The sequence below is a fragment of the Camellia sinensis genome, chromosome 5 (genome assembly GCF_055761805.1).
Source record: "Camellia sinensis isolate YWXY chromosome 5, ASM5576180v1, whole genome shotgun sequence".
NCBI classification, from domain to species: Eukaryota; Viridiplantae; Streptophyta; class Magnoliopsida; order Ericales; family Theaceae; genus Camellia; species Camellia sinensis.
This window is the reverse complement of record NC_138965.1, coordinates 212,492,976-212,600,722: the sequence shown is the minus strand read 5'-3', so window position 1 is coordinate 212,600,722 and position 107,747 is coordinate 212,492,976. Positions and strand designations below refer to the sequence as shown.

Below are 107,747 nucleotides of genomic sequence, written 5' to 3'. Positions count from 1 at the left end.
TAGTCACCAATCGAGGTATCGAAGCAGATCTCTCACAAATCAAAGCCATACAAGAATTAAAGCAGCCCAACTCGGCAAAGGACGTGTAACATCTTGCCGGTATTGCAGCCGTGTTTAATCGATTCATAAGTCAGTCTTCAAATTGTTGCCCCATTTTCTTTCGAGCCTTGAAGTCCAAGTTTTCATGGGACGAATAATGTGACAGGGCCTTGGCCGAGCTCAAGGCATATTTGCCTTCCGTCCCACTCTTGGTGACACCCAAGCCCGACGAAGAACTCTACCTCTATCTGGCTGTTTCTCAACATGCAGTTAGTGCGGTTCTTGTCTGATTAGAAGGCATCCAACATCTCCCTATCTTTTACGTGAGCAAAACTCTGCTACCGACAAAGTTGAGGTACTTGTCGCTGGAAAAACTTACTTTGGCGTTAATGATGGCCTCCAGGAAATTGGCGCACTACTTTCATGCTCACACAATCATGGTGTTGACTGAATTTCCTCTGAAAGTCTTATTTGAGCGGGCAGACTTCTCCGGCCTAATTCTGAAGTGGGCAGTCGAACTAGGGCAATTTAACGTCAAGTTTCAACCCTGCACCGCCATCAAAGCCCAAGCATTGGCCGACTTTGTTGCTAAATTCTCGCCTGGAATTCACCCGGTATGCCCAGTGGATCTTACCGCGACAACCGAGGTGGCGAATGTAAGCGCAACAAAAATTGAACAACAGAGTGATGTTGGTGACGCGGAACTTGCGCGCCCGTCCACAAAACCTTCAGTTAAAAGTGTACTTCAGCCCAGCAATGTGACGACGGACTTGGGAATAATAGATCAACTTGTTGGGTCCGGCGCAGCATCACGGAGAGGGGATGAAGACGTGTCTGTTGAAATCATCAGCGGTGAGCTTGTAGCAGACATAGCCGAGCAGCCGAGATTCCATAACACTTCAAGCATCCCAAGATCCCTCAGATTGTTGGAAGCTTTTCATTGGTGAAATATGGAAACTTTTTGTAGATGACACCTCAAACCGGCACAGCGCCGGGCTGGGCATAGTTTTGATCTCGCCGGACGGACTAACCATCGAAAACTCTATCACACTCGAATTTCTAGCGTCAAACAATGAGGCCAAGTACGAAGCACTGCTGGCCGGGTTTAAAAGCGCACTCCGATTGTGCGCATTCAAGCTAATGGTCTACAGTGACTCCCAACTCGTTGGAAACCAAGTATCTGGAATGTACGAAGCCAAAGATGACAGAATGACCAAATACCAACCTCTAGTGAGAGAACATATCAAGGAATTCCAAGCAATACGGGTCTAACAAATTGGCCGTGAAGAAAACGACCAAGCGGATGAGTTGGCCGGCCTAGCTTCCATGTTCGACAGATTAACTCCCAGCCCTCTCCTAATTAAGTTTCTCCTAAGACCTAACATTGAGGACTTGGAGTAGACAGATGTATTCTCCACCAAGCTTGGCCCTTCTTGGATGGATCTTATCATCATTTTCTTTAAATAAAGGACCCTTCCGGCCAACAAAAAGGAAGCACATAAAATCTGAGTGAAGGCAGAGCGATTTTGGCTCTTTCCATCTAGTGCTTTGTATAAGAAGTCATTCACCGGTCCGTACCTCAAGTGTGTCCACCCAAACAGCGTGGAGGCTTTCCTTTATGAGATCCACGAAGGCATGTACGGGAGTCACATTGGGGGGAGATCTTTAGCTTACCGAGCTATTTCGCAAGGATACTAGTGGCCGTGCATGCAAACGGATGCACATAAGTATGTTAGAAAATGTGAAAAATGCCAAAAGTTTGCCCACCAAATTCACTAGCCGGCCAGAGAACTTCTTCCCCTCACAAGCCCTTGGCCTTTTGTAATGTAGGGGCTGGACATAGTGGGACCACTCCCGACAGTGCCAGGCAATAGGAAGTTCTTCATTGCGGCCACAGATTACTTCACCAAGTGGGTAGAAGTCGAGCCCTTAGCGACTATCAAAGAAAATGATGTTAAGCGGTTTGTCTGGCAAAACGTGATAACATGGTTTGGTGTCCCCAAGGCTTTGATTTCTGATAATGGTACCTAGTTTGACGGATGATTGTTCAGAGGATTTTGTGAGAAATTGAAGATAAAATTCTACAATTCCACCCCGACCTACCCGCAGTCCAACGGGCAAGCCGAAACATCAAACAAGACCATTGATAGGTTGAAGAAAAGGTTGGAGAAAGCCAAAGGAAAATAGGTAAAGGAACTCCTTAGTGTCCTTTGGGCATATCGGACGACCCGAGACGCTTGACCGGGGAGACCCCTTTTCCCTGGCATATGACATGGAGGCGGTCATTCCATTGGAGATCGGCATGTCCACCATCCGCAGCGAAAATTTTGAGCCCGAGTTGAACTCTAAAGCCATCGCCCTGGAATTGGACCTAGCCGACGAACGTCGAGAAAAAATATTAATCCACGTGGCCGCATATGAACAAGAATTGTCTAAGAAGTACAACAAAACAGTGCACCCCAGAACGTTTAAAGTCGGGGACTGGGTTTTAAGGAAGGTGATGAGCAACACACTGGTGCCGGGCGAAGGAAAACTAGGGGCAAACTGGAAAGGGCCTTATAGGATAATCGGTCTGGCGGGCAAGGGGGCATACCACTTAGAGGACTTGGATGGCAAAAGCATACCCCGGCCATAGAATGTGGCCAACTTCAAGCTGTACTATTTTTAGTCTTTGTCTTTTGTGTGTAATTTTTTGTGAAGGTACAAGTTTCCCCTTTATTTCTGAATGTAATACTCAATTTTCCAATATAATATAAATGAATTATTTCTGCTTAGGAAGTTTGCTGTGTTCGAAGTGACGTAGTGAATGGGGGGCAACCGCTTCTAAAGCCGAGATGATTTATCCCGGCTAAAAAGGTTGATGATTTGCTCAACTCTGAGGTTCTAGCCGGGGTGTTTTATCCCGGTTAAAAGGGTTGATGATTTGCCCAACTCTGAGGTTTTAACCAAGATGATTTACCCCGGCAAGAAGAGTTGATGATTTGCTCAACTGAGGTTTTAGCCAAGATGATTTACCCCGACAAGAAGAGTTTATGATTTGCTCAACTCTGAGGTTTTAGCTGAGATGATTTACCCCGGCAAGAAGAGTTGATAATTTGCTCAACTGAGATTGTAGCCGAGATGACTTACCTCGGCTAGAAGAGTTGATGATTTGCTCAACTCTGAGGTTTTAGTCGAGATGATTTATCTCGGCAAGAAGAGTTGATGATTTGCTAAACTCTGAGGTTTTAGCCGAGATAATTTACCCCGGCTAAAAGGTTTGACGATTTGCTTAACCTTGAAGGTTGAGTTGAGATGTTCTATCCCGGCTAAATTTGTTGATGTTTTGATTCAAGCTAGCTGTGGTGTTTTATCTTGGCTGATGAAGTTGGTGATTTGCTCAGCTCCAAGTATATAGCCGAAATGTTTTACCCCGGCTAGAAGAGTTAGTGATTTACTTGACCCCCGTTAGAAGAGTTGATGGTTTGCTCAACTCTAGATAATTTTCGTCTTCAATGACCGAGATAATTTTCTTGGTTCAATTAGTTTGTAATACGGCGGGCAAGAATAACGCGGCTAAATGGAAAACTACGGCAAACATTGCAAGAGTATAAGCAAAATGAGAACTTTTCATTGATTGGAAAACTTGGTACATGGAGTGGGTCTTGTAGCCCGGTTACAAAAATTCAAACAGAAATCAAAAGAGACACGTCTAAACTACGCTAACGGGGAGAGATCGGGAAACTCATCCCCGGCTCCTTCTATCGCGACCTCTAGGTCAACAATAGCAGCCTTTTTCTTTTCGTTGAGCTCCTGCTGGCTACCCTCATCCTCGGCTTCTTTTTCTGCCTCCTCTTGCAAAGCGTTGAAGACTTCGTTGGCGTAAGGAATCAGGTAGACCGGCAGGAAGGTTGGGGAAGGAGAAGCAAACACCTCGGTCTCTAATCCTTGGCTGAGTTTTTCGCAAGCGGCCTTTCAACCAGACTTGAAATAAATGTCCATGGCGGCTTCGACTTGCTTGGTGTAGTTGTCCTCGTCCTCCTGGAAACCAAGATTTTTGGCCTCGTCCATGGCGACCTTCTTCGCTTCTTTTTCGGCTGCGAGTTGGACTTTCAGCTTGTCCATCTCTTGCTCGGCTTTTCCGAGCTGGCCAAGGAGTCTCGCGTTGTCAACATTGGCCATTTCGAGCGAAGCCTTAGACCTCCCCAGCTTGGTTTCCAGATGCTTGACCTGATTGGTGGCATCGGTCACCTTTTGCTGGAGTTTGTGAATCCGGTCGTTTCTGGATGGCCTGTAAGAGGACGTGTTAGAGTTCAAATAAGAAGATTAACCGTGCAAACACTTGAGCAAATTTGAGTAAGTGTGCAGAGCTTTTACCCGGGTCATAGATTTAATCGAGGACTTCACAAGCCGGGTGTCGGCCACGTGGTCATTGCCGGTTACGTCACTCGGCAGAAGTAATGCTTTTGTCAGGTCAAAAGCCAGGAGATGTTCTTTATTGCCCTTGACTGAGGCGTTGGCCGAGATCTCCTTGCCTCGGTATTTCAACTATGACTGTCATGGGGGCGTCGATTGAGATTTCTCCGCCGTTTGCTCGGTGCTCAGCTCGGCCACAAGCTCGGCTGTTGGATCGGTAGACCGAGGCCTTTTTCTGGCTCGATGGCTTTCCTTGCTGGCCTACACCGTAGTGGTCGACGCCAGTGCAATCACGGTCCTAGATGTTTGACCGACAGTAGGGCCCCGGAGGGGCATGCTCGGCAACTCGGTGGATGTGGTGGTGATGAGATTCTTGATACGGCACCGTTTGGCCATTTCCTCTTCCTCTGTTAGCCGGATTAGGGGTACGTCCGGTAGTGTTGGATCAGGCGATGGGGATGGGGCTCGTAGAAAGTCTGTGACTCTATTTCTGTAGAGAGCCAAGTATCGATAACTCAGTACGTAATCGAGAAGGTCGTGGCAATCTCGGTGATAATACCGTAGCACGGCTCTAATGGCAGCCTCGTTTTGGTTAAAGTAATTCGCTTGCAAGGCTTCGATAGCTGCAGGGAAAAGAGCAATTAGTACAAAATAGTAAAGGAAAGTAATTTGACCGGTCAGTGAGCACGGTTTACATGTCGAACCGAAGTTCTTGCTGATGTACCAGCTAAGCACATCAGCCGTCTCATAATTCTCAGATACTTGAAAGAAGTTGTCATCGTGCAAATCTTTATCCGAGGTACTGGTTACCAGTTTTTCCTTGCCCGGTCTAATCTTCAATTAATAGCTAAACCCGTCGGCTGTGTGCCCGAGGGTGTATTGGCACAAAATCTCGGCCAATCCTAGGTTCAGGCCAAGCCGATTGTTCAGCTCGGTTACCCCGTTTATTATTCTGAATGTATTTGTTGAGACTTGTGTTGGCGCTAGCCCGGTACGCCTCAGGAACTCACACATTAGAGGCTGAACAGGGAAACGTAAGCCTCCTTCGACTATAGACAGCACGGTGAAGGGGCATTGGTCCAGTCTCCCCCATGGGGCGGTGTCCTCTACACCGAGCTCAAGATGGACGTCTGTGGGGACGCCATATTCCTTCCGGAACACAGCTAGTGCACCCGGCGTGTCAACTAGAAAACGGTAACGCCCCATGTGAAACCGGCTGGTTTCAGCTCGGTTATGTTGGTTTGGCAAAGTTTCGTGCGATGGTTGGTTGGCCTTTGAGAGCCCTGGTGTTGGTGTCTGGTCTTCTAGGACTCTGTAGTAAAAGGCAAGTATAAGTGATAGCGCGGTCCCGCAAACGAGCTCGACTTTAGCCCGGACACTGGATGTGCAACATTACTCGGTAGCTTGATCGCTCAAACGGACTAGATATTAGCTCGGTCGAGCGGCCTCACGTTCTTTTAGCTCGGTTTCCACCCAAGTCTCACAAATTTGCAACTTGCTCGGTTTTGGTATTTTTTGCGATCAAATGAAGACCTGGAGTCCGGTTTGCCCTAGATCCTCGCGTGTTCATCACAGAAGATGATGAACAGATAAGGGAGAAGGGGCAGAGGTGGTTTTTGGAGGCTACATCCTAAATTAACTTCATTCGAAGTCCTAAAACCTACTGTTACCATGCCCTAGACTCAACTATGACAATCGCAGGCCCAGTTATGCAGTGAGAACATGAGTAACAGAGGAAGAGCGGAGGAGAGTCGAAGACTTACAAGCTAGGGCTCGGACGATGGCTTGAAGTAGTGGGACTGGGGCCCTCGGCGACGGTGAAAGTGTGGAATGTTCTTGTGTGGATGCTCTGATCTTAATAGGATGAGTGGGAGCAAGAGCTCTCGATCGCAGGGTGGTTTTGCAGGTGAAGACGAACAGAACAATAAGGGGAATGAGATGAGGGACGACGGTTATAAGAGGGAAAAAGGAAGCGCCAAAATTCGAATGTGAAGAGGCGACGAGGTTGGCTATTCGAGGCTAATGAATGAATGACGCGTGTCTGTAATGACCGTGGCGTCAGTACTGAAGAGACAGGTTGGCAAGTCGAGGCGTCGACTGAGCAAGTCAAGAGACCGAGCATGGGGATTAGAACGGTTAATGTCTTGCGGTGTAAGGTCGGGCAGAGGATCGACCCCGGTCGGAGCATGTAATCCCAATCACGCTAGTGTGGATGGAATTAAGGGGCAATTGAGAGGGAGATTTCATAATATGGCTTTGGGCCATGGTAGTGGCCGGGCAGAGATTGGTTCGAACGTGTTTGGGCCGAGCTGGGTTGGGCCGCTCTTGGGAAAGTTTGCTCAGCTGAAGTCCAAACCCGATTTAGCCGAGATGATTCTCTGCCAGACCGGTTCATATTGTTCGCTCGTTTAGGTCGGCGAGTAAGATCCTCCGCAGACCGGCCCAACCTAGTAGGAGCTCGGTCATAATGGAGGGCTACTAAGCTCGGTCATAACGGAGCTCGGCTAGGAGTACTGTATGTCTCGGAAAGTAATACAGTCGTAGGAGGCTGGGGTAACGCCACTGGGTTGTCCGTTCGCGCCAATGCCGTTTGGCAGTTTGATTAGGTGGTGTTTTGCAGAATTTGCGTTGACACGTGGGAGAGCAGGATAGGAGAACAGGCCCACGCGTCAGAAGGCAAATGGATGCAGGCGTATGCGCAGAAGGTATATAAGCATGACTGCGCCCCCCATGCTGAGGATGGAACATCTGCTGGTGAAAGAAACTCTAGCACATTGTCTTCTCTTCTCTCTCTATTTCTGAGTGTGTGCTAACTTGACCGTCAGAGAGGTTTTTCGGCAATACACCGCCGGGTAGCTCACCTTCGTTGTGTTCGCAGGACGATCGGAGGAAGGCACAGCTTGGACGCAAGAAGTACGGGTGGTGTCGAATATTTGCTCCTCGTACACTAACCTACCGAATAGATTTTACTACTATACTATGCTCATATTTGATTTAATATAAAAGAGTAGGATAGAATGATAAGAATGTTAAGAGGAATGACCTCCATTTAGTTTTATTTTATTTTATTTCAATGAATCAAATACTATATAAGACTTTGGGCATTAAGAAATATGATTTCATCTTTTTGAAAAATTATGAGTTAATTAAACCAAAACTCTCTGCACTATTAATATATATTACTTTACATTCTTTATTTATAAACTTGTACATATTAACCTCTCAATTTTAAAACAATACACCCCTTTTAAAAGTAGTCTAAAAGAGTAAAAGTGATACATAATTAAAGTGATCAAAATATACGAATGCATAAATGAGATGAATAAACTAATATTCACTAATAGTTGAGAAGTGTAGTGTAATTAACCCAAAAATTATTATATACTCTTAAGTAACATTCTCTAGGTGGTACTTTTGACTAATAAAAAATTGCAATACACACTATGGCCCTGTTTGGTGGCCAACTTTTCACTTAAAATTGCAAAACAATCCAAAATAATATTCCTAAAAAGTCAATTTGCCAAACAGACACCAAGCCATTTTTTATCTTTTAACTACTTAATACTAATGAGTCAACATAATTTACAAGTAAAATTTTCCCACTATGCGACAATGGTAATTTATTTATTTATTTGTGTGTTTATTCATTGGATTTAAGATAAGAATCCAATAAACATATCAAATTGTCAACACCAGTCCGACCACAACAAAAATGAGTTGAAAGATATAAATATTTTATCAACAATAATCCAATCAACATTTTTAAATTCACAGACTAAAGATAATCATTACAAATTTTTTTAATCAACTGTTTTCAAAATAAACAGACAAAATTAGCCGACTCTGCTCATAAATCCACCGCAGCCATGTCAAACTAGCAAGCAAGGTCATTTTAAGTGAAGTAAGGAAACTTGAGCACAACAAAAAAATAGAGCTTTTTTTTTAAAAACAAAAACAAGAAGTAGACAATTCTCTCACACCATTGAACAAATCTTCATTCTCATGTCATGCCATTCGAAATATTTTTATCCAATAACTCGATCAATTTTTCACAATGGCTTCAAATTCATGGACTACGACTAATCATAATGACCGCAAACAACTTCAATCTAATCCGTAACACTTAATCAAGATCAATATGATATAAAATAATACACAAAGAGAAACAAAGAAGAACAAACATACAAGAATTATAAATCACATACATGAAAAATGATAAGTTCATAAAATTCATAATAAGAATAATGTAGCAGTTGAAACTGTGAAATTATGAAGACAAGATTTATATGGGCTTACCTTAAAATTAAAATTACGTTCATAGTTGTTGCAATTTACAATACAGAGATATCCACCCTCCAACGTATGAAAAAATTAAGACAACATGACATAGGTATGAAAATACCAAACACATACTCTTCGACCAAATTTAGTTGGATCTGTGACTGGGTGATTAGTGTTGGACAATTTTCACTGTATTAAAAATAAATTTTGTTCGTGTCCTTAATAACAAACAGAATACAGAAGAAATAAAGGAAATGAGGGAGATTGTTTGATTACAAAAATCAAAACAATGTATAAAAATAAATAAATAAATAACAAACAAAAATATACGAAATATGACTTTATAATACATCGGAACATCTTTTTGAAAATTATGAGTTCATTAAACCAAAACCCTCTCAACTGTTAGTATACATTATTTTACCTTCTTCATTTATAAACTTGTATATACTAACCTCTCAACTTTAAAACACACACAAATACACCCCTTTTAAAAGTAGTCTAAAAGAGTGAAAGTGATATATTTTCATAATGAAAGTGATACATTTTCATAATTAAAGTGATCAAAATATACGAATTTATAAATGAGATGAGTAAATTGATATTCACTAATAGTTTTGAGGTGTAGTGTAATTAACTCAAAAATTATTGTATACTCTTAACTAACATTCTCTACGGTACTTTTGACTAATAAAAAATTGCAATACACACTAAGGCCCCGTTTGGTGGCCAACTTTTCACTTAAAATTGCAAAACAATCAAAAATAATATTCTAAATACACTAAAAAGTCAATTTGCCAAACGGACAGTCATTTTTTATCTTTCTAACTACTTAACAATAATGAGTCAACATAATTTACAAGTAAAATTTCCCCAATACGTGATAATGGTAATTTATTTATTTGTGTGTGTATTCATTGGATTTAAGGTAAGAATCCAATAAACATATCAAATTGTCAACATCAGTCCGACCACAACAAAAATGAGTTGAAATATATAAATATTTTATCAACAATAATCCAATCAACACTTTTAAATTCACAGACTAATGATAATCATCACAAATTTTTTTAATCAATTGTTTTCAAAATAAACAGACAAAATTAGCCGACTCTGCTTATGAATCCACGGCAGCCATGTCAAACTAGCAAGCAATGTCATTTTAAGTGAAGTAAGCAAACTTGAGCACAAAAAAAAAATAGAGCTTGTTTTTTAAAAACAAAAGCAAGAAGAAGTAGACAATTCTCTCACACCATTGAAACAAATCTTCATTCTCATGTCATGCCATTCGAAATATTTTTATCAAATAACTCGATCGATTTTTCACAATGGCTTCAAATTCACTGACTACAACTAATCATAATGACCACAAACAACTTTAATCTAATCCGTAACACCTAATCAAGATCAATATGATATAAAATAAGATACAAAGAGAAACAAAGAAGAACTAACATACAAGAATTATAAATCACATACATGAAAAATGAGAAGTTCATAAAATTCATAATAAGAATAATGTGACAGTTCAAACTGTGAAATTATGAAGATAAAATTTATGTGGGCTTACCTTAAAATTAAAATTACGTTCATAATTGTTGCAATTTACAATTTCACTGTAATAAAAAAGATTTTACAAGAGATACAAAGATATCTACCCTCCAACGTATATAAAAATTAAGACAACATGACATAGGTACGAAAATACCAAAGACATACTCTTCGACCAAATTTAGTTGGATCTGTGTGTGATTGGGTGATTAGTGTTGTTGGGCAATCTTCACTGTATTTAAATTAATTAAATTCTGTTGTGTACTAAACAGCAACCAGAATAAAAGAAATAGAGAAAAGGAGAGAATATGTTTGATTACAAAAATCAAACTCGAAATAAAAATAAATAAATAAATAACAGATTTTATTTTGTTACAAAAACAAAATTAAAATCCGAATAAATAAACAAATAAAAACAACACTGAAAGTAATTAAATAACTTACTTGATTTAATTTCTTCGAATTATTTTTTCTGATCAAGTCCAGTGTTTAACACTGTGTCCTTAAGACAGATTCGTCCTCTCCACGGTGCTTTCAGAATTCGGACGTCTATCTCCCAGGATGAAATGATCTACCACAAACAATAGCAGCACTACTAACTGTTTGCCTTACGAACACACTAAGTGTTTACACTCTTTCTTTAGAAAATAAAATGCAGCAAGATGAAGAATAGAATTAACAGAAGTGAAATACGAAATTTCTGAAAACAAAATATCAAATGAGGGTGGTCCTATTTATAGATGTGAAGGTGGCTCTTCATTTTGAATTAAACAGGTATGTAACTCTTGGTTTTGAATTGAACAGGTATCATACCTGTTGGGTTTTGAATTCAAACAGATAGCAAAACGGGAAGGGCCCTGTTTGGGTGTGCACTATTTCCAAAACAGGTTATTTCTGTTTGAAACCGGGAAGGGCCCTGTTTGGATGAACAAAAAATCCAAACCAATTTAATTTGAATTATGGATTTTATTTTAATAAAAAATAAAATTAAACTCAAATGTTTTTGGCCCAAAAAGATTAGAAGCCCAACCCGCCCGGACGGACGGCGGCGCGCGTGTGTGGTGATTTTTGGGTCCAATGGGTCTAGCCCATTTTGCCCATAACCTCTCCCTCTAAAACACTTGGGTACCCCTTGGGGCACACCCCAAGTATCTCACCCTAAGCCTTATAAACCCTTTCAAAACCTCCCACCAAATCAATGTGGGACAAGCCAATTTACAACCTTAAGGAATTTCCACCAAAACTCCATTTTCATGGAGCACACTTTGGCTTCAATTTCCCATTCACTCGGTAATGGTTTTGAGCAACCAAATATACCACGTGAATCACAACGCGGCATAGAACGCGTTACCACTTTGACCCGAGTAAATCGACACTCGGGGCCCACTTAAAAAATAGACCAAACTTGAGGAAAAATAACCATTTCCAACAAGTGTTTGGTGAATCCACACTACCCAATCACAATCATTTGTTGAATATACCAAACAAAGTGGCCACATCAACCCATCCAAATGAAATGAGCCACCTACGTGTATAAATCCAATTCCAGCCGTTTCAAACTTCGTAAATGAAGTAAACTAATTTGAGCAAGACAAATGAAGCTAGCTTTGAAGTCGTCAAATAGCAAACAGGGTTCATTTGGCATACCTATTGGGACTAAAATAGTCATATAACACAAAATATGCTATTTTAGTCAAATATGATAAAATATCACATTCAACCCATAATCATTTTAGTTTTTTTTACAAAAATCAAAAAAAGTCAAAAAACTTATCACAAATGAGGTTTTTTTAGCCCCAGACTAAAATAATCAAAAAGTCAAAAAATAAAATAGCTAACCCACATCTCAAACGAGCTCATAGAATTATGAATCTTTTTACTAACGTGCAATATTCATTTTATTTAACATGATACATAATTTTAGAATTACCCAAAAAAATATATAATTTTATATATTTATATATATATATATATATAAAAGTTCACACAGTATTTAAAATAAAATAAATCATCAATATAATTAAATTGTATAATATATATATGTACAAATAAATCATGTATATCAATGTAATTATACAAATATATTAGAAGTATCTAATAAAAAGTTTCTTAAACATGTCATCCACAATTGTCCAATGTTAGGTGTCCAACACATAAATTTGATTTATTTTGAAGAGTTTATGTAACATAGAAGATTATAAGCAATTTTAAACAATTATTGAAAATACCCAACTAACAGTCTATTTGTTTAGATGAAAAACAATTTTTAAAAAATGTTTCAAATTTTCTGGCGTTTGATATAATGAAAAATGAAAGTCAACGAAAAATATTTTATATGGTCAATAGAAAAGAAATATATTTAGACATAAAATTTTTTCCACTTTTAGAAGGCAAAAAATATTTTGAGGACTAAAATCTTACAAATGCTACCATACTATTACCGCTACTCTCACCTCTACCACCATCACCATGACCACCGACACCATTACTATCCATCATCGCCCCTGCCACTCCCACCCCCACCCCCACCCCACTTCCACCTTTATCCTATCACTACCACCACCAAACATAAAAAAATCTTCTCCCAAAAATATTATGAATTTTTTTTTCCATATGGCTAAACAAACGGAACGTAAATGCCAACTTCAATATAATGGAATGGAATTAGCCGTCTGTGCATATAAATCCAATTCAAGCTACGTCACCTTCATTGTAAATGAAGTAGATAAATTTGAGCAGGACAAACTTTTGAAGACAAAAACAAGAACAAGAACAAGCACACAAATCATTATTCTTCATGGTATTGGATTCATCAATGTCATGAAATTGAAACATTACAAATATTGGGTCATCACCATGAATGCCTCCTTTCAATTGGTACAAAAGGTAAGACAACATTATTGGTCGGGGACAGTTCATAGATGAATTATTTAATTAGGAATGGGTGGTTTTGGCTGTTGTGATTTTTTGCATTTGTTTACGTTGTATTTAATTAGAGAATTTTGAAAAAAAAATTAGAAAGGAAAATAAAAAAAATAAGTAAAATATAAATACATTTCACATAATTTCACACACATTTTTTCTTTCTTTTTTCAAATCTCTTCACAAATCTCTCAACCAAACATAACATTAGTACAATCTTAATGCTCTTTTTTTTAAGAAATATTTTGTTAAAAAAAAAACCTTAAAGTTTGAAAAATAAATCTTGCATTTTAATTTTATAAATTTAAATCTTAAATCTTAATCTTTCCGTGAAGTATGTAAAACTGATAAAAAAAAAGTGATGTTTTAGACATAAACTCAACGAAAATGGTACTTAAGACATTTTATGAACACCTCAATAGCTAAAATATCAATTTTTCGTTAATTTTACTTGACAAAAATAGGAGAATAGTTTAAATTGAAAACAAATTAAAAGATTATTATTTAAATTGACAAAATTAAAAATTTAAGATTTATGTTGTTAAAAGAGTGCCACTTTGTTTCTCTTTTTTTTTTTGGGTGGAAATTTCCCCTAAAAATTACTTTAATTTATCAGAAAAAAAATTCTAATAATCATTGGCAACAACAACTTAATTACTTACTAGTAAGGTTAGATAGTTTTTGGGGCAATCATTAATCGATCTACTAAACCAAAAGGGGCAGTTTTATCAACCAAAAAAAATTGGGGATTTTACCAATTTGAAAGTTTCTCAAACTTCTACAAGTCATGTTGTATTTTTAACAGCAGAAGGCTCCGTTTGGGATACCACTTTGGGCTAAAATAACCATATAAGACAAAATTGACTATTTTAGCCGAATAGGACAAAATGTTATATCTAACCCATAATCATTTCATTTTTCTTTCACAAAAGTCAAAAAAGCTAAAAAATCTATCCCAAACGAGACTTTTTAATTCCAGACTAAAATAGCCACAAAGCCACCCACCCACCCACCCACATCCCAAACAATTCAATTACCCACTCAAGCTCAATAGTTCAAATGCATAATAATGAGAAGCTTAAAGATATTACATAGACAAAATGTAGTGATTTGCAAATTTCAAGGGTTTCTCTTTTATATATAAATGGCAAGTTACACTACTAATCCCTATAGTTTAGGCAAAATATCATTTTAATCTGCAAAGTTTCAATTTAACTAATTTGATTCCTATATTATTAATTTTGTTATAATGTGATCTATTCGTCACTTACCATTATAATTTGGAACGGAAAAAGACTACTTGCAAAACTAAAGGGACCAAAATAAAATTCAAAATAGAGACCATTAATTCTGCAAGTGATTTTTTTCCATTCAAAATGTTAACAATGAATAACAAAGAAACCACATTGCAACAAAATTGCAAGTATAAAGGTCAAATTATTCAAATTGAAATTACAGGCACTAAAGTGACATTTTGCCTAAACTATAGAGACTAATTGCGTAATTTACCCAATTAAGTATCTATATATTCTAGAGAAAAAAAAAAAAAAAAAAAACACAGTGCTGCAGCCTGCAGATAATGAAATGTATATATATAGGGCAAAATATACGACTTCGTCAAATGCTGTTGGGTTGCTGCTGTGGCTCACAGGCAAACACTAGATTCGATATCATGCAATTAAAATTTTGGTCACACTAGATTCTTCTACAAGAGATGGAGATTCAAAAATAAAAATAAAAAGCAATATTAAAGATGCTTTGGAATCACAGTCAAAGGAACTTCAGAGAAGATACCTCTTAACATGTTGACCCCACCTTCCGATTCTATAAACACCCACTTCTGTTCAGCAGAAGAAAAAAAACACAAGGAATTAGAAATGGAAGATACTAAGCTTGACAATCAGCAAGACAAAAATGGAGAGCAAGCAGAACCTATAAAAACACCAGGGCTATTCCAGGCAATTTTCAGGTACTCAGACGCCACGGATATGTTGTTTATGGCACTGGGAACGTTTGGTTGCTTAGCAGATGGATCATCCACTCCTCTTATCATGCTGGTCCTCAGTAAGATAATGAACAAATATGCCATTTCTAAGTCCTTCACTCTTCATGACATCAATCAGGTCAATCCCAATTCAAAATGCAAGTTCATAGTTTTCTTACATATTGATCTTTAATTTTCTTACTCACGTAATAGCCTTTCGCTATATTTGCATTTGTAGGATTCCATGACCTTAATCTATGTAGCCGTTGCAGTGGGCTTGGGCGCATTTCTGGGTGAGTACTAATTAGCATTCACCGCTTATCAATTTGAACTTGAATGCCTTCACTTGGCACACATTGTTCCAAACTTTGGTTGACACCACATGATGGCGCTACTCAGTCTTTACTCTGCCAAAACAACCGGGAACTTTTCAATGAATTCTTCGTGCAGGACACTAGCAAATCACTGTTCATCCTTAAATTTAAGATATAAAAAATAAAAATAAAAAAAAGTTCCTATTGCCATGACCAGGGGCGGAGGAAGGGAATGACATTGTATGAATAATTCTTAAAAAACACATCAAATATTAATTTTTCTTTCATTAACCTTCGCCCCTGGCTGTGACTTTGTCTGTGTGGCACAACAATAAGCTTCATTAATATGGAGGTGCTCTCATGACAAAAAAAAAAAAAAAAAAAAAAAAAAAAAAAAGGAGATGTTATTTAGTTTTCTCTTGTTTGCCTTGTATCACTTGACTTTGTCCTAGGCAACTCCCACTTCTTGTACCATATGGGAAATGCAAAAAAATAAGCAAATATCAACACTGTTAATTTTGAATTAAGGACACACACACACAAGAACAAATTGTTTGATACAAAAAATAAAAATCAACATAGTATAGCTAAATAATAAATAAATATAAAAAAAGTAGAAAGTTGTATGATACAAAAATAAATAAATAAAAATACGCACACACAACAACAAATTGTATAGCTAAAAACCTCATCATATCATACAGGAAATGCAAGAAATAATATCAACATTGTTAATTTTGAATTAAGGACAAGCTTGTTTTCACCATCTTCTGCTCTAACGTTTTTTCATTGTTGAATTTTTTTGGGGTGTGTGGATGTGTGTGTGTGTGTGGCTATAGCTGTTTTTAAGCTTTTAAATTGGCCAAAGAAGTACAAGTTGGTTGGAATGAAATCACACTTCAAGTTGGTCACTTTGCAGGTCACTGTTTAATGTGGTTGATTTGGTTGGAGCGAAATAGGCTTATTTTTCAGGGTGTCTTGTTCGGTTCCGTGGTTGGAACGATGGCTGCTCACTATTCTTTATAGTTGGGTAATGTTTACGGTAGATCTGGATGTGTTGGCAATTTCGTAGATGATTTGACTAGTTAGACATTGGGCTGTTATAGGCTTGCTTCTTGTATTCTTTGCATTGTTTTGATTCTTTTCTAATAAAGTTTGTTTATTTATCCCCCCCAAAAAAAAAATCACGCAAACGACTACGGTAAATATCAATAGAAGTCTAGGCATAGATACTTACCTTTATAGTTGGCCATGGATTATATCATTCATATTTCAATAGTTGACTGATCATACCAGAAATCTACCTGATTATAATAGGTTTCTTCTACTAATTATTTTTTTTTTATCCTAACAGAAGGATTCTGTTGGGCTCGCACAGCCGAGCGGCAAACTTCTTGCCTGCGCAGGAAATATCTATGGGCTGTGTTAAGGCAGGATGCTGGTTTCGTTGACATTCAGCAAGGAAGTTTGACAACATATCAAGTAGTATCAAGTATTTCAGCCAATGCTCTTACCATTCAAGCAGTTCTCAGTGAGAAGGTCTTTATCTGCTCTTGCCACACTATAACTTTCACCTTTCTTTCGTTAAGATTTTAAAGTAGTAATTTTGTCGATGTAGATTCCAAATTTCCTTATGAACATAGCAGTTTTCATCAGTTCTCAAGTGGTAGCTTTATACCTCTGTTGGAAACTAGCAGTTGTTGCCATTCCAGCTCTATCTCTATTGATCGTACCAGGAATAGTATATGGAAAAAGGCTAGCAGAGCTTAGCAAAAAAATACAAGAAGCTTATGGAGTTGCTGGTGGAATAGCAGAGCAAGCATTTTCATCGATCAGGACCGTTTATTCTTATGTGGGCGAGAATCGAACAAGCAAAAAATTTTCAGATGCACTAGAAAGAAGTCGGGATCTTGGTATCAGACAGGGGCTGGTGAAGGGGTTTGCCATTGGAAGTGCTGGAATTGCTTTTGTTGTCATGGCTTTCCAGGCCTGGTATGGAAGCATCTTGGTCACTAAGAAGGGAGCAAAGGGTGGGGATGTTTTTGCAGCAGCGGTATGCATCGTCACTGGAGGACTGTAAGTTTAGATGCTAACATTATACTTCCTATCATGGTTTTACATAAAAGTATCAAGATATGTACCAATATTTGGTGATACGGTGATATATTGGTCAATATTAGACAATACCGGCTAATATATCAATGAATAATTGTTTTGGACGTCCAAAATTCCCATACATAACGGGCAATATGTTATGTAATGGCCGATATTTAAAACCTTGCTTCCTATATATGACAACTATGTTAGATGAACTTGAGTACGGATATCGGGTGCGGGCACATATCCAGAGGGCAAACCCATCAAACCTCAAATTTTAAATTTGCTGAGACTTGGCAAAAAAAGATTATATTTTTATATTTTTAATCTATTATGTAAGATAAAATGGTGGTATATGTAATAAGCAGAGTAAAAAATGTATTTTACTCATTTTATAGTAATTATACAGCAATAAATGCATATAATGATAGTGTTGAATACAAATATATAAGAAATGTTCGATAAAAAGTATCAAACACATATCTCACACATTTATCCAAGTGTCAAGTGTCTAACACCAGTATTTGATTTATGTTGAAGAGTCAATGTAACATAGAAGATGGATCATGGATCACAAATAGAAACATTTTGCATAGATAATTGACTACTGAATTTACTTTCTTTTGTAGTGCCCTTGGGAGTTCCATGGTCAATATGAAGTATTTTGCAGAGGCAGCCACATATGCATCTACGATATCAGAAATGATCGAGCGAGTTCCAGCTATAGACTCTGAAGATCAAAGGGACAAAACAATTATAGATGTTAGAGGTGACTTGGAGTTCAAAGATATCGATTTTGCATATCCTTCAAGACCCACACACATGGTACTGAAAAATTTCGACTTCAGAGTGATGGCCAGTCAAACTGTAGGATTGGTAGGCAGCAGTGGATCAGGCAAATCCACAATAATCTCTTTAGTGGAGCGGTTCTATGATCGCCTTAAAGGAGAGATCTTATTGGACGGAATTAACATAAAAACACTAGAACTGAAAAGCTTACGGTCTCAGATAGGTCTTGTTAGCCAAGAACCTATACTCTTCGCAACTTCCATAAAAGAGAATATACTTTTTGGAAGGGAAAGTGCTTCAATGGAACAGGTCACTAATGCAGCTAAAGCTGCCAATGCACATGACTTCATCAGTCAATTACCTGACAGTTATGACACACAAGTAAGTTCCAGACACTTCAATCATTTCTATCACCGCATGTATGTTTTGATCTTTAAGAATGATTCAGTTGTTATGATGTGTTTGTTGCAACCAACACCACCACATACCATAATAAATAAGAAATTAAGACCTCGTTTGGGAATAGACTATTTTCGTAATTTTTTGACATTTTACGAAAAGATATGCAGAAAATAGATAGAGTGATGTGATGCTGGAAATTTGTGTTAATGTATATAATATGATAGTGGTGTTGGTGGTAGATAGTGGCATGTATAGAATATGATAGTGGTGTTGGTGGTAGATAGTGGCATGCATAGAATATGATAGTGGTGTTGGTGATAGATAGTGGCATGTATAGAATATGATAGTGGTGTTGGTGGTAGATAGTGGCATGTATATAATATGATAGTGGTAGATAGTGGTAATATATAATATGTAAGTGGCATATAATGGGATATAATGATGTTTGTAATATCTCCTATATAAGGAGTGTCATTTGGTCTTGTAAGATAAGAAGTTTTGAATATAACAGAAATATATTCCTTCTTCCTCATATTTTCGGAGTTTTTCTTCCTCATATTTTCTAAGTTGGTATCAGAGCAACAAAAAACACAGCAGCCCTAAAACCGTCATAGCCATGTCGGAAGTCACGTCTGAAACCACTTCAACCCCTGCCGCTGCCATTCCGGTGAAAACGTCCAACTCTCACTCTGTCCAAATCACCACCATCCACCTAAATGGTGATAATTTTCTCCGCTGGTCACAATCTGTCCGGATGTATATCCGTGGGCAAGGAAAGATCGGTTACATCACTGGTGACAAGAAGGCTCCTGCTGTTAATGATCCGCTGTTCGACAATTGGGACGCTGAAAACTCCATGGTTATGACATGGTTGGTCAATTCTATGGAGGAGGATATAAGCTCTAATTACATGTGCTATACTACTGCACAAGAATTGTGGGATAATGTTAGTCAGATGTATTCTGACCTAGGAAATCAATCTCAAGTTTTCGAATTAACTTTGAAGTTGGGAGAGATTCGTCAAGGAGATGATTCCGTCACCAAATATTTCAATTCATTGAAAAGGTTGTGGCAGGATCTTGATATCTTCAACACATACGAATGGAAATCGGTTGACGACTGCAACCACCACAAGAAAACTGTGGAAGACAGCCGTATTTACAAGTTTCTTGCCGGCCTCAACATCGAGTTCGATGAAGTGCGAGGAAGAATTATTGGCAGACCTCCTCTCCCATCCATTGGCGAAGTATTTGCCGAAGTCAGAAGGGAAGAGAGCCGAAGGAGCGTCATGCTTAAGAAAAAAGGTACTGGTGAATCAATTGAAATTTCTGCTTTAATTAGCGATGCTGCGGCCAACAAGGCTGCAAATTACCAGCGCAGGTTTGATGATAAGCCACGGGTCTGGTGTGATTTTTGCAACAAGCCTCGCCATACACGCGAAACGTGTTGGAAGATCCATGGCAAACCTGTCAACTGGAAAAGCAGCAAACAAGGAGAGAAGAATCGTGGCTTTCCTACCGCTAATGAAGCCGATTCAGGTCCCTTCAACAAAGAGCAGATTGATCAACTCTTAAAGCTGATAAAATCCAACTCCTCAGCCGGTACTCCTAGTGTTTTGTTGGCACAAACAGGTAGAAATCCTAAAGCCTTCTCTTGCCTAAACTTCTCTCCGTGGATCATAGATTCCGGTGCCTCCGATCACATGACTAGTTTTTCCCATTTATTTAGTACCTATTTCCCTTGTTCTGGTCATGACAAAATCAGAATAGCCGATGGTAGTTTTTCACCTATTGCAGGAAAAGGATTTATTAAACTAACTGAGAAAATTAATCTCAATGCTGTTCTTCACGTCCCCAACTTAGCCTGTAACCTTTTGTCTGTCAGTAAACTATCTAAGGATTCTAATTGTCGTGTTACATTTTTTGAATCCCATTGTGAATTTCAGGACCAGAACTCGGGGATGATGATTGGGCGTGCTAGAATGCTTGAAGGTCTTTACTACTTTGATGAAGTGCCTGTTAGTAATAAAAAAGCTCAGAGCTTTAATAGTACTAGTTCAATCTCTGTTCGAGAAAAAATAATGCTATGGCACTATAGGCTAGGACATCCTAGTTTTCTTTATCTGAAACATTTATTTCCAGAATTATTTAAAGGGATTGATTGTTCTTCTTTTCATTGTGAAAGTTGCATTTTTGCAAAATTTCATCGCTCTACTTATTTGCCAAAACCTTACCAGGCTTCCAAACCTTTTTATTTGATTCATAGTGATGTTTGGGGCCCTTCTAAAATCACTACTCTTTCTGGTAAAAGATGGTTTGTTACATTTATTGATGACCATACCCGCTTATGTTGGATTTATTTGATGAATAAAAAATCTGACGTGAAAAATTTATTCACAAATTTTTACAATATGATTGAAAACCAATTTCAAACCAAAATTGGTATTTTACATTCTGATAATGGAACAGAATATTTCAATGAGCAGTTGGGTGAGTTTTTGGAAAAAAATGGGATTTTTCATCAATCTACATGTCGGGATACCCCTCAACAAAATGGCATTGCAGAACGAAAAAATAAACATCTCCTTGAAGTAGCACGTGCTATAATGTTTTACATGCATGTTCCTAAATATCTATGGGGTGAAGCAATTTTAACAGCCTCTTATTTGATAAACAGGATGCCTACAAAGGTGTTAACATACAAAACACCTTTTGATTGTCTCAAAACTTTTTTTCCTGACACGAGGTTGTTTTCTGATTTACCCGCCAAAGTTTTTGGATGTACTGCCTATGTTCATGTTCCCAGTCAATTTCGTTCAAAACTTGACCCCCGTGCTATAAAATGTGTTTTTTTGGGTTATTCCTCAAACAAAAAGGGATATAAGTGTTTCGATCCTCAAACCAAGAAATTTCAAGTGAGTATGGATGTGTCATTTGTGGAAACAAAATCCTATTTCCCCAACACTTCTCTTCAGGGGGAGACAAGTGGAGTAGAAGATCGTTTTTGGGATATTTCTATCCCGCTCCCCAATGTCATTTATCCTACACAAAAACCACATCTGTCTGATAATGATCACTTAGGAGAACCAAGTTCTATGGTGCCTAGTCAAGAAGATTCTTGTTTAGGGGGAGAAGTACTACAAAATGATCTAAATCCTGAGCTTCAGGTTTATACTAGGAAGCGATTTCATCTGAGGAATAATGACCCGAATGTCCATCCTAATGACCCGAATGTCCACCCGAGTTCTGGCATCGAAATTTTAGGTAATCCTATTCCTTCTATTTCCGACCTTGATGTTCCTATAGCAATTAGGAAAGGTGTCCGAAATTGCATTAAACATCCTATTGCAAATTACCTCTCCTATCAAAGACTGTCTAAAAACCATAGAGCTTTCACATCTAGGATTTCACACTTGTTTGTTCCAAGGAATATACAGGAAGCATTGGATGATCCGAATTGGAAATTAGCAGTTATGGAGGAGATGAATGCTTTAAGGAGAAGTGGTACTTGGGAGATAGTTGATCTACCCAAAGACAAGAAAACAGTTGGGTGTAAATGGGTGTTTACGATAAAATGTAACGCAGATGGAAGCGTTGAGAGATACAAGGCGAGACTGGTGGCTAAAGGCTTCACTCAAACTTATGGGATCGACTATCAGGAGACGTTTGCTCCTGTTGTTAAAATAAATTCCATCAGAGTACTGTTATCTCTTGCAGTAAATTCAGATTGGCCTCTACATCAACTTGACATTAAAAATGCATTTCTCAATGGTGATCTTGAAGAGGAGGTGTTCATGAGCCTACCGCCGGGATTTGAGCAGAGACTTGGAAGTGACAGAGTATGCAGATTGAACAAGTCATTATACGGACTCAAACAATCACCAAGAGCGTGGTTTGAACGCTTTGGGAAGGCAGTTATCAGTTGTGGCTTCTCGCAGAGTCAAGCAGATCACACAATATTTTATAAACATTCAAAAAACAGTAAAATTGCAATTTTGATTGTTTATGTTGATGACATCATTTTAACTGGTAATGATGAAGCAGAGTTAGCAGCCCTCAAAGAGAAACTCGCAAAAGAATTTCACATTAAGGATCTGGGAGCCCTCAAGTATTTCCTCGGAATGGAATTTGCAAGATCCAAGGAAGGTATATTCGTTAATCAGAGAAAATATGTTCTTGATCTCCTTGGAGAAACAGGTATGCTTGGTTGTAAGATGGTGGAGACTCCGATCGAGCCTAACTTGAAGTTACAAGCTGCTAAGGCTGAAGAAGTCAAAGAGAGGGAACAATATCAGCGACTTGTAGGAAAATTGATTTACTTGTCTCATACGCGGCCTGATATTGCCTTTGCAGTCAGCATGGTAAGTCAGTTCATGCACTCACCAGGGGCAGAGCACTTTGAGGCCGTTTATAAGATCTTAAGATATTTGAAAGGAACTCCAGGGAGAGGCTTACTGTTCAAGAAACATGGACATCTTCAAGTTGAAGTATACACAGATGCAGACTGGGCAGGAAGTGTTACAGATAGGAGATCAACATCCGGATACTGCTCCTTTGTAGGTGGGAACCTAGTTACATGGCGGAGTAAAAAACAGAATGTGGTAGCTAGAAGTAGTGCAGAAGCAGAGTTCAGAGCTGTTGCCCATGGAATCTGTGAAGTAATGTGGATTAAAAGAATTCTTGAAGAATTAAAACTTTCTCACCCGACACCTATGAAGGTCTATTGTGACAACAAAGCAGCTATATCTATAGCTCATAATCCAGTTCTACATGATCGCACAAAACATATAGAAGTGGATAAACATTTCATCAAGGAGAAAATCAATGCTGGCATAATCTGTATGACCTACCTTCCAACAGGTGAACAATTAGCTGATGTGCTAACGAAGGGACTACACAAGAAGCAATTTGATAAGCTGACTAGCAAGCTGGCTATGGAAGATATCTTCAAACCAGCTTGAGGGGGAGTGCTGGAAATTTGTGTTAATGTATATAATATGATAGTGGTGTTGGTGGTAGATAGTGGCATGTATAGAATATGATAGTGGTGTTGGTGGTAGATAGTGGCATGCATAGAATATGATAGTGGTGTTGGTGATAGATAGTGGCATGTATAGAATATGATAGTGGTGTTGGTGGTAGATAGTGGCATGTATATAATATGATAGTGGTAGATAGTGGTAATATATAATATGTAAGTGGCATATAATGGGTTATAATGATGTTTGTAATATCTCCTATATAAGGAGTGTCATTTGGTCTTGTAAGATAAGAAGTTTTGAATATAACAGAAATATATTCCTTCTTCCTCATATTTTCGGAGTTTTTCTTCCTCATATTTTCTAAGTTAATTTATAGTAACTTCTTAACTTTTTGACTTAAACAGAAGGTTGCCAAACGAGGCTTAAATCTAAAAAGCCCCCCCCCCCCCCCCCCCCCCCCCACCCCACACACACACACACACAAACACAAAGAGGAAAAAAGAAGAACAATGAAGAAAGAAGTATGTGTTCATTTAGCAATTTCCTCTTACATGGGTACCAGCTTATTCGCAAATGTGTTCAGTTTGTACTTCGAATGCCCTATCTGCCTGTAAATAAGTATTTTGACCACTATACTCTTTCCACTTCCTTTCATAACAATTTCTGATAATAGCACAATTTTAAAATGCATAACTATGTACCCAGTCTTTCCTTTGATATCAACGAATACATTTACATTTTTATATCGTTATAGGAAGAATGTCATACAGCACACAAACTTTGAAACTTTTAGTTGATAGGTGTAAAATCTCATAGAAACCAAGATCTTCAGTGGTTGTTCCTGAAGAAACATGAAAAATAATTAATGATTAGAAGATGGAAGTTTATGTACAATTTGTTTCGTATCATAGGTTGGGCAGTTTGGAATTCAGATGTCTGGAGGTCAGAAGCAAAGGATTGCCATTGCAAGGGCATTACTGAAGGACCCGAGAATCCTGCTGCTAGATGAAGCAACCAGTGCTTTAGACTCTCAGTCTGAGAAAAATGTGCAGGATGCTCTAGATCAAGCCTCAGTGGGACGAACAACCATAATAGTTGCACACCGGTTCACTACTCTCCATAAAGCCAACTTAATAGCAGTTGTTCAATCAGGACAGATAGTTGAGTGCGGTTCCCACATTCAACTTCTTCAAAATGAGCAGAGTCCATACTCAATAATGGTGCAGCTGCAACAAACTTCAGTAGAAGATAATGGACCTTCTGTGATACTGGACTCTAACGATGATCTCAGTTTCACACAAGAGGCTCAAGAAACAAATGAGGTTTCGGAATTCCAAAACAAATCATTTGATCAACATACTAGGGCCAACAAACATCAAGAAGATGATAACAGCACTCCATCTCTACGGCATCTAATACAAATGACAGCTCCTGTACGAAACCAGACTCTTCTGGGTTGTGCTGCTGCTCTTTTCTTTGGAATCATTCAGCCTATTCATTCTTTCTGCATGGGTGCTCTTCTGTCTGCCTACTTCATCAATGATCACAATGAGATTAAGAAGCAGACTAAAATATACAGTCTTGCCTTCTTAACCTTTGGTATCTTTATTTTCATCACCAGTGGGGTTCAACATTACAACTTCGGCTTCGTAGGAGAGCACTTAACCAAACAAGTCAGGGAGAAAATGGTATCAAAGATTATGACATTTGAGATTGAGTGGTTTGATCAAGAAGACAACACAAGTGGGGCTCTTTGCTCGAGACTAGCTACAGAGGCAAATATGGTGAGATCTCTTGTTTGTGATAGGCTGTCATTGTTAGCTCAGGTCCTGTCGGCAGCAATCGTAGCAGTTATTTTGGGGGTATCATTGACGTGGAGACTTGCACTCGTGATTATCAGTTTACAACCACTTATCATTGGGTCATTCTACACCAGAGGCGTCCTAATGAAGAGCATGTCAAAGAAAGTCTTAAAAGCTCAAAATAAGAGCAGTGACTTAGCAAGTGAAGCGATTGGGAATCACAAAACAATTGTAGCTTTCTCTGCCGAGGCGAAAATCATGAAAGTCTTCACAACTACACAAATAGGTGCCAAGAGAGAAAGCCTAAAGCAGTCCTGGTATGCTGGAATCGGTCTATTTGTGTCACAGTTCCTAACTGCAGCTATGGCTGGGCTAATATTCTGGTATGGAGGACGACTGTTATACCACGATAATATCACCTACAGGCACCTATTTCAGACATTTTTCATTTTGGTGACGACCGGGAGAGTCATAGCAGAGGCAGGGACCATGACTTCAGACCTCTCGAAGGGCACCGATGCGCTGAAATCAGTTTTCATGATCTTGAAAAGAAAGAGTAAGATGGAACCAGATGAAATGGATGGGGTTGAGCCTGAGAAGCTGAACGGAGACATAGAGTTCAAAGATGTATACTTTGCTTATCCATCAAGGCCCAAACAACTTATACTTACGGGATTAAGCCTCAAAGTTGAAGCTGGGAAAACAGTATCATTGGTTGGGCCGAGTGGCTCTGGCAAATCAACCATCATCGGACTGATTGAGAGATTTTATGACCCATTGAATGGATCAGTTATGATTGATGGACTTGACATTAAATCCTATAACCTGAGAGGTCTGAGATCTCAGATAGCATTGGTTAGTCAGGAACCCACTCTTTTTGCAGGTACAATCCTTGACAATATCAGCTATGGAAATGAGAATGCCACTGACGCTGAGATAATTGCAGCTGCAACACTTGCCAATGCCCATGAATTCATAAGGTGAGCACTAGAATAGTAGCCCATGTTCAGAATTCTGCATTTATGACTTGAATATCTAACGTGTAGTCCTAGTAAACAAAATAAATAAATAAAAGAGAAGAAGAAGAAGCAGAAAATTTGATGGTCTTCCCATTTTATTATTAACACTAATGCATTTGTCCCCTTCCGATGACAACAGTTGCATGAAGGATGGCTATGCAATGTTCTGTGGCGAAAGGGGAGTGCAGTTATCAGGAGGCCAGAAGCAAAGGATAGCTCTTGCTCGAGCCATATTGAAGAATCCTTCAATACTACTATTGGACGAGGCAACGAGTGCTTTAGACAGTAAATCTGAGAGCGTTGTACAAGAAGCAATGGAAAATTTGATGATTAGTAGGACCTGTGTAATCGTAGCTCATAGATTATCCACGATTCAAAAGTCAGACTCGATAGCAGTGATTGACAATGGGAAGATAGCAGAAGAAGGTCCTCACGATGTGCTTGTTGCCAAAAGAGAGAAAAGCATATACTACTCACTTGTCAGACTCCACCAAAATGACACATCGGGATAAGAACCATTCATGCATATGTTCGTCTGTGTCCGTATTTTTCCTTTCATAGCAGGGTGGATGAAAGTCAATTGTAACAAAGTAGGGAAAAGGTAGGCTTGTTCGGTTTGTCGAACTACTAGAGACCAATCAGGGGAGCTAATTGCTGCTTGGTCCTGCAAATTGTTCCCCATTGAGGTTTGATGTGCATAACTCACTAGAGAATGGTTGCAATAGGAAAAACTTTTCAAAGGGAGCTGCTAAGACGAACTCAGCTTGGACTAACTCCATTACTTATCACTAGAGGAGGCATCATACCCACATTTCTGATTTGAGGAACCCCAATGTCTACGGATGAAGTTCCACACAATCTCAATAGGTCAGTTTGGGTTAAGTTCATCTATATTACAAAGGGAACATTTCAGTTGGCGCCAGAACAAAAGTAAAGTTGTGTAACACCTTCTTATAGCATTAATGTCAAACATGCTCTTTATTCCCCCCACCCCAAAACAAAAAAAATAAAAAAAATGCATATGACTTGTGCCAGTTAATCTAAAAAAACCACATCCTTGAGATAACCTCTTCCTCGATTATGATAATGGAAGAAACTGCCAAACTAGTAGCACACACATTGCGTCTATTCAAAATCTAGCATTCACTACAAGAAAATGCACATTTGCCAACTAATTTTGGCGACTAAAACATTTTTAGTCGCCAAAAGTATAATTTTTGGCGACTAAAATTTAATTTGGTCGGCATTGGTTCAATATTTACCTACTAAACTTTTTTAGTCGATAAATATTTGCAATTGGCGACTAAATTTAAATTTAGTAGGCAAAAATTAAATTTTTCAGCGACTAAATAGGATATTAGTCGTTGTTAGTGTACAATTTAGCCTAAAAAAAAAAAATCTGTAATATTTCTTTTGCTCAACTAAAATAGTACTTAGTCGCGAAATAGGACTTTTAGCGACTAAAAATTTCGTCGTTGTTGAGTGATAATTCGTTACTTTCCCGACTAAGTTCAAAATTGGTCGGCAAAGGTTCAAATTTCAAGTCGCGCCACTTCATTAATTGATGTGCGCGCGTTGATCTATAGGCAACAGTATCACACACAAGTGAACAACAGTGTATCACGCAGACCTCACCAAATCTCACAGTACTCAACCCCCCTCACCGTATTTTACTGTACGGGCGACATTGCGACCGCCACCGCCACCGCCACCAGCGTCAATCACCACCGTCGCAGCCCTTGAATCACAGGTTCCCTCTCTCTCTCTCTCTCTCTCTCTTTCTCGCTTTCGCGCTTTCGCGCTCTACTTCTCAGTCCGTCTGTGCGTCTCTCACTCAAGCTCTCTGACACAGTCTATCTATGTATCTGTCTGTCTATGTCTCTTTCCATCTCTTTCTCAAAGAGTTAAAAATGTTAAGGGTTAAAAAGAGGGAAAATGACCAATTTAAAAGAGGCAGAGTGCAAATTTACCCATTTTAGAAACAATTGTTATATAGGGTCGGTCCGAAGCGGTTAATCATATCATCAAATTAGGTTCTCTCACGATCCACAAGTTCGTTACATTCACACACACACACACACACATATATATATATATAACACTGGTACTAGTATATATATATATATATCGTAATCTCTGTAACTAGCGATTTGAGAATTGAGATCTGTGTTTCTCTCTCAAATCGTCTTTGACAAAGATGTATGGATTCGAAGCAATGACATTCAACATCCATGGCGGTTACCTGGAAGTGATCGTGAGGGGATACAGATCTGGTTTGCTCACCGCCGCTGATTACAACAATCTCTGCCAGTGCGAAACCCTAGATGACATCAAGATGCACCTCTCCGCTACCGAATACGGACCCTACCTCCAAAACGGTAACCCTACAATTTCATATCGATCTCATAGTTGTTCTCAATTCAATGTTTCACTGTGTTAATTGAAGCCCTAGAACGTAATTTAGAATTTGGGTTATGATCTCATTCATGTATGAACTTGTAATTCTCTTTTGGATCAGGGTCTCAGTGTTTCTCAATTGAATTGGGTTCTTCTAGCTGAAATTATTCGTTTCACGATGTTAAATTGAAGTTCTAGAATGTAATCAAGGTGTTTAATTTTGAAATCTATGTTGAAACTTTTATGGAAAGTTTTCAACTAATGCATTGTTTAAGCTAGGAATATACTTGAATCACACTTCAAAATCTAGCTAATCGCGTGTTCTATGTCTTCTATTAGCATGAACCAAATCCTAGCCCTAGGTTTAGTAATAGACTATGCTGGAAATTTGTGTTAATAATAAGATAGTGGCATGTATATAATATGATAGTGGTGTTGGTGGTAGATAGTGGCATGTATAGAATATGTGATAGTGGTGTTGGTGGTAGATAGTGGCATGTATATAATATGTTAGTGGTAGATAGTGGTAATATATAATATGTAAGTGGCATATAATGGGTTATAATGATGTTTGTAATATCTCCTATATAAGGAGTGTCATTTGGTCTTGTAAGATAAGAAGTTTTGAATATAACAGAAATATATTCCTTCTTCCTCATATTTATCGGAGTTTTTCTTCCTCATATTTTCTAAGTTGGTATTGGAGCAACAAAAAACACAGCAGCCCTAAAACCGTCATAGCCATGTCGGAAGTCACGTCCGAAACCACTTCAACCCCTGCCGCTGCCATTCCGGTGAAAACGTCCAACTCTCACTCTGTCCAAATCACCACCATCCGCCTAAATGGTAATAATTTTCTCTGCTGGTCACAATCTGTCCGGATGTATATCCGTGGGCAAGGAAAGATCGGTTACATCACTGGTGACAAGAAGGCTCCTGCTATTAATGATCCGCTATTCGACAGTTGGGACGCTGAAAACTCCATGGTTATGACATGGTGGGTCAATTCCATGGAGGAGGATATAAGCTCTAATTACATGTGCTATACTACTGCACAAGAGTTGTGGGACAATGTTAGTCAGATGTATTCTGACCTAGGAAATCAATCTCAAGTTTTCGAATTAACTTTGAAGTTGGGAGAGATTCGTCAAAGAGATGATTCCGTCACCAAAGATTTCAATTCGTTGAAAAGATTGTGGCAGGATCTTGACATCTTCAACACATACGAATGGAAATCGGTTGACGACTGCAACCACCACAAGAAAACTGTGGAAGACAGCCGTATTTACAAGTTTCTTGCCGGTCTCAACATTGAGTTCGATGAAGTACGAGGAAGAATTATTGGCAGACCTCCTCTCCCATCCATTGGCGAAGTATTTGCCGAAGTCAGAAGGGAAGAGAGCCGAAGGAGCGTCATGCTTAAGAAAAAAGGTACTGGTGAATCAATTGAAATTTCTGCTTTAATTAGCGATGCTGCGGCCAACAAGGCTGCAAATTACCAGCGCAGGTTTGATGATAAGCCACGGGTCTGGTGTGATTTTTGCAACAAGCCTCGCCATACACGCGAAACGTGTTGGAAGATCCATGGCAAACCTGTCAACTGGAAAAGCAGCAAACAAGGAGAGAAGAATCGTGGCTTTCCTACCGCTAATGAAGCCGATTCAGGTCCCTTCAACAAAGAGCAGATTGATCAACTCTTAAAGTTGATAAAATCCAACTCCTCATCCGGTACTCCTAGTGTTTTGTTGGCACAAACAGGTAGAAATCCTAAAGCCTTCTCTTGCCTAAACTTCTCTCCGTGGATCATAGATTCCGGTGCCTCTGATCACATGACTAGTTTTTCCCATTTATTTAGTACCTATTTCCCTTGTTCTGGTTATGACAAAATCAGAATAGCCGATGGTATTTTTTCACCTATTGCAGGAAAAGGATTTATTAAACTAACTGAGAAAATTAATCTCAATGCTGTTCTTCACGTCCCCAACTTAGCCTGTAACCTTTTGTCTGTCAGTAAACTATCTAAGGATTCTAATTGTCGTGTTACATTTTTTGAATCCCATTGTGAATTTCAGGACCAGAACTCGGGGATGATGATTGGGCGTGCTAGGATGCTTGAAGGTCTTTACTACTTTGATGAAGTACCTGTTAGTAATAAAAAAGCTCAGAGCTTTAATAGTACTAGTTCAATCTCTGTTCGAGAAAAAATAATGCTATGGCACTATAGGCTAGGACATCCTAGTTTTCTTTATCTGAAACATTTATTTCCAGAATTATTTAAAGGGATTGATTGTTCTTCTTTTCATTGTGAAAGTTGCATTTTTGCAAAATTTCATCGCTCTACTTATTTGCCAAAACCTTACCAGGCTTCCAAACCTTTTTATTTGATTCATAGTGATGTTTGGGGCCCTTCTAAAATCACTACTCTTTCTGGTAAAACATGGTTTGTTACATTTATTGATGACCATACCCGCTTATGTTGGATTTATTTGATGAATAAAAAATCTGACGTGAAAAATTCATTCACAAATTTTTACAATATGATTGAAAACCAATTTCAAACCAAAATTGGTATTTTACATTCTGATAATGGAACAGAATATTTCAATGAGCAGTTGGGTGAGTTTTTGGAAAAAAATGGGATTTTTCATCAATCTACATGTCGGGATACCCCTCAACAAAATGGCATTGCAGAACGAAAAAATAAACATCTACTTGAAGTAGCACGTGCTATAATGTTTTACATGCATGTTCCTAAATATTTATGGGGTGAAGCAATTTTAACAGCCTCTTATTTGATAAACAGAATGCCTACAAAGGTGTTAACATACAAAACACCTTTTGATTGTCTCAAAACTTTTTTTCCTGACACGAGGTTGTTTTCTGATTTACCCGCCAAAGTTTTTGGATGTACTGCCTATGTTCATGTTCCCAGTCAATTTCGTTCAAAACTTGACCCCCGTGCTATAAAATGTGTTTTTTTGGGTTATTCCTCAAACAAAAAGGGGTATAAGTGTTTCGATCCTCAAACCAAGAAATTTCATGTGAGTATGGATGTGTCATTTGTGGAAACAAAATCCTATTTCCCCAACACTTCTCTTCAGGGGAAGACAAGTGGAGTAGAAGACCGTTTTTGGGATATTTCTATCCCGCTCCCCAATGTCATTTATCCTACACAAAAACCACATTTATCTGATAATGATCACTTAGGAGAACCAAGTTCTATGGTGCCTAGTCAAGAAGATTCTTGTTTAGGGGGAGAAGTACTACAAAATGATCTAAATCTTGAGCTTCAGGTTTATACTAGGAAGCGATTTCATCTGAGGAATAATGACCCGAATGTCCATTCTAATGACTCGAATGTCCACTCGAGTTCTGGCATCGAAATTTTAGGTAATCCTATTCCTTCTATTTCCGACCTTGATGTTCCTATAGCAATTAGGAAAGGTGTCCGAAATTGCATTAAACATCCTATTGCAAATTACCTCTCCTATCAAAGACTGTCTAAAAACCATAGAGCTTTCACATCTAGGATTTCACACTTGTTTGTTCCAAGGAATATACAGGAAGCATTGGATGATCCGAATTGGAAATTAGCAGTCATGGAGGAGATAAATGCTTTAAGGAGAAGTGGTACTTGGGAGATAGTTGATCTACCCAAAGACAAGAAAACAGTTGGGTGTAAATGGGTGTTTACGATAAAATGTAACGCAGATGGAAGCGTTGAGAGATACAAGGCGAGACTAGTGGCTAAAGGCTTCACTCAAACTTATGGGATCGACTATCAGGAGACGTTTGCTCCTGTTGCTAAAATAAATTCCATCAGAGTACTGTTATCTCTTGCAGTAAATTCAGATTGGCCTCTACATCAACTTGACATTAAAAATGCATTTCTCAATGGTGATCTTGAAGAGGAGGTGTTCATGAGCCTACCGCCGGGATTTGAGCAGAGACTTGGAAGCGACAGAGTGTGCAGATTGAACAAGTCATTATACGGACTCAAACAATCACCAAGAGCGTGGTTTGAACGCTTTGGAAAGGCAGTTATCAGTTGTGGCTTCTCGCAGAGTTAAGCAGATCACACAATATTTTATAAACATTCAAAAGACAGTAAAATTGCAATTTTGATTGTTTATATTGATGACATCATTTTAACTGGTAATGATGAAGCAGAGTTAGCAGCCCTCAAAGAGAAACTCGCAAAAGAATTTCACATTAAGGATTTGGGAGCCCTCAAGTATTTCCTCGGAATGGAATTTGCAAGATCCAAGGAAGGTATATTCGTTAATCAGAGAAAATATGTTCTTGATCTCTTTGGAGAAACAGGTATGCTTGGTTGTAAGATGATGGAGACTCCGATCGAGCCTAACTTGAAGTTACAAGCTGCTAAGGCTGAAGAAGTCAAAGAGAGGGAACAATATCAGCGACTTGTAGGGAAATTGATTTACTTGTCTCATACGCGGCCTGATATTGCCTTTGCAGTCAGCATGGTAAGTCAGTTCATGCACTCACCAGGGGCAGAGCACTTTGAGGCCGTTTATAAGATCTTAAGATATTTGAAAGGAACTCCAGGGAGAGGCTTACTGTTCAAGAAACATGGACATCTTCAAGTTAAAGTATACACAGATGCAGACTGGGCAGGAAGTGTTACAGACAGGAGATTAACATCCGGATACTGCTCCTTTGTAGGTGGGAACCTAGTTACATGGCGGAGTAAAAAACAAAATGTGGTAGCTAGAAGTAGTGCAGAAGCAGAGTTCAGAGCTGTTGCCCATGGAATCTGTGAAGTAATGTGGATTAAAAGAATTCTTGAAGAATTAAAGCTTTCTCACCCGACACCTATGAAGGTCTATTGTGACAACAAAGCAGCTATATCTATAGCTCATAATCCAGTTCTACATGATCGCACAAAACATATAGAAGTGGATAAACATTTCATCAAGGAGAAAATCAATGCTGGCATAATCTGTATGACTACCTTCCAACAGGTGAACAATTAGCTGATGTGCTAATGAAGGGACTACACAAGAAGCAATTTGATAAGCTGACTAGCAAGCTGGCTATGGAAGATATCTTCAAACCAGCTTGAGGGGGAGTGCTGGAAATTTGTGTTAATAATAAGATAGTGGCATGTATATAATATGATAGTGGTGTTGGTGGTAGATAGTGGCATGTATAGAATATGTGATAGTGGTGTTGGTGGTAGATAGTGGCATGTATAGAATATGTGATAGTGGTGTTGGTGGTAGATAGTGGCATGTATATAATATGTTAGTGGTAGATAGTGGTAATATATAATATGTAAGTGACATATAATGGGTTATAATGATGTTTGTAATATCTCCTATATAAGGAGTGTCATTTGGTCTTGTAAGATAAGAAGTTTTGAATATAACAAAAATATATTCCTTCTTCCTCATATTTATCGGAGTTCTTCTTCCTCATATTTTCTAAGTGACTATCTCGATCATGGTTATCATGTTACTAATGTAGAGAATTGAATCACACTGACACTCTAGATAGGAGCCATGTCAAAGCATATTGGATGCGCCATAATTTTAAAATAAATTGCATATGCTCAGATGCAGCCAACACTTCTCAGACTCTCAATTAGCATTTGAGGAGCATTGCTTGAGTCCTTGAAACTATTGAATGTAGGATACACACATTCCTAAGTCTTCCAACATTTTCTTGTCTTAAAAACATAAATAAATGAAAAGAATGGTTGATATCACACATTCACGACTAGAATTTGAGCATCCTATGGATTCTTTTGAATATATGAAAAATAAAATACACTAATGTATAGCAAAAATTACAGAAAGATAATAGCAGTTGGAATTTCATATGTTTATTATGTTCATAGTGGAATTTCATAGTTCTAGCTTATGAACTAATAATGGTTATCCTAATTTTCCTGCAGAACCTTCCCTGTTGCAGACAACTACAATTGTGGAGAAATGCACTCTTAAACTGGTTGACGAGTACAAGCACACGCTATGCCAAGCCACAGAGCCATTGTCAACCTTTCTTGAGTATATCATGTATGGAGATTTAAGTCTTTTCCAAGCATGACTAATTTTTTATGTGAAGTATTGAGACAGCTTAGCTACTGGGTACTTGGTTGTTTATGTTCATGCAGAATTTGCCAAAATATTTATTCTAGGGGTAATTCTCTAGGGTTATGTATTCCCTAATGTGAGTGTGTGGGTTCTCTGCCCAAGATTGATGCTTTCGGTAAAGTTTGAGAAGTTTCCATGCATTTGGAATCATTCTGTCCCGAAGTTACAAGGTTTTTGTAATTGTTGTATGTATTTGTTGCATTCCAACTTATATTGGCAAGATAATTGTTATGTGAAGCTCACTAAGCATGTGTCTGTTTGTGCTATTTTGAGTCACATGGTGCGTTTAGTGTGTACAGTTAAGCTTTAGCTGGTCTGACATACCTTTAAATTCAGCCCAAACTGTGCATTGGCTACAAGTCTTGCTTGAAGTCCAACCTTATGTTTGGTTGGCATATAGGCATGCAGTTTCATCTTCTTTAATGTGCAATTCACTGGTTTCTAAACAGGATGAGGGTGAACCTTTACTTTACTGCGTTTTTAATTTAATGCCTGGTTGGTAAAATAGATTGTCTTAAAATTTTTCTGGAAACCTAAATACCTAATATTTGTTCATATTGTACAGATATGGTCACATGATTGACAACGTTGTCCTGATCGTTACTGGAACCTTTCATGAAAGAGATGTTCAGGAATTGTTAGAGAAATGCCACCCTTTGGGCATGTTTGACAGGTAATGTTTACTTGATGCAGGTTTGTAGTTTTGTTTTGACTACTAATAACATGGCAATGTTTTTCTTAATTTGTTTCCTCAATATTGCTACCCTGGCAGTTGCTCAGAATATGCGGGAACTATATAGACTGGTGCTTCTTGACACGCCTTTGGCTCCGTACTTCTCTGAGTGTATCACATCTGAGGTACTCACATCTGAGCTCTCTAACACATCTGACTATGTCTTTCTGTGATTATTTTTATTGTATGTCAAAATATGTAGAGCCTCAAGGAAAATGGTATGTTCGTAGAAATGAAATGGGGAAAATAGTGTCACATAATTGGTTATCTTGGGGTCTTTATATTCTTACCTCCTGCACCATTTGAAGGGTTTAAATTATTTTATTATTGAATACTTGTAGAGCCCCAAAAAAATTCACTTAAGTTGCTTATTAGGTCTCAAGCACTCAAGCCGCAGTTAAGGAGGATTCACTATTCTGGTGGCTGATATAAATCAATGTTGTTGCCTATAATATTATTATAAACTTCTTTCGTCAAATCCATTAGGCATTTTTTGGATCATGATTTTTCAACATTCATTTTCTTTCTGGTATAAGTACCCTTCTGTATTTGAATATGAGGATTAGATTGGAAATTCTTGTTTGCTATTGATGATTGTCTGCATCTTCCTTCAGTTTTTCATGCTCGAGTATTCTAGATACAATTGCAGGTGATGTTGTTCATTTGAAGTATGAGTGGATAAGATGGCAGATTGATCATTTTGGATAAAGATTTTTTTTATTTATTATCTCTATGCCAAAAATGATAGTATGATTTTGTGATAGAACTATTTTGTTATCACCTAGAGATTATCAATAACAACTTGACTAATTCTTGTCATTTAGTTTTGTGAATATGGAATGTTACTAATGTAGGCATTACGTAAGAGCATAAGGATGGCAATTCTTGTGCATAATATGCATGAAGGTAATAAGAGTACCATGGCATACTAGTAATTACGAGGATTGGAATGAATACAGGGATTGTTAATTTCAAGTTTAAGGATTTTGATGCTGCTATTGAAGACCTATCCGCATGTGTAAAGCTTGATAAGGATAACAAATCAGCGTACACATATTTGGTAATTCTATGGTTCCTAAAATTTATTGATCTAGGGTCTAGTACAATCAGCTTGAGAAAGTTCAGGCACTTTTCCATGTAAAAAATATTGATGGAGCAGGTTTTGACTTTTACAGGGTTTGGCATTATCTTCAATTGGTGAATACAGGAGGGCTGAGGAGGCACATATGAAATCAATTCAACTTGATCCAAGTTTCCTTGAGGCATGGGCTCATTTAACACAGGTATTCATAAGTAAATACTCAGTGTAATTGACTTAAAATATTTGAAGCTTTAAGTAACCAGCTTAGGGTATGATGAGATATCACCCCTTATTTATACATGAAGATTAGGGTTTACAAGGCATAAAAATGATTACAGACCCTAGTGACTTTCGGCTAATATAATATGCTAAGTGACTTTCGGCGAATATAATATGCCAACACTCCCCCTCAAGCTGGTGCGAAGATATCTCTCATGCCCAGCTTGCCTAATATGTCATGAAATGGTTTATTCCCAATTCCCTTGGTGAGAATGTCAGCAAGTTGTTCACCAGACTGGACAAAAGGAGTACAAATGGTACCATTAGTGAGTTTCTCCTTAATGAAGTGGTGATCAATCTCAACATGTTTTGTCCTGTCATGTTGAACTGGATTGTGAGCGATGTTGATGGCGGCCTTATTATCACAGTATAACCGCATGGAGTCCGTCTGAGCAATACCTAGATCACTCAACAATAATTTGATCCATAAAAGTTCACACACACCTTGTGCCATAGCTCTAAACTCAACTTCTGCACTTGACCTGGCAACCACATTCTGTTTCTTACTCCTCCAAGTAACTAGGTTGCCGCAAACAAATGTGCAATACCCTGAAGTTGATCTCCTATCAGTTACTGACCCAGCCCAGTCAGCATCTGTATAGGCTTCTACACGAAGATGATCATACTTTGAAAAATACAGACCCTTACCAGGAGCAGACTTCAAATACCTCAAGATTCTCATGACAGCCTCAAAGTGAATCTGATGAGGAGCATGCATAAACTGACTAACTACACTGACAGCAACAGCAATATCAGGACGGGAGTGAGATAGGTAAATGAGCTTACCCACTAATCGTTGATAGCTCCCCCTATCCACAACTTCTCCTCCTTCATCATCCCCCAATTTCTGATTGGGTTCCAGTGGGGTGGCACATGCCTTGCAGCCAAGCATCCCAGTTTCCTTCAACATGTCAAGCACATATTTTCTCTGTGAGATAAATATCCCATCCTTAGAGCGAGCAACTTCAATTCCCAGAAAATACTTCAAGCTTCCCAAGTCTTTGATTTCAAACTCTTTGGCTAAATATTTCTTCAACAGAAGTATTTCCCCACTATCATTGCCTGTAAGAACTATGTCATCTACATAAACAATAAGTGCTGTAGTCTTACCACATGAGGAATGTTTCACAAACAATGTGTGATCTGCCTGACTTTGTTTGAAGCCATATTTAAACATAGCTTGAGTGAATCTCTCAAACCAAGCCCTTGGAGACTGTTTGAGACCATATAATGACTTCCGAAGTTTGCATACTTTGCCTTCTGTTTGATGATCCTCAAAACCCGGAGGAATGTCCATATATACTTCTTCTTCGAGGTCACCATGGAGAAAAGCATTCTTGACATCAAACTGATAAAGCGGCCAATCTAGATTAGCTGCTAGAGAGAGAAGTACTCTAACTGAATTCATTTTAGCCACGGGTGCGAAGGTCTCCTGATAATCAATGCCATATGTCTGAGAAAACCCTTTTGCCACAAGTCTTGCCTTGTAACGCTCAATAGACCCATCTGCTTTGTGTTTCACAGTATATACCCATTTACAGCCCACAGGTCGTTTGCCCGTAGGTAACTCAGTCAATTCCCAAGTGCCATTCTTCCTAAGTGCTTTCATTTCCTCAATCATGGCTAGTTTCCACTCAGAGATAGCAAGAGCATCCTGAAAATGGTTAAGAATACTAACAGAGGAAATATTGGACACAAACGCTCTATATGAGGATGACAAATGAGAGTATGATACAAACTGTGAGATAGGATGTTGAGTACAAGATCTCACACCCTTCCTTTTGGCAATAGGAACATCAAGATCAATGGGCTCACGAGATTCAAAGTTACCTAGACTCTCATCAGAAGCAGGAGATGGCAATGGAGTAGCAGAAACGGTCCCGTGTATCCAGTTAACTTGTTTTCTGTCGATGTCCCGGACATAAACATGCCCATCCTTATTCTTGGTGACAGTGGGTTCTATAGTTCCAGTAGAAGAGGGGGGGTGCAAGAGCAACTGGTTCTACCATAGGAGGCATAGGACTCACTTCTACCATAGGAGGCACAAGACTCACTTCACACCAAGGCTCCCCCGGAAATGAGGACGGTGACACCGGAGAGGACAAGAAATAGGACTGGGACTCAAAGAAAGTGACATCCATGGACACAAACCACTTACGAGAAGAAGGGTGGTAACATTTATACCCCTTTTGAGTAGGAGAGTAACCAAGGAAAACACACTTGAGGGAGCGAGGGTCCAACTTACCACGAGAGGGAGAGTGATTATGGACAAAACAGACACAACCAAATATTTTGGGAGGAATAGAAAACAAGGACTGAGAACCGAGGAGGACGTGAAGCGGAGCCTGTTTGTCCAAGACCTGGGTAGGGAGACGATTAATAAGATGGGCAGCGGTGAGAACAGCATCGCCCCAATAGGGTCGAGGCACATTCATAAAAAAACACATGCACCGAGCCATGTCAAGAAGATGCCGATTCTTGCGTTCGGCCACCCCATTTTGTTGAGGGGTATTGGTGCAAGAGGTCTGATGGATAATGCCATGAGTAGAGAAATATTGTCCTAACCCAGAATCTATGTATTCCCCGCCATTATCAGAACGAAATATTTTGATAGTGGCCCCAAACTGAGTACAAATCATCTTATGAAAAGTGCGAAACACAGAGAAAACCTCACTCTTATCTTTCATGAGATACACCCAAGTAGCACGAGAAAAATCATCAATAAATGTAACAAACCAGCGATGACCTTTCACAGACAGAACACGAGAGGGACCCCAAACATCAGAATGTATTAATGAAAAAGAAACTAAGCTTTTATTCAAACTGGGAGCAAAAGAAGCTCTATGTTGTTTTCCAAGTTGACAAGACTCACAAAGAAAGTCAGACACATGATGATTTGTGAAACTAGAAGGAAATAAATGCTTAAGTAAATGAAATGAGGGATGCCCAAGACGCCGATGCCACAGCCATACATCAGCGGGGGTAGTAGAAGACATGGTGGAAGAATAAACAAGTTTGTCCGGTTGATCTAGGAAGTAGAGACCATTTTCTGCACTACCACTGCCAATCGTCCTCCCCGTGACAAGGTCCTGAAAAAGACAATGATCAGGAAAAAACGTCACAACAATTCAAATCCTGGGTAAGACGACTTAAGGATAACAGATTAACAGAAAACTTGGGAACATGGAGAACAGAAGATAGATGTATGGTAGGAGTGACTTGGACTAAACCTCTTCCAGAAATGGAAGAAACAGTTCCATCGGCAATCCTAACTTTGTCCTGACCTGAAGAGGGCTTATAGGCAGAGAAAAGATCAGAGGAGCCAGACATATGATCTGAGGCACCAGAATCAATAATCCAAGGCAAAGATGTATGACACAGGAAAGCACAAGGAGAAGATGCTAAGTTACCTGAGCGGGCAAAGGACGAGGAAGCGGTACTGAGAGCAGTAGAAGATCGGCGGTCCAACAATTGGCGCAAAGCATCCTCCAGCTCAGTATCAGAAGCTTGGGTAACAGAAGTAGAATTAGAATCAAGGGTATCAACGGCACTAGACTGATGAGCCCGGGAATAGGAACCACGTCCTCGAGATTGGCCTGACCGACCTCCTCGAGAACCAGACCGATCACCTCGACCCCCAGATGGAGTCCCATGAAGCTTCCAACATGTCTCACGAGTATGCCGCGGCTTCTTACAATAATCACAAAATACAGACTCCTTAGCAGCAGACGGAGGAGGCAAGCTGAGGCCATCTCGAGGAGTAGATAGTAATGCGGAACGGTCAGTAGAGATAGGGGACATCATAGCAGACCGACGACTCTCCTCATTTTGTACATAGGCAAATGCCTCCTGCAGTGAAGGAAGAGTGTCCATACTCAGAACTCGACCCCTAACTGGATCATACTCCATATTTAGGCCGGCCAAAAATTTAAAGACCCGTTCCCGTGCGATGAACTTCTTGTACCCGACAGAATCAGTAGGGCAAACGGGCTTATAGTCTTCCAGGTGGTCAAGGCGTTTCCAGCCGTTGGTGAGGAAAGTGAAGTACTGAAGAACAGTCTGTTCCCCTTGAAGTGATCTCTCAATAGAGCGATGCAACTCAAATGCCTGTGAAAAAGTTCCTTTGTGGGAATAGGTACCAGCCACAGCCTCCCAAATGTCCTGGGCAGTCTCCATAGACAAGTAGCCCTCACCAAGTTCTGGAACCATCGAATGGATAAGCCAACTCATAATCAAAGAGTTGGTAATCTCCCATTGGTCATAACCTGAGTCAGTGGTACTAGGTGCCTATATCCTGCCATCAACATACCCCATCTTTCCTCTGCTTTTCAAAAACAAAGTCAAACTTTGAGACCATGCTAGGTAATTCTGACCATTAAATAGAGAGGTGGTGATTTTCAGACTAGGGTTGGGGTTCTCTGTCATGGTAGTAGGTAGAATGAGACTCTCACTCTTTGGTGTTTGAGACGAAGGGGACACACTAGTGGAATCTGTCATGGATACAATACTACCAAACCCGCAACAAAACTAGTGGAAATCACAAACCCAGAAGGTGGTAGTGAGATAACAGGCACAATGACCACTATAACAACATAACAAAATTAAGAAACGATTTTTTTTTTTTGTTTTTTTGTTTTTTGTTTTTTTTTTGTTTTTTTTTAATTTTAATTTTTTTTTTTCAATTTTTTTTTTAATTTTTTTTTTTGGAAGTTAATTTATTTATGTATACATGTCTTTATATATAAATATATATATATATATATATCAGGCTATATTTATATATATATCAGGATATATATGTATATATATATATATATATTTATACATACCACAGTGAGATCAGAGGCTGAGGATGACGAGTGACGAAGAAGACGAGCGACGACTGGCTGGAGGAGATCGCCGAGCTGAGGAGTTGACGGCTGAGTGACGATCGACAGAGGAAGGCGAGGAGATCGACGAGGTGAGGACGACGAGCTGAGGAGATCGACTGAGGAAGACAAGCTGAGGAGATCGACTGAGGAAGACGGCTGAGGAAGACGGCTGAGTGATGATCCACCCAGGTAAGCTTCGAACCCTAGAGTGTCGTTGGTGAAAAGGTCTACCAACGAGGGTGAGCCTAAACCCTATAGGTTCTGCTCTGATACCATGAAGCTTTAAGTAACCAGCTTAGGGTATGATGAGATATCACCCCTTATTTATACATGAAGATTAGGGTTTACAAGGCATAAAAATGATTACAGACCCTAGTGACTTTCGGCTAATATAATATGCGAAGTGACTTTCGGCGAATATAATATGCCAACAATATTCACATTGTGTGATTAATGTGTCCTGTTGTGTGGTAATAATGAAAAGGTGAAATTGATAATACTCTTATTTTGGTGCTAACTGACCAACTCAACTCAAGCAGCCATAATCCTAACTCGAGATTTTTCTGATGTTGTTACTTTTATACACACACACACACACACACACAAAGAAACAAAAGAAAAATTCAAGCATAGCTGTAAGTTCATTGACATAGGCTAAACGGACTAGATATTTGTTTAGAGAACTGATATATCTTATGGGCATTTTTTTCCATCTAAAACATTGATTTGAACTGCTCTTTTTCATAATTTTTTGCAACTTAAATCATGAAAGGAAATGTTTTGAGTATTAAAACATAGCCAATAGTTACATTACAAGAAGGGAATCCCCTCTGAAAAAACAACATCCACAACGATAGTAGCCCATCTCACTTAATCTGGGAGATGACAAGTTGTCTAAGCTTACAGACCTAATTTGAGCACTAACATTATAAATTTGCTGAGGTATGCATGATTAAGAACATTCATCAGTTTGAAGCCCCCTATTTCCACCCTATATTGGCCCTGTTTGGTAGAGCTGTGAGAAAGTGTTTATAGCTTATACTTAAACAGCTTATAGCTTATAACTATGAACATAAGCTGATTTCTGACTTATAAATTAAGCATCTCCTGCCCCACTCAAAGAATAAGCTGGTTTCTGACTTCCAAAACGCTATAAGCTATAAGCTATAAATTAAACCAAACACATCAAAATAGCTTAAATTAAGCTGAAAGCTGAAATAAGCAGCTTTTAAGCTGCACCAAACAGGCACATTGTATATATAAAATAAAATAAAAAAACCATGCAGCCCGCACATGACCATAACAAACTGCATTTTCTCTCTCTGAAAAGACAATTATGCTGTTCTGTTCGGAAAGACCAGTGAGTGGTTTTCACATATCTTATGTTGCTGCCCAATCAGTTGCTTCTGTTCACTAATAATAGCACAATATCTTACTGTGGTTACTGCTTAATGAAAGAGTGATTTGAATATTTTTTTCTTGGTTGGATTTTTTGATGGCCAACCTTGTGAGGCCCTAAGTAAGCTACATTAGACGAGAATCTGTAGTTAACATCATTTTGAATCACTTTGATATGTGAGCACTGATACTATGTTGTTAAGTCGAGTAAATTTGCATGAGATCTTTGTAGTTTTAGAAGAACTCTGGCTGGACCTCACATCATTGTTGGTTTTAGAACTTTTTAAGAATCTTGCCTTGGAATTTGCTGCAACATAATGCATTTTTAATCTGTATTATACAGCTGTGGCAAATCCATTGTGTTGTGGATGTGTCTTGTGGTGGGTTTTGCAGCCTTCCATTTAGGACATGTAGGCTTGTAATGTGAAGTCCATATGATTCTCTTGGCATTGTTCTGTTTGATTAGCAAAAGTGAGTTGGAGAAGGTGGATACTCAGGGGGATCATTTAAAAAGCTTAAGGGAGTCTCAATCTTACTACAAAATCAAGGACATACATATAGTCATTTTTTTTAGATTTGCAATTGTAATACATTAAGCAATCTTTTGGGGCGAAAACTTAGTCGAAAAAGGGCATTTCGGGGGCGAAAATGCAAAACAGCCCCCGAACCTCCGTGTGGCCGAAACGAATAGTTTCCCCATGCCAAATATGACTTGTGACAACTGACGGAATGTTATTCGGACCTATAGGATGGGATTTAGAGTCGAATACGCCCAAAACTTAGTCGAAAAAGGGCGTTTCGGGGGCGAAAATTCAAAACAATCCCCAAACCTCCGTTTGACCGACACGGGCAACTTTCCCATGCCAAATACGACTTGTGACAACTGACGAAACGTTTTTCGGACCCGTAAGTTGGGATTTAGAGCCGAATACGCCCAAAACGTAGTCAAAAAAGGAAGTTTCGGGGGTGAAAATTCAAAACAGCCCCTGAACCTCCGTGGGGCCGACACGGGCAGCTTCCCCATGCCAAATAGGACTTATGATAACTGACGGAATATTATTCGGACCTATAAGTTGGGATTTAAAACCGAATACGCCCAAAACATAGTCGAAAAATGGCGTTTTGGGGGCGAAAATTCAAAACAGCCCCCGAACCTCCGTGTGGCCGACACGGGCAGCTTCCCCATGCCAAATAGGACTTATGATAACTGACTGAATATTATTCGGACCTACAGGTTGGGATTTAGAACCGAATACGCCCAAAACATAGTCGAAAAATGGCATTTCGGGGGCAAAAATTCAAAACAGCCCCCAAACCTCCGTGTGGCCGAAACGAACAGTTTTCCCATGCCAAATATGACTTGTGACAACTGACGGAATGTTATTTGGACCTAAAGGTTGGGATTTAGAGCCGAATACGCCCAAAACATAGTCGAAAAAGGGTGTTTTGTGGGCGAAAATTCAAAACAGCCCCCGAACCTTTGTTTGGCCGACACGGGCAGCATCCCCATGCCAAATAGAACTTGTGACAACTGACAGAATGTTATTCGGACCCGTAGGTTGGGATTTAGAGACGAATACGCCCAAAACTTAGTCGACAAAGGGCGTTTCGGGGGCGAAAATTAAAAACAACCCCCAAACCTCCGTGTGGCCGAAATGGGCAGCTTCCCCATGCCAAATATGACTTGTGACAATTGACGGAATGTTATTCGGACCTATAGGTTGGGATTTAGAGCCGAATACGCCCAAAACTTGGTCGAAAAAAGGCATTTCAGGGGCGAAAATTCAAAACAGCCCCCGAACCTCCGTTTGGCCGACATGGACAACTTCTCCATGTCAAATAGGACTTGTGACAACTAACGAAATGTTATTCAGACCCGTAGGTTGGGATTTAGAGACGAATACGCCCAAAACGTAGTCGAAAAAGGGAGTTTCGGGGGCGAAAATTCAAAACAGCCCCCGAACCTCCATGTGGTCGACATGGGCAGCTTCCCCATGCCAAATAGGACTTGTAACAACTGACAGAATGTTATTCGGACCTATAGGTTGGGATTTAGAGCCGAATACGCCCAAAACTTAGTCGAAAAAGGGCGTTTCGGGGGCGAAAATTCAAAACAGCCCCCGAACCTCTGTGTGGCCGAAATGAACAGTTTCCCCATGCTAAATATGACTTGTGACAACTGACAAAATGTTATTCGGACCTATAGGTTGGGATTTAGAGTCGAAAAAGGGTGTTTCGTAGGCGAAAATTCAAAACAGCCCCCGAACCTCCGTTTGGCTGACACGGGCAGCTTCCCCATGCCAAATAGAACTTGTGACAACTGACGGAATGTTATTCGGACCCGTAGGTTGGGATTTAGAAACGAATATGCCCAAAACTTAGTCGAAAAAGGGCGTTTCGGGGGCGATAATTCAAAACAGCCCCCGAACCTCCGTGTGGCCGACACGGGCAGCTTCCCCGTGCCAAATATGACTTGTGACAACTGACGGAATGTTATTTGGACCTGTAGGTTGGGATTTAGAGATGAATACGCCCAAAACTTAGTCAAAAAAGGGCGTTTCGGGGGCGAAAATTTAAAACAGTCCTCGAACCTCCGTGTGGCCGACACGGGCAGCTTTCCCATGCCAAATATGACTTGTGACAACTGACGAAATGTTATTCGGACCTATAGGTTGGGATTTAGAGCCGAATATGCCCAAAACATAGTTGAAAAAGGGCATTTCGGGGGCGAAAATTCAAAACAGCCCCCAAACCTCCGTTTGGCCGACACAGGCAGCTTCCCCATGCCAAATAGGACTTATGACAACTGACGGAATGTTATTCGGACCCGTAAGTTGGGATTTAGAGATGAATACACCCAAAACTTAGTCGAAAAAGGACGTTTCGGGAGCGAAAATTCAAAACAGCCCCCGAACCTTCGCGTGGCCGACACGGGCAACTTCCCTATGCCAAATATGACTTGTGACAACTGATGGAATGTTATTCGAACCTATAAGTTGAGATTTAGAGCCGAATACACCCAAAACTTAGTCGAAAAATGGCGTTTCGGGGGCGAAAATTCAAAACAGCCCCCGAACCTCCGTGTGGCCGAAATGAATAGTTTTCCCATGCCAAAAATGACTTGTGACAACTGACGGAATGTTATTCGGACCTATAGGTTGGGATTTAGAGACGAATATGCCCAAAACTTAGTTGAAAAAGGGCGTTTTGGCGGCGAAACTTCAAAACATCCATCGAACCTCTGTCTGACTTTCACGGATAGCTTTCCCATTACAAATAGGACTTGTGACAACTGACGGAATGTTTTAAACTTGCTAATTTTGTGAACGTACACATGTGTGTTATTATTTTTATCACATGTTCTAATATCCTCTCTGAAATGGTACTGACATACATTAATAAGCACCGATGGTTTTATATCCAATCTAATGATTCAAGTGCCTTTTGCAAACAAATAATGAGGATCTTGGTAAAAAGAAAACTTTCTATTTACATTGGGCTTTGATATTGGTTTAGCCACAGAATTTGGCATACATGTTGCATACAAATAGAAGATTGTTACATTAGTTGTATGTTACTAATGAAAGATTTAGTAATGATTGTTCTGCATTTAACAATGTTCCTTATAACAGAAGACTTTAGAAAGACTGTACAATGACTGATAATTGATTCATCATGGAAGGTTGTTTCTCACTTATTTTTATTTGTCACTACCCAAATTTATTCATGAAGTTAGGCATTTTTGGGTCCAATTCTAATTTTTTTTTTTGTTTTTTGTAGATGACTTCGTTGCGTGGACTTGTAGAGATATTTTGGTGTATGGAGAAGAAATTGTACTTTTGTCGTCTCCAGCTTTTGTGCAGTTAACTATTCCTGATACAGAAAACTATTGGCAGCAAACAAATAATTATTGGCATGGTAGATAGATCACTTTTTAACGCCGTCCACTAAATTGATTTTTTGTCGTGGTACATAGATGAATTTTTGGTTTGGTACATACATCACATTTTATCGTGGTACAGATTACGATGGTAATTTGTACTATGTCAAATGGTCATTTCACATGGTATAGTAAATGTAATTTTTGTATATGGAGGGCTTTACTTTTTGTATGATTGAATATGTTGTATGGAATTATTATTTTAGTTTGGACAATAGTTCGTTTGTATGTACTTGGACAGTTAAAGTAATTTATTTTTTGTATATGGATGCAGATTGTGAAATGATTGATAATTTATGTATCATTTTATTTATATACGTATTACAGGTTGAATGAAATACAGACAGGTTATGGACACATTATAATATTAGCAATAAAACATAATATCATGTTTTTGCCGACTAAACGTTTTGTAGCCAATGAAAAGGGGGAAAAAAAAAACAAATATTTGGCTACTAAAAGTTTTGTAACCAAAAGAAAATCAAACATTTGGCTACTAAATTTTTTGTAGCCAAAAGAAAAACAATCATTTGGCTACTAAATGTCTTGTAGCCAAAAGAAAATCAAATCTTTGGCTATTAAAAGTTTTGTAGCCAAAAGAAAATCAAACATTTGGCGATTAAAATATTTTGTAGCTAAAAACAAAAGTTAAAGAATAAATATGACTTTTGACGACTAAAAATTTAGAAGCCAAAAATGTCATAGTTTAGGCGACTAAATTTTTAGTAGCCAAAAGAAATAGTATTTGGCGACTAAAATTTTAGTAGCAAAAAAAGATTGACTTTAGGCAACTAAAATTTTAGTAGCCAAAACACTAGTATTTGCTTTTGGCGACTAAAAAATTTAGTAGCTAAAAATTTTTCGGCCACTAAATAATTGGCTTTTGGCGACAAAAAAATTGGTCGCCAAAAATGTATTTAATTAATTAATTTTTAAACCTATTGGCAACTAAATTAGGTTTAGTCGGCAATTATATTTCCCGACTACTCGTTGGCTACTAATTTTCCGATTAAAAAATTTAGTCGCGAAAGACTATAGACGACTAAAATATGACTTTTGGCAACTAAAAATTTAGTTGCCAAAAGTGAAAATTCTTGTAGTGATTATACATGCAGCAACAACATTGGGATAATAAGGCCTAGTTTGACATAATCTAAAAAAGTCAAAAAGTTACTATCCTATTTAAGTCATATCATCTTATTTAAATCATATAATCTATCTACCATATCACTTCAAACTCAATCCATATTTTACTTTTTTTTTTGTAAAAAGTCAAAAAATACACTTATTTAGATCATTCCAAACGACCTCATTGAAATAACAGCTAAAGCATAAGTTGAAAAGTCATCTAGCTGTAAATTACAATTGTGAATTAGATGCAAATAAATATGAGTCAAATAGGGCAAATTACACTATTAGTCCCTATAGTTTGAGGCTTGTGTCACTTTAGTCTCTGACTTTTCAATTGTGACATATTTGACCTTGAATTTTAAATCTTGTTCTAAATAAGGACAATTGAACATACCATTGCTTAATTTTAAGGGCAAAATAGTCAATTTGATAAAATATAAACTAATTTGACAAAAATGAATATCAAAAAAATATTTTAAAAATTATTTTTATCCACCAAAAATAAAATTATGTAAAATTGGTAAAAATTAATAAAAATTACATGATTAATTTTTAAAAATTAATTTTACATGATCATCATCTAAATACATTATAAAAATTAATTTGGTAAAAAAATAAATAAATATCTAAAAGATTTATCAATTTTATATAATTTTATCTTTAGTAGCTAGAAATAATTTTTAAAAATTCAAAAATAAAATTTTGACATTTCTTTTTGTCAAATTAATTTATATTCTATCAAATTGACGATTTTGCCCTTGAAAAATCCAATAGTATTTACAATTGTCCTTATTTGAAACAAAATTCAAAATTCAGGGTCAAATGTGTCATAATTGAATAGTCAGGACCAAAATGCCACAAGTCCTAAACTATAGAGGCCGTTAGTGTAATTCACCCAATCAAATACTGTCACACTGGTGAACTTAAGTAAAAAATTCACTGCTAAGAATCACAAAAACTCAATAAGAGAGCTAGGGTTTTTGAGTTTACCTCTTCCCAAACAGAAAAACGACCAGGGTTTTTCTTCATCCATCTGTTTGTTTCCCTGGAAAAATAATACAACAGTAATAGAAATGGTTCGAATGTACTAAAATGCCCAAGAATGACGACTAAGAAAATAAAAAATGGACGATATGCAAAGAGAAGATTGAATGGATTGAAGCTAAGATTCAGTCCCAAATCTTTGAATTCACCCCCCCCCCCCCAAAAAAAAAAAAAAAAAGAAGCTAAAAAAGTCGCATATTTTTCTTATTTTTTGTGTTAATCAAATGAGTAATTCTAATCGCACATCATCCATTCTCTTCTCACTCCCAATTTCTGACTTCACTTCACGCCACAATTTATTTTTATTTTAAATGGGCATATCATATTGTAAAAAGTGTTATTATTATATTTTTATCAATAAAATTAAAATTTTAATGATGAATTATTATTCAAAATTTTTGTCTAAAAAATAAATTATTTTGACACAAAATTAATTTATCTCTAAAATTACATTTATTAACAATATTTTTAAAATTTTATCACTAAATATTATTTTTTTTATTTTTAAAATATTATTTTAATGACCACTCTAGTGACGATAATCCTGTGAGTTAATTTATTTCCTAATCTGTTTTGCAACAAAAAATTTATTTATAAACATTCTATGAAAATATTTTTTATTCTTAACATAATTTATCAAATAATGTCCCAAGTCCTAATTCATTGGAGCCTTTGGGTGGAAACTATATATGCAATTTTTTTATTCAAACAAAATCTAAACTTTATACGGTTAGTATTAATCATGAATAAATTAAGGAGAGAAGTTGCATTAGGTAACTGTGGGGATATATTTCTGAGTACTAACACGTGGCAAGGAGACGCCGATGTGTCAGCTGAGGTGTCACGTATCCTGGTCATTATGCCAAGGTTATCTCCGAAGATATCGGGATTCGAGATAAACGGATAAGGGACAAGAGTCTTAGAATGAAGAGGAGACTTAGTCAAGATGAGTATGAAACTCTTAGGGAGTTTATTTTTATCTCTTGAAGAGTCAAAGTAAGTACTGAATTTGAGTCCATAGAAGTCAAGCTTCTAGTGGGACTAGGATTGAGTAAACTATAAAAGAGAGGCACCCCCGTGGGTCTAAGGTACGCAAATTTATGCTTTGAGCAGTAAGATTAGCACTTGATTATCTCTGAGAGATATACTGACTTGATCATCGAAATGCCCCCGGGTGGAAGAACTACCGCCGGAGCCTTTTCTTTCTGTTTGCAGGTCAGCCAGGTGTTATCTATTCTGCCGGTGCTCTCCAGCTGGTTACTAAGCGGGCAGTGTGGTCAGAAAATCACTCACACAGTAACTAACCACCAGCATAACACCTACGAATATCGAAGTGATGACACAAGTCCAAAACACATACGAATGAGAAACTTTTAATTCCCTAGCTTCACATACACACACCACATGATATCTCATCCTCAACCCCATAGCTATAGTGAATTTCAAAATTGGGGATGTACGTAACCACCAGTGCCTCCATTGCTAGCTACATGCAAAGCACAACATTAAAATAAAAAAAAATAAAAAATAAAAAGGTATAGAAAAAGTGTAAAGAAAGATTCTATTTAAACAAAAGTTATTGTAGCACATGGATTGGTGTTAGCATCATAAATCTGCAATTTTATTTTTTATATAATTGTAGGACACGTGGCATCCTCTTATTCATTTGGAAGTTAAAAGAAGTTATGGAGATGATGGAGAATATGAAGGACAAAGTGGATGAGTGGAAAGACACATGGCAAGACAAGAATGAAGATGGAAGAAATGGGTAGTTACTAAGTAGTTATTGCTGTATTTTTTCCTCTATAAATAGCCATTAATGGCTACATTGTAATGATCCAGAATTCAAATCAAAGACAATTCATTTCAATATTTCTTGCCATGCTCCTTATCTTAGGAGTAGTTTAACATAAATTTATACTTCGAATCATTTATTTTCAGCATTTCCATTTCGAAGCATTTTATGCACTTCCTTTTCGAAACATAGGAGTAGAGGTAAGTAATTATTACTTTGATTGTTAACTCAATCGTCTTTCTCCATCTCCCTCATTCTTCTTTTAATTTTTCTTTTCTCTACACTTGGCAATTTTGAAGTCCTCTTTGTTGAGGCAAAAGAACCATCAAAGCAATCACTTGATAATTGGCTTGAATTTAATCTGTAAGGATTTTTCAATCCTGGCTGGCACGCTCGCATTTATGATATTTTCCTTCGTAGGAAAAATAAGCCAACAATTTTTGGCACGCCCGGTGGGACTGCCAAGTGTAAGAAATGACAAACGATTTGGATTTCACCATTCGAACTTGTCAATATGAAATATATTGGCGTGAAAGAAAAATTTTGGATCTTCAAGAAACGATCCATTTTCTTGATGAAATTTTTTTTCACGTTGTTTCTTCATTATCATATTATTTGGTAAAAGAAAAAAGACACCATTTAATTGAAGAAATTCATCAACTTGATATGGAAATTCGCCAATGGAATGATGAGTTATCAACTACCAAGTCTTTAACTGAGGCCTTAATGGCCGGAATTGGTGAATTTTTTTAGAATTTTTCCATGGTTAAAAATAGCAAAAGCAAAGAGTTGATTTCATCAATGGCTCGAGAGGTTCAAGAGTCCGTTTTTAAAGAACCAAATTATGAAATTAACATAACGAAAGAGCATGCTCTTGAGCCAAATTTGGCCAAGAATGATGTTCCATGCATGGCTCGGGGGGTTTCAAAACCAATTTTTAGAGAGTTAAGTCATGAAAAAAACATATCTATGGGTGATTTTCATAAGTCATTAATGGCTAATATGGAAAAACAACCCACTTTGCCAAATAATTATGAAAATCTATTCGGCAAAAGTCATGTTTTTAAAACAAACATGGTCAAAAATAATGAACAAGCCACTGTTCATGAATTCAAATTTTTTGACATTTTTCAAAATGTCAAAAAGTATGAATTTTCATGGTCACACTATACTATGACTTTTGTTGTTTGAAATCCATTTTGGATTTGTGGATCACATCAAACGTTGACTTTGATGGAATGACTAACAAATAATATTTCGTTATTGCAATATATTGAGCCAAAAATGTTGTTATTAGTTGATCCATAAAACCATCACCATTTGGTTTTGTGGTTACCTTCGAAGCATGTCTCAAGACACTTCGAAGTAGATTATTCATTGAAATAGCCATTAATGGCTAGTTAAAATGCCAAACTAATTTCATCATAATCCAACTCTTTGGATTTAGTTCGAAGAGATGTCATGAGCACTTTCGAAGGACGACTTTAATCCTTTAGTAACATATGTGACTTTCGAATGGTGGTTTTGTCATCAATAAACACCTTCGAAATGTAACATGGGACGAGAAAACTTTCGAAATGTGTACCTCCCTTCAAATATATGTAAAATGGCAATTAATTAATTGTCGAATAATGCCTATTTTTGGCATGATAAGTTGGTTCGAAGAACAACAGTTTTGGTGTCTTCGAAGAATTAATAATTGGTTCGAAGCACAAAATTAATATTTTCATTAATTATGTGTGAACCAAAACATGCAAAATTTGAATAACCACAATGTTGGCCAAAAGTTGCTTCTAAAGTCCTTTTGCCATAATTTTGTAAGCTTCAAAAACACTCTATCTTGCATTAACAACAGCTTCGAAGAAAAAATAGTGATAGTTGTGAACCTTCGAAGCTTTGCCGAGTATTTCCCAGGATGTAATTCGTCATTTGTTGGCATTTTCGACCTTCGAATGATAATTTTAGCCCTCTATACTACCTTCGAAGCTGGTTATTTATCATGTGTAACAGTTTGCTAAGGTGAATCATTGGCTTTGTCTTGAAAATATGTGGTTATCCTTCGAAACTTTTCTGCAATAATATCCCTTCAATGCGTATATATATAATTCGCAACATCTAGTCATAATTTCATGCTCATTCGAAGCATTTTATTGGTGTTGTTATATCATTCGAAGCACTTTGCTACTTAGGTTAGTCATGTGCTTGGTTCGGCCCTTCAAAAATTCAAATAAACATCATTTTTAAGGGCCACGGGGGGTAATGTTAGCACCATAAATCTGCAATTTTATTTTTTATATAATTGTAGGACACGTAGTATCCTCTTATTCATTTGGAAATTAAAAGAAGTTATGGAGATGATGGAGAATATGAAGGACAAAGTGGATAAGTGGAAGGACACATGGCAAGACAAGAATGAAGATGGAAGAAATGGGTAGTTACTAAGTAGTTATTGCTGTATTTTTTCCTCTATAAATAGCCATTAATGGCTACATTGTAATGATCCAGAATTCAAATCAAAGATAATTGATTTCAATATTTCTTGTCATTTTCCTTATCTTACGAGTAGTTTAACATAGATTTATACTTCGAAGCATTTATTTTCAGCATTTCCATTTCGAAGCATTTATGCACTTCCTTTTCGAAACATAGGAGTAGAGGTAAGTAATTATTACTTTGATTGTTCACTCAATCATCTTTCTCCATCTCCTGTTGGCTTATTTTTCCTACGAAGGAAAATATCATAAATACGCGCGTGCCAGCAAGGATTGAAAAATCCTTACAGATTAAATTCGAGCCAATTATCAAGCGATTGCTTTGATGGTTCTTTTGCCTCAACAAAGAGGACTTCAAAATTGCCAAGTGTAGAGAAAAGAAAAATTAAAAGAAGACTAAGGGAAACGGAGAAAGACGATCGAGTGAACAATCAAAGTAATAATTACTTACCTCTATTCCTATGCTTCGAAAAGGAAGTGCATAAAATGCTTCGAAATAGAAATGTTGAAAATAAATGCTTCGAAATATAAATCTATGTTAAACTACTCCTAAGATAAGGAAAATTACAAGAAATATTGAAATCAATTGTCTTTGATTATGAATTTTGGATCATTACAATGTAGCCATTAATGGCTATTTATAGAGGAAAATATACAGCAATAACTACTTAGTAACTACCCATTTCTTCCATCTTCATTCTTGTCTTGCCATGTGTCCTTCCACTCATCCACTTTGTCCTTCATATTCTCCATCATCTCCATAACTTCTTTTAACTTCCAAATGAATAAGAGGATGTCACGTGTCCTACAATTATATAAAAAATAAAATTACAGAATTATGGTGCTAACATTACCCCCTGCGGCCCTTAAAAATGATGTTTACTTGAATTTTTGAAGGGCCGAACCAAGCACATGACTAACCTAAGCAGCAAAGTGCTTCGAATGATATAACAACACCAATAAAGTGCTTCGAATGAGCATGAAATTATGACTAGATGTTGCAAATTATATATATACGCATTGAAGGGATATTATTGCAGAAAAGTTTCGAAGGATAACCACATATTTTCAAGACAAAGCCAATGATTCACCTTAGCAAACTGTTACACATGCTAAATAACCAGCTTCGAAGGTGGTATAGAGGACTAAAATTATCATTCAAAGGTCGAAAATGCCAACAAATGACGAATTACATCCTTGGAAATACTTGGCAAAGCTTCGAAAGTTCACAACTATCACTATTTTTTCTTCGAAGCTATTGCTAATGCAAGATGGAGTGCTTTCGAAGCTTACAAAATTATGGCAAAAGGGCTTTCGAAGCAACTTTTGGCCAACATTGTGGTTATTCAAATTTTGTATGTTTTGGTTCCCACATAATTAATGAAAATATTAATTTTGTGCTTCGAACCAATTATTAATTCTTCGAAGACACCAAAACTGTTGTTCTTTGAACCAACTTATCATGCCAAAAATAGGCATCATTCGACAATTAATTAATTGTCATTTTACATATATTTGAAGGGAGGTACACATTTCGAAAGTTTTCTCGTCCCATGTTACATTTCGAAGGTGTTTATTGATGACAAAACCACCTTCGAAAGTCACATATGCTACTAAAGGATTAAAGTCGTCCTTCGAAAGTACTCATGACATCTTTTCGAACTAAATCCAAGGAGTTGGATTATGATGAAATTAGTTTGGTATTTTAACTAGCAATTAATGGCTATTTCAATGAATAATCTACTTCGAAGTGTCTTGAGACATGCTTCGAAGGTAACCACAAAACCAAATGGTGATAGTTTTATGGATCAACTAATAATAACATTTTTGGCTCAATATATTGCAATAACGAAATATTATTTGTTAGCCATTCCATCAAAGTCAACGTTTGATGTGATCCACAAATCCAAAATGGATTTCGAACAACAAAAGTCATAGTATAGTGTGATCATGAAAATTCATAATTTTTGAAATTTTGATAAATATTAAAAAATTTGAATTCATGAACAGTTGCTTGTTCATTATTTTTTACCATGTTTGTTTTAAAAACATGACTTTTGCTGAATAGATTTTCATAATTATTTGGCAAAGTGGGTTGTTTTTCCATATTAACCATTAATGGCTTATGAAAATCACCCATAGATATGTTTTTTTCATGACTTGACTATCTAAAAATTGGCTTTGAGACCTCCCGAGCCATGCATGGAACATCATTCTTAGCCAAATTTGGCTCAAGAGCATGCTCTTTTTCGTTACGTTAATTTCCTAATTTGGTTCTTTAAAAACGGACTCTTGAACCCCCTGAGCCATTAATGAAATCAACTCTTTGCTTTTGCTATTTTTAACCATGGAAAAATTTTGAAAAAATTCACCAATTCCGGCCATTAAAGCCTCAGTTAAAGACTTGGTAGTGAGAGTTGATAACTCATCATTCCATTGGCGAATTTTCATATCAAGTTGATGAATTTCTCCAATTAAATGATGTCTTTTTTCTTTTACCAAATAATATGGTAATGAAGAAACAACTTGAAAAAAATTTTCATCAAGAAAATGGATTGTTTCTTGAAGATCCAAAAATTTTCTTTCACGCCAATATATTTCATATTGACAAGTTCGAATGGCGAAATCCAAATCATTTGTCATTTCTTATACTTGGCAGTCCCACCGGGCGTGCCAAAAATTATTGGCTTATTTTTCCTATGAAGGAAAATATCATAAATACGAGCGTACCAGCAAGGATTGAAAAATCCTTACAGATTAAATTCAAGGCAATTATCAAGCGATTGCTTTGATGGTTCTTTTGCCTCAACAAAGAGGACTTCAAAATTGCCAAGTGTAGAGAAAAGAAAAATTAAAAGAAGAATGAGGGAGACGGAGAAAGACGATTGAGTGAACAATCAAAATAATAATTACTTACCTCTACTCCTATGTTTCGAAAAGAAAGTGCATAAAATGCTTCGAAATGGAAATGCTGAAAATAAATGCTTCAAAATATAAATCTATGTTAAACTACTCCTAAGATAAGAAAAATGACAAGAAATATTGAAATCAATTGTCTTTGATTATGAATTCTGGATCATTACAATGTAGCCATTAATGGCTATTTATAGAGAAAAAAATACAACAATGACTACTTAGTAACTACCCATTTCTCCCATCTTCATTCTTGTCTTGCCATGTGTCCTTCCACTCATCCACTTTGTTCTTCATATTCTCCATCATCTCCATAACTTCTTTTAACTTCCAAATGAATAAGAGGATGCCACGTGTCCTACAATTATATAAAAAATAAAATTGCATATTTATGGTGCTAACAATTGGGTTCCTTTTTTAACATGAGCTTTGTCATTTTATGATGTAAAATTTATAAGGAGAACCGCAAGAGATTAGTTTGGTGGTTAACACTTGAGTTTAGGGTTTACACCTTTTAAGATTTTAAGTTCAAAATTTTTTAAGCGTAAAAAATTTATTGAAGTCAGTTTATATACGGGTTTTTGTTTTAACTTTAATTAAATCTTCAGCTAGTGGACGATGGCATTTGTCTTGACTGTAATTGAATCTCCCATTAGTAGATAGTGGGATTGGTCTTCTGAATTAATCGGTCCAATTTATGAATCCTCCGCCAATCTATAGCGAGTGAATTGATATTTGTTACTAAATGTAGTATAAAAATTGAATAATTCTAGATACTACCCTTAACTTCCCCAAATGAGATTGTATAATTGTAATTGAATTTGTGTAGTGTGAGGTCCATGTATAAAATAAATTTAAACTATAAGATAAAGATTCTGAGTTGATAAGGCTGAGTTTGTAATAATATTTATAAAAATTATTCATAGTGGTATTTTTTTATTATGATTCATAATAGTATTTTGATCTTTTAATTATGTCCCAATATGATATTAATTATAATAAATAATGGTGTTTTTATTTATGACTTTAGTGTGAGACAAGTTAGTTTAGTTAACATTTCTTTTAAAGGGTGTGTTTGGTAAATTACCTTTATAATTAACATAATATAGAAGTAGAAAACAAACACGCAAGTCTAACCCAAAATGAAAAAAACAAAAAAGCGAATGATGGTGCCCACAAAACAACACATATACACCTTCTAATAAATAGTACTTTAATTGATTTGTAAATATAATATTAATTTCATTTACCTTATAATATGGACCATTGCTTCTCCTTTTTGCCTTTGAAACGATGTCACTTTCATTAATCTAAGAGTTATGTTGGAAATTTAAAATAATTTATTAAATTTTTTATCAAATTTTTTATATGAGTGTAGGACCTACACACGTGTAAGTTTGTGTGGATTTCACACTTATATGAGAGGTTTAACAGTAAATTTAGTAAATTTTTTAGAATCCATAACATTTTCCTTAATCTAATCACAATGCATTTGAGCTAACCGACAAATCACAATGCAATTAAGTATATTTTATAATCTTTTTTTAATACAATTTAAAATGTTGTTACTATGTAAATAATATTTTAACAATCACTAATACTATAAGGTGGCATTTGTTTTGCCGATAAGAGACATGATTAGACTAAAAAACAAATAAAACCCACCTTGTAAGGAATTTGCCTATTAGGGATTCCAAATTTCACAGACATTTTTTTTTTATCGGCAAAAAAGAATATTTATTGATAGAATAAACAAGTATAAAGTACAAAGCAAATTACATCAATAAAGAAAAGAGGAGTGTAAAAGCATCATAATGAGCTAAATCATCCCAACTAGGTTGGCACAAAAAAACCCATCCTATCATTTGTTAGCACTCCCAGAGTTAATGAGAGACCAACCAACACAACAACACACCAAAAAGCCCATACTATACTATTTAGCCATTCAGCTATGACAGACCAACCCACACAATATCCTAACTTAGCCAATCAGCCATCCCACCATTTCTAAGGCAAAATAAGGCCTTAACAAAATAAGACCTGTTGCAAAAAAACCCTAGACAACAGAGCATAGCAGACCAGCACCAAATCATGACCTTGACTATCAAACAGCAGCATCATCAACTATGCAGACTTCAACATAGCATCACACAACACCAGCACCACACAAAAATAACAGCAGCTGAGAGGGAGATTTGCGCCGGACAAGTACGGTCGAGCTACGGTAACGCAGGTTATAGCGGGTGGCCGAGTCACATCGTTTGCTTGATTGGAACGATTCCATGGGCCGTCGCGCCGGGCCGAGCTAGATCAGTCGACCGGAGCATGGGGTCATGCGTGTTCCCGATCGAGCTGTGATTCGGCTAGGCGTTCGGCTAGGCATTCGTGTTCCTGATCGGAACCGCGCTAAGCATAGCCTGGAATGAATTTAGAGTGGGGCGAAGGCCGGTGCGCCTCACGGCCAGTCAATCCGGAAGAACTGACTTCTTACAGCTCGGCCATATTGATCGTAGTTGTGTTTCTTCAAGGGATAGGTCAGTCATGATATCCCGGTTGAGTGTGCCATCTAGACCAATGATGTGGTGAAGGGGAAACCCGCTCCAAGCACGCGTTAATACCGCTTGGCAGTTCTGCATATATTGTTTGGAGGTTTTGGCCTTTACACACGTATGGTGGTGAGAGACGAGCACTGCTACCTGTCCAGGAAAGGACAACAGAAGTAGTGCGCGCATAATCCCTGAGGCTGCATGGCCAGCCTAGAAAAAGGAAAGAAGGGGAACGTTGGAGGTATGCCGTCTGAACGACTCTCTCTCTCTAAAACAGTATTCTTCTTCCTCAAGTGATCTGACTTGATCGTCGGAGGGTCTATCTGGCAACACACCGCCGGGCAGCTCACCATTTCTCTGTTTCCAGGTCAGACGTCGTTACGTGAAGCTTGAGTTATAGGAGTACGGAAAGCAAAGGATATTTCACCCCCGTACAATTGGCGCCGTCTGTGGGAAGAGTTTGATACACAAGCCTTGCTCTTCAAGCTTTTTCGATCGTTTCCATGGCTAACAATGACGAAACTCCACTGTCTGTCGTCTTGGAGAGAAGCCCCCTCAAACATTCCAGCCATGGCGGGCCTAGAGACCTCTTCGAGAAGTGCGCAAGACAAACGTGCAAGGAGTACTGATCGCTCGAAGAGTCTAGAGGGCCGTCATCGGTGGGGGGATTCGCATGCACAGTGCCTGGAGCACAAACTCAAAGATCAGGACGCCCTCATTCGCAAGATGGCGGCTGAAATAGAGGTGCTGAAGCGCCAGATCAAGGAGAAGGGTGTTGCTGGAGAGGATAACCTCAGTGAGCGCACCCCGTCTTCTCGTTCTGGCAGTCGCCGCCAAGGAATGACACATTCTCTTTCTATCACCAGGAGCTATGGGGTTGGGGACTCCAATCCACAGGAGGGCAAATCCCTCACTCGCAACAGCACCCATCGTCCATCGCGCCCATCGTCGGCGTCGCGATACTCTTTTTTTGCCCATTCCAGAGACCTGAGGGATATGTTGGAGGAGAGGGCACGCCGTAAAGAGACTCAGAGATTGCCGACGTTGTAGAGGCTAAGTTTTCAAACCTGGTGTAATGAGGAAGTGGCAATGCTAGCGCCCAGAATAGTGGCCCCAGGGCTTGTAGACAAAGAGCTGGCGAGACTTATAACTACGCTACTGTCTCCAGAAATCGAGAGTACACCACTCTCTGCCGGATTCCACCAGCCTAAGTTCACCTTCTACGACGGCAGAACGGATCCGTACATGCACGTGAGTCATTACCGGCAAATAACGGCTAGACACTGGCGCAATGATGCCTTGATGTGCCTCATATTCTCGACAAGCTTGGGAGAACTAGGCCTGAAATGGTTCAAAAGGCTTCCGGAGGGGAGTATCGAGGGGTGGCAGCAATTAGCAGAGGCCTTCGTCACCAGATTCAAAACCAACACTCGAACACCAAAGGAGGTCGACCATCTCCTGGTGTCAAGATGGAGTCTGGAGGTTCGTTGAAGGCGTATAATGCGAAGTACTGGGAAACTTACAATGAGATCCTCGACTACCCCACCAATCTGGCAATTACTCAATACAAGCGAGGTCTCCCAGTCGGTCATAGGCTGCGAGATTCGCTTACCATGCACTAGCCCACAACCATGGAATCCTTGATGCAACGGATCAACGAACACATTCGTGTGGAGGATGATGCCGCCTCTACGATCGAGAAGGCTAATCCAGTCGCAGCGGATAGAAGAGTGGCGGGGAAGGTTCACTCGGTCGGACAGGAGGACAATCGCCCAAACGACCGGTCAAAAGATCAACGTTGTAACTCAAACCGCAATGATAGAAACAAAGGCCGCAGAAACAACCGAGCTAACGCTCCCCTTGATGAAGAGAAAGACGCCAAGAGGAAATTGAAGGCGCGAACTGGTATCACCACGGTCTTTAAGATCCCCATTTACCGCATCCTGAGTGAAATCCGAGGTGAGCCCTTCGTCCGATGGCCGGCAAAGTTGGGAAATGCACAGCGAGGCTTCAACTCAAGGTATCGCTGCACCTTCCATGAGGAACGGGGGCACCAAACGGAGGATTGCTTGCCGCTCAAACAACATTTGGAGGAGTTAGTGGCAGCAGGACATTTGGACCAGTACATAGATGGGGGTATGAAAGCCGCCCCGCCGAAGCAAACCGAACCAAACGACCCGGCCGCGCTGGAGGCAGCGCCCCAAGGCGTAATCAATGTCATCCATGGCATCATTGAACCGGCAAGGGTCTGCAAGCTGAGAGGGATGATTAAGAAAGCCGAGCACATGAGGGAAGTGCTCTCCGTTCAGTCCGCTGTGAAGAAAGGAAAGTCCAAAGAGAAGGATATCCTCACCTTTTCCAGTAAGGACTTGGAGAGAATTCAGATGCCCCACAATGATGCCCTAGTAGTGACTCTTTGCGTCAAGGACTTTGACATCAAAAGGATCTTGATTGACTAGGAGAGTTCGGTCGAAATCATGTATTACAATGCGTTCAAGCAAATGAAGTTGGAGGACAAGGACTTGGCCCCTGCGACGTCTCCTTTGGTTGGCTTTGACTCTCAGCCAGAGTGGCCGGTGGGAAAGATCATCTTGCCGATCAAGGTGGGTTTGGTCATAAAGCAAGTAGAATTCTGGGTGCTCAAGGTCCTATCCACCTACAACTTAATCTTGGGCAGGGACTGGTTGCACGCCATGTAAGTCGTAGCATCAACCTACCATCAGGTTCTGCACTTCCCGACGCCAACCGGGCTAATAGAAGAGGTTCGGGGAGACCAGGTGATGGCGAAACAGTATTTCGTTGTGGTGAACGGCAGCCGAACCGCCAAAGGGTTCGTTCAGATGATAGAGGGACCGGAGGGAAAGAAGGTCTTGGAAGACGTGAGGAGAAAGGCCGAAGAGAAATCAGTTGAAGATTTGGTGGAGGTGCGCATAGACGAGAATGACCCCAACAAGTTTTTTCTTTTGGGCTCATCTTTGTCCAGCGCCGAGCGACATGAGTACGTTGACTTTCTAATTTCCAATATGGAAGCCTTTACGTAGACGCCTTACGATATGCCTGGCGTCGACCCTAGCTTCATTTGCCATCAGTTGAATGTCTTCCCTAATGCACGGTCGGTTATCCAGAGGACACGCCGCTCGGCCTTGCACCGTGCTGAGGTGGTGGCGGAAGAAGTCAAGAACTTGTTGGAAACAGGGGCAATAGAAGAAGTGCAATACCCCCGATGGATATCCAACACGGTGGTGGTTCCAAAAAAGAACGGCAAGTGGCGGGTATGTGTCGATTATAAAATAGTTAACCGTGCATGCCCAAAGGATAGCTTCTCCCTCCCACGAATCGACCAGCTAGTGGACCTGACCGCTGGCCATCAGAGATTCAACTTCCTGGACGCATATCGCGTGTCACGACCCAAACCCGCCCCTATGGGTTTAGCATCGTAACCGGCCAATAATTCGAGATTACCGAAGGCCTGCTTAACAGTAAAACAGTAATTCAGAGTACAGGGGCTGGCGGAAGCCAATACAGTAATTAAAATATGTCTAATGAGCTGTGATAGTCTATATGCAAAAAGACTTTTCATATCATATACATATATACAATCAGTACCAAAACAGTATGTACAATATATACAATCATTCAGGACAGGGACTTAATCCCTAATTAAAACAGTACAGTACAACCATTCAGTTTATACAGTAATTTACAAATGGATACAAAAAAAAAGGAAACTAAAACACCCCAAAAGCCCTGACTTGAAGGACTTGGAACCTCGCAGTGAGGCACAGTGGTTGGCTTTGGCAAAACTGGAGTTTACCCTGATGCTTCTAGCAACGGTCCGGTGTATGTACACCTACATATATATATGAGCAGTGAGCTAAAACCCAGTAAATAACATAATGTGTAAAGAGGTTAAGAATGAATGTCCTTACAGTAACGAAAACAGTTCATTGAATCAGTATATTAGTCATTCAGTCATAATAGTCATATGTGGTACATCCATTAGCAGAACAGTACAGTAAACAATAGGTCTTAAAAGACCGAACAGCCAATGATGGCCATCGTAACAGTAAACAGAAGTTCTAAGATAGGAACTGACAAAGATCTCTATAATAGTAGCAGCAACAGTAATAGTAGTTGCTAAGGATGCCACAATACAGTTCAGAATAGAGGACAAACATTCATTCAGTTAACAGTAAACAGTTCAGAAAACAGTTTAGTTGGTCATTCAGAAAATATTCATTTTCGAACATATCTTTACAACATTGTTACTCACAGAGTTCTGGGCTACAGATAAGCTAGTACGCATCTCCGGATGCCAACCCTACACAGTTACAGAGTGAACACACACACTAAGCTACACAGTTGGAAAAATAGTAACTTAATCCCTATCTTGACTCGATGTGGTTCTACATCAATATCCTCATTAAGATACCTTAAACTAGGCCTAAGAATGGCTAAAATGGAATGAGGATACAAAGATGCACTTTAAAAACATTTTCAGAATTTTCAGAAAACAGAGGTCCCGCTCGAGCGTGGTTTTACCCGCTCGAGCGTACAGGTAAACACAATACTCCGCTCGAGCGTGAGTTATCCCGCTCGAGCGAACTGTAAAACATGCCAAAAGTACTGGATGTGTGAAAATCACACTCGATTGGGCGCTCGATACCCGCTCGAGCGTGTGACATAAGTCCTCGCTCGAGCGTCCAATATCCCGTTTGAGCGGACTTGAAAACATTGTAAAGTGCTGGATGCACGAATTTCATGCTCGAGCGCCAGTCATTCCGCTCGAGCGTGAGTCCAAAATCTGGAATTTTCAGATTTGAACCTCAAGCTCAAAAACAAGTTTCAATGCATCAAATTCGATTCTCTTGGGCTAATTTTCTGGAAAACACTTCAAAACTCATAATATAACATGTTTCAAAGATCAATTTGAGAAATCAAAGCCCAAAGGTAGTTCAATTAAATCCAATTTCAAACCAATTTTCATGAACATACTTTAAATGTAACATGCATGGATTTAAACAACTCCAAGGCTTTAAATACTTGCTCCAAAGAGCCAGTTTCCTCAAAGACAAGATGAATTCATGGTCCATTGCAAAAATATGAACATGCATGTGGAATTTCATGAACATTAACTTCAAAACTCAAGAATGGCAACATGCATGCATGAATTCCTACTCAATTCAACATATTAAGCTAATTTTGACTCCAATTTTCAATATAACAAGAATCAAGCAAGAACTAACTTAAAGACAAGTTTAAGAAGGTGGATTCTCTACCTTAGACCTTGAATATCAAGTGTAGGAAGTTCAACTATGAAATCAACCTTCAATTTCTTTAATTCACCAAGCAATTCACAAGATGAAACTCAATTCCTCTCATTCTCTCCCTTTCTTCTCTCTCGGTCGGTTTGAGTCTAAGGAAATGGCTGAGGAAATGTTTTGCCTAAGTGTATTCAAGCCTCAATATGTATTGCCTAAATGGTCCACTAACATGGCAATATGGTAAATTAGGCAACTTGTGTAATTTAACTTATTTTAATCCAATTAAATCATACCAAATCATATTTCAGATAAATACACCATAAAATCCCATAAATTCTAATTAGCACATAATGCTAATCAATTTCTGGTTCGGCCGCCGATAAGGCCTTCAATTTGCAGTTCAAACATAAAACATGAACAGATAGTTTAACAGTCGAACAGATAGAAATGCACTTAAACAGATACAGACAATCAATTAGTTCAAGATTTCAGTCAATCCAATCAATTATCATAATCAGTCTCAGTTTAACAGTAATCAGTGGTGAGGGTTATCACACCGTGGCTACCACCAGATAGCCATGTATGAACTAGACCGAGAGATCACTTCATTCACCACACCGATGGGCCTGTATTGTTACAAAGTCATGTCGTTCGGACTAAAAAACACTGGGGCAACTTTTCAAAGGATTGTAACCAAAATGTTCGCTCCCCTTCTGGGACGCACTATGGAGGCTTACAAAGATGATATGGTGGTAAAGAGCAAGGAAAAGTCTCAACACCTCGCCGACCTAGCAGAGATGTTCGCTACACTAAAATATCACAAGTTTCGTTTGAATGCCTCTAAGTGCGCCTTCGGAGTCGGCACTGGAAAGTTTCTGGGTTTTCTGGTCACGAACCAAGGGATGGAAGCCGACCCATCCCAAATCAAGGCAATACAAGAGCTGGAGCGACCAAACTCCACGAAGGACGTGCAACATCTCGCCAGGATGGCAGCCGCGCTGAATAGATTTATAAGCCGGTCCTCAGATCGTTACAAGCCCTTATTCAAAACTTTGAAGGCCAAGTTCTTCTGGGACGACGAATGTGACCGTGCGCTGGCGGATCTAAAAGTGTACCTGTCCTCAGCCCTTATCCTGGTTACACCACAGCCGGGCGAAGAATTGTATCTCTACTTAGCGGTCTCTCAACATGCGGTGAGCGTGGTTTTGGTCCGTGCTGAAGGCACCCAGCACCTTCCCATCTTTTACATAAGCAAGACCTTGCTCCCTGCTGAATCGAGATATCTGCCGCTAGAGAAATTAGCCCTGGCCCTGATGATGGCTTCCAGAAAACTGGCACACTATTTTTATGCCCATACGATAATGGTGTTAATCGAGTTTCCACTCAAGGTGTTCTTTGAAAAGGTAGACTTTACAGGGAGAATTTTGAAATGGGCCGTAGAATTGGGGTAGTACGACATCAAGTTCCAACCGCGTACTGCGATCAAGGCTCAGGCTCTTGCAGACTTTGTGGCGGAGTTTGCCCCTGGAATGCATCCGGTTTGCCAGGTTGATTTGGCTAGTGCGGATTTGGCACGGCCCATGGTACAGGCAATAGAGACAAGTGTTGGGTCACAAATGGAAGAAGGACAAATGGCAGCCGAACTGGAAAATCCGGATAACTCATCGAAAGACAAGCCTAACCAAGGCATGGAGAAAGACCAGAATGAACCGACTGGAACCTTGGAGTTGAGGAGCTCCCAAAACCCATCCGATTGCTGGAAGTTATTCATTGGCGAGATGTGGAAGCTCTTCGTCGATGGGGCCTCCAATAGATATGGCGCCGGGTTGGGTATCATGCTAACTTCCCCGGACAAGCTGATTATCGAGCAGACAATTACGCTCGGCTTCCCAGCGTCCAGCAACGAGGCGGAATACAAGGCCCTCCTTGCCGGACTGAGGAGTGCATTAAGAATGAAAGCATTGGCTCTTATGGTATTCAGCGACTCCAAGCTGGTGGTCAATCAGGTCTCTAGGAAGTATGAAGCCAGGGATGAAAGAATGGCCAAGTATCAGGCGCTGGTGCGCGCAGAAATAAAGAAGTTTGCCGCAATAAGAGTGGAAGAAATCAACCGTGAAGAAAATAACATAGCTGACGAGTTGGCCGGCCTTGCATCCATGCAAACAGCTTTCCTCAATCCTTTAATGATAGAATTCCTACCTTGGCCAAGCATAGAGGAACCAGAAGTGTCCGAGGTACTCTGTACTGACCTGGGACCATCCTGGATGGACCCCATCATCGCCTTCCTAAAAGATAGAATTTTTCCAGAAAAGAAGAAGGCGGCCAACAAAATCTGGGCCAAATCAGAGTGGTTTTGGCTCTCTCCATCCGGAGCCTTGTACAAGAAGTCTTTTACCGGGCTATATTTGAAGTGCGTCCACCCCGACAAGGTTGAAGCTTTCCTCTACGAGATCCATGAAGGCATCTGCGGGAGTCATATTGGAGGCAGGTCTCTGGCTTACCGAGCGATTTTCTAAGGTTACTGGTGGCCATGCATGCAGGCGAACGCACAGAAATACATTCGTAGGTGTGAAAAATGCCAGAAATTTGCTCCCCAAATTCACCAACTAGCCAGAGAACTGCTCCCCCTTACAAGTCCTTGGTTGTTTGCGCTTTGGGGTTTGGATATTGTAGGACCACTCCCAGCAGCCTCGGGCAACCGCAAGTTCTTCATCGTTGCCACCAACTACTTCACCAAGTGGGTTGAGGTCGAGCCATTGGCGACCATAAAGGAAAAAGACGTGAAGAAGTTCATTTGGCAAAATGTCGTCACTCGCTTCGGTATACCAAGGGCCCTCATCTCAAATAATGGCACCCAATTTGATGGTAAACTTTTTCGCGGATTTTGCGAGGAGTTAAAGATTGAGTCCTACAACTCCACACCGGCCTACCCTCAGTCAAATGGTCAAGCAGAAGCCTCAAACAAGACCATCCTGGACGGGCTGAAGAAGTGGCTAGAAAAAGCCAAAGGGAAGTAGGCTGAAGAACTCCCCAACGTGCTTTGGGCATACCGCACCACGCCCAGACACTCTACCGGGGAAACACCGTTCGCCTTAGCCTATGGAATGGAGGCCGTCATCCCACTGGAAATTGGTATGCCTACCATCTGGTCTGAAAGTTTTGAGCCAGACTTGAACAATGAAGCAGTGGCATTGGAACTTGACCTAGCCGAAGAAAGAAGGGAACGGGCTCTGATCCACATAGCAGCCTATCAGCAAGAGCTCTCCGGGAAATACAACAAGGCCATGCATCCGAGGCTGTTCAAGGTTGGGGACTGGGTCTTAAGAAAGGTGATGGGCAACACGGTAGTCCCTAGCAAAGGAAAACTCGGTGCAAATTGGGAGGGGCCATATAAAGTGACTGGCCTGGCAGGCAAAGGGGCATACCATTTGGAAGACTTAGATGGAAAAACTATCCCTAGACCATGGAATGCAGCTAATCTTAGGATTTTTTAAAGGGCCGAGCTGATTTTGCTCGCCCGTGTAAAAAGTTGGCGTCCTGACCAACATGTAAGGGCCGAGCTGATTTTGCTCGCCCAAATAAAATGTTGGCACTTTGTCCATTTTCTTTCAGGGCCAAGCTGACTTTGTTCGTCCGTGTAAAAAGTTGGCATTCTAACCAACTTGTAATGGCCGAGCTGATTTTGCTCGTCCAAATGAAACGAGCTGACTTTGCTCGCCGCGTGAAATGTTGGCGTTTTGCCAAACTTCCAACTGGCCGAGCTGATTTTGCTCGCCCAATGAATAAGTTGGCGTTTTGCCCAATTCATGTACGGGCCAAGCTGATTTTGCTCGCCCGCAAACTTTGTAGCCGAGCTAAAAGTTGGCGTCTACATTTGAAATCGAAGAAAATTTGCACATTACGGGCGAAAAGTAGAATTTTCATTGATAAAGCAAGTTGGGTTACAAAAGTGGGGCCAAGCCCGGTTACAGAAGAGATCAATCTAAATCTAGAAGGACATTTTGTTCGGCCAGGCCCACCTCGGCATCTTCTGTGTCGGCATCAGCGACCGCGACAACCTCTTGCTCCGCCTCACGGTCCTCAACCCCTTCAGAAGCTTCGGGGGGATTTGGCTCGGCTGGTTGTACGGCGGCTGCCTCTTCCTCAGCTGCCTTCTTCGCCTCTTCAATAAGTCTTTTTTGCGCGACGCTAGCGTAGGCCTACATATAGGCCGAGATGTAGACAGCAGGTGGGTTTTGGAACATCTTGGCATCTTGACCAAGGCCAACTTTCTCCACGGCAGCTTTCCAATCGCACTGGAAAAAGATGTCTTTGGTCGCTTGAACTTGCCACTCATAAGTCCTTTCACCCTCTGCATACCAGCGGTCTTCAGCATCGTCTACCGCTTGTCCCTCTCAGCTTTGTGGGCATTCCAAAGCTTTTGTAGCTCGGCGAGGTAGAGAGCCTTTGTCAGCTGAACGACCCTCTACTTGTCTTCTTCAGCCCGGGCCAATTTCTGAATTAGTGTATCACGCTCGGCCTCTGCCGCCTCCTGCGCGGCCTTCAGGTTAGTCAACTCAGCCGTCTTGGCCTTGTTGTCAGAAATTGCATCCCGCAGACTTTGCTGCACGGCGATCATTCGCTCGTGGGCCAAGTAGTTCTTCTGCGCAGCCTGAAAGCACGTGAAGATTGTCAGAATGAAAAAATCAAGCAAAAACTTGATGAACAAAGGAGACTGTCAACTTACCAGCACTATTGATTTCACCGCCGAGCAGAGCACCTTCAGGTCGGACAGCCCGTCATGCTTCTTCATGTCAACGGGAAGGAGCAACCCCTTGGTCATGTTGAAACCGAGAGAGTAGTCCTTGTCCGCGTAAACTGAATCCGTAGTGCAGACAGCTCGGCCTTTGTATGATAACTCGGGCGACCAGACCGGGGGGGCACTCGACCTTTTGGATGGCCCGGTGATCGGTTGCTCGGTCTGGTCCCCCAAGTCGGTGGAAGCGTGCTCGGTTGAATCCTCATCCGTTAGGTGTTGTTCAGCCTTATCCTTTCTCAGCCTCTTCTTCGACCGGCCAACAGCTTGTTCGCTGGTCAGAGCCAACACAGCACCCTCCCCTTGCGCGGCCGGTGTAGAAGAAGTCTCCCCGGCTGCCTCCGGTGGTTGAGAGTCACTCGCCTCGCCGGTGATCATCGATTTGATTGCTCGGATCTTGGCCATCTCTTGCTCGGCCGTCAGTGGGACCAGTTTGATCAGTAGAAGGTTTGGATCTGGTTCTGGAGAAGGCGCACGCAAAAAGTCGGTTACCCTGCTCTTGCGCGGTGCTATGTAGTGGTAGGTCGGTTCGAAGCCGAGCAGTTTTGGTGACTCTCGCTCCTCGGCCGGATGGCGCAACATGACCCTTATAGCTTCCTGGTTAGCGCGGGAGTAATCCTCTGCCAAGAGCTTATAATCTGCAAAAAGAAGACAAGTACTAGATCGGCAAAAGAAGACCAATACAGAAAGAAAATAACACGGTTCATCGAGCTACTCACCGGCAATCCCGAAATCTTTCCTAATGTACCAGCCTGGTATGGGCGCCTCAGTGTCCTCATAACGACCGGACACCCACAGGAAATCGTCGTCGTTGGTTTCTTTATCCGGATTACCTTCAATGAGCTTTGCTTGGCCTTTCCTGACTTTCAAATACCAGCAAAGCCCATCTTTATTTTTGCTAAGGGTATATTGGTGAAATATCTCGGCGAGGCCGAGATTCAAGCCAAGTAATCTATTTAGCTCGGCCACACCGTTTATTATTTTGTATGTATTGTTGGAAACCTGGGTCGGGCAAAGCCTGGTCTGCCTTAAAAACTCGCAGATCAGGGATTGGACCGGGAAGCGTAGTCCTCCTTCCATTATGGACACGACCGTGAAAGGACACTTGTCTAGCTCGCCCCATGGGGTGTCTCCTTTCTTGGCGAGCTCCGGATGGACATCGTCTGGAATGTTGTACTCTCTACGAAACTCAGCAAGGGCCCCGGGAGAACTCACCATGAACCGGTACTTCCCCATCTATCCCGATTTTATTTATTGAGGTGACTTAAGTCGTGTCTCGGTGAAAAATTTGTGTGTTTGCTCGGACTTTGAGCCTCATCGGAAGTAATGTTGAACGGGCCTGGTTGGTTCTAGTTTGTTTTGCATTGTTAAGAAATCAGTCCAAGGGTTAGCACGGCATAAATTGCACAGCTTCTATGTGGAGTTCTTAGTTCGGTAAAAGGTTTCTGGGGCATTTGACTGGCCCAACCCCTATCTCGGCTCGACTATCTGGCCGATTTGGCCTTCCTAGTTCGGTTCTGATTCCCTATGTCTAGCACGGTCGCGGCCTCAACGAGAAGCCACAAACTAGTTTTTGCTCGGCTAAAGTTCTATCTATGGATCTAAATTTTTTTTTTTAGCTCGGTCTTACCCAGATTTCAGGCTGTTCATCCCGAATACGGAGTTAGTGCTTTAAAACTTGGAGAAGCAAGGGGCACAGGAGCCCCATCTGCTTCTCCGATTCTAGTTTTTCCTAGGGTGTACCAATATTGCCCCTAAGAGGGGGCACTGATAGGATTCCAACAGTGCCAGGCAAAAACGAGAAAACAAGAATGAAGAACACGAAGAACAATGAGAGAAAAACGCAGAGAGGGACCGGGAAACTTACGGATGATGGATGCCTGGGCAAGATCAGCACACCTCAAGCTCACCTGCTGTTTCTGAAAGATCGAAGGTAGTCGAAAATAGCCTGAGGAATGGCGATGGCGGTTTTGAGAGCTAGGGTTTTGGGCTCGAAAACGAAGATGAACAGTAGGGGCACGAATGACCCCTCGTGTGTATAATAAGGGTGGGAAACCCGAACGGCGGCAGCCGTTTGACTTTTGCGCTTGAGGGAGATAGCTGTGGGGCAGCATGGAGCCAATGGAGCGAAGCCACGTGGCAGTGAAGAGATGGTTCTATCAGTACGGCTGTACGACCGGTGACAAGACTACTGGCGCAATTCAGAAGACCGACCAAATAGGATAGCTCGGTCATGGCGGTAATCCCAATCACGCTTAGCTCGGATGGGATTAAGGGGCAATTGAAAGGGAGATTTGCGCCAGACAAGTACGACTGAGCTATGATAATGCGGGTTATAGCGGGTGGCCGAGTCACATCGTTTGTTCAGTTGGAACGGCTCCACGGGCCGTCGCACCGGGCTGAGCTAGATCAGTCGACCGGAGCATGGGGTTATGCGTGTTCCCGACCGAACTGTGATTCGGCAAGGCGTTCGGCTAGGCATTCGCGTTCCTGATCGGAACCGCGCCAAGCATAGCCTAGAATGAATTCAGACCGGGGCGAAGGCCAGTGCGCCTCACGGCCAGTCAATCCGGAAGAACTGACTCCTTACAGCTCGGCCGTATTGATCGTAGTTGTGTTTCTTCAAGAGATAGGTCGGTCATAATATCCCGGTTGAGTGTGCCACCTGGACCAATGATGTGGTGGAGGGAAAACCCGCTCCAAGCACGCGTCAATACCTCTTGGCAGTTCTGCATATATTGTTTGGAGGTTTTGGCCTTTACACGCGTATGGTGGTGAGAGGCGAGCACTGCCACTTGTCCAAGGAAGGACAACAGAGGCAGTACGCGCATAATCCCTGAGGCTGCATGGCCAGCCTAGAAAAATGAAAGAAGGGGAACGTTGGAGGTATGTCGTCTGAATAACTCTCTCTCTCTCTCTCTCTAAAACAGTATTCTTCTTTCTCAAGTGATCTGACTTGATCGTCGGAGGGTCTATCCGGAAACACACCGCCGGGCAGCTTACTGTTTCTCTGTTTCCAGGTCAAACGTCATTACGTGAAGCTTGAGTTCTAGGAGTACGGAAAGCAAAGGATATTTCACCCCCGTACAGCAGCCAATCATCAAGCCAATCAGCAAAACATAAGCAAAGTATTAGCAGCATAGTGATCAAAACTTAAATAAATTCAGAAACAGATTTGTAACCTTAGAAATATCATCATTCAGCAGCAGACCTCCTACATAAATTCATTCCCATAACATTTGTCTACACCCTTAGCATGGAAACATCAAAACTACTAATCAAAACCTACCGCTGGTGCCCAAAACAAAGCAAATAGACAGAACACCAACTGGACTGAGAACTCAACCAAACTGTCATCTCCCCAAGCACATCCTGATCATAGCAAACCAGGTCACAACAGATCACAGCAAACAGATCAAAGCAGACAGACCAGCAAAATAGTAACAGAAAGATCATCAGCAAACCAGTAGCACACACCTTCTTTATTCATCCGCACAAACCCAGTAGGGCACTATAAGCAGTGCACACAGATTCAGCAAAAAACTATAAGCAGATTCTGACTTGTTGAATATTGTAGACAGACTCATCCACCCCATACTCTTGCCCAAGTGAATGTGCTTTTATCCAAATGGCCACTCTAAATTTAATTAACTCACATAGGTCATCACAAATGGGCTGCAGCTCATTGAACAAGCAATCATTCATGCACTTCCAAAAGGACCACAAACCAGCAATCAAAACTGCTCTCCACAGCTGTTTCTCTATTTTCGTGTAAGTCCAACCTAACCACCAATACATGAGCATAACTACTGAACTAGGGAAGGCCCATTGCAAACCCCACCACTTGATTATGGTATACCAAACTTTCAAAGCAAAGGGGCATAATAATAGAACATAATTAAGTGATTCAATCTCCGCATGACAAAACACACACTCAACACTAACTTCATCACTTAAGATACCAATTCAATGTAAATAATCTGAAGTCTTTAACCTCCCTTTCCAGACTAACCAAGAGAGAAATTGAGCCTTAGGAAGAAAGGGATTGTGCCAGATCAAGTCAAGAATTGTTAGGGCAGGACCATTAGAAGATTCACACCAGTTAACAACGCCTTTAACTCTGGAAATACCTGCAAGATCAGCTTTCCACACTAGACTATCAACAAAATCCAATCTCAAATCAGGACCCTCACCTAAAGCAATATGAAGTCTCTGTAATTCATCTTCCTCCCAAGCCATTCTGAAGTTGAAAGTCCAGCTACTCTGAACTCGGGCCCTAGACCACTGCATATACAGGGAAATGTCTCCGACCACTGATAAGTAGTATAATCTAGGGAATTGGGACTTCAAACACCGGGTGCCCATCCAATTATTAATCCAGAAACTAAGTCTTTCACCATTGCCAATCTTGATTTCAATATTGTGCAAATAATAGTTGAACAGGCTGCTGTTAGACTCATTAACAAGTAGAATGTCACTCCACATTTTTGAAATATTATTTGCCTCCACATGAAAAGGAAACCATTTTCTCCCCTCTGACTTGCACTTACTGCAAATGAGCTGTTTCCAAAGTGAGTTATCTTCTATCCCAAATCTCCACCACTACTTGGCAAGCAAGCTATTGTTCACAATTCTTAAATCTCTAATCCCCAACCCACCTTGCCTTTTTTCCTTGGTTAAATCCTTTCATTTCACCAAGTAGACTTTCTTCTTGACCTCAAAATCTCCCCACAAGAAGGCGGCTTGAATCTTATTAATCTCTTTTCCCAAACTTTGAGGCAGCCTAAACAGAGATATGTAATAAACAGAGAGTGAAGACAGTACAGATTTGATCAGTGTTACTCTACCTGCAAAGGACAGCAACCTCATTTTTCTAATATGTTAGTTTCTTCTTGAATTTCTCCACCACAGGCTTCCAGGTTGCTCTTCTTGATGGATTGGCCCCTAGTGGCACTCCAAGGTACTTCAAAGGAAGCTTCTGGCAAGTACAATTAAGTTTTGAAGCAAAAGTTTGCACAATATCATCAGGAATGCCTACACCACATACAACACTCTTGTGAAAATTGATCATTGATCCTCAACCTAGAAATAATCTCAAAGCATCTGAGTATTCTTTTCACAGTTAACACTTCAGGCCACTCAACTTCACAGAAAATAATTGTGTCATCTACAAACTGAACATGAGAGATATTAATGCCATTAAACCTAATGGTTATCCCTTTGACCAAGCCCAACTCTTTTGCTCTTGTAAGTAACAGATTTAGGCCTTCAGCCACCACATTAAATAAGAAAGGTGGTAATGGATCGCCTTGCCTTAACCCTTGTTGAGGGCTAAATTCAGGTATGGAAGACCCATTTACCAACACACAGACTTTAGCTGAAGAAATGCAGGTATGGATCTAGTTCACCCACTTAGCACCAAACCCAAAATTGGATAGCATTTGGATAAGAAAATTCCAATTTACTGTGTCATAAGCTTTTTGGAAATCCAACTTCAACATCAGGCCCTTTCTTCTGGATTTCTTTCACCAGTCCACCACCTCATTAGCTATTAATACACCATCCAAAATATTTCTACCAGCTAGAAATGCAAACTGGGCATTATCTATAACAACAGGAAGGACTCTTTTCAGTCGATTGGGGAGAACCTTGGAAAGAATTTTATATGTGGAGTTTATAAGACTAATAGGCCTGAAATCTAGGATGCCTGAAGGGTTGTCTTTTTTGGGACCAAAGTGATGAAGGAACTATTTAAGCCATCAACCAATCTACTGTTGGTATAGAATTTCTACAGGAAAGTAAGAATATCACCTTTCATGAATTTCCACCTTTTTTGGTAGCAAGTCATGTTAAACCCATTAGGACCAGGTGCCTTGTTGCCATCACAATCAGTAATTGCATCAGAAACTTCAACTTCAGAAAATGCCACTTCCAAACTACTGAAGTGCTGACTCTGTTGGATCATTTTAAATGGGCCTAGAAGCTTTGGTTTGAACTGCCATTGTTCATTAAAGCTAAACCTGAAGTGATCATACACAGCTTATTTAACCTCCATAGGATGCTTTAGAACTGTTCCATTCACTGTCATAAAGTCAATTGCATTAATATTCTGCCTTTTTGTAGTTATGATGTGAAAAAATTTAGTGTTTTTATCTCCCTTTAAATTCCAATTCAGCCGTTACTTCTATAGCCAAATTTTTGCCAACTTTCTGAGCTTCCACACCTCGCCTCTCACCTCTCTTCTCCTCTTACCTTCATCTTCATCCAGATTTCTACTCTCAACAGTTAAATCTAGGGCATGTAATTTTTCTTCAGCTTGCTTCAGTTTAGAGTCCACATTCCCAAACACTTCAATGTTCCACTTCTTTAAAGCTTGTTTAAGTGCCTTCAGTTTGGTTTTTAGTTTGTATCCTACCCAGCCATCTACTTGAGTACCCTTCCACACTTTTTTCACTTCATGTATAAAAGAAGGGTGAGACACTCGTGCGTTGATAAATCTAAAAGGCTTTGGGCCCCAATCTCTCTCATCCTCCATCAGAATAATTGGATAATGATCTGAGATGGATCTAGGCAGACCCTAGAGTTTGAATCTAAACCATCCTAACCATTCTGGGCTAACAAGAAATCTGTCTAACCTACTCCATCTCTTACTTTCTACTAAATTGCACCAAGTATATTTCCTTCTCAACATAGGGATATCAATCAAGGCTAGGCTGCTAATGAAGTTACCAAAGTCTGTCATTCCCCTATCCTTTCTAACACAACCTTTCATTTCTTCTATTGATTTTATGTCATTAAAGTCCCCCCTACACACCAAGGTTTGGGGAAGACAGCCTTAATATTAGTCAAAGGTGTCCATAGTTGCCTCTTATCAATCACATCATTGGGTGCATAAAGATTCACAATAACACACTCCAAACTATTAAATAAAATACCTGATAATATGATGAAATTCCTGTTACAGCAGCAGTCAGCTAAGGAGAAAATTTCGAGCTTCCAAACACAGAGCAGACCTCCATCACTCTCAACAGCATCCACATTCATGTAGTCAATTAGATCATGAGGCCAAATAGATTTCACAAACTGCTTGGATACATTTGCCTTTTTTGTTTCCTGCAATATCACCATGTCCACTTTTCTTTCTTTGATAACTGTTTTTACTTTCCTCCATTTTTCAGGCCTACCGAGGCCTTTGATGTTCCAAGAAAGAATCTTCATAGAGAATATTTTTTACTCTTGAACCTCCATTGATGATAATCTAAACCCTAGCACTATTGCTCTTTTCAGCAGCTTGGTCTATGTCTTTCTCTTCCATTTCAATAATTTTCTTCATAACTTCATCATCTTTGCATCTATGCCCAACTCTTTACCAAGCTGTATGGTAGCTTGAGCTTCCAAGAGCAATTTGTGTTGACTGTTTGAGCTACTGTTGCAAGACAGAGAATAAGAAATTGCAGCATCAGCTGCTCTAAAAATGGCCCCTCTTTGAAACCCAGATTCCATCACTTATGTTCTCTGGTTTTTCCCTTTTTTTCCCCTGCTCTGTTGACCTTTCATCGACTTACTGGTTTGTAGACCTAGACTTCTTTGACTTTCCCTTGCACCTGGAGCCACAGCCAAGCCCTTATCCTTTACCATCTGGACATCAACATGTGTTGAGACAGGAATCTCAACAAACTTGTTATACAACTCCACGCCACTACTGCTGCCATGGTCTAGCCCAGTTAGTTTAGCCAAGCCCAAATTAATTCCATGCAAAGGGCCAACAAATTGGGCCTGATCCAAAACAACTTCTAGATTAATACTGGGCTGTGGAGATGCATTCCTACCAAGACTTCCTATAGGCCCACCAGATACCATAACACTAACATCTCTTGTGTTGTCCCTGTCAGAGTTGTGATTCAAATTTCTTTGCATGCTTCCTTTGGCCCTTGTGCAATGGTTGTCCCATCTTTGTTCCCCACACGACTGCAGGTTTCACTTACAGCTAAAATAGATAGGTAATCATTTCCTATGTCTACCGTATCTTCCTCTTTGTATATTAATAGACAGTCTCGACAGTCTCGACAGTCTAAATGAATAAGATTATTAATAGGCTCCACCTGTGAAGTAATAAGATTATTAATAGGCTCCACCTGTGAAGTAAGGATTTTCATCTTACCATATTCCAGATAAGCCAAATCAAATAAATTCTTATCTAATTCCACCATTATTCCCCAAATCTGACCAATTTCTAGAAAATTGGGAGTGTTCCAAAGATTAAGAGGGACTCCAAAACAAGATATGCAAACATATCTTTCAAACTCATTCTTCATTCCCTTTTTCCAATCCATCACTTATTCACACCATTCATGAAACCACCCATGTATAACCTTCATGCTACTCCTCATTTCTTCTAATGCGGGGAATGATAGGTACACTATTCTGCCACCACCATCCTTCACATGTACATCCTTCACACCTCTGATTAGCAGCTCCTCTTTGAGTTTAGCACTGTAGTATTTCGGCCATTGTTCTGCCACCACACTGGTGTACATCCATCTATTTCCATACTCCTCTGCTTTCAAAACCACGGCCTTTTCTTTTAAATCATTCCTACCTTGAAGTGCTCACTAGTACAAATACAGATAAAGATCACACTTTTTTTGTGTGATGTATGTTTTTTAATCACACTTTTTAAGTTTTATTAAAGTGTGATCTTTGGGAGTGTGATTAAAAGGGGTTATTTTTAATCACACTTTTTAAGTGTTATTGAAAAATGATTTCATCATGTCTTTTAAGTGTGATTAAAAATATTTAGATCACATCTTTTAAGTGTGATTAAAAACATTTAGATCTCATTTTTTAAGTGTGATTAAAACATTTAGATCACATCTTTTAAGTATGATTAAAAACATTTAGATCACATCTTTTAAGTGTGATTAATAACTAATAAAACCTGTGATAAAAAAAAAGAATTCGACATATTTGAAGAATAATCAATGCTGTTTTTATACACGTTTTTGAAGAATGTAATACACACTATATACTATATTTTGAATCACAACCATATATTGAATAACGTCATATATTTCATGAATGAAAGTTAAATGTTCAAAAGTATATACAAAGAAATTAATAAAAGGTTTTTAACTATGATTACATATATTAAAAAATGAAAAAAAAATTGAAAAAACTAAATTCTTGAATTCTTTGACCATATTTTGCATCTCTCCAGGAAATTTCTGACCCAAAAAATTTCTAACCTGAAAAATAAAAAGACAAATTAATTTAGAAATCGCTAGAGGCGTATGAATAAAATTACTATTTTTGTAGAGACTGTTCTTGTCTTACAAAAGACAAAATCGGACATTTTCTCATCACACTAACTTTTCATCCCCTGCATCAATAGAAAATGAATAACGACTTTGATTGTTACTAGTATAAAATGTTTGTATTACCATATATAAATATGATATATACATAAAATCAATAAATCCAAAATGAAAATCTTCAATGTATGGCCAAATATTTTAGAGTCAAGTCAAGAACAACCTGTTCCAAGGGCACAACCAGAGATTTAATTATCTCACATGGAACCCAGTTGATTTCTCAGAAAATATTTACCCATCTTCACATAGACAGGCTTCAGATATTGAATGAGAACATTGAACCCAATAGTTGCATAAAAATGAGTAGTGGCTGGAAATTCATTGTAGTAGCTTAGGCTGCTCAGCACAAAGATATAGACATTTGGACTCATAGGATTCAACTCAGAAACATTTCTAGTGTAATACATAAACAAAGACCTCTTCAACTCCATATAAATCAAGCCATAGAGTGGGAATAAGATAGTGAAAACTAAAATTTGATCATACACCTCTGACTTTTAGATGTACTCTAAAAGTGTATATAAAGATAAAAGGAGAGAGAGAGAAGTTTCCAATTTCCAATTTGTTCTGTTAGACACTTGGGACACTGTTAGACTTTAATGCAAACCTCATAAACATTACCAGCAAATTAACATAAGTTCGTGGCAGCTTGAATAGGGTTATCATATAACTTAATACCATAACAGAGACATAAATCATAACTACAAACAAAAGCAAAACCCAAAGATGTCGTGTAGAAGTAGTCTAATGTGCTCTCCAGCAATTGAATCACATCAACTTTTATCAAATACAAAATATACCCAAAAACACCCTTATGCAGCTCAAATTAATTTCTTGGAATATGAGGGATCACTTGGATAAAAGATTGGTTGTTCATAGATGGAACACTTCCGTGGTTTTGCTTTGCTATTTGTTTTCAAGAGACAAAGATGAAATATATATATATATATATATAGCGAATTGGTAAGGAGTTTGTGGAGTGGCGTATAGGAGGACTGAGCTTTTCTTGGGGTAGTGGAGACTGTAGGTGGTATTCTAATGTTGTGGGACATGGGTTATTTGATCAAGGAGGATGTTTGTTTCTTATTTGTTTAGAAGCATAGAGGATGGCTCTCAGTGGACCTTTTCAGGTGTTTTTGAACACCAAGATGAGGAAGATAGAAGACTTATGTGGGCTGAGTTGTCAGCAGTGAAGGCAAGTTGGAATTGACTGGAATGACAATAGGGTGATTTCAATGTCATTATTCTTGATGAGAGGTTAGTATGTGAACCGATAATGAGGGCTATGCTGAAATTCTCTAACATCATTGTAGCAGAAAGATGCAGGTAGTGCACTAAAAATAAGATATATAAATAAGCCACATTAAAGGGAAAAAAATATCAACAAGTGTAAATTAAAAAGAGTAAGATAAGGCAAAAAAGAAAAACTAATGCTAGATATTAAAATAAACAATTTGAATCTTACCCTTTCAGGAAGTGGACTTGTGCTTCATTCCTCTTCAACAGCAGCCATTTTTCTGAATTTCTCTCTACTGCCAACTCATCAGGAATAGCAGCCACTTCTCTCACTGCTGCATCCAAATCTGTGCGTCCTCGGCCACCAATGCCAGCACCAAAAAGCTCAGCGTTCTTATCTTGATTCATCACTCTACACCCTCTGCCTCTACCAACCCGTTTTGGCCTTATACTAGGATTTGCTTGGTTGACTAGACAACAAGGAGTTGATTTCAAGATTGCAGCTTTGGATCCAATACCTCTTCAATGTTTTGATCAAAATAGCACCATGTGTTCTAGATACCTAACCTGTACCATAAAATCAATGAAACTATAGAAATATTATGATATACAGGAATTACTCAATTCCATAGATACATGCTTCAATTCAATCAAAAGAATGAAGGCAACAAAAGAAATCATAAGACTTATTGCAAACTCACATAAAAAAGAAATATGAAAACACTCACTATGAAACAAACCATTGGTCAAGCTCCAATGACTATGTGTAGTTTTCTTCACATTTTTATTTAACCCTCGATAGCAGCCCAAGGCATTGCCCCCAATCAAATTAAAACATGATTCATGCTAAAGTAGTATAATTATCTTTTCTCTATCTTATTTATGTTATATTATGTCCTTTGATTAAAGGATTTATGTCTAGGTACTTATTGAAGCAGTTGAAAACCATATGCCATAAGTTATTGTAATTGATGAAATTGGCACAAAACTTGAAGTAGTGGTTGCAAGCACAATTGCACAACGTGGCATTCAGCTAGTCGCCCCTACTTATGGGGTAACAATCAAGAATTTAATAATGAATCCTTCATTGGAGATGCTTGTTGGAGAAATACAGGTGAGAGAACATGTGCTTTTTGATGTGTAATCAAGTGTCACTTTAATATGTAGAACCTAATAGAAATTGAGACTTCAACTTGTTTGGTGTTTACTGTGAGTATATTAATGTAGTTTATTCCAGTACTATTTCATTGTTTTCTATTCTTTTCTAGTGCTAATGTTACCATTGTTCACATTGCTTATTATGAAGTATGGAAGTTGCTATATATTTCATTTGTGTCCTACTCTCACATAATATGAATATCATACAGAGATTATGTTCAAACACTCATTCTGACTGTATTTTTATGACTATTTTATTTCAATTACGAAAATTTTCTAGGAAGGAGTGGCTTATTGGTATGCAGACTAGTCACATTAATATATCCATTTCTCAAAGTGTGACACTAGGGAATGGAGAAGCAAGTTGGAGGCGTGTTCAAAAAACAGTGCTAGAAAGGAAAGGACCCTCAACATTTAGTTGTGGTGTAGAAATAATTTCCAAGAATGAGCTGGGAGTTCATTCTAATTTAGAAGCAATAGTGGATGCTATTCTTTCAGGTGGATTGTAAAGTGGGTGTGCGAAATTTGAAGTGGGTGAGTTGGATATTCAAGATTTGTGGAATAGGTATTCAAAATATGTTAACTTGGGTGTTCAAATTTTAAGGTGTAAACATAAGGCAAAACAAAGTCAGGGTATTGAACTATATTCAATTGAATACCCTGAAAAACATGTGGCACTGCCTTTGGGTAGGAATTGGCCCAAGTAAAAAGTTGGGTGCTAAGACAGTTTTCCATTTTGTAAATAGTTCCCCCCTTCCCTCCCTAATACAGAACGGCTAAATTAATGAAGTGATTGAATTGAATCCAAGCCCAACAACACATAATTAGCGTACTATACCAAACTGAAAATCTACTTCAGTTTGGCACATGCAAACCCTTTAGTTAGCGAGTGTCAATAGCATGTAGCCATGCAGTGAGAAAGATGAAATGGAGAAAAAGGCAAAAAGAAAACTCATTTTCACTTCCAAGGCTTCAATCTTCTGAGGCGCATTTGTCTTGTCATCTTATTCAAAATCCTTAAAATCATCTTCATGATTAGCTATTAATGCCCGTATGGCTTTCGTCAACTGCATCAATGAGCTTGTCTACAAAAAACATATTACGTAATGTAAATTGAAGAAGAGGAGGATGGAAAAGAAAATTTTCAATAAGAACTCATTAACAAGGGATATGCAAGGCTAAGTAAAATTTATGGAAAGTTACCTTCATAACATAAATTGGTATGCCCTGGGATCTAGCGGCAGCTTGAATTCAAGGATTCTTCTTGAGCTTGGACTGCAAGGCAAGTAGTGCATGTGCTTCGCTGATGTTATCAGTAAGTTTAATCTTATCATCCATCTCTAATTGTTGAATACCTTGTATCACACTTGTATCCAGGATCTATAATACCTGTCCACCATATAAGTTCCACATGCAATAATTTCTAACTTTTAATACATTAGTTACTGCAAGTTCTGGCAAATAGAATTACTCATCTTGATAAGTTAAGAAATGGGATCAAGGTTTAGAATAAAAATAATATTTCGGGAAAAAATGAAAGGAAGTTGAACACTGTTAATCTCAACTCCTAGTGGTCTTCCTTCAAACCATGTCAAAACAAGATCGGTTAATAATTAATAAAAAGTTAAAAACATGGAATACAATGAGAATCAAGGTGAAAGGGACCCAATAAATTTAATTTCTTGTTAAAATTAGCAGTTCGCATGAACTAGTGACAACCTAATAAGCTAAGCCCAATAATACAGTATTAAATTGTGCAAGTCATTGCAAGAAACTCCATCCATTCATCTCTAAGAAAGGAGAAATTTTTTTTGTTTAAAATTGCAATTGCATAGGAAATCATAGAAAAATACAAAATTAGAAATTTTGAGACAAGCATTTCATCCTAGCTTCAGAAATAGAAAACAAAGTAAATAGTATATATAGTTAAAATATTGAAAAATGACGATACATTACCCCATAAACAAACAAGAAAATAGGTGCTTTGTCATCAAGAGAACTTTCTCCCATGCTTTGCGGTATTTCACAAATGATTTCATTGTGGCTAGGACTCTCATCATTCATCTGTAGAATATCTTCAACTACACCAATCTGTAGGTACCCAATACTCCAAAAGTGTAAATGATCTCAGCCATGTATCATTTTAACCACTAAAAGTTGATTGGGTCTTGAAAGCCTCTGTATCGAAAGAAGAGAGGAAGAAAAAAAAACCCTAAATGTAGATCAAAACTCATAACCCATTTACTCGTTTCCCATATATCAAACCCATACAACATCAAAACACAAAAACAAACAAATCCTACAGCTAGAGTCAAATAGGGAAATAGAGGAAGCGAGAGAGACAAAGAGAGAGAAACAGAAAAACCTGATTCAAAATCAATGGGTCTGGGACGGTGTACCGATCGTGGCGATGAGACGGTGAGCGACGGTGGCCGATGGTTAGTCGATGAGAGAAGACCGATGGGCAGTCGACGATAATGAGAGCAGGAGATTGGTGTTGATTGCTATTTCCTTGGGTGTAAGTATCATTCGATAGATACAGAGAAATAATAATAAAAAACAAATTAATAAAATTAAATATAAAATAAAATTAGGTGGTAAATATTCCCCCAAAAAAATTTTGATCACACTTGTTTAGAAGTTGTGATTAAAACAATTATATATTAAAACAATTATATATAATCACACTTATTTAAAATGTGAGATTAAAAATAATATATAATCACACTTAATTAAAAAGTGACATAAAAAATAAATATTATCACACTTAATCAAATTTAGTGTGATTAAAATATTAATCTAATTTTTTTTATCACACTTATAATAAAAGTGAGATATTTTCATTTGTCAAAGTGTAATCTTTAACTGTTTTTGTAATAAGCATATGACACTCTCCTTACAGTGCTTGCACCAGTTGTCATCCTTACCCCCACTGCTCTCGGTGGTACTAGAATATGAGTGTCGATTCTATCTCTGTTTTTAGCCTGCTCCTTACCAAACTCAGCTTTCTTTACTTGTAACACTTTGTCATCACACCAGGTTTTGTTGGCTTTTTGGATAGCCATCTTAGAGCATCTCCAATGCACTAGGCATATAATACTTGTTAGTTAAATTGCCTAGTGTGATTCACTTTTTTCAATTCCAACGCACTAGGCATATGATTAGGCATTTTGCCTCAACTCATATTCACTAGCTACATGTAGCTAGCCTTCAACGCTAGGCAAAATGTATTCAATCATTAGGATCATTTCCCTCCATCTTTGTTGTTGACGTGGCATTCTATAAAATTAATAGTATTTGGATTAATAGCTAAAATAAAGAGCATGGTTGGAGTAAAAACATAAAACAGTTGATAGGCAAAATAAAATATATACTTTATAGTAATATTTAGATAGGTAAAATGCCTACTACCGTTGGAGATGCTCGGGGAATCATACCTTACGAAACCAAATCTGAACCATGATGTTTTCCTCCTTTTACTTGGAATAAAGACATCCTTAACTATTCCAAAGTTTGTGAATAGGTGGAAAAGTTGTTTTGGTGACATAGAATCTGCTCTGGGATGTTGTCTACAAACATGATATATATTATTAGTTTTTTTTTTTTTTAATCAACAAAGTATATTATTATTAGTAACATAATCATGGTTACAAATTATAACAACTCTAATCATCCCACTATTCTGCAGCAATCAAATGTATGTGTGTATTGAATGTGTTAATAAAATCAAATTCGTCTTTGAGGCACTATCTAGTAACAAACTTTCATTAAAGAGTGTTAATATAGCGTCAATTTCCAAAGAATGATCAGTATTTACCATAATAATAATAATATATAAACAGAATATTTATAATTATATCATATAGTTGTCATCTTAAATGGAAACGAGGAGTTCGAAAGACAGCTTTAATATCTCCACCTCCGCCATTAAAAAACAAAATTAAGCCCATTTTTCATCTGCTTATCATCAAACATCTTGTTCTTTTTCTTATTTTGAATTAATTACACAAGTCGGGCACAAATTATGTGCTTCTTTTTTTTTTTGGTTACATTTTAATCTTCAATTTAAAAATATATAATTTATTACATTTTAGTCTTTAGTATCAGTATCATTTAAAATCAGTAACAAGATGAAACGTATTTGTTGAAATATTTTAAAAGTTATTTTTGATTTTTGGACTTTCAAAACTTTCCTTTTTTGTTTCTTGACTTGTCTTTATAAAACTTTGTCCTACATAGGAAATAGAGAACAAAATAAATAAATGCTTTAAGTGATGAAATTTTTTCTTAAAATGCTCAAATGTTACCATCATATGATATAGGCCTGTCAATGGGTCGGATCCGGGTCGGATCTGCCAAAATCCGATCCGATCCGATTAACTATTAATCCGAATCCGAATCCGATTATTGAAAATCCGATTATACGTGATCCGATCCGATCCGTTTTACACGGATATCCGATCCGAATAATCCGATCCGATCCGTTTTTTTTTTTTTTTTTTTTAAAGCCAGCCATAAAGTCAAGAAAATACCAATTATAAAAAAAACATAGCAGCTTTTTATAATGAAAAGTTCATCTTGATGTTCTGACTTTCCTAATGCAAAACATAACATCATTTCAAAGCATCTTTCCAAAACAAAACATCATAATTTCTCCCCTTGTGATACAATAAAAAATACATAAATGAGGGCTTTCACAATGTAGCATGAAGTAACAACAAAGAAAAACTTTTTAAAAAAAATATTCAATTCCAGCAAACTAAAAGTGAAATTGAAAAATATCTAGCATGTTTGACTAGCAACATCAAAATTGGAAACAAGTCTAGTTCATTACACATGCTAAACATATGTTCTCGGATTTTGAACATACAAATCAAATCAAACAATACTAAGCTGAGCAGTCTAATTCAAAGCTTACAAGCCTAACCCAGCTCAATAACTCAACCTGATCATATCCCAGATAGAGTACAAAAGTCACTGTTGCATTCATGGTGTAAAAACAACTCAAAAGATGTCAAACCAATCACTTGGTTGCAAATTAAACGGTGATGTGATTCAGTTTCACTATCACCAATCATATCCAACTCAAAAAGAATAATTCCATCATTGACAAAAAAAAAAAAGTAACATCAGCCACCAAAACATTGCCACTGCATTCTCTAACTTACAAGAGGTCAGAATTTTATGACACACTTTTGGCACAAAAGTAAAACCAGAAAAAACTCATGAAAGACTCCTATGAAGAACAAGCTATGCTATACTATCTGAGAGCTAACAATAGTTTCCCAAACATGTTTGTGTCTCTTTTGGTCTTCTCTATTAGTTCTTCAGTATCTTCTCTTGTTCTTTGCTTCTACTACGATAACATCAGCCACCAAAACATCTGCAGAAGTAATTTTATCAATGTATCAGCAAGTGTAAGAGAAGATAAAAACAATAATGAAAACAATTTTGTTGATAAAGAGCAGTGGACCCAAGTAAAGTCACCGATCAGGGAGGAGACTTATTTTGTTATATATATATATTATATTTATTTTGTTATATATATATATATATATATTTATAAGGCAACTGCATCATGTGGTATGACCCTTTAGTTCCACTTTATAAGGCAATTAACATTGTGCCACATAGATGTAGACCACTTATTTTGGTTCAGCTGATAATGATTAGAGAATGAATTGGTTATATCATGAAGTAGCTGCAACTTGTCTCTATAACCCCTTTTGCTTTTGCAATTATGGGACTTCACTGTAGTTATAGAATAAAAATAAAAATAAAAATAAATATGATATAGAATGATGAGAACATGGTTTAGAGTGGAGGTGAGGAGATAGAGAACAGCTTGGCCTTTGAGGGCTTGGAAGCAGCTTGGCACAGGAAAGAGAAGAGACTGTGCAGATACTTCCATGTTTGACAATTGGAAGCAGCTTGGCCTTTTAGTTCCAATTCTCTCTCATTGTCCTTTCTTTTTCTTTTTCTTTTTTGTTTGCTAATATCTTATACTGTTAATTTTTGTTTTGGTTGTTCCGTAGATATTTCCCATACTAGAGGAGCAGTTCTTGCCTTGCAAACTTGGTGAGACAAAATTGGAGATGCCGGCAAGTGTGTGTGAAGATGGTTACTGGTATAGGGGCTTGCAAGGATTTGATGATACAAGAGATCTTGGGGAACGAGCGTGATGAGATGGAGAGTGAAAAGCGTTTTCGTGGACCATATAGAGAGGTTTTTTCAGATGTTGCTACAGACGATGAAACGGAAGGGGCAAGAACTACTGAACAATCTTCTCTCACTGAACTAGATGAGGTAGAGTGGCTAACTATAAGATTAAAGGCAGCAAAGAAAAGATTGAAAGAACTAGAGGAGAGGCGTGCTCAGTATGTTGCATCTCTATTGCTCAATTCTGGGGATAATGAGTGAATGTTTAGTGAAGCACTGATTTGGAAGAACCACTATCTTGCTGTCAATTATCTGAAAGTGCAACTATAGATAGAAAGAGACAACAGATTTGGAAGTAGGCAAAATCAGCACAACCGTCTACCATCTTAACAAAATATATTCAGACGATCCAACACATGTACATGGTAATTGTAAAAAGTACCAATAACCAGAGCAGTTCACATAAGCACTATTAATATTTAAACCAAGCTCCAAGAAGAAAAGTTATGTAACCACATTTCACAACAAGCAGTTCTAGTAAGAGATAATTAAAGCTATATACTCACGATTCTTCCAAGTCAATAACTTTAATAGCAACCGCTTTGTTAAGCTCATTATCAAACCTGCAAATCAAGAAAGCTATTACCTTAATATGCAAACAGATTATCAAATTATGTCAAATACGAATTTCATAGATCACTATAAAGGCATGGGACAAGCCCTATAATCTGAACCATATTTACCCATCTACTTCAAGTGATTCGATTCAATTCAATCCATCTACTCATGTCTGCATTCTTCTACATCTGCAATTTGAAAATAATGTGACATTAAGATATTCATAGAACTAAACTAAATAACATCTAATTATTTAAAAATTTCAATATTTCACTTACTTCTATTTTTGGTTGATTCAATCCAATCATTGCAAGTGATCAAGGCCTCCACAATATCTGGAAGTAATGAAGCACGTGTCTCATCAATCACCCTACCTCCTACACTAAACGCCGCCTCTGATGCAACCGTAGTAGCAGGAACACTTAAAACATCACGAGCTATCCTTGCCAAAGTAGGAAATTTTGCTTTATTCACTTTCCACCAATGTAGAATATTGAAGCTCTCATTACTTGGAAACACCAACTCCTCCAAGTATTGCTCCACCTCTGATTTTTGATAGGCATGAATGTTAGAAGCACGTTCTTGGGCATACCACGCATGAAAAGCAGCCAAACTTTCTTGTTTCGAAGAACCGACAAGCAACTGACTACCACTTGAGCTACTATTTTCAGAAACAAGTGCAATGCTACTCATAGAATCAGAAGAATCACTCCTATACTCATAAAAAAGATCAACAAAACCATTACGGACCCTCTGAATATGCTTATTAGCATCAACACCATAAATAAGCCCAAAGTAGTATTCCACCAAGTCCATTTTAAATCTCGGATCAAGAACCACTGCAATTGCTAACACCAAAGAACATTCTTCCCAATATTTTTGAAATTTCACTCTCATTGGACCGGCCATCAATCGAATGCAATCATACTCACTTTGCTCCCATTTTTTCATTTCAAGTTGAATAAGACAAATATCGGGAAAAAACACATTTGAAGTCGGAAAAGTGGTACCACTAAAGTGAGATGTAGCATCAAAAAAAATCTTCAAGCACCCACAAATCACATTTGCTACATTCCACTCATCCTCAGAAGGACAAACAAAGATCTTCTTATATATATATATAAAGGTTTCACAGTTTATCCTCAAATTAAGACATTCTAATTCTAATTATAATATACAAAAGCATAGCCATCACTGTATTTAGCAATATAAAGGGCAGGAGCTAATTTATGTTGCAATGAGCAACAATGAGGAAGAAGTGGGGGTGTTCAGCAACTACCTGAGGTTTAATAATTTCTTGGACAGTCTTGAGAGCAAAATTTTCTGGTGGCCCTGACTCCAGTATGGCCCTCCTGAATAAATCCTGATTTACATATCATCGGTTCATAAAAATAGTCACACAATTAAAAAGTAACTAAATTGAACAGTGCATGCTCTTAGGGTCTATAGTACAAATCAGATAATTGAGATAATCATATAAACTACAGTAGCAAAGCTGGTTAGAATCATAGATCAGTCACTAAATGCATGCATCAAATAAATGCCATCAATAACAATGCCTGACAACAGAAATGCCTATATGAATCTGGCATAAAACTTGGCTTATAATAACAATCTTATAAATTTCATAGCAGAGTGTAGATTTAATTGTTCAAAAGTTTCAAAGGACCCGAGGACATTCCCCATGCAATATTGGAATAATAAATTTTGCTTCCATTCTTTTTTTTGAAATCTTTATTTACAGATATGAATCAAGTAATCAGCATCATTAAACTCTTCTATTCAGTGACATATCATGTCATCTACAACCCAATTTCTATTTGGAAAAAAGAACACCACAATAATAACTTTCTATTATTTTCTAGTAGCCCTCTAATTATTAGTAAATTTTTTAGATTTATTACTTCCAAAATTGTTCTAATGTGATTAAAATATTTCATAGATTTTACTAATCAATATATATATATATATCATAGTTATTAAAGAACAGACACTTGAAGTTAGCCTTCTAACGACTTCATAGTTATATATGGTGATCTTGTTGAGCATGAAATTGTACTTCTGCATGACTTCAAAATGTTTTTCTCTCAATGATTCCGATCCTACAAACTATAAGAGATATAAATATCAATAAACAGTGAATAATAAAAAATTATAGGGTCCAAAACAAGACCTAATAATGAATAATATCTCATCTACATCCTGCATGCCAAATATCACATGGATCTAATTCATAAACTCAAATAAATATGTAAAACGATAACTTGAATTGGAACAATGTATGTATGGAAGAGCCACTAGCCTCCAATCTAACTGATATTTAGTATATCATGAACATGGCAAGTTCATACTTTAATACAATTGAACATTAGTCCTAGAGAAATAGAAGCCCTACATAGAATTGAAGAGGTGTAAGAGCAACTCCACAGTAGTTTAGTGTTTAGGAGTAGTAGTGCTAAAATAGTACAACACATCATAAAGAACACACTCTAACAGTGTAGTATACTGTGTGCTAAGAAACGAAAATTCTTTACTGGTTTAAAAAAGAATAGGAAAAGAGAGAACAGAGAATATTGGAACAGATTTATCCAGATATAGAAACAAGAAAGATTGAATATTCGTCAAGATACAATCAATTGAAAAAAAACTACTTGTATGAATCTTTATATCATACTGATGAAAACCCACATAAGTATTCTACACATCTACTTAACAAAAAAAAAAAAAAATAGTAAGATTTGAAAAACCCTCCAATCAAAAATATTCATTTGCTCTTTTTTCAAACTTGACCTTCAAAGTTCTTTCTTTCCAGATTCAAAACCCTCTACAAACTAAATTCTTTTCACACGCCCCAAATTTAAAAATTAAAATTAAAATTAAAAAAAAAATGCCCATAGTTATCAAAAACTATAAAATTAAAAAAATTAAAAAAAAAACTTCCACATTAACAAAACCCAACTCTCATTAACAAAACCCAACTCTCAAATCAATAAAAAGAAACAATAAATTCACGGTCTCCTTTGATCTTGTTCAATATTGTAACAAAACCCAGCTCTCATTAACAAAACCCAACTCTCATTGACAGAGCAATAGGATCAGATCTGATACATACAACTTTAAACCAAGAATCAGATCTGATACGGGTAAGAATCAGATCGGCAACAAAAACAGATCTGATACGGGACAGAGACCCAACAAAAAAAATAAAAAATAAAAAGGAGCAGAGAGATGATCTCTTACAGTTCGTAGCTCCGATCTGACAAGATTTGGACTTCGTTCTTTGAAATTGAGCGTTATGAATCCAATCGGAGCAGAGAGCTCGATTTGGCTAGGTTCATCGTCATCAATCGGAGCATTTTCAGACGATGAGAGAGAGATTTGATCTTCAGACGATGAACTTCAACAATAGAACGCACTTTTCAGACGATGAGAGAGATCTGTTTATGAGAGATCTGATTTCAATGGAATCGGATTAGGCAAACAAACGGATTGGATCGGATTTATCCGAGTCCGACCCGTTTAAAATCGGGCTACACAGATACGGGTTAAACAGATATTCGGATTCGGATTTGCATAAATGGACCGGATTAATCGGATCGGATTCGGATTCGGATTCGGGTTATACCCGATCCGTTGACAGGCCTAATATGATAGAACCGACATCTAATTTACCATTATGTTATTGATTTTAATGGGAGAGAGCTAAGCTAGTTTCTTCTGTTTGTTTGTTTGTTTGTTTGAGTTTTTGTGTAATTTTAAACATGGATCCGATGTATACTCACCCCTAATTAATAACCATTCTTGATAGAAATTATCATGAATTTGTATGTCTACCTAATAGTAGTTTATAATTTATTTATATGTTATTTATTTATTGTACCATGTATATAGCCTTCTACAAATTACTATGAAAAAATTTAGAAATATAAAAACTAATCACAAAATTATACATAATTATCTCATATAAAGCGAGTAAGTCTAAGAAAAAGTTATATCTGATTTTAAAATTAATTTTTATCTACAGAAAATAGCAGTTACTCCCACAAATATTATATAAAAGTTTAATTAAAAGGAAAAAAATGTTGAAGCAAGTCATGATGTACACATTTTTAAATGGGGAAATTACACTCAGTAGAATCTTGAAAAAATTATTACAAAAATTTTATATTTTTAATTATTAATATTAATAAAATTTATCATCAATTTATAATTATTTTTAAAATTGTACACTTTTGTGTGAAATTTTCCCTTTTTGAATTGAAGAAATGATAGATTAATGGGAATAGAAAAAAAATATTTACAAAAAATTATAAAAAATTTCATTTTTTTGAAAATTATTTTTCTATCTCCACTAATCAATAATTCCCGGAAAGTTTCGTTTGGAAAAAACTAACTTAGCATGATTTTTGATTTTTTGATTTTTTTTATCTGATTAATTAGTTTTATTTAAAAAGAACTTTTATCTTTTTTAATTTAAATATAATAATTATAAAAAAAATTATAATTTAAATATAATATTTTATTTTATTAACTTATTTAACCTATTTCTTAAAGCAAAGCAAGTTGCCAAACGGCAACTAAATTCAAGCACTTTTGGAAATAATTTTGCCGGTAGCGGCTTCGCTCTCTCTCACTCACTCTATAAAGCTTATAGCTTTGTTCTCATTCCTCCATTTGTATCCTCTTTGTTTATCTATCAACTCTCTCTCTCTCTCTCTCTCTCTCTCTCTCGCCGGCGACATGAAGTTCCGATCATGGCTATCAGCATGCTCCTCCGCCACCTCCTACGATCCCACACCACCACCACCACCACCACCACCAAAACCTCTATTCTCCGACACAAGTAGCGGCTCAGACATCCCTGGAAGCTCATCATCCACCTCCCATGACACCAGCTACAGCAGCAGCAGTCTCCAAAGCAGCCTCTCTCTCCAAACCCTCCCTTCTGTTCCTTCCCTCCAAAAACTCTCCCCCGAAACCCTAACCCTCTCCCTCGCCTCCCACCACCACTACCACCGCCTAGCCTCCCTCAAACCCCTCCCCCTCCCAGTCTCCTTCCTCGCCGTCCACCGCCGCCTCCTCTACGCCGCCTCCGCCACCGAAATCAACGTCTTCGACATCAACAATTTCTCTCTCATACACACATTCAACGGTAACAGTTCTTCCTCTGGTTCTGTCAAATCTATTAGTTTCTACAACGAGAGAGTCTTCACCGCACACCAGAACTGTAAGATCCGAGTCTGGAAATTAACAAACAATAATAAGAATCACAGACTCGTCGCCACTCTCCCCACCGTCAACGATCGCTTACTCCGATTCGCTTTTCCGGCGAACTACGTGAAGGTTCGCCGTCACAGGAAGCGGCTCTGGATCGAACACCACGACGCGGTTTCTGGACTCGAAGTTATCGACTGTTTGAATTTGATGTGTTCGGTTTCGTGGGATAAGTGTTTGAAGATTTGGAGAGTCTCCGATCTTCGATGTGTACAATCGATTAAAGCTCACGACGACGCCATTAACGCCGTCGCGGTGGCGATCGACTGCACGATTTACACCGCCTCCGCCGACCGCCGGATTAAAGTTTGGGGACGAGCGTCTGGAGAGAGAAAGTACGGATTGATAGCGAGTTTAGAGAAGCATAAATCGGCGGTGAATGCTCTGGCATTGAACGGTGACGGAACGGTTTTGTTTTCCGGAGCGTGTGATCGTTCGATTCTGGTGTGGGAGAGAGAGGACAGTGCGAATTACATGGCGGTGACTGGTGCTCTGAGAGGTCACTCTAGGGCTATACTGTGCTTGATCTACGTCTCTGATTTGTTGTTCAGTGGGTCTGCTGATCGGACGGTTAGGATTTGGCAGAGGGGGCTTGATGGAAGGTACTGTTGCTTGACTGTTTCCGACGCGCATGAAAAGCCAGTGAAGTCGTTGGCGGCGGTGCCGGACGATGACTCCGCCGCCGGTGGTGGTGGTGGTGGTGGTGGTGTGAAGGTTTTCAGTGGAAGCTTTGATGGGGAGATTAAGGTGTGGCAGGTGGTGGTTGCGAATCTCAACAGTTCCGTTCTCTTTTAATAGAAATGGTTATCATTCAGTAATTTCATAATTTAATTGCGTGATGTTTTATATTGTCAAATTGAATTCATGCATTTAAAATATATATATAGAAATTAAAATGACCAATATATATGTCAAGGAAAATAATATGGATAATTAGATTTTTTATTTGTTTATTAGTAGATACAAAATGTATGATCTCACATGTTTTCATTAATGTGAACTACAATTTTGTGTATCGAATAATAAGAAAATATGATAAAAATTTGTACTATCTAATTTTAATTGTGTTTTGTTATGTCTCATTATATTTTGAGGTGATTATGAATTTAATGATGTGTAGTTATAATTTTTTTTTAATCGTTAAGAATCTAGTGATGAAAAGCCAGTGAAGTCGTTGGCGGCGGTGTCGGAGGATGACTCCGCCGCCGGTGGTGTGAAGGTTTTCAGTGGAAGCTTTGATGGGGAGATTTAGGTGTGGCAGGTGCTGGTTGCGAATCTCAACAGTTCCATTCTCTTTTAATAAAAAGGATTTTATTATTCATAAAAAAAAATTATTATTTAATAATTTCAGAATATAATTAGGTAATATTTTATATTGTCAAATTGAATTCATGCATTTAAAATATATATATATATTTATTTAAATTAAAATGACCAATATATATGTCAAGGAAAATAATATGGATAATTAGATTTTTTTTATTTGCTTATTAGTAGATACAAAATGTATGATCTCACATGTTTTCATTTGTGTGTCCATTAATAAGAAAATATGATAAAAATTTGTACTATCCAATTTTAATAGTGTTTTGTTATGTCTCATTATATTTTGAGATGATTGTGAATTTAATGATGTTTAGTTATAATTTTTTTTAATCGTTAAGAATCTAATGATGTTTGATTTTTTTTTTGAACCACAGATAACTTTTTATTTGTTTTGAATGGTCCCATTATTATGAAATATTTGATTTGTTTGATTATTTGTTCGCTTAAACTTATTATCCGAAAACATGATAACCTTCAAAACTGGAAATATAATTGCGGTTCTTCTGTGTGGAGAATTTAATTACAAAATTAGACACAATTTTTTATACTTGTGATTGACATTTTCACATTTAATACGTCTTATCTCATGTGAAAGATTATATTCAACACTATGATCAAATTCTATACACAAAAAATTTCATATGCTTAAGTACCGAAATTTGCTAAATTGTTTGCAATTAAGAATTTAATAACGACTCAGATCAACACAAAAACAACGATCAAATTGATTCTTTATTACGTAGAAACCTATGATGTATTCCCTGTAGGGGCATAGCATACATGTTTCCTTCATAGAATCATTTTTTTGCTTCATAGCCCAAGAACATGAAAGACAAGGAAAACCTTTATCAATCCCTTTTGATTAGCTGGATAATCCACTTTTTAACCATGTGTTAATTAATTTATTATTAATGTTTGCGGTAATTTTCTTATTTTATTTTCTTTTTTTTAAGATGGGAAGCTTTAAGTATTTAGTTGAACTGAACTGATCAAAACTTACAATATTGTATTATAGATTTTGTTATGGATACTTGTTAATAAACTTAGAAATAAATATATATTTTTTAAAAACGTGTCTTAAAAAATGCATAATTATTTTAAGTTTTATTTATCAATACCTCAAAATAAAATTATCAACAAGTAGAAAAATTCAATTTTTTTTTGTTGGATCCAAACTTTTGCCCTACTCCACTTTAATAGCAACCATCACATCACCATTGTCCACCCCGGCCATTATCTCAACCACCACAACTCCATCGTTGTTGATCTTGAAAGGTAAAAAGTGATCACAGTGGTGGGAGGGTGGTCAAGACTAGGTAGCAATAGGAAGGGGCATCACGATAGGACGAGGATGTGGGGGTAATGGAGAAGAGGGAAATGAGAGGGGGCAAAAATGGTGGTGAGGTGGCGGCAGGCGACCAACAAACGGAGAGGGTAGTGGTAGTGGTTGGATTCGGTATGAAGTTTAACATAGGGGTGTAGAAAGAAATTATATAAATTGCAAAACTTCTAGACATATATATATATATATAATAATTAGGGAAGCGTGTTGTTGACCTCTCTAAATGTCACCTTAATTATTATGAGAGTGTTTGAAAAGGAAAGCGGATGTATTAGGTCAAAGAGCAAGTAGTGTTTATAATAAATTAAACTCACTCAGTCCAATCTTATCCATCTAGTGCAATAAATCTCATAACTGAGCAAGGCCCTTTTAGTAGAAAATTAGGAATCATAAAAAAAATGTTGCGAAAATGATTAGGAAAAATTCTCCACTTTGAATTATACATATAATAAAACACAACACACTAATGAAATGATAAAAAATCTTCATGATGTATTTTATAATATTTTTTTCATGATTTTCAACATTACTCAAAATTATTAATCATCGGTGAGTATTTCTAGGGTTCATAGATTCATCTCAAGTCCACTTCAATTATTTGAATTATACATCTTGCATGTTGAGTAGACAAAAAATTAATTTGATTAGACATTGACAACTACATAGATTTGGGCTCACATTGATAATTTAAAAATATATTATGTAACCATCAATTTTCAATAAATATTATGATTTTGCTACATATAGTTAATTTGTTCAAAAAATTTTACAAGATGATGGACTATCAAAATAGGACCAAAAATAAACTGGCTCACCAAGTTCAACAGTACCTCTAGTTGAATCACCAACTGAAAAAAGTTGATCAACCCATACATAAATCAAAATTATGTGATTTATAATTTGAATGACTAACACAGACAGAAGTGGAACTTAAAAATCATCACAGGGCATTGGCAAGATATTGTTATTTTAGTGCTGCAGTTGTAGACCTTGAATTATCTTACATTATCTTTCTGAATTCTCAAACAATTCAGAATATATCTAATACTGAAAATTAATTGGCTCATTCTAATGACAGTATTCCACTGCATGTTTCATATATTTTTTAAATATTTTAATATATTGCTACATACTTGTTAAACATATATTGATATTAGTATATAATTTAATAAGATATCTTGCTTAAAATTAAACAATTGCCACTTGTATAGTCAATACCATCGCCGGCATGGTTCCAAAATTTTGCAACAAATTAGTTGGATATTATACATTTATTTATTTATTATACACTGGACATAGATCTCGCATGATACAAAATAATAGATGGAATTATTTTTGTGAAAATTATTAATAATATATAGTTTGTTATCTATTTATACACTAAAAATCTTACTAAGAGTACAAAAGGCCAAATATAATAGGGTATAAAAAAAAAAAAAAAAAAAAATTATTTATACTTAAACATCCAATGATACTTGAACACACTAGTTTAGTGTCTATAGAATTATTCACTAAGATATAGGGTTGAGTTGCTGCAGTGTTACAGAATTTTTTTCAAAAATGCTTTCCAACCATGATAATTGCTATGAATTGTTTCAATTTTCTCCAACTAATTCAAATAACTGCTATAATTATCGGATCCAATTATAAATTACATATAGTTGTACCCACCTCAGAGTCATTGGGGCCCTTAAGATAGAGGAAAAGCAATGCATTGATTGGTGGCTATGATATGAAAAACATTATCTCATAATATGAAAATACTAGAAACAATTTTACAATATTGAAGTGTTGTTGCTTCCTAGTTGCATATGGTCCAAGTTGCCAACTTGCTCATCATCATCATCATCATCATCATCATCATCATCATCATCGTGCCTACCTAAAAAAAGAAAGCTGTTAGCAATGAAAGAGAGAGGAGCTATCTTTGCAGCCATTCTATTCTTGTTTTAAGTATTATCATTATTATTATATATAAAGAAGAAGAGAGAGTAGAGTAGTGATTGCATATATAGCTAGATAGTTCAAAGGATAAACCATTTCTTCTGTGTCCACTGCATTCCCCTCTCTCTCTCTCTCTCTCCATTATTGTTTTGTTGTGTGAAATCAAATTGATGTGAACCTCAGAAACAACAAAGTCTAGGTCTTTCTCATTGATGAGGCATCATATTTCTAGGCTGGTAGAGCATATACAAAATCGCATATTATGGCCTTATTTGTCATAACTTAAAAAAATTACAAAGTTAAAAAGCCACTATCTTATTTAAGCCATATCATCTTATTTAAGTCACATCAAATCTCTACCACATCACTTCAAACCCAACATATATTTCATAAAAAGTCAAAAAGTACACTTATTTAGATCATCTCAAACCACCCCATAGTCTTGTTTACCTTAAAAAAAATTTAATTGTATTTAAATTTGATTTATTTATTTTTTAAGTCAATCTCAATCAAACTAGTCCAACTAAATAATCCACCAATTAGTGTCCAAGTGCATGCTGAAAATATATGATAATGCAATAACTTTAATGCAGGATGGGTTGAAGTGATCCACGCTTCCAACGGATCTGCTGGCTTTGGTGTCCTCAAAGCGTGCCTACAAAAAACGTCCAAAGGGGGAGATAGACCCCCAACAGATACTTCGACGATCAAGTTATGTTAGAGCAGATTGATTTTAGAGAGAGAAAGAGAGAATCAAGGGGGTAAAGACTTAACCTCTGACGTATCTCGAAAGCTTTCTTATATCCTTTGCTCATCATTTCTTTATCCATTCTAAGCTGTCTGGTTGGCTGAAAGTCTATAGCCTAGTTAACATCGTTCATGGTGATTCTGCATGCTCCGATGTAAGGGGTCCTGTTGCATTTAATGCTACAGTGGCCTCATCAAATTACTAATATATGGGTTGTGAGCTGGGCTGGACCGCCTTGGGTGCCCATCAATATCAATATATATGTAGCAATTCGAAAATTTAAGTTGTCCCTTAAATTTTATACTAGTATTATGGTTGTATGTGATGATATATTATTAAATAAATAATAATAAATACAGAATCTAATTTGGCATTGGATTATTAAATATGGGATTAATTAGGAATTATTATTTGAAGTCAAATTAACAGAAATATGAAATTATAATACTAGGTGGGCCAAATTAAAGTTAAAGATAGTAAATAAATAAACATAAAAGTAAGAATAAATAAATAATAATATTGATAACAATAATAATGATAATAATAGGTGTGGTAGTAAAATAAATAATTAATTTTCTGTTGGTATACGATAGAGTGTAATTTAATTAGGAATTAATTTATTTATATTGTCACGACCCGAAATAGGGGCTAATCGGAATCGCGACCGGCCAGCTCCTCATCTCGCACCCTAGGCCTACTACTAACTAGTTTAGAGAACAAATAAATAAATCATCGCAAATACTAGGTGATTACATTTATCTAGAGCGTTGCTATATAAGTTATACAAGTCAAAAAGGAAGGTTAAGTTTCAACAATAACTTGGCCATATGCCAACAAAAGAGGTAGTACATGACTAATATAAAACTATAGGTTTAGAATTCATCCCAAGCCACGAGACACCACAAAAAAATAGGCCTTTGGTTATCCATTAAGCATTCTCCTTACCTGAAATGGGTTAGTGACACACCCGTGAGCTATAAAGCTTGTGAGAACATTTTTACGCAATTTACAAGTTTGCCACGGTTCAACCATAAATATTTCAAGTCTCAAGCATAACTGTTCATGTTCAAAAGCCCAATGGCTGAAAAGACAAAATAAATGCTCTTATATATATGTATATCAAAATATACATACATATATCCATTCGACTGGATATGTTGCCAAAGAAGTAGGAAGCTACCCATACTAATATCAAGTGGTCATGATCATGCCAAAGAACGATGGCCGCATCCCAATAACCGCCCTTATAACGCCTCACCCGTTGGTATCTTTAATTCCCCCAACGTCCGGGATGTTCCGTTCAAATGTAAGTTATTACATTTGCAAGAGTTTTATAACAATGTCTTAACCATGGCTTCATAAAAACAATATGTATATAAGCAATACGTGTGAGTCGGCTTATCCCGTTAGCTCACGTTTTCTAATGATTTTTAAAATATATTCAAGGTACTTTTCCAATCATAAGCATACTTGCTAAAGTTCAAAATTATATGTTTATTCGGTTATTCATAAATCAATGCAATCTCATTCTCCAAAATAATTCATCGATCAAAGCATGTCATTATATTCAAATACATGTAAAAAGCGTAAGAATGAACTCACCTAAATGTACACAAAGTTTGGTAAAATCAACCGGAACCGAGATTTAAACACAACGTATGAAAAACTACATTATAGTAGGTCTAGGAATTAATTCTAAGCATGAAATAAATATTCAAACCATAATCCCAAAGTGTACAATTTAAAAGAGGTCCTTCTCTTATGGTCCAGAAATTCTTAGTTTGCAGCACTTTAGATCAGAGGCTAAAATCCTAATCAAAACACTTTAAAATATTTTGAAATTTTACAGGGTTATCAATCAAGATGTTATGAAACTTTTTCATGAAGGACTCGTCTCCCAAAAATGCTCATAAACAGGGTAAAATGGCAGTAAAACAAAGTTGGTCCAGATCCATTGCAGTTTCTAAAAAATCATTTCCACAACAATCTAGCCATTGGATCGAGTTGAAACAAATTGGGATGGAAATATAACACTCTGATTTGACTCTGGTCCAAAAATAATCCGTTAAAGTGGCCTAAATAATTTTTGACGAATTTTCAAAGTAGGCTTCCTGTTCAAGAAAAAAAAAAACTGTTTGTTAGGTAAAATCATTGTTTTGAGCTTTAGCCTCATGGTTCATTGCAACATGATATCAATGGGAGGAAATAAAGTCTAAATCTGTATTTTAGGATTTAGATTCATGGTTCATTGTAACATGAAATCAAAGGAAAGAAATGAAGGCTTTATGTAATAACCCTCACCACTGCTTACCGATAAACATTGATTACCGTTAAACTGAACTGATTATGACTGATAATTGAACTGATTAAAGTACTGAACTGACTAACTAAAAACTGGAACTGAATTGACTGAGTATGTATGTTAATTTGTATTCTATCTGTTTGATTGTTTATTTGATCTGTTCGTATTTTAGTGTTTAAACTGCTAATTGAAGGCCTTATCGACGGCCGAATCCGGAATTGATTGATGTTTTATGATCATCATAATTTGTGTGATTTTATGGTATAATTATCTGAAAACTGATTAGGTATGATTAAATTAGATTAAATATTGACCAATTGCAGAGTTTGACTCATTTACAACTTTGCCCTTGAGTAGGCCACTACCTAGTCACTATTAGAGCCTTGCATACTTGAATCAAAACATTTTCCTCAGCCATATCTCTTGTTCAACCGACCATAGAGAGAGAGAGACTTGAGGAGTTGATTTCATCTCAATATTGCTTAGTAATTGAAGTATAGATTACATATTTGAGCTCCTAGTCTTCTAATTCCAAGACTTGGGTAAGGATTTCATCTTCTCATTCTTGTGTTTGAGCTAATTCTTGCATGGTCCATGTCTAATTGTAGAGCTAAGTCATGCATTGATTCATTAATGGTGAATTGAAGCTCATTTCATGCATGCATGTTTGAATTGTTGAGTTGTGAGTTGATTTCATGGTAAAATGGTACATGCATGTCCAAACTTTTGTAATGGTCCATGTTTTCAACTTGTTTTTGGATCAATCGGCTCTTTCGAGCATCAAATTGAAGCTTTAAATTGGTTTGAATTCATGCATGTTTGCATGTTCTCCATGTTCATGAAAATGGTTTGAAATTGGATTTGAATCAAACACCCTTGGGCTTTGATTTCTTAAAATTGAGCTTTGAACCATGTCATTCTATATGTTTACAAGTGTTTTCTGGAAATTCAGCCCAAGAGGATCGGTTTTGATGCATTTAAACCTGGTTTTGGCTTGGAGGTGCAATCTGGAATTCCCAGATTTTGCACTTCCGCTCGAGCGGGAAAATTGGCGCTCGAGCGTGGAATCCGAGTATCCAGTATCTCTGCACTATTTTACAGTACGCTCGAGCGAAGGATTGGGCGCTCGAGCGGGATCATGTGTCTCAAGCTCGAGCGGGTGTCGAGCGTCCGTCGAGCGAAGATTCCACCCATCCAACACTTTTGACTGTTTTTGCAGAACGCTCGAGCGGGTACCTTTGTCTGCATGTCCGCTCGAGCGAAGTTATCTACGCTCGAGCGTGACCTCTGTTTTCTGAAAATCTGAAAATGCTTTTAAAAGTACATCTTTGCATCCTCATCCCATTCTAGGCATTCTTAGGCCTAGTTTAAGGCATCTTCTTGAGGGCATAGATGTAGAACACACCGAGGCAATTAGGGATTAAGTTATTATCTTTCCCAGCTGTGTAGCTTAGTGTGTTCAATCTGTTAACTGTGTAGGGTTGGTGACTGGGGAGGCACGCTCTAGCATACTGTAGCCCAAACTCTATGAGTAACGATTGTGTAAAGATATGTTCACAAATGATTATCTTCTGAACAACTGAACTGTACTGTTTTCTGAACTGATTACTGTTAACTGAATGAATGTATGTCCTATATTCTGAACTGTATTGTGGCATCCTTAGCACCTACTGTTTACTGTTACTGTGACAGAATTCTCTGTCGGTTCCCTCGTTGGAACCACTACTGTTTACTGACTGATGGCCATCATTACTGTTCGGTCTTTTAAGACCTACTGCGTACTGTACTGTTATGCTAATGGGTATACCACATATGACTGTACTGACTGAACAACTGAAATACTGTTTAATTGAACTGTTTCCATACTGTAAGGACATTCATTCTTAACCTCTTTACGCATTATGTTATTCACTGGGCTTTAGCTCACTGCTCATATATATATGTAGGTGTTCAGGCACCAGACCACGGCTAGGAGCGTCAAGGTTACTCCAGTTTTGTCAAGCCAGCCTATGTGCCTCACTGCGAGGTTCCGAGCCTATCGTGCTAAGGCTTAGGGGTGTTTTAGGATTTCTCCTTCTGTATCTTACTGCTTTGTAATAACCGAAGGGATTGTATAGACTGAATGTTACTGTACTGTTATGTAAGGGATTGGGTCCCTAGTCTGAATGACTGTATATAGTGTGCATACTGCTCTGTACTGATTATGTTTATATATATGTGAAAAGTCTTTTTGCATACAGACTGTCACAGTTCATTGGACATTGTTTATTTACTGTGTTGGCTTCTGCCAGGCCCTGTACTCTGTTTTACTATTCTACTATTCTGCAGGCCTTCAGTAATCTCGGATTACTGGCCAGTTACGGTGCTAAACCCATAGGGCCGGGTTTGGGTCATGACAGAGTGGTATCAGAGCGATACTTACCACGAGTTATACCGCACACACGTGTCCAAATGAGCTATAGGGTGTCCTAGAAAAGTAATTAGGGCATCTCATGAGCATGATAAGTGTGTGGTTATGTTATGACTGAATATATGTTAACGTGTTAAACTGCTAAACAAATGATTGCTTATGTTTAAAACTGTTATAATACTTATAGTGAAATGGATAACGCAAACACTGCAAATGAAACTGAATCCTCATCCTCTGAGGCCAGAATGGCCAGACTGGAGCAAATGATGGAACTGATAACTGCAAGACTGGACCAACAACTGAACCAACAGCCCCTACCTCCTCCTCCGGTTGTACCGGAACAAAATGTGAATGTGAATGAACAAAATGTGAATGTGAATGTACAAAATATGAATGCTAATGATGGGGACATAATTGCACTGACCCATAAGTTCAGCAAAATGAAACCGCTGTCCTTTCAGGGAGGCCTTGAACCGTTGAAAGCTGAAGCATGGGTTCTGGAGACTGAAAAATTGTTTGAAGTTTTCCCGTGCTCTGAAGCACACAAAGTACTGTTAGCCACCTTTACATTGCAAGAAGAAGCTAGAAGGTAGTGGATGCTCATTCGTGATGAAAATACCGTTCTGACTTGGGCTCAATTCAAGGGAGCCTTCTTTAAAAAGTGCTTCCCTCAGTGTGTTAGGGATAGAAAAGTAACTGAGTTTGAACAGCTGAGACAAGGAGCAATGTCTATGGCTGAATATGAGACGAAATTCACCGAGCTTGCTAGATATGCACCGCATATGGTGGATACTGAGTATAAGAAGGCCAGAAAATTTGAAGGCGGCCTTAATGTTGCAATTCTTGACCGAATAAATGTTCTGAAACTACCGAGTTATATAAATGTTCTTGACAGAGCCTTGATGGCTGAATCAAATATTGAAGCACTGAAAACAGAAACGCCATTGCCTGAATGGCGGGGTAAAAGATAGAATTTTAAATTTAAGAAAGGCAAGCATAGTCCATTGAACAAGAAACAGAATACGGGGTCAACGACTACGTCTAGTCAAGGAAACCGTACAATACCGCCCTGTTCTAAGTGTGGTAAAAATCACAAGGGAGTTTGTTACAAGATATCAGGAGCCTGTTATAGGTGTGGCAAAGTGGGCCACATGGTTAAAGACTGTCCCTCTGCTCCACAAACTAGTAGTAAAGCTACACCAAGCGTAGCGGCATCAACTGTTACACCGAAACTGAACCCCAAAGCTACTGGGAAAGAGCCTATAAGGCAGGGCCGAGTGTTTGCCCTAGTACCGGGAGACGTCCAGAATACCGAGACCGTTGTGTCAGGTATTCTCTCTATTTGTACTCAGAATGCTTATGTACTGATTGATTTGGGGTCTACGCATTCTTATGTGTCGCATGCATTTTCGCGTAAATTGAATAGACCCTTAGAACCTATGAATTATCTGTTAGCTGTATCATCACCCGTTGGGGGATCTATGACCTGTGCATACATGTACCCTACTTGTGAAATCATTGTTGGAGATGCACATCTGTTTATCGATTTACTGCCATTGAACATTGACCATTTTGATGTTATATTGGGGATGGACTGGTTAACGAAATATCATGCCACCATAGACTGTGTAACGAAACAAGTAGTTTTCCATCCACCTGGTTTGCCTGAATTTGTATTTAATGGGGTAGGAGTAGTACCTCCCCCATATCTGATTTCATCTGTGAAAGCTGTAAAATTGATTAGAAAGGGCTGTAAGGGATATCTGTGTTCTGTATTGACTGTGTCTACTGATAATAATGCTAATGTGAACTGTATTCCTATAGTCAGAGAATTCTCATATGTTTTTCCAGACAATTTGCCAGGAGGTTTGACTGACAGAGAGATTGAATTTACCGTTGATGTGATTCCCGGAACACAGCCAGTTTCTAAAGCTCCTTACCGAATGGCTCCAACTGAATTGAAAGAACTGAAAGTGCAACTGCAAGAACTGTTAGACAAAAAGTTCATCAGACCTAGTACCTCACCATGGGGCGCACCTGTTTTGTTTGTAAGGAAGAAAGACGGCTCACTGAGACTGTGCATTGACTATCGTGAACTGAATAAGGTAACTGTAAAGAATAAATACCCATTACCGCGTATTGATGACCTGTTCGATCAGTTACAGGGTGCTAAAGTATTTTCGAAGATTGATCTCAGATCCGGATACCATCAGTTGAAAGTTAAATCAGATGACATTGATAAAACTGCTTTTAGAACGAGATATGGACATTACGAATTTTTAGTTATGCCTTTCGGAGTCACGAACGCACCAGCTGCATTTATGGACCTTATGAATAGAATTTTTAAACCATACCTTGACAATTTTATTGTTGTATTTATTGATGACATATTGATTTACTCCAAGAGTATAGAAGAACATGAACATCATCTGAGACTTGCCCTACAAACCTTAAGAGAACAGAAACTGTATGCTAAACTGTCTAAATGTGAATTTTGGCTTGACCATGTTATGTTTTTGGGGCATGTTGTTAGCAAAGATGGAATTTCCGTTGATCCGCAGAAAATTGAAGCTGTAGTGAACTGGCCTAGACCAACCAATGTGACTGAAGTCCGAAGCTTTTTGGGTTTGGCTGGATATTACAGAAGATTTGTCAGAGATTTCTCCAAAATTGCTTTACCATTGACTCAACTAACTCAGAAGGGGATATCATTTGACTGGACTGACCAAAGAGAATCTGCCTTCCAGGAGTTGAAAACTCGATTAGTGACTGCACTGGTTCTTACCTTACCTTCTGGTACGGATGGTTATACCGTATTTAGTGATGCTTCTCATTAGGGTTTGGGATGTGTTTTAATGTAGAATGGGAGAGTAATTTCCTATGCTTCCCGACAACTGAGACCGCACGAAAAGAACTACCCAACCCATGATCTGGAACTTGCTGCAGTAGTATTTGCACTGAAAATCTGGCGTCACTATCTGTACGGGGTGACATGTGAAGTATACACCGACCACAAGAGTTTGAAATATTTCTTCACACAGAAAGAACTGAACATGAGGCAGCGGAGATGGCTAGAACTGATAAAGGACTATGACCTACAGATCTTATACCACCCGGGAAAAGCCAACACCGTTGCCGATGCACTGAGCCGGAAATCGATTGGAAACTTAGCATGTTTGCTTACCGGACAGAAAGAGTTTCTTTGTGACCTTGAAAAATCTGAAATTGAAATTGTTTTGCGAGAACAAGGTGGAACCTTAGCTGCTATTTCTGCTCAACCGGCGCTGATTGAAGAGATTAAAGAGAAACAGCAACTGGATGACTTCTTGAAGAAGATCATCGAAGAAAGAGAATCTAAATCGAGATCGGGATTCAAATTTGAGAATAATGTACTGAAATTTCAAGACAGACTGTGTGTACCGAGTGATACTGAACTAAAAAGAAGAGTTCTGCAAGAGGGCCACAACTCAAAATTTTCTATCCATCCGGGGAATACGAAAATGTATCAAGACCTGAAACTGAACTTCTGGTGGCCAGGAATGAAGAAAGAAATTGCTGATTTTGTATCGAAATGTCTTCATTGCCAACAAGTTAAAGCCGAACATCAACAACCCGCAGGCTTATTGCAGTCCTTACCGATACCGGAGTGGAAATGGGAGCATATCACCATGGATTTTATAGTGGGATTGCCTCGCTCCAGTAAAGGTATGGACTCGATTTGGGTTATTGTTGATAGACTGACTAAATCTGCTCACTTCTTACCTGTTAAGACAATTTATAATGCGGACAAATTGGCTATACTCTATATTGATGAAATTGTTAGACTGCATGGAGTGCCCGTGTCCATTGTTTCTGACAGGGATTCGAAGTTTACATCGAGGTTTTGGCAAAGCCTACAGACTGCACTGGGTACTGAATTGAGGCTGAGTAGTGCCTATCATCCTCAGACAGATGGCCAATCAGAAAGAACCATCCAGACTCTAGAGGATCTACTGAGAATGTGTGTCCTTGATTTTTAGGAAAACTGGGAAAGCCATTTGCCATTGGCTGAATTTGCTTACAACAACAGCTATCACTCGAGTATTAGCATGGCGCCTTTCGAGGCATTGTATGGCAGAAAATGTAGATCTCCGATTTGCTAGGCAGAAGTTGGAGATGGGCCTTTGCTTGGGCCCGAGATTGTATATGAAACAACTGAGAAAGTGAAACTGATACAACAGAGATTGAAAACTGCACAGAGCAGACAGAAGAGTTATGCTGATGTCAGAAAACGAGACAGAGAGTATGAAGTGGGTGATCACGTATTTGTGAAAGTGACACCGATGAAAGGCCAGACTCGTTTTGGAGTCAAAGGCAAGTTAGCACCGAGATACGTCGGACCATACGAGATTATTGAGAAAATCAATCCGGTGGCATATCAAGTTGCGCTTCCTCCTGAAATAGAGCATATGCATAACGTCTTCCACATTTCTATGTTGAGAGACT

At 38.3% G+C, this 107,747-nt stretch overlaps 6 protein-coding genes across 9 annotated transcripts; 5 read left to right on the top strand and 1 right to left on the bottom strand.

Annotated features, from left to right (window-relative positions):
• The first annotated feature begins 14,852 nt into the window (after positions 1-14,852).
• Positions 14,853-27,974, top strand: LOC114297410 (ABC transporter B family member 15). Its single transcript, XM_028241832.2, has 7 exons — positions 14,853-15,311; positions 15,411-15,465; positions 16,841-17,025; positions 17,105-17,562; positions 18,213-18,753; positions 24,667-26,537; positions 26,716-27,974. Exons 1-7 carry the CDS (start codon positions 14,991-14,993, stop codon positions 27,086-27,088), a joined length of 3,804 nt encoding a protein of 1,267 aa, XP_028097633.2. The 5' UTR covers positions 14,853-14,990; the 3' UTR covers positions 27,089-27,974.
• Positions 27,975-28,193: 219 nt separating this feature from the next.
• LOC114283016 (V-type proton ATPase subunit d2-like) lies at positions 28,194-47,657 on the top strand. Of its 4 annotated transcripts, none has more exons than XM_082871418.1 (8): positions 28,194-28,326; positions 28,774-28,954; positions 34,894-35,014; positions 35,658-35,765; positions 35,865-35,950; positions 36,785-36,885; positions 37,001-37,108; positions 47,235-47,657. In XM_082871418.1, exons 2-5 carry the CDS (start codon positions 28,774-28,776, stop codon positions 35,890-35,892), a joined length of 438 nt encoding a protein of 145 aa, XP_082727544.1. In that variant the 5' UTR covers positions 28,194-28,326; the 3' UTR covers positions 35,893-35,950; positions 36,785-36,885; positions 37,001-37,108; positions 47,235-47,657. The 4 variants fall into 4 exon arrangements, with proteins under 4 accessions (XP_082727544.1, XP_082727546.1, XP_082727545.1 ...); XM_082871420.1 differs by having other exon boundaries at positions 28,198-28,326; positions 28,790-28,954; XM_082871419.1 differs by lacking the exons at positions 28,194-28,326; positions 36,785-36,885 and having other exon boundaries at positions 28,403-28,954.
• Positions 47,658-65,304: 17,647 nt separating this feature from the next.
• On the top strand, positions 65,305-67,596 carry LOC145792071 (uncharacterized). The gene is made up of 3 exons (XM_082872559.1): positions 65,305-65,982; positions 66,067-67,063; positions 67,253-67,596. The coding sequence occupies exons 1-3, from the start codon at positions 65,305-65,307 to the stop codon at positions 67,594-67,596; spliced, it is 2,019 nt and encodes a 672-aa protein (XP_082728685.1).
• Positions 67,597-67,683: 87 nt separating this feature from the next.
• On the top strand, positions 67,684-68,073 carry LOC145792070 (uncharacterized). The gene has a single exon (XM_082872558.1). The coding sequence runs from the start codon at positions 67,684-67,686 to the stop codon at positions 68,071-68,073; it is 390 nt and encodes a 129-aa protein (XP_082728684.1).
• An 18,078-nt stretch (positions 68,074-86,151) lies between these two features.
• Positions 86,152-89,002, bottom strand: LOC145791176 (zinc finger BED domain-containing protein DAYSLEEPER-like). Its single transcript, XM_082871402.1, has 4 exons — positions 88,195-89,002; positions 88,042-88,104; positions 87,865-87,921; positions 86,152-86,522 (listed from the first exon to the last, which is right to left on the bottom strand). The coding sequence occupies exons 1-2, from the start codon at positions 88,865-88,867 to the stop codon at positions 88,079-88,081; spliced, it is 699 nt and encodes a 232-aa protein (XP_082727528.1). The 5' UTR covers positions 88,868-89,002; the 3' UTR covers positions 86,152-86,522; positions 87,865-87,921; positions 88,042-88,078.
• Positions 89,003-92,508: 3,506 nt separating this feature from the next.
• On the top strand, positions 92,509-94,095 carry LOC114297401 (Transducin/WD40 repeat-like superfamily protein). Its single transcript, XM_028241818.2, has one exon. It carries the CDS (start codon positions 92,657-92,659, stop codon positions 93,983-93,985), a length of 1,329 nt encoding a protein of 442 aa, XP_028097619.2. The 5' UTR covers positions 92,509-92,656; the 3' UTR covers positions 93,986-94,095.
• Positions 94,096-107,747: the final 13,652 nt, after the last annotated feature.

Excerpts from the sequence above, each read along its gene's own strand:
- LOC114297410 (XM_028241832.2), top strand. The coding sequence starts at position 14,991 with ATGTTGACCCCACCTTCCGATTCTATAAACACCCACTTCTGTTCAGCA. Across the intron at positions 17,563-18,212 it reads TGCATCGTCACTGGAGGACT|TGCCCTTGGGAGTTCCATGG; the intron begins GTAAGTTTAGAT and ends TTTCTTTTGTAG. Across the intron at positions 26,538-26,715 it reads AATGCCCATGAATTCATAAG|TTGCATGAAGGATGGCTATG; the intron begins GTGAGCACTAGA and ends CGATGACAACAG.
- LOC114283016 (XM_082871418.1), top strand. The coding sequence starts at position 28,774 with ATGTATGGATTCGAAGCAATGACATTCAACATCCATGGCGGTTACCTG. Across the intron at positions 35,015-35,657 it reads ACCTTTCTTGAGTATATCAT|ATATGGTCACATGATTGACA; the intron begins GTATGGAGATTT and ends CATATTGTACAG. Across the intron at positions 35,766-35,864 it reads CCTTTGGGCATGTTTGACAG|TTGCTCAGAATATGCGGGAA; the intron begins GTAATGTTTACT and ends CTACCCTGGCAG.
- LOC145792071 (XM_082872559.1), top strand. The coding sequence starts at position 65,305 with ATGGAGGCTTACAAAGATGATATGGTGGTAAAGAGCAAGGAAAAGTCT. Across the intron at positions 65,983-66,066 it reads TCAAGGTGTTCTTTGAAAAG|GCTCAGGCTCTTGCAGACTT; the intron begins GTAGACTTTACA and ends ACTGCGATCAAG. Across the intron at positions 67,064-67,252 it reads CTGCGGGAGTCATATTGGAG|GACCACTCCCAGCAGCCTCG; the intron begins GCAGGTCTCTGG and ends TGGATATTGTAG.
- LOC145792070 (XM_082872558.1), top strand. The coding sequence starts at position 67,684 with ATGGAGGCCGTCATCCCACTGGAAATTGGTATGCCTACCATCTGGTCT.
- LOC145791176 (XM_082871402.1), bottom strand. The coding sequence starts at position 88,867 with ATGAAAAAATGGGAGCAAAGTGAGTATGATTGCATTCGATTGATGGCC. Across the intron at positions 88,105-88,194 it reads TGAATCAACCAAAAATAGAA|ATGTAGAAGAATGCAGACAT; the intron begins GTAAGTGAAATA and ends TTCAAATTGCAG.
- LOC114297401 (XM_028241818.2), top strand. The coding sequence starts at position 92,657 with ATGAAGTTCCGATCATGGCTATCAGCATGCTCCTCCGCCACCTCCTAC.